Source organism: Pseudophryne corroboree (assembly GCF_028390025.1).
Source record: "Pseudophryne corroboree isolate aPseCor3 chromosome 3 unlocalized genomic scaffold, aPseCor3.hap2 SUPER_3_unloc_3, whole genome shotgun sequence".
Lineage (NCBI taxonomy): Eukaryota > Metazoa > Chordata > Amphibia > Anura > Myobatrachidae > Pseudophryne > Pseudophryne corroboree.
This window is the reverse complement of record NW_026967519.1, coordinates 5021231-5165409: the sequence shown is the minus strand read 5'-3', so window position 1 is coordinate 5165409 and position 144179 is coordinate 5021231. Positions and strand designations below refer to the sequence as shown.

Here is a 144179-nt window from a genome sequence, read left to right as displayed (position 1 = left end):
AGGAGGTTCCTGACTAGGTCGGATAACTCCTTGGCTTTCTCCTCCGGGAGAAACACCTTTTTCTGTACTGTGTCCAGAATCATCCCTAGGAACAGCAGACGTGTCGTCGGAATCAGCTGCGATTTTGGAATATTTAGAATCCATCCGTGCTGTCGTAGTACTACTTGAGATAGTGCTACTCCGACCTCTAACTGTTCTCTGGACCTTGCCCTTATCAGGAGATCGTCCAAGTAAGGGATAATTAAGACGCCTTTTCTTCGAAGAAGAATCATCATTTCGGCCATTACCTTGGTAAAGACCCGGGGTGCCGTGGACAATCCAAACGGCAGCGTCTGAAACTGATAGTGACAGTTCTGTACCACAAACCTGAGGTACCCTTGGTGAGAAGGGCAAATTGGGACATGGAGGTAAGCATCCTTGATGTCCAGAGACACCATATAGTCCCCTTCTTCCAGGTTCGCTATCACTGCTCTGAGTGACTCCATCTTCAACTTGAACCTTTTTATGTAAGTGTTCAAGGATTTCAGATTTAAAATGGGTCTCACCAAGCCGTCCGGCTTCGGTACCACAAGCAGCGTGGAATAATACCCCTTTCCCTGTTGTAGGAGGGGTACCTTGATTATCACCTGCTGGGAATACAGCTTGTGAATGGCTTCCAATACCGCCTCCCTGTCGGGGGGAGACGTTGGTAAAGCAGACTTCAGGAACCGGCGAGGGGGAGACGTCTCGAATTCCAATTTGTACCCCTGAGATACTACCTGCAGGATCCAGGGGTCCACTTGCGAGTGAGCCCACTGCGCGCTGAAATTCTTGAGACGGGCCCCCACCGTGCCTGAGTCCGCTTGTAAGGCCCCAGCGTCATGCTGAGGACTTGGCAGAAGCGGGGGAGGGCTTCTGTTCGTGGGAAGAGGCTGTTTGCTGCAGTCTTTTTCCCCTTCCTCTGCCCCGGGGCAGATATGAGTGGCCTTTTGCCCGCTTGCCCTTATGGGGACGAAAGGACTGAGCCTGAAAAGACGGTATCTTTTTCTGCTGCGAGGTGACTTGGGGTAAAAAGGTGGATTTTCCAGCCGTTGCCGTGGCCACCAGGTCCGATAGACCGACCCCAAATAACTCCTCCCCTTTATACGGCAATACTTCCATATGCCGTTTGGAATCCGCATCCCCTGACCACTGTCGCGTCCATAATCCTCTTCTGGCAGAAATGGACATCGCACTTACTCTTGATGCCAGAGTGCAAATATCCCTCTGTGCATCTCGCATATATAGAAATGCATCCTTTAAATGCTCTATAGTCAATAATATATTGTCCCTGTCCAGGATATCAATATTTTCAGTCAGGGAATCCGACCAAGCCACCCCAGCACTGCACATCCAGTCTGAGGCGATTGCTGGTCGCAGTATAATAAAAGTATGTGTGTATATACTTTTAAGGATATTTTCCAGCTTCCTATCAGCTGGTTCCTTGAGGGCGGCCGTATCAGGAGACGGTAACGCCACTTGTTTTGATAAGCGTGTGAGCGCCTTATCTACGCTAGGGGGTGTTTCCCAACGCGCCCTAACCTCTGGCGGGAAAGGGTATAATGCCAATAATTTTTTAGAAATTAGCAGTTTTTTATCGGGGGAAACCCACGCTTCATCACACACCTCATTTAATTCATCTGATTCAGGAAAAACTACGGGTAGTTTTTTCACACCCCACATAATACCCTTTTTTGTGGTACTTGTAGTATCAGAAATGTTCAAAACCTCCTTCATTGCCGTGATCATGTAACGTGTGGCCCTACTGGAAAATACGTTTGTTTCCTCACCGTCGACACTGGAGTCAGTGTCCGTGTCAGTGTCTATCGACCTGAGGTAACGGGCGTTTTATAGCCCCTGACGGTGTTTGAGACGCCTGTACAGGTATTAACTGATTTGCCGGCTGTCTCATGTCGTCAACAGTCTTTTGTAAAGTGCCGACACTATCACGTAATTCTTTCCATAAGACCATCCAGTCAGGTGTCGACTCCCTAGGGGGTGACATCACTAACACAGGCAATTGCTCCGCCTCCACACCATTTTCCTCCTCATACATGTCGACACAGCGTACCGACACACAGCACACACACAGGGAATGCTCTGACAGAGGACAGGACCCCACTAGCCCTTTGGGGAGACAGAGGGAGAGTTTGCCAGCACACACCAGAGCGCTATATATATACAGGGATAACCTTATATAAGTGTTTTTCCCTAATATAGCTGCTGTATATATTAATATGCCAATTTAGTGCCCCCCCTCTCTTGTTTTACCCGGTTTCTGTAGTGCAGGACTGCAGGGGAGAGTCAGGGAGCCTTCCTCCAACGGAGCTGTGAGGAAAAAATGGCGCTTGTGTGCTGAGGAGATAGGCTCCGCCCCTTTTTCGGCGGCCTTTCTCCCGCTTTTTTGTGGAAAACTGGCAGGGGTTAAATACATCCATATAGCCCAGGAGCTATATGTGATGTATTTTTAGCCATTTAAGGTATTTTCATTGCGTCCCAGGGCGCCCCCCCCCAGCGCCCTGCACCCTCAGTGACCGGAGTGTGAAGTGTGCTGAGAGCAATGGCGCACAGCAGCGGTGCTGTGCGCTACCTTATTGAAGACAGGACGTCTTCTGCCGCCGATTTTCTGGACCTCTTCACTCTTCTGGCTCTGTAAGGGGGCCGGCGGCGCGGCTCCGGGACCCATCCATGGCTGGGCCTGTGATCGTCCCTCTGGAGCTAATGTCCAGTAGCCTAAGAAGCCCAATCCACTCTGCACGCAGGTGAGTTCGCTTCTTCTCCCCTTAGTCCCTCGATGCAGTGAGCCTGTTGCCAGCAGGTCTCACTGAAAATAAAAAAAACCTATTTAAACTTTTACTCTAAGCAGCTCAGGAGAGCCACCTAGATTGCACCCTTCTCGTTCGGGCACAAAATCTTAACTGAGGCTTGGAGGAGGGTCATAGGGGGAGGAGCCAGTGCACACCAGCTAGTCCTAAAGCTTTTACTTTGTGCCCAGTCTCCTGCGGAGCCGCTATTCCCCATGGTCCTTTCGGAGTCCCCAGCATCCACTAGGACGTTAGAGAAAAATCAAATATCAGTGTATGCCGGGAGCTGTGTTATTCCCCCTCATATATCACTGTACGGTCCCCTCTCCCCTATATAATAATAATACCACATATCACTGTGTGCCGGGAGCTGTGTTATTCCCCCTCATATATCACTGTATGGTACCCTCTCCCCTATATAATAATAATACCACATATCGGTGTGTGCCGGAAGCTGTGTTATTGCCCCTCATATATCACCTCTATATAATAATAATAATAATACCACATATCAGTGTGTGCCAGGAGCTGTGTTATTCCCGGTCATAATACTGTACGGTCCCCTCTCCCCTATATAATAATAATACCACATATCAGTGTGTGCCGGGAGCTGTGTTATTCCCCCTCATATATCACTGTATGGTACCCTCTCCCCTATATAATAATAATACCACATATCGGTGTGTGCCGGAAGCTGTGTTATTGCCCCTCATATATCACCTCTATATAATAATAATAATAATACCACATATCAGTGTGTGCCAGGAGCTGTGTTATTCCCGGTCATAATACTGTACGGTCCCCTCTCCCCTATATAATAATAATACCACATATCAGTGTGTGCCAGGGGCTGTGTTATTCCCCCTCATATATCACTGTACGGTCCCCTGTCCCCTATATAATAATACCACATTTAGTGTGTGCTGGGAGATGTGTTATCCTGCATCATATATCACTGTATGGTCACCTCTACCCTATATAATAATAATACCACATATCAGTGTGTGCCGGGAGATGTGTTATTGCCCCTCATATATCACTGTACAGCCCCCTCTCCCCTATATAATAATACCACATATCAGTGTGTGCCGGGAGATGTGTTATCCTGCATCATACAGTTGTGCTCATAAGTTTACATACCCTAGCAGAATTTGTGATTTTCTGGCCATTTGATGAGAGAATATGAATGATAACTCACAAACTTTTCTTTCACTCATGGTTAGTGGTTGGGTGAAGCCATTTAAACTGTGTTTACTCTTTTTAAATCATAATGACAACAGAAACTACCCAAAAGACCCTGATCAAAAGTTTACATACCCCAGTTCTTAATACAGTGTATTGTCCCCTTTAACATCAATGACAGCTTGAAGGCTTTTGTGGTAGTTGTGGATGAGGCTCTTTATTTTCTCAGAGGGTAAAGCTGCCCATTCTTCTTGGCAAAAAGCCTCCAGTTCCTGTAAATTCTTGGGCTGTCTTGCATGAACTGCACGTTTGAGATCTCCCCAGAGTGGCTCAATGATATTGAGGTCAGGAGACTGAGATGGCCACTCCAGAACCTTCACTTTATTCTGCTGTAGTCAATGACAGGTCGACTTGGCCTTGTGTTTTGGATCATTGTCATGTTGGATTGTCCAAGTACGTCCCATGCGCAGCTTCCGGGCTGATGAGTGCAAATTTTCCTCCAGTATTTTCTGATAACATGCTGCATTCATCTTGCCATCAATTTTGACCAAGTTTCCAGTGCCTTTGTAGCTCACACATCCCCAAAACATCAGCGATCCACCTCCGTGTTTCACAGTAGGAATGGTGTACCTTTCATCATAGGCCTTGTTGACTCCTCTCCAAATGTAGCGTTTATGGTTGTGGACAAAAAGTTCAATTTTGGTCTCATCATTCCAAATGACTTTGTTCCAGAAGTTTTGAGGCTTGTCTCTGTGCTGTTTGGAGTATTGTAAGCAGGATGCTTTGTGGCATTTGCGTAGTAATGGCTTTCTTCTGGCGACTCTACCATGCAGCCCATTTTTCTTCAAATGCCTCCTTATTGTGCATCTTGAAACAAGATGCACATCTCATCTCCCTCCAGGGTATCTATATTGGATGACAAGGTATCCTACCATTTTTTTAATACTAAAGGCCCGTACACACTGGTCGATATATCGGCCGTTCTCTTGAACGGCCGATATATCGCGGGAGCGTCGGCCAGTGTGTACGGACGATACGTCTGTGAACTCCGTCGTTCACAGACGTATCGCGTCGGCTGCGCAGCACAGCCGACGGCCAATATATCTAATGATATATTGGCGCGTCGCTGTCTGTGTACAGGGCGGTCGTCCGACCGCCCGTACACATGCTTCGGCAGCCGGCGGTGATTGACAGGTGAACTGGGCGGGCGCGCCCGCCCGCCCGCCCAGTTCATGATGTCAATCCCCCGACGGATCGGGCAGTGTGTATGCTGAACACACTGCCCGATCCGTACATAGATATATCTGCAGATCAATTGATCTGCAGATCTATCTACTGGTGTGTACCCACCTTAATACTCACCCATGCGCCTGCCATGGCAGGTCTAAGTAAGGTACCCGTGGTTACATAGCTAGGATATAGCGTAGCTTCCTGTATACGATCCACTGGATTTGTGACATGGCCCCATGCAGAGCAGGGAGTGACTCCCACTTTATTCTATCCGCGGCGGGAACGAATAACAACCAGAATCCCCCAGGGGATTCTTTCTCAAACAGAGCGCTCAGCACATGAGATCAGCTATCCGTATATATCTATACATACATACACATACCCATACATACGTATATACATATATAAATCCACATACATATATAGACCCTCCGTCAGGAACAGCAGGGTTCTCAGTGACGCTAGTACGTCCTTAATTGTACTGTTTGTCAATATTGGATCTAATCGGGAAACAATCTGGTCGACATAACAATCAGTATCCGTCTCGGTATCAGGGAGTAGCAACAGGGCAAAATAACATTTTTGCGACCCCTATGGGTCTGAGAGAAAAATAGCTATGAACATCACATCCTCCATAGATATTTCTACGTCTGTGTCTGGGACAGATTTATGCAACCTTACTCTGATATGAATCACATTATCATGCAAATATTTACCCAGTCAGTTATTGGTGGTGCCGACAGGGCCACCCACACACGTCTGTGTCCCTAATATAGTTTCCTCTTGGGAAACAACATTCAGCCACCGACATGTTGACACACATGTACCAAGTACCCACAGACACACCGGCTTATGGGAGTAATCTAACATAGGGACACAGAGGATTTTTCAGCACACAAACCAGCGCCCCAAATACACAGTCTGGACAATAATAAATACAAATATGACAGACTTGTAGCGCTTTAGATAAACAACAAGCACCCATATTGCTGCGCCCCCCCGTTTTGCGCCCTGAACTAGTCAGCAGTGAAGAAAGGACCAGCGTCTCCCTGAGGAGAAAAAATGGCGCTGAGCAGTGTGCTGGTGAGGTGAGAAAGAAGCCCCGCCACCGTAATGGCGCGCTTCTGTCCCGCTCATAATAAGATTTTACTCACCGGTAAATCTATTTCTCGCAGTCCGTAGTGGATACTGGGAACACCGAAAGGACCATGGGGAATAGCGGCTCCGCAGGAGACTGGGCACAACTAAAGAAAGCTTTAGGTCACCTGGTGTGCACTGGCTCCTCCCACTATGACCCTCCTCCAAGCCTCAGTTAGGACACTGTGCCCGGACGAGCTGACATAATAAGGAAGGATTTTGAATCCCGGGTAAGACTCATACCAGTCACACCAATCACACCGTATAACTCGCGATACTATACCCAGTTTACAGTATGAAAAACAACTGAGCCTCTCAACAGATGGCTCAACAATAACCCTTTAGTTAACAATAACTATGTACAAGTATTGCAGACAATCCGCACTTGGGATGGGCGCCCAGCATCCACTACGGACTACGAGAAATAGATTTACCGGTGAGTAAAATCTTATTTTCTCTGACGTCCTAGTGGATGCTGGGAACTCCGAAAGGACCATGGGGATTATACCAAAGCTCCCAAACGGGCGGGAGAGTGCGGATGACTCTGCAGCACCGAATGAGAGAACTCCAGGTCCTCCTCAGCCAGGGTATCAAATTTGTAGAATTTTGCAAACGTGTTTGCCCCTGACCAAGTAGCAGCTCGGCAAAGTTGTAAAGCCGAGACCCCTCGGGCAGCCGCCCAAGATGAGCCCACCTTCCTTGTGGAATGGGCTTTTACTGATTTAGGATGCGGCAGTCCAGCCGCAGAATGCGCCTGCTGAATCGTGTTACAGATCCAGCGAGCAATAGTCTGCTTAGAAGCAGGAGCACCCAGTTTGTTGGGTGCATACAGGATAAATAGCGAGTCAGTTTTCCTGACTCTATCCGTCCTGGAAACATAAATTTTCAAGGCCCTGACTACGTCCAGTAACTTGGACTCCACCAAGTCCCTAGTAGCCGCAGGCACCACAATAGGTTGGTTCAAGTGAAAAGCTGATACCACCTTAGGGAGAAACTGGGGACGAGGCCTCAATTCTGCCCTATCCAAATGGAAAATCAGATAAGGGCTTTTACACGACAAAGCCGCCAATTCTGACACACGCCTGGCCGAAGCCAAGGCCAATAACATGACCACTTTCCACGTGAGATATTTTAGATCCACGATTTTAAGTGGCTCAAACCAATGAGATTTTAAGAAACTCAACACCACGTTGAGATCCCAAGGTGCCACTGGAGGCACAAACGGGGGCTGAATATGCAGCACTCCCTTCACAAACGTCTGAACTTCAGGCAGTGAAGCTAGTTCTTTCTGGAAGAAAATCGACAGAGCCGAGATCTGTACCTTAATGGAGCCTAATTTCAGGCCCATAGTCACTCCTGCTTGTAGGAAGTGCAGAAATCGACCTAGTTGAAATTCCTCTGTTGGGGCCTTTTTTGGCCTCACACCAAGCAACATATTTCCGCCATATGCGGTGATAATGCTTTGCAGTTACATGTTTCCTGGCTTGAATCAGCGTAGGAATGACTTCCTCCGGACTGCCCTTTTCCTTTAGGATCCGGCGTTCAACCGCCATGCCGTCAAAACGTAGCCGCGGTAAGTCTTGGAACAGACAGGGCCCCTGCTGCCGCAGGTCCTGTCTGAGCGGCAGAGGCCATGGGTCCTCTGATATAATTTCTTGAAGTTCTGGGTACCAAGCTCTTCTTGGCCAATCCGGAACCACGAGTATCGTTCTTACTCCTCGCCTTCTTATTCTTCTCACTACCTTTGGTATGAGAGGCAGAGGGGGGAACACATAAACCGACTGGTACACCCACGGTGTTACCAGAGCGTCCACAGCTATCGCCTGAGGGTCCCTTGACCTGGCGCAATATCTTTTATAGCTTTTTGTTGAGGCGGGACGCCATCATGTCCACCTGTGGCCTTTCCCAATGGTGTACAATCCTTTGGAAGACTTCTGGATGAAGTCCCCACTCTCCCGGGTGGAGGTCGTGTCTGCTGAGAAGATCTGCTTCCCAGTTGTCCACTCCGGGAATGAACACTGCTGACAGTGCTAACACATGATTTTCCGCCCATCGGAGAATCCTTGTGGCTTCTGCCATCGCCATCCTGCTTCTTGTGCCGCCCTGTTGGTATACATGGGCGACTGCCGTGATGTTGTCTGATTGGATCAGTACCGGCTGGTTTTGAAGCAGAGGCCTTGCCTGACTCAGGGCATTGTAAATGGCCCTCAGTTCCAGAATATTTATGTGTAGGGAAGTCACCTTACTTGACCAAAGTCCCTGGAAGTTTCTTCCCTGTGTGACTGCCCCCCAGCCTCAAAGGCTGGCATCCATGGTCACTAGGACCTAGTCCTGTATGCCGAACCTGCGGCCCTCTTGAAGATGGGCACTCTGCAGCCACTACAATAGAGATACCCTGGTCCTTGGAGACAGGGTTATCAGCCGATGCATCTGAAGATGTGATCCGGACCACTTGTCCAACAGGTCCCACTGAAAAGTTCTTGCATGGAACCTGCCGAATGGGATTGCTTCGTAGGAAGCTACCATTTTTCCCAGGACTCGCGTGCAATGATGCACCGATACCTGTTTTGGCTTCAGGAGGTCTCTGACTAGAGATGACAGCTCCTTGGCTTTCTCCTCCGGGAGAAACACTTATTTCTGGTCTGTGTCCAGAACCATCCCCAGGAACAGTAGACGTGTCGTAGGAACCAGCTGTGACTTTGGACTGTTAAGAATCCAACCGTGCTGTTGTAGCACTTCCAAAATAGTGCTACCCCGACTAACAACTGCTCCTTGGACCTCGCCCTTATAAGGAGATTGTCCAAGTACGGGATAATTAAAACTCCCTTTTTTCGAAGGAGTATCATCATTTCGGCCATTACCTTGGTAAACACCCTCGGTGCCATGTACAGTCCAAACGGCAGTGTCTGGACTTGGTAATGGCAATCCTGTACCACAAATCTGAGGTACTCCTGGCGAGGATGGTAAATGGGGACATGCAGGTAAGCATCCTTGATGTCCCGGGATACCATGTAATCCCCCTCGTCCAGGCTTGCAATAACCGCCCTGAGCGATTCCATCTTGAACTTGAATTTTTTTATGTATGTGTTCAAGGATTTTAAATATAAAATGGGTCACACCGAACCATGCGGTTTCGGTACCCCAAACCGTGTGGAATAGTAACCCCGTCCTTGTTGAAGTAGGGGCACCTTGAGTATTACCTGCTGGGAATACAGCTTATTAATTGCCTCTAGCACAGTCTCCCTGCCTGAGGGAGTTGTCGGCAAGGCATATTTGAGGAAACGGCGGGGGAGGAGACATCTCGAATTCCAGCTTGTACCCCTGAAATACTACTTGAAAGAAACAGGGATCCACCTGTGAGCGAGCCCACTAATTGCTGAAATTTTTGAGACGGCCCCCCACCGTACCTGGCTACACCTGTGGAGCCCCCGCGTCATGCTGTGGACTCAGAGGAAGCGGGAGAAGAATTCTGATTCTGGGAACAGGCTGACTGGTGCAGCTTTTTCCCTCTTCCCTTGTCTCTGTACAGAAAGGAAGCGCCTTTGACCCGCTTGCTTTTCTGAAGCCGAAAGGACTGTACCTGATAATACAGTGCTTTCTTAGTCTGTGAGGAAAGCTGAGGTAAAAATATTTCTTCCCAGCTGTTGCTGTGGATACGAGGTCCCAGAGACCATCCCCAAATAATTCCTCACCCTTAGAAGGCAGAATCTCTATGCGCCTTTTAAGTCAGCATCACCTGTCCAGTGACAGGTCTCTAATACCCTCCTGACAGAATGGACATTACATTCATTTTGGATGCCAGCCGACAAAATATCCCTCTGTGCATCCCTCATATATAAGACGACGTATTTAATATGTTCTCATGTTAGCAAACTAGTATGCTTGACAGGGTCACCGACCACGCTGCAGCAGCACGATCTGCAGGTCTCAGTCTAGTACCTGAGTGTGTAAATACAGACTTCAGGATAGCCTCCTGCTTTTTATCAACAGGTACCTTCAAAGTGGCCGTTCCTAAAACGGCAGTGCCACCTTTTTTAACAACCGTGTGAGCACCTTATCCACCCTAGGGGATATCTCCCAGCGTAACTTATCCTCTGGCGGGAAAGGGTACGCCATCAGTAACTTTTTAGAAATTACCAGTTTCTTAACGGGGGAACCCACGCTTTTCACACACTTCATTTATTCATCTGATGGGGGAACAAAACACTGCCTGCTTTTTCTCCCCAAACATAAAACCCATTTTTAGAGGTACTTGGGTTAATGTCAGTAATGTATAACACATTTTTTATTGCCGGGATCAAGTCACGGATGTTCCTAGTGGATTGTGTATATGTCTCAACCTTGTCGACACTGGAGTCAGACTCCGTGTCGACATCTGTGTCTGCCATCTGAGGGAGCGGGCGTTTTTGAGCCCCTGATGGCCTTTGAGACGCCTGGGCAGGCGCGGGCTGAGAAGCCGGCTGTCCCACAGCTGTTACGTCATCCACCCTTTTATGTAAGGAGTTGACACTGTCGGTTAATACCTTTCACCTATCCATCCACTCTGGTGTCGGCCCCACAGGGGGCGACATCACATTTATCGGCCTCTGCTCCGTCACCATATAAGCCTCCTCATCAAACATGTCGACACAGCCGTACCGACACACCGCACACACACAGGGAATGCTCTGACTGAGGACAGGACCCCGGAGTGTGCTGAGGGAGATAGCTCCGCCCCTTTTTCGCGGACTTTTCTCCCGCTTTTTTATGGATTCTGGCAGGGGTATTTATCACATATATAGCCTCTGGGGCTATATATTGTGATTGTTTTGCCAGCCAAGGTGTTTTTATTGCTTCTCAGGGCGCCCCCCCCCCCCCAGCGCCCTGCACCCTCAGTGACCGGAGTGTGAAGTGTGTATGAGGAGCAATGGCGCACAGCTGCAGTGCTGTGCGCTACCTTGGTGAAGACTGATGTCTTCTGCCGCCGATTTTCCGGACCTCTTCTTGCTTCTGGCTCTGTAAGGGGGACGGCGGCGCGGCTCCGGGACCGAACACCAAGGACGGGCCTGCGGTTGATCCCTCTGGAGCTAATGGTGTCCAGTAGCCTAAGAAGCCCAAGCTGGCTGCAAGCAGGCAGGTTCGCTTCTTCTCTCCTTAGTCCCTCGCTGCAGTGAGCCTGTTGCCAGCAGGTCTCACTGAAAATAAAAAACCTAATTCTATACTTTCTTTCTAGAAGCTCAGGAGAGCCCCTAGTGTGCATCCAACCTCGGCCGGGCACAAAATCTAACTGAGGCTTGGAGGAGGGTCATAGTGGGAGGAGCCAGTGCACACCAGGTGACCTAAAGCTTTCTTTAGTTGTGCCCAGTCTCCTGCGGAGCCGCTATTCCCCATGGTCCTTTCGGAGTTCCCAGCATCCACTAGGACGTCAGAGAAAAAATAAGAATTTACTTACCGATAATTCTATTTCTCATAGTCCGTAGTGGATGCTGGGGACTCAGTAAGGACCATGGGGAATAGCGGCTCCGCAGGAGACTGGGCACATCTAAAGAAAGCTTTAGGACTATCTGGTGTGCACTGGCTCCTCCCCCTATGACCCTCCTCCAAGCCTCAGTTAGGATACTGTGCCCGGACGAGCGTACACAATAAGGAAGGATTTTGAATCCCGGGTAAGACTCATACCAGCCACACCAATCACACCGTATAACCTGTGATCTGAACCCAGTTAACAGCATGATAACAGAGGAGCCTCTGAAAGATGGCTCACAACAATAATAACCCGATTTTTGTAACAATAACTATGTACAAGTATTGCAGACAATCCGCACTTGGGATGGGCGCCCAGTATCCACTACGGACTATGAGAAATAGAATTATCGGTAAGTAAATTCTTATTTTCTCTAACGTCCTAAGTGGATGCTGGGGACTCCGTAAGGACCATGGGGATTATACCAAAGCTCCCAAACGGGCGGGAGAGTGCGGATGACTCTGCAGCACCAAATGAGAGAACTCCAGGTCCTCCTCAGCCAGGATATCAATTTTGTAGAATTTTACAAACGTATTTGCTCCTGACCAAGTAGCTGCTCGGCAAAGTTGTAAAGCCGAGACCCCTAGGGCAGCCGCCCAAGATGAGCCCACCTTCCTTGTGGAGTGGGCATTTACAGATTTTTGGCTGTGGCAGGCCTGCCACAGAATGTGCAAGCTGAATTGTACTACCAATCCAACGAGCAATAGTCTGCTTAGAAGCAGGAGCACCCAGCTTGTTGGGTGCACACAGGATAAACAGCGAGTCAGATTTCCTGACTCCAGCCGTCCTGGAAACATATATTTTCAGGGCACTGACAACGTCTAGCAACTTGGAGGCCTCCAAGTCCCTAGTAGACGCAGGCACCACCAATAGGTTGGTTCAGGTGAGACGCTGAAACCACCTTGGGGAGAAACTGAGGACGAGTCCTCAATTCCGCCCTGTCCGAATGGAAAATCAGATAAGGGCTTTTTCAGGATAAAGCCGCCAATTCTGACACGCGCCTGGCCCAGGCCAGGGCCAACAGCATGACCACTTTCCATGTGAGATATTTTAACTCCACAGATTTAAGTGGTTCAAACCAATGTGACTTTTGGAACCCAAAACTACATTGAGATCCCAAAGTGCCACTGGAGGCACAAAAGGAGGCTGTATATGCAGTACCCCTTTTACAAACGTCTGAACTTCAGGGACTGAAGCTAGTTCTTTTTGGAAGAAAATTGACAGAGCCGAAATTTGAACCTTAATGGACCCCAATTTCAGGCCCATAGACACTCCTGTTTGCAGGAAATGTAGGAATCGACCCAGTTGAATTTCCTCCGTCGGGCCTTACTGGCCTCGCACCACGCAACATATTTTCGCCAATTGCGGTGATAATGTTTTTGCGGTTACATCCTTCCTGGCTTTGATCAGGATAGGGATGACTTCATCCGGAATGCCTTTTTTCCTTCAGGATCCGGCGTTCAACCGCCATGCCGTCAAACGCAGCCGTGGTAAGTCTTGGAACAGACAGGGTCCTTGCTGGAGCAGGTCCCTTCTTAGAGGTAGAGGCCACGGATCCTCCGTGAGCATCTCTTGAAGTTCCGGTTACCAAGTCCTTCTTGGCCAATCCGGAACCACGAATATAGTGCTTACTCCTCTCCATCTTATCAATCTCAGTACCTTGGGTATGAAAGGCAGAGGAGGGAACACATACCCTGACTGGTACACCCACGGTGTTACCAGAGCGTCTACAGCTTATTGCCTGAGGGTCCCTGGACCTGGCGCAATACCCGTCGAGTTTTTAATCATGTGGAAGACTTCTGGGTGAAGTCCCCACTCTCCCGAGTGGAGGTCGTGCTGAGGAAGTCTGCTTCCCAGTTGTCCACTCCCGGAATGAATACTGCTGACAGTGCTATCACATGATTTTCCGCCCAGCGAAGAATCCTTGCAGCTTCTGCCATTGCCCTCCTGCTTCTTGTGCCACCCTGTCTGTTTACGTGGGTGACTGCCGTGATGTTGTCCGACTGGATCAACACCGGCTGACCTTGAAGCAGAGGTCTTGCTAAGCTTAGAGCATTGTAAATGTCCCTTAGCTTCAGGATATTTATGTGAAGTGATGTCTCCAGGCTTGACCATAAGCCCTGGATATTCCTTCCCTGTGTGACTGCTCCCCAGCCTCGCAGGCTGGCATCAGTGGTCACCAGGACCCAGTCCTGAATGCCTAATCTGCGGCCCTCTAGAAGATGAGCACTCTGCAACCACCACAGGAGGGACACCCTTGTCCTTGGTGACAGGGTTATCCGCTGATGCATCTGAAGATGCGATCCGGACCATTTGTCCCGCAGGTCCCACTGGAAAGTTCTTGCGTGGAATCTGCCGAATAGGATTGCTTCGTAGGAAGCCACCATTTTACCCAGAACACTTGTGCATTGATGCACTGAGACTTGGCTCGGTTTTAGGAGGTTCCTGACTAGCTCGGATAACTCCCTGGCTTTCTCCTCCGGGAGAAACACCTTTTTCTGGACTGTGTCCAGGATCATCCCTAGGAACAGAAGACACGTCGTCGGAACCAGGTGCGATTTTGGAATATTGAGAATCCAATCGTGCTGCCGCAACACTACCTGAGATAGTGCTACACCGACCTCCAACTGTTCCCTGGATCTTACCCTTATCAGGGAATTGTCCAAGGAAGGGATAACTAAAATTCACTTCCTTCGAAGGAATATCATCATTTCGGCCATTACCTTGGTAAAGACCCGGGGTGCCGTGTACCATCCATACGGCAGCGTCTGAACTGATAGTGACAGTTCTGTACCCTAAACCTGAGGTACCCTTGGTGAGAAGGGTAAATTTTGACATGAAGGTAAGCATCCTTGATGTCCCGAGACATCATGTAGTCCCCTTCTTCCAGGTTCGCAATCACTGCTCTGAGTGACTCAATCTTGAATTTGAACCTCTGTACGTAAGTGTTCAAAGATTTTAGATTTAGAATCGGTCTCACCGAGCCGTCCGGCTTCGGTACCACAACAGTGTGGAATAATACCCCGTTCCCTGTTGCAGGAGGGGTATCTTGATTATCACCTGCTGGGAATACAGCTTGTGAATGGCTTCCAAAACTGTCTCCCTGTCAGAAGGAGACATCGGTAAAGCCGACTTTAGGAAACGGCGAGGGGGAGACGTCTCGAATTCTAATTTGTACCCCTGAGATATCACCTGAAGGATCCAGGGGTCTACTTGCGAGTGAGCCCACTGCGCGCTGAAATTCATTGAGACGGGCCCCCCACCGTGCCTGATTCTGCTTGTAAAGCCCCAGCGTATACTGAGGGCTTGGCAGAGGCGGGAGAGGGTTTCTGTTCCTGGGAACTGGCTGATTTCTGCAGCCTTTTTCCTCTCCCTCTGTCACGGGGCAGAAATGAGGAACCTTTTGCCCGCTTGTCCACGAAAAGACTGCGCCTGATAATACGGCGTCTTCTCATGTTGAGAGGCGACCTGGGGTACAAACGTGGAATTCCCAGCTGTTGCCGTGGCCACCAGGTCTGAAAGACCGACCCCAAATAACTCCTCCCTTAATAAAGCAATACTTCCAAATGCCGTTTGGAATATGCATCACCTGACCACTGACGTGTCCATAACCCTCTACTGGTAGAAATGGAAAACGCGCTTAGACTTGATGCCAGTCAGCAAATATTCCGCTGTGCATCACGCATATATAAAAATGCATCTTTTAAATGCTCTATAGGCAAAAATATACTGTCCCTATCTAGGGTATCAATATTTTCAGTCAGGGAATCCGACCACGCCAACCCAGCACTGCACATCCAGGCTGAGGCGATTGCTGGTCGCAGTATAACACCAGTATGTGTGTAAATACCTTTTAGGATACCCTCCTGCTTTCTATCAGCAGGATCCTTAAGGGCGGCCATCTCAGGCGAAGGTAGAGCCCTTACAAGCGTGTGAGCGCTTTATCCCCCCTAGGGGGTGTTTCCCAACGCACCCTAACCTCTGGCGGGAAAGGATATAATGCCAATAACATTTTAGAAATTATCCGTTGTTATCGGGGGAAACCCACGCATCATCACACACCTCATTTAATTTCTCAGATTCAGGAAAACTACAGGTAGTTTTTCCTCACCGAACATAATACCCCTTTTTTGGTGGTACTCGTATTATCAGAAATGTGTAAAACATTTTTCATTGCCTCAATCATGTAACGTGTGGCCCTACTGGAAGTCACATTCGTCTCTTCACCGTCGACACTGGAGTCAGTATCCGTGTCGGCGTCTATATCTGCCATCTGAGGTAACGGGCGCTTTAGAGCCCCTGACGGCCTATGAGACGTCTGGACAGGCACAAGCTGAGTAGCCGGCTGTCTCATGTCAACCACTGTCTTTTATACAGAGCTGACACTGTCACGTAATTCCTTCCAACAGTTCATCCACTCAGGTGTCGACCCCCTAGGGGGTGACATCACTATTACAGGCAATCTGCTCCGTCTCCACATCATTTTTCTCCTCATACATGTCGACACAAAAGTACTGACATACAGCACACACACAGGGAATGCTCTGATAGAGGACAGGACCCCACTAGCCCTTTGGGGAGACAGAGGGAGAGTTTGCCAGCACACACCAGAGCGCTATATATATACAGGGATAACCTTATATAAGTGTTTTTCCCCTTATAGCTGCTGTATAGTTAATACTGCGCCTAATTAGTGCCCCCCTCTCTTTTTTTAACCCTTTCTGTAGTGTAGTGACTGCAGGGGAGAGACAGGGAGCTTCCCTCCAACGGAGCTGTGAGGGAAAATGGTGCCAGTGTGCTGAGGAGATAGGCTCCGCCCCTTTTTCGCGGACTTTTCTCCTGCTTTTTTATGGATTCTGGCAGGGGTTAAATGCATCCATATAGCCCAGGAGCTATATGTGATGCATTTTTTTTGCCATCCAAGGTGTTTTTATTGCGTCTCAGGGCGCCCCCCCCCAGCGCCCTGCACCCTCAGTGTGAAGTGTGCTGAGAGCAATGGCGCACAGCTGCAGTGCTGTGCGCTACCTTGTTGAAGACAGGACGTCTTCTGCCGCCGATTTTCCGGACCTCTTCTGCCTTCTGGCTCTGTAAGGGGGCCGGCGGCGCAGCTCTGGGACCCATCCAAGCTGGGCCTGTGATCGTCCCTCTGGAGCTAATGTCCAGTAGCCTAAGAAGCCCAATCCACTCTGCACGCAGGTGAGTTCGCTTCTTCTCCCCTTAGTCCCTCGATGCAGTGAGCCTGTTGCCAGCAGGTCTCACTGAAAATAAAAAACCTAATCTAAAACTTTCACTAAGAAGCTCAGGAGAGCCCCTAGTGTGCACCCTTCTCGTTCGGGCACAGAGATCTAACTGAGGCTTGGAGGAGGGTCATAGGGGGAGGAGCCAGTGCACACCAGATAGTCCTAAAGCTTTCTTTAGATGTGCCCAGTCTCCTGCGGAGCCGCTATTCCCCATGGTCCTTACGGAGTCCCCAGCATCCACTTAGGACGTTAGAGAAATAATTAATTACGCTGGCTGGGTAAAGACAGTGCCCAGGCACTAATGTCCACTTTTTTGCCAACCTTTATGAGGATTTATGCTGCCCAGGGCGCCCCACCCCCGCGCCCTGCAGTGTGTGGGAGCATGGCGCGTAGTCTGCCTTACGCTGCGCAGTACCTCAGAAATGCCGTCACTGAAGAGAAGTCTTCTGTTCTTCTGCTACTCACCTGTCTTCTGGCTCTGTAAGGGGGTGACGGCAGGCTGCGGGAGTGAGCATCTGGGAGCACCCGGCGATCATCACCCTCAGGAGCTGAAGCGTCCTGTCAGCCAGAAGCAGAGCCCTGGAACTCACTAGAAGTTGGTCATACTTCTCTCCCCTAAGTCCCACGAAGCAGGGAGACTGTTGCCAGCAGCCTCCCTGAAAATAAAAAACCTAACATAAGTCTTTTCAGAGAAACTCAGTAGAACTCCCTGTAGTGTGACCAGTTTCCCTTGGCACAATTCTAAACTGGAGTCTAGAGGAGGGGCACAGAGGGAGGAGCCAGTTCACACCCTTTGAAAGTCTTAAAGTGCCCATGTCTCCTGCGGATCCCGTCTATACCCCATAGTTCTGAATGTGACCCCAGCATCCTCTAGGACGTATGAGAAATAAGATTTTAATACCTACCGGTAAATCCTTTTCTCTCAGTCCGTAGAGGATGCTGGGCACCCGACCCAGTGCGTACTGTATCTGCAGTTATTAGTTTGTGGTTACACACATGTTGTGATACGTTTATTTTCAGCATGTTGCTGCAATTGTTCATGCCCGTTGGCCTGTGTTATGTTGAATGCCATGTTGTGCGGCATGGTTGAGGTGTGAGCTGGTATGAATCTCACCTTAAATTAAATGTAAATCCTTTCATCGAAATGTCTCCCTGGGCACAGTTCCTATACTGAGGTTTGGAGGAGGGGCATAGAGGGAGGAGCCAGTTCACACCATTGAAAAGTTTTAAAGTGCCCATGGCTCATGCGGAACAGTCTATACTGCATGGTACTGAAGTGGACCCCAGCATCCTCTACGGACTAAGAGAAAAGGATTTACCGGTAGGTATTAAAATCCTATTTTTCCTTAATTAGAGTTTGAACACTGCTAATTGGCATTCTCAATTGCTTGGATATCTTTTTATATCCCTTTCCTGTTCAATTACCTTTTCCCGCAGATCCTTTCATAATTCTTTTGCTTTCCCCATGATTCAGAATCCAGACACGTCAGTGCAGCACTGGATGAAAGATGCAAGGGTCTTTCAGGAGCCCAGAAACTCACTGACCTTTTATACACATACACTGATTACAAGCAAACAGATCACATGTGAGGATGGTTACCTTTTGTAGCCATTCAAACCCGTTTGTGTCAACTTGTGTGCATGTTATCAGGCCAAAATCTCCAGGGTATGTAAACTTTTGATCAGGGTCTTTTGGGTAGTTTCTGTTGTCATTAATGATTTAAAAAGAGTAAACACAGTTGTTTGACAATAAATGGCAGCACCCAAACACTAACCATGAGTGAAAAAAAAAAAGTTTGTGAGTTAACATTAATATTCTCTGACAAATGGCCAGAAAATTACAAATTCTGCTAGGGTATGTAAACTTATGAGCACAACTGTATATCACTGTACGGTCCCCTCCCACCTATATTACAATAATAAAATCAAATATCAGTGTATGCCGGGAGCTGTGTTATTCCCCCTCATATATCACTGTACGGTACCCTCTCCCCTATATAATAATAATACCACATATCAGTGTGTGCCGGGAGCTGTGTTATTCCCCCTCATTAATCACTGTACGGTCCCCTGTCCCCTATATAATAATACTACATAACAGTGTGTGCCGGGAGCTGTGTTATTCCCCCTCATTAATCACTGTACGGTCCCCTCTCCCCTATATAATAATAATACCACATATCAGTGTGTGCCGGGGGCTGTGTTATTCCCTCTCATATATCACTGTACAGTCTCCTCTCCCCTATATAATAATAATACCTATCAGTGTGTGCCGGGGGCTGTGTTATTCCCCTCATATCACTGTACTATCCCCTCTCCCCTATATAATAATAATACCACATATCAGTGTGTGCCGGGAGCTGTGTTATTCCCCCTCATATATCACTGTACGGTCCCCTCTCCCCTATATAATAATACCACATATCAGTGTGTGCCGGGGGCTGTGTTATTCCCTCTCATATATCACTGTACAGTCTCCTCTCCCCTATATAATAATAATACCTATCAGTGTGTGCCGGGGGCTGTGTTATTCCCCTCATATCACTGTACAATCCCCTCTCCCCTATATAATAATAATACCACATATCAGTGTGTGTCGGGATCTGTGTTATTCCCCCTCATATATCACTGTACGGACCCCTCTCCCCTATATAATAATACCATATAACAGTGTGTGTCGGGGGCTGTGTTTTTCCCCTCATATATTACTGTACGGTCCCCTCTCCCCTATATAATAATACCACCTATCAGTGTGTGCCGGGGGCTGTGTTATTCCCCCTCATATCACCCCTCATATCACTGTACGGTCCACTCTCCCCTATATAAAAAATATGATTTTAATGCTACCGGTAAATCTATTTCTCCTAGTCCGTAGAGGATGCTGGGGACTCCGTAAGGACCATGGGGTATAGACGGGCTCCGCAGGAGACATGGGCACCTATAAAGAACTTTTAGTATGGGTGTGCATTGGCTCCTCCCTCTATGCCCCTCCTCCAGACCTCAGTTAGAGAACTGTGCCCAGAGGAGATGGACACTACAAAGCAGGATTTAGCAATCCAAGGGCAAGATTCATACCAGCCCACACCAATCATACCATATAACCTGGAATACACATAACCAGTTAATAATATGAACAAACAACAGCATCGGTCCAAGACCGATTCCAACTGTAACATAACTCTTATGGAAGCAATAACTATATACAAGTTTTGCAGATTTTCCGCACTGGGACGGGCGCCCAGCATCCTCTACGGACTAGGAGAAATAGATTTACCGGTAGGTTTAAAATCTTATTTTCTCTTACGTCCTAGAGGATGCTGGGGACTCCGTAAGGACAATGGGGTTTATCTCCCAATCGGTCGGGAGAGTGCGGATGACTCTGCAACACCGACTGAGCAAATGCTAGGTCCTCATTAGCCAGGGTATCAAACTTGTAGAATTTAGCAAAAGTGTTTGACCAAGTAGTTGCTCGGCAAAGCTGTAATGCCGAGACGCACCGGGAAGCCGCCCAAGAAGAGCCCACCTTCCTAGTGGAATGGGCCTTTACTGAATGTGGTAACGGCAATCCAGCCGTAACATACACCTGCTGAATCGTGTTACAGATCCAGCGAGCAATAGTCTGCTTTGAAGCAGGCGCGCCAACCTTGTTGGCTGCATACAGGACAAACAGAGCCTCTGTTTTCCTAATTCTAGCCGTCCTGGCTACATAAATCTTTAAGACCGTGACTACATCCAGGGACATGGAATCCTCCAAGTCACTCGTAGCCACAGGCACCACAATAGGTTGGTTCATATGGAAAGAAGACACCACCTTAGGTAAAAATTGAGGACGAGTCCTCAATTCCGCTCTATCAACATGAAAAATCAAGTAGGGGCTCTTGTGAGACAAGGCCGCCAATTCTGACACACGCCTTGCAGATGCCAAGGCCAATAACATGACCACCTTCCAGGTGAGGAATTTCAACTCACCCGTTTTAAGGGGTTCAAACCAGTGTGATTTTAGGAACTGCAACACCACGTTCAGGTCCCATGGTGCCACTGGGGGCACAAAAAGAGGCTGGATGTGCAGCACTCCCTTTACAAAAGTCTGGACTTCTAGAAGAGAAGCAAATTCCTTCTGAAAGAATATCGACAGGGCCGAAATCTGTACCTTAACAGAGCCTAACTTCAGGCCCATATCCACTCCTGTCTGTAGGAAGTGGAGAAAACGACCCAGATGGAAATCTTCCGTAGGAGCATTCTTGGTTTCATACCAAGAGACATATTTCCGCCAGATATGGTGATAATGTTTCGCCGTCACCTCCTTCGTAGACTTTATTAGAGTACTTATGACCTCCTCCGGAATACCCTTCTCAGCTAGGATCCGGCGTTCAACCGCCATGCCGTCAAACGTAACCGCGGTAAGTCTTGGAACATGCAGGGCCCCTGCTGCAAGAGGTCCTCCCTTAGAGGAAGAGGCCAAGGATCTTCTGTGAGCATCTCCTGAAGATCTGAGTACCAGGCCCTTCGAGGCCAGTCTGGAACAATGAGTATTGTCTGTACTCTTTTTTGACTTATGATCCTCAACACCTTTGTGATGAGAGGAAGAGGAGGAAACACGTAAACCGATTGGAACACCCATGGGGTTACCAGAGCGTCTACTGCTATTGCCTGAGGGTCCCGGGACCTGGCACAATACCTCCGAAGCTTCTTGTTGAGGCATGACGCCATCATGTCTATTTGAGGAACTCCCCAAAGACCCGTTATCTCTACAAAGACTTCTTGATGAAGTCCCCACTCTCCTGGATGGAGATCGTGTCTGCTGAGGAAGTCTGCTTTCCAGTTGTCCACACCCGGAATGAAGACAGCTGACAGAGCGCTTACGTGATTTTTCCGCCCAGCGAAGAATCCTGGTGGCTTCTGCCATCGCGACTCTGCTCCTTGTCCCGCCTTGGCGGTACACATGAGCCACTGCTGTGACATTGTCTGATTGAATCAGCACCGGTAGGTTGCGAAGAAGACTCTCCGCTTGTCGAAGGCCGTTGTATATGGCCCTTAATTCCAACACGTTGATGTGCAGGCAGGACTCCTGGCTTGCCCATAGTCCTTGAAAATTTCTTCATTGGGTGACTGCTCCCCATCCTCGGAGGCTCGCGTCCGTGGTTACCAGAACCCAGTCCTGAATGCCGAATCTGCGACCATCTAGGAGGTGAGCACTTTGCAGCCACCATAGAAGAGACACACTGGCCCTGGGGGACAGTGTCATCTTTTGATGTAATTGTAGATGGGACCCGGACCATTTGTCCAGAAGGTCCCATTGAAACGTCCTCGCATGGAACCTGCCGAAGGGGATGGCCTCGTAGGCTGCCACCATTTTCCCCAGAACCCGAGTGCATTGATGAACTGACACTCTTTTTGGCTTTAGCGGGTCTCTGATCATGTTCTGAGGTCCTGGGCCTTCTCCAACGGGAGAAAAACCTTCTTTTGTTCCGTGTCCAGTATCATACCTAGGAACGCTAGTCGAGTTGTTGGAACCAACTGTGACTTCGGTACATTGAGAATCCAACCGTGTTGCTGGAGCACTCTCAGAGAGAGTGACACGTTTCTCAGTAATTGGTCTTTTGATCTCACCTTTATCAGGAGATCGTCCAAGTATGGGATAATTGTGACTCATTGCTTGCGCAGGACCACCATAATTTCCGCCATTACCTTGGTGAAAATCCTGGGGTCGTGGAAAGCCCAAGTGGCAACGTCTGAAACTGGTAATGACAATCCTGTACAGCGAAACTCAGGTACTCCTGATGAGAGGGATATATGGGGACATGAAGGTAAGCATCCTTTATGTCCAGTGACACCATAAAATCTCCCCCCCCCCCCCCCCTCCAGGCTGGCTATTACCGCTCGGAGCGATTCCATCTTGAATTTGAATCTTTTTAAGTACAGGTTTAGGGATTTTAGATTTAAAATGGGACTGACCGAGCCATCCGGCATCGGGACCACAAAGAGGGTTGAATAGTACCCTTTCCCCTGTTGGTTCAGGCGAACCCTGATAGTTACCTGCTGTTTGAATTGCAGCTAACACTACATCCCTCTCTGGGGTGGAAGCTGGTAAGGCCGACTTGAAAAATCGGCGTGGGGGCACCTCCTCCAATTCCAGCTTGTAGCCTTGGGAAACTATTTCCAACACCCAAGGATCCACGTCTGACCTGACCCAGACTAGGCTGAAGAGTCGAAGGCGTGCCCCCACTGGTGCCGACTCCCGCAGGGGAGCCCCAGCGTCATGCAGTGGGTTTTGTAGAAGCCGGGGAGGACTTCTGTTCTTGGGCACCAGCCGAAGCAGGTGTTCTCTTTCCTCTACCCTTACCTCCGGCAAGGAAGGAGGAGCCCCGACCTCTTCTGGACTTTTGTGACCGAAAGGACTGCATCTGATATTGTGGAGTTTTCTTTTGCTGTTGGGGAATAAAAAGTAAAAATGTAGATTTACCCGCGGTAGCTGTGGAAACCAGGTCCGCGAGCCCATCCCCAAACAACACGTCACCCTTATAGGGTAAAACCTCCATATGCTTTTTTGAATCCGCATCACCCGTCCATTGGTGGGTCCATAAGGATCTTCTCGCTGAAATAGCCATGGCATTGGCTCTGGAACCCAGCAACCCAATGTCCATTTGAGCATCTCTCATATACAAGACTGCGTCTTTAATACGGGATAGAGCTAACAAAATAGTATCCCTTTCTAAGGTATCAAGGTCAGCTGACAGGGTATCTGTCCAAGCTGCCACTGCGCTACATACCCATGCCGACGCAATTGCCGGTCTGAGCAAAGCACCAGTATGTGAATAAATAGACTTTAATGTAGTCTCCTGCCTGCGGTCCGCAGGGTCCTTGAGGGCCGCTGTGTCTGGAGACGGCAGCGCCACTTTCTTGGACAGGCGTGTTCAAGCCTTGTCCACAGTGGGAGAGGATTCCCAACGTACCCTGTAGTCTCTTATCTGGAGTCTCCCAAGCTTTTTCAAATAACTCATTAAGTTCATGAGACGGCGGAAAGTTTATTATCTGTTTCTTTCCCTTAAACATGTGTACCTTCGTGGCGCTCTCTAAACGCTTTAAGTGACAAATTTGATATCCCCCAACCTGCTCTATACGAATTTCTACAACTCCGCTCTTTTTTAAATTCTCTCCCAAAAGCCAAGGTTATCCGTCAACTTACCCCTTTTGAACGACTCTGTGTCTACTCTCCTATGCGACAGGGTATTATCTCTATATTGTATAGTTTGTTACGCTCCCTAAAATCAGCAGACACACTGCCGCATGAGAGTAAGTGGGAGCAGGACTTGGGCCCCCACCCTGGGGAGGATTTCCTGGGAAATCATTAGACAGAATGTCGCCCATTCCTCTATATCCTCGCTAATTAAGGAAAACTCCTATAAAGTATATACCAGATGGTATCTGGTCCCAGCGACATTGCATAGGATTTCCCCCGGGTCCTCCCCACTGTGCTGGCTGGAGTGTGGTCGGACTGGCGACATCAAACACATCTGGTGGTCCTGCCCCAAAATCCACTCCTTCTGGGTCCAAGTGGAGCAATTGATTGGATCTGTTCTTGGCACCCAAGTCACATTGGGTCCCTGGACAGCATTGCTGGGCCTTCCTTTGTCTAATATTAGTAGCCATGCGAATAGTCTTGTACTCCACATTCTTCACGCAGCTAGATGTGTGCTAGCTAAGTGCTGGAAGAAGCCCACAGTCCCTCCTATGAGCATGCTATTGTCCAAACTATGGTATATCTCCACGATGGAGAAAATTACAGCATCCTTGCGTGATAGTTCGGATAAATATTTGAGGATTTGGGAACCCTGGTTCACTTATGCTAAAACCTCTATTGTCCGGGTGTGATACACTCTGCCGAAGCCTTATTGGTTAGGTGTCAAACCCTGCAAGCGAACCATGGATACCCTCCTTAGTGGTCTCCCCTTCCCTTACCATCCCCCCTCTTCTCCCCTTCCTCCTCTTTTCATCCTTGCTCTTTTCTTTCTCTTTCTTTTCTCGACTCGTAAAATTACAAAAAATTTGTTGTCGATATTTATTTTGTACTGCTGATGCACCCCTCTTCTTTTTATGCTTTTACATATCCTATGGGATATCATGTATGCTCTGTTGTATTTATTGTGTGTCATCACCTCTTGTTTGATCTGTATTGATTTACACGATTTCTTTTCAATAAAAATATTGCATTAAAAAAAAAAAAACGTGTACCCTTGTGTCGGGAACAGAGGGTTCATCAGCGATATGCAACACATCTCTTATTGCAATAATCATACACTGAATAGTCTTTGTCACCTTAGGGTGCAATCTAGTTTCATCATAGTCGACACTGGAATCAGAGTCCGTGTCAGTATCAGTGTCCACAATTTGTGACAAGGGACGCTTTTGAGACCCCGACGGGCCCTGTGATTCGGTCCAATCCGAGGATTGACCCCCTGATGCCTCCCTGGATTCAGCTTTATCTAGCCTCTTATGTAAAGATGCCACAAGTCCATCCATTCCTGCGTCGACACTACCGACGGGGACACACCACTCATCTGCTCCACCTCCTCCTTGGAGAAGCCTTCTGCTTCAGACATGCCGACACCCCACACACACAGGGATATACCTATAAGGGGACAAATCCCCAACCAGGCCCTTAGGAGAGACAGAGAGAGAGTATGCCAGCACACACCAAGCGCCAAACTGACACTGGAAAATCCAGAGAGCGCTTTTATATTATATATAATGCCAATCTTCCCACTCACTGCGCTCCAATGTGCCCCCATCCTCTTTTTTTTCAGCCCTCTGACGGTGTTCAGCAGGGGTGAGTCCGGGGAGCTAGATCTCTGCAGCCTCTGTGGAGAAAATGGCGCTGGTTAGTGCTGAGGGATCAAGCTCCGCCCCCTCCAGCGGCGGGCTTCGGTCCCTCTACAATTTTAATAAAGTGGCGGGGAATCGTCTATTTGCTGCCTCCGCAGCCTAATGAGACCCTTTATTGCCCAAAACGAGGTTTATTGCTGCCCAGGGCGCCCCCCCTGTGCCCTGCACCCATCAGTGCCTTTTGTGTGTCTGTGTGTGGGAGCAATGGCGCGCAGCTTACTGCTGCGCGCTTTACCTCATGAAGATCTGAAGTCTTCTGCCGCCTTTGAAGTCATCTTGCTTCTCATACTCACCCGGCTTCTATCTTCCGGCTCTGTGAGGAGGACGGTGGCGCGGCTCCGGGACGAACCCCATGGTGAGACCTGTGTTCCTACTCCCTCTGGAGCTAATGGTGTCCAGTAGCCTAAGAAGCAGAGACTATCATCTAAGCAGGTCTGCTTCTCTCCCCTCAGTCCCACGATGCAGGGAGCCTGTTGCCAGCAGTGCTCCCTGAAAATAAAAAACCTAACAAAATTCTTTTTCACAGAAAACTCAGGAGAGCTCTCTGCAATGCACCCTATCTCCTCTGGGCACAAGATCTAACAGGTCTGGAGGAGGGGCATAGAGGGAGGAGCCAGTGCACACCCATACTAAAAGTTCTTTCTAGGTGCCCATGTCTCCTGCGTAGCCCGTCTATACCCCATGGTCCTTACGGAGTCCCCAGCATCCTCTAGGACATAAGAGAAATAATAATAACAATGTGGGTATTAAATGGGCACTATGGGGATATGATGTGAACTATATGTGGGTGTTAGATGGGTAGTGTTCACGCCAGGTTGTTTTAGCAGTGCCGCGCCCTGCCTGATTTTTAAAGGGCAAAATGCGTCCTGCCCCTTCAGTGTCACCCTGCTAAAACATCCTGCCGCAACAATGTGAGTAGATGCCACAGGAGAGGGAGCACTTGAGCTTGCGCCCCCCCCCCCCCCCCCAAAAAAAAAAAAACCCACCAAAAGAAGTATGTGCACGCGATGAAGGCGCGCGTGACAAAAAAATGGGCGTGGCCACACACCCCAGAAGGGGTGTGGCCACTAAAAATGGCCCACAGTGCCAGTTACATTGCCCCACAGTGCCAGATACATTGCCCCACAGTGCCAGTTACATTGCCCCACAGTGCCAGTTTCATTGCCCCACAATGCCAGATTCAATGCCCCACTGGCAGCGCTGCTAGGGCTTCAGTGGCGGTGAGGGGAGGGAGAGACGCTGCGCTCTCCTCCCCTCACATTTCGGCTTGACGGGGCGAGTGGGGCATGATGCCCTGGCCGCCGCCGGCGCCCCCCTCTCCAGGGCCTGCCAAGGCACCCAGGGCACGTGCCCCGCTCGCCCTACCCTAGATACGCCTCTGGTCCCGGCTGGTCCTGCCTGCCCCAAATCCTGGGGGGGAACACTAGATTGGCACTTGGGGTGACATATATGTGCTTGTGAGATGGGCATTATGGGGTAGCCTATATGTGGGTGTTAAATATGATTTATGGCATAACCTATATGTGGGTGCTAGGTGGGCACTATGGGGAGACTTATATGTGGGTGTGAGATGAGTAGTATGGAGTGATGGGGTGACCTATAGGAGAGTTTGAAATAGGCACTATGGGGTGGGTAGATGCTAGAGTCAAGTTGGAGAAAGGACCTGTGACATCAGGGGGAGGGGCTAGGCCAGCGGGATAGTTCTTATGCAATCAGGTGGAGAGCAAAGCGAGCTACAGAGCCCGAAGGGTGACGTCAGAGGTCCTTTCTCCAACTTGGTTTAATTTAGTTATAAACATGTGGGCATGGGGTGGGAACCCGGGGGGGGGTGTCAGTCCTAGGTCATATGATCGGGCTGACAGCCTCAAATCCCTACTTTATAGCCACATGGTGCCGGATAATGGTGACTTGAGGCAGCATCAGCCATTTCCCTGCTCTTTCCCAGCTGTAAGTGCCTCACTGTACCTCTCCCCAGAAGCTCCCGGACCCGGCCTCCTCCGCCACAACCACCGCAACCCGTTACTCACCCGGCTTCCGGCCTGTGCGTTCCACCTAGCTTCCGGTCCATGAGTTTCACTTCCGGTCTGTGCGGTCCATCCTACTTCCGGCCGGTGCGTTCCACCCGAATTACGCTCTGCACCGGATGTGAGGTCCCGCGCTCCTCCCCTCTGGTCTCCGCCCTCTGCTCCCGGGTGAGACACGTGATTGGGAGACATCGCTGTGTGTGACACGGTTGTGTCTATTGGACCCAGGGGGTTATGGGAAAGGTCCTCTGCACGAAGAGAATCTAGACGCTACCGTCACCGGTGACTGGGAGACAGCGGTTGTGTCTATGACGCCGCAAGGTGCTGCTCCCTGTACCGCCTGCTGCTGCCCTTTCACCCTGTGCCACCTATTTTATTCTCCTACCCACCCCTGTGCCCCTTATTATATGCTCCCCATGGCTCTATTATGGCTGCTTATGTAATCCACGCCCCAAGTCCATATAATGAGAGTCCCCCACTATACTCTTCACCCCTGTACCCCCCTGATACCCTCTCTTATGTATTTATAGTGACTACGCCTCCTGGTATCCTCTCCGCATATCTGCACCCCTCTGCACTCTCCCCTCCTAACTCTCTACCACCCCTCCCCTTACACCACCTGTTATTCACTCCACCACCACACCAATGTGCCCTACTATACACTACACCCTCCCATCCCTGTGTCACCCGTTATACCCTATCCTCCCCCACTCCTGTTATCACTTCCTTTCCTATCCCCGTACTTTATCTCCTCCCACCTCAGCCATGTGCCCTATTATACTCTACACTACCCCATCCCTGTATTCTCCTCACCCCAGTTATCCCCTTATTATTTTCTCCCTTTTATTCTATACAATGTCTGCTCCCCTGTGCCCCCGGTATTGCCCCATCTAAGCTTCTCCCAATGTCTAGATCAGGTATGTCCATACTGCGGCCCTCCAGCTGTTGTGAAACTACACATCCCAGCATGCCCTGACGCAGCTTTAGCATTCTCTGACAGCAAAACTGTGTCAGGGCATGCTGGGATATGTAGTTTCACAACAGCTGGAGGGCCGCAGTTTGGACATACCTGGTCTAGATAATATCAGCTTCTCTCCTCTCCCCTGTGCTTCGTTATCTTCTCCCCATCGTACTATAACATCTGCTGCCCTGTGTACTCTCCTCTACCACCCTGTGCCCCAGATTATCAACCCCACCCATGTCCCCTTTGTTATCTCCTCCCACCCCTGTGCCCCCTAAATCCTGTATTTATATTTTTATTATATCTATCTTATTATGCAGAAGTGAAAAAGACATCTGGTGACTGACATCCTTCAGCTGTGCCTCCATCCTGGTGCCTCCACCTCTCTCACTGATACATGAGAGGCACAAAGACCAGAAGATCCTGGAACTCACCAACAAGATCATTCAGCTGCTGACTGGAGAGGTGACTGCTGGGAATGGGACATTATACAGTAACACCAGGGGATGTCTCTGGGTGATGACTGGAGAGGTGACTGCTGGGAATGGGGCATTATATAGTAACACCGGGGGATGTGTCTGGGTGATGACTGGAGAGGTGACTGCTGGGAATGGGACATTATACAGTAACACCAGGGGATGTGTATGGGTGATGACTGGAGAGGTGACTGCTGGGAATGGGACATTATACAGTAACACCTGGGGATGTGTCTGGGTGATGACTGGAGAGGTGACTGCTGGGAATGGGGCATTATACAGTAACCCCAGGGGTTGTGTCTGGGTGATGACCGGAGAGGTGACTGCTGGGAATGGGACATTATACAGTAACACCGGGGGATGTGACTGGAGAGGTGACTGCTGGGAATGGGGCATTATACAGGAACACCAGGGGATGTGTCTGGGTGATGACTGGAGAGGTGACTGCTGGGAATGGGGCGTTATACAGTAACACCAGGGGATGTGTCTGGGTGATGACTGGAGAGGTGACTGCTGGGAATGGGACATTATACAGTAACACCAGGGAATGTGTATGGGTGATGACTGGAGAGGTGACTGCTGGGAATGGGACATTATACAGTAACACCAGGGAATGTGTATGGGTGATGACTGGAGAGGTGACTGCTGGGAATGGGGCATTATACAGTAACACCAGGGAATGTGTATGGGTGATGACTGGAGAGGTGACTGCTGGGAATGGGGCATTATACAGTAACACCAGGGGATGTGTCTGGGTGATGACTGGAGAGGTGACTGCTGGGAATGGGACATTATACAGTAACAGCAGAGGATGTGTCTGGGTGATGACTGAAGAGGTGACTGCTGGGAATGGGGCATTATACAGTAACACCAGGGGATGTGTCTGGGTGATGACTGGAGAGGTGACTGCTGGGAATGGGACATTATACAGTAACACCAGGGGATGTGTCTGGGTGATGACTGGAGAGGTGACTGCTGGGAATGGGGCATTATACAGTAACACCGGGGGTTGTGTCTGGGTGATGACTGTATCATTGTGTGTGTCAGGTTCCTATAAGGTGTGAGGATGTCACGGACTCTTTCTCCATGGAGGAGTGGGAGTATATAGAGGAACACAGGGGTCTGTACAAGGACGTGATGATGGAGAATCACCGGCCCCTCACATCACTGGGTAAGAGGAGACTGTCATGTTGTGTAATGGAGAGAGCAGCTATGGGGCCACCTAGATACACATCATCTGATAATCACATATATACGGATGGTGTAATGGTTAGCATTACTGCCTCACAGCACTGAGGTCATGGGTTCGATTCCCAGCACTGTGGAGTTTGTATATTCTCCCCGTACTTGCGTGGGTTTCCTCCAGGGACTCCGGTTTCCACCCACAATCCAAAAATATACTGGTAGGTTAATTGGCTCCAAACAAAAATGAACCCTAGTGTGAATGTGTGTGTGTGTGTGTACATGTGATAGGGAATGTGACAGGACGGTCCCGTACGAAAGCACTCGCCGCTTTCGTGTCCCGTGTCCTGCGCACAGACTGGAAGGTTAGGTCACACAAGGCCTGACCACATAGGGGATTCCCGCTTACCGTCAGTAACCGCCTGTTACTGACTCCACCCACTGCGCTGTGGGCGGGTTTATGCTGCCACCACCAAACTCCTAACCTGCCGTGGCGTTTGGAACCATGGTTCTGCTCTGTATGTGCCGACGCACTGCCTTACCACACCTGTGTGGTGCTGACGAATCCCCACTAGTCACTTGCTATGTTTGGCATAACCCTGTAGGTCACAAGATGACGCGGTCTTCTTGAGGCAAATGGTATTTATTTGCAATAGATCTAAAGAGAACTCTTCCCTATTGCTAGGGGCAACAGCATACAGCAAGATGTTCCAGCAGAATAAGATGGTACAACTACAAATCTGGAGGCACGCAGGCCTCCTTTTTATGTCAAATTTCCATACAGTACCACAGTGGGGTAAGCCCTCCCTGTCTTCTCCAACCAATCAGGATAACTTAGAAAATACAAGTAAATAAATTACATTTCAAAAGGAGATAAGTGCAATAAAACAATATCCTCCTTCCTGTGACACAGACAATGTTTGGTATCAGATTAACATTCACTATTGATAAATTTATCACATAGCTTCAAAATACAAATGTTTCTGTCTCAGTCACATCTCCAGGCAAACCCAGTGTTTGAGATTACAACAGGAAAGGCTACAATACAAACAAACAGTCTTCCTTCCTGCATCTGCCATTCAGGGTTCGTATATCAATTAAATCAGGTACATGAAACAAGTTCCAAGCCCATTGACCCCGTGATTAGCATCTTTACACATCAAAAGGTTTTGTCATTCACACCTCTCTGCTAGGACTGGGCCATTAGCATGCCACTTCCTACTGACAGGAGATGATTATTCAGCTATAGTAACTGCATTTTTCCTTTAAAATACATTTTTAAACATTTGTACAAACACGGCGCCTAGCGCCCACAATATTTTAAATATGGCGCCAAGCGCCCATTGTCCCGAAAATGGCGCCGGGCAATAGGGGTTAACCCCTTCAGTGCCACGGCGGCCATTTTCCACTAGGCTGGGGCCTCTCCGGTCACAGGGAATATAGATTGTAAGCTCCACTGGGGCAGGGACTGATGTGAATGGTCAAATATTCTAGAGCCTGGGTCACATTTAGAACCATTGGGTATAGACGGGATCCGCAGGAGACATGGGCACCTTAAGACTTTCAAAGGGTGTGAACTGGCTCCTCCCTCTATGCCCCTCCTCCAGACTCCAGTTTTAGAATTGTGCCCAGCGAGACTGGTTGCACTCTAGGGGAGCTCTACTGAGTTTCTCTGAAAAGACTTATGTTAGGTTTTTTATTTTCAGGGAGGCTGCTGGCAACAGTCTCCCTGCATCGAGGGACTAAGGGGAGAAGAAGCGAACTCACCTGCGTGCAGAGTGGATTGGGCTTCTTAGGCTACTGGACACCATTAGCTCCAGAGGGACCGAACACAGGCCCAGCCTCGGAGTCCGGTCCCAGAGCCGCGCCGCCGGCCCCCTTACAGAGCCAGAAGCAAGAAGAGGTCCGGAAAATCGGCGGCAGAAGACATCCTGTCTTCACCAAGGTAGCGCACAGCACTGCAGCTGTGCGCCATTGCTCCTCAGCACACTTCGGTCACTGAGGGTGCAGGGCGCTAGGGGGGGGTGTCCTGAGCAGCAATAAAAACACCTTGGCTGGCGAAAATACATCACATATAGCCCCAGGGCTATATGGATGAATTTTAACCCCTGCCAGATTCCACAGAAAAACGGGAGAAAAGGCCGCCGAGAAGGGGGCGGAGCCTATCTCCTCAGCACACTGGCGCCATTTTCTCTCACAGCTCCGTTGGAGGGAAGCTCCCTGGCTCTCCCCTGCAGTTACTACACTACAGAAAGGGGTTAAAAAAGAGAGGGGGGCACTAATTAGGCGCAGTATAACAATACAGCAGCTATAAGGGGGAAAAACACTTATATAAAGTTATCCCTGTGTATATATATATATATATATATATATATATATATATATATATATATAGCGCTCTGGTGTGTGCTGGCATACTCTCCCTCTGTCTCCCCAAAGGGCTAGTGGGGTCCTGTCCTCTATCAGAGCATTCCCTGTGTGTGTGCTGTGTGTCGGTACGTTGTGTCGACATGTATGAGGAGGAAAATGGTGTGGAGGCGGAGAAATTGCCTGTAACAGAGATGTCACCCCCTAGGGAGTCGACACCTGAGTGGATGAGCTTATGGAAGGAATATGTGACAGTGTCAGCTCTTTACAAAAGATTGATGACATGAGACAGCCGGCGACTCAGCCTGTGCCTGTCCAGGGGTCTCAAAAGCCATCAGGGGCTCTAAAACGCCCGTTACCGCAGATGGCAGATACAGTCGCCGACACGGATACTGACTCCAGTGTCGACGATTAAGAGACGAATGTGACTTCCAGTAGGGCCACACGTTACATGATTGAGGCTATGGAAAAATGTTTTTACACATTTCTGATAATACCAGTACCACTAAAAAGGGTATTATGTTGGGTGAGAAAAAACTCCCTGTAGTTTTTCCTGCATCTGAGGAATTAAATGACGTGCGTGATGATGCGTGGGTTTCCCCCGATAAAAACTGTTAATTCCTAAAAAGTTATTAGCATCATACCCCTTCCCGCCAGAGGATAGGGCACGTTGGGAAACACCCCCTAGGGTGAATAAAGCGCTCACACGCTTGTCTAAACAGGTGGCACTACCGTCCCCGGATACGGCCGCCCTTAAGGAACCTGCTGACAGAAAGCAGTAAAATGTATATACACTCACACGGGTGTGATACTGCGACCAGCAATCGCCTCAGCCTGGATGTGCAGTGCTGGGGTGGCTTGGTCGGATTCCCTGACTGACAATATTGATACCCTAGATAGGGACAGTATATTACTGACTATAGAGCATTTAAAAGATGCATTTCTATATATGCGTGATGCACAGAGGGATATTTGCCGACTGGCATCAAGAGTAAGTGCGCTGTCCATTTCTGCCAAAAGAGGGTTATGGACAAGACAGTGGTCAGGTGATGTTGATTTCAAAAGGCATATGGAAGTATCGCCTTATAAAAGGGAGGAGTTATTTGGGAGAGGTCTAACAGACCTGGTGGCCACGGCAACGGCTGGGAAATCCACATTTTTACCCCAGGTAGCCTATCAACAAAAGAAGACGCCGTATTATCAGGCGCAGTCCTTTGGGCCCCATAAGGGCAAGCGGGCAAAAGGCTCCTCATTTCTGCCCCGTGGCAGAGGGAGAGGAAAAAGGCTGCAGCAAACAGCCAGTTCCCAGGAACAGAAGCCCTCTCCCGTTTTCTGCCAAGTCCTCAGCATGACGCTGGTGTCACAACTGAGGGCCTGAGCTGACGGGAGGCAGCCTCAGTTGTAGGGGCTGAGATGTACCGGAACCTGGGAGGTTGTATCAGACCCCTGGACATGTAAGTAACATGAATAATAACTGCCCGAAGGCGTGACCACGACAACTTTGGATAAAAGTCAATGATGTTTATTATGACAACTTCCGCAACACAGCAGCAGTAAAAGAAAACGTAAAAGTCAGCAAAGAATAAATACAGTTCCTGGGTACTACAGGATGGCAGGAGCCACAGGGCACTGGTAGTGTGAGATAGTTCTTATGATCTTCTAGATGGAAAGTCCTTACCAGGCCCGACTGTAGCAATGGAGATAACCCAGGATTGTGCCAGCTGGTGTTCCAGGAAAAGCTGGGTTGCTGAAGATAAAACAGCTGCTGTGGATACTGGCTGGAACCAGACTGTTGTTAGCACGGAGTGGATACTGGCTGGAACCAGTTAAATAATAAATGAACTTGGGAGCGATGAATTATGAACTGAAATGTAGAACTTGAGAGCGGAGAAATAATAATACCGGTGGAGAGTGGTAAAGTGTAGAAAGGACACCGGCCCTTTAAGGGAAGCTGTACTCTGCTGGAAGCTGAGCTGGAAGCAGGTAATGTTGTAGCTGGAAACAGATGAATCCACAATGGATTGGAGAGTCAGGCTACACCGCAGGTGGAATGCTGGTGCGGGTCTCTATGGTGGAAGTCTTGAGACAGGAGCTGGAACCTGGAAGACAATCACAGGAGAGAGACAAACAGGAACTAGGTTTGACAACCAAAGCACTGACGCCTTCCTTGCTCAGGCACAGTGTATTTATACCTGCAGCAAGGAAGGGATTGGCTAGGCAATTATGCAGATTATCAATACTGAGAACAGATTGGTGGAAATGATCAGCTGACAGAATCCAAGATGGCTGCGCCCATGCAGACACTTGGAGGGAAGTTTGGTTTGTAATCCATGTGGTAATGAAAACAGTAATGGCGGCGCCGGCCACCGGAGACAGGAGGCGCGAGGCTGACAGATGCACATCCAACCACGCGGACACAGCGGAGGCCGCGGCTGACGTAATCGCCACTCAGACACTCTGCATGCAGAAGTTCAGGGACGGCGGCGGAGGCCGCGGGAGACGCCATGCCAGGTGTAATATGGCGTTTACTGTGACAGCGTCCCAGAGTGACAGGAGAGGATACAGGAATGTACACATCAGGATAACAGATGGGATCCGGTCCTAGAGCGCTGAGCCAGCCTTAGGAGGCATCTGATGGGTAAGAAATGGCGTCCAGATACCCGGATCGTGACAGCACCCCCCCCTTTAGGAGTGGCCCCAGGACACTTCTTTGGCTTTTGAGGAAACTTGGAATGGAATCTCCGGACCAAGGCAGGAGCATGGACATCAGAAGCATTGGTCCATGAACGTTCCTCAGGACCATAACCCTTCCAGTCAATAAGATATTGTAGTTGACCGTAACGGTGACGTGAGTCCAGGATCTTGGCCACTTCATACTCAACGCCTCGTTGAGTTTGGACTTTCGGAGTTGGAGGAAGTGAGGAATGAAACCGATTCAAGATCAGCGGTTTCAACAGGGAAACATGGAATGTCCTGGGTATTTTTAAGAAGGGAGGCAACTGGAGTCTGTAAGCAACAGGATTGATGACTTGTTCAATCTTGAAAGGACCGATATAGCGAGGTGCAAACTTCATACTGGGAACTCTTAACCTCAAATTCTTCGTGGATAACCATACCTGATCACCCACCTTGAGAGCAGGAACTGCTCGACGCTTCTTATCCGCAAACTTCTTGTACCTGAACGATGCCTTGAGCAGAGCTGATCGTACGCTCTTCCAGATATTGGCAAACTGATGCAAGGTGATATCCACTGCGGGAACAGAAGTTGCTGGAAGCGGTTGGAACTCAGGGACTTTAGGGTGGAATCCAAAGTTAGTGAAGAATGGTGTTGAAGCAGATGAAGAATGATACTGGTTGTTATGACAGAACTCGGCCCAGGGAAGTAATTGAACCCAGTCATCTTGAGAGGAGGACACATAGATGCGGAGGAAGGCCTCCAAGTCCTGATTCACCCTCTCGGTTTGACCATTGGTCTGAGGATGGTAAGCCGTGGAAAACTTTAGCTTGACTTGGAGGACTTGACATAAACTTCGCCAGAATTTGGCTGTGAATTGAACTCCTCGATCTGAGATAATTTCTTCAGGAAGACCGTGGAGTCGGAAGATCTCTTGTATGAATACTTGAGCCAACTTGGAAGCTGACGGAAGACCGGTGAGAGGAATGAAGTGTGCCATCTTGGTGAACCGGTCAACTACCACCCAGATGGTATTGAACTTGTTGCACATGGGTAAGTCTGTAATGAAATCCATCGACAAGTGGGTCCATGGTCGACGGGGAACGGATAGTGGAACCAGTTGCCCCGCAGGCGACTGGCGGGATACTTTATGTTGGGCACACTTTGGGCAAGATGCAATAAACTCCAAGACGTCCTTTTTCAGAGTTGGCCACCAATAGGACCTAGAGATAAACTCCAGGGTTTTTTGGATACCTGTATGTCCGGCAAAACGGGAAGCATGGGCCCAATGCATGAGCTTCTTCCTTAGCATCGGCTTCACAAAACTTTTCCCTGATGGGGGCGTAGAGTCCATCCCTACCGTGGAGAATGCCAACGGATTTATAATAGGATGCTTGTCTGAAGACTCTGACTCATTTTCTTGCTCCCATGAGCGGGAAAGGGCATCGGCCTTGCGATTCTGAGAGCCCGGACAGAACTGGAGTTTAAAGTCGAACCTGGAAAAGAAAAGTGCCCATCTGGCCTGACGAGGGTTGAGACATTGTGCGCCCTTCAGGTATAAAAGGTTCTTGTGGTCTGTAAGTATGGTGATTGAATGAGAAGCTCCCTCCAACAGATACCTCCACTCTTCTAGAGCGAGCTTGATGGCTAGCAACTCCTGGTCGCCAATGGCATAGTTGCGCTCAGCTGGGGAGAACTTCCGGGAGAAGAAACTGCAAGGGTGTAAATGGCCATCTTTAGCCCTCTGAGATAACACCGCTCCTACTCCAACGGAGGAGGCATCCACCTCTAAGATGAAAGGAGAGTCGATGTCAGGCTGTTTCAGAACAGGCGCAGAGATGAACCTTTGTTTTAAAAGATGAAAAGCTTGCATGGCTTCTTCAGACCATTTGGACGGGTTAGCACCCTTCTTAGTGAAAGCAGTAATAGGCGCCACAATGGTGGAAAAGTCTCGTATAAACTTTCGGTAATAGTTGGCGAACCCTAAGAACCTCTGGACCCCTTTGAGGGTTAAGGGTACCGGCCAATTTTGGATTGCTTGTAGTTTCTCAGGATCCATCTCTAGTCCGGAACCGGACACAATGTACCCTAGAAACGGAATGGACTTGACTTCAAAGACGCATTTTTCTAATTTGCAATAGAGATGATTGACACGGAGACGGGACAGAACCTCTTTAACCCAAAAACGATGTTCCTCTAAATCGTTGGCAAAAATGAGGATATCGTCTAGATAGACCACGACATGACGGTATAGAATGTCTCTGAAGATCTCATTGACAAAATGCTGGAAGACAGCTGGAGCATTGCTCAATCCGAAGGGCATGACGAGGTACTCATAATGACCGTCACGGGTGTTAAAGGCGGTCTTCCACTCGTCACCCTCACGGATCCGGATGAGATTGTATGCACCTCTCAAGTCCAGCTTTGTAAAGATGGTAGCTCCGCTAACTCTGTCAAAGAGCTCAGTAATCAGGGGTAAAGGATAACGGTTCTTGATGGTAATGTCGTTCAAACCTCTGTAGTCGATGCACGGCCGCAGACCACCATCTTTTTTTTTTACAAAAAAGAAGCCTGCGCCTGCTGGAGAAGAAGAAGGTCGAATGAACCCCTTTGCTAGGTTCTCTTTAATGTATTCCTCCATAGAATGCGTCTCAGGCAGAGACAACGGATAAGTTCGGCCTCGAGGTGGAACCTTCCCTGGAACGAGATCAATCGGGCAGTCCCATTCTCTATGAGGAGGAAGAATATCAGCAGAAGCTTTACTGAACACATCCGTGAAATCTTGATATGGAGGAGGTGGAACATCAGACGACCTGGGGGAGGAAGAACAGACAGGCAATACTTTAAACAAACATGTCTCAGCACAGGAGGAACCCCATGCCAGGATTTGCGTAGTCGTCCAATCAATTGTAGGATTGTGAAGACGGAGCCATGGAAGGCCCAGGACCACAGGATGTGTGGCTCTTGGAATCACTAAAAAAGAAATAAATTCAGAATGAAGAACTCCCACTCTCAGACGAACTGGTAGAGTCCTTAGGGAAATAACTGCATCAAAAATCTTGCTGCCATCCACGGCAGTTAAGGAGATGGACGAAGGAAGTCTCTCGGTGGGTAGGGACCACCGTTTAACATAGGCTTCGGTAATAAAGTTCCCAGCTGCTCCGGAATCAAGGAGGGCAATGACGTTCCGATAACGTTGAGCAATTTGGAGCGACACTGGGAGATTACAATCATGAGGAGATGGAGAGGAGATCATTACTCCTAGCCGGCCCTCTCCTGGGCGAGCTAGGGTTTGGAGTTTTCCCGGACATTCGGGACAGGCATTGATGGTGTGAGACGGAGCTGCACAGTAAAGACAAAGAGACTTGGAGAGACGTCTTCGGCGCTCAGCAGGAGTTAAACGGGAACGGCCAATTTGCATGGGCTCATCTTTAGTTGGTGACAGTTGGCGAGGAGGAGGAGCAGAAGATTTTGGAGCAGATGATCTTCCACGCTCAATTGCTCTCTCTCTGAAACGTAAATCAACTTTCGTGCAGAGTGAGATTAGCTCATCTAACTTAGAAGGTAAGTCTCTGGTAGCTAACTCATCTTTAATACGCTCAGATAAGCCATGCCAGAATGCAGCATACAGGGCCTCGTCGTTCCATGCCAGTTCGGATGCCAGGATCTGGAACTGTATCAGATATTGTCCTACAGTACGTGACCCCTGGCGTAAACGGAGAATCTCGGATGAAGCTGAGGTTACCCGGCCTGGCTCGTCGAAGATGCGCCTGAATGTTGACACAAAGGCAGTGTAGGAAGATAGCAGGGTGTCGGACCTCTCCCATAACGGTGATGCCCAATCAAGGGCTGAGCCACTGAGAAGAGAAATAATGTAGGCAATTTTTGTACGGTCACTGGGAAAATTGCCAGGTTGTAGCTCAAACTGAATCTCACACTGGTTGAGAAATCCCCTGCAGAATCTTGGAGATCCGTCAAATTTTGCTGGCGTTGGAAGATGAAGACGTGGAGCAGAAATGGGTAAGGTGGGTGGGGTTATAGCTGGAGTCACTGTGGTTGACGCACCAGACGCGCCTGATCCACGGAGAGTTGTCTGAATCCCATCCAGCCGAGTAGAGAGATCCTGGAGACAGCGGATGATGTGGCCCTGTGCAGCCTCCTGATGTTCTAGTCGGGCTGCCAGTTCTTGCATCGGCCTGGCCGCTTGATCCTGGTCTCCGGCTGGATTCATTAGGTCAGTTCTTACTGTCACAACTGAGGGCCTGAGCTGACGGGAGGCAGCCTCAGTTGTAGGGGCTGAGATGTACCGGAACCTGGGAGGTTGTATCAGACCCCTGGACATGTAAGTAACATGAATAATAACTGCCCGAAGGCGTGACCACGACAACTTTGGATAAAAGTCAATGATGTTTATTATGACAACTTCTGCAACACAGCAGCAGTAAAAGAAAACGTAAAAGTCAGCAAAGAATAAATACAGTTCCTGGGTACTACAGGATGGCAGGAGCCACAGGGCACTGGTAGTGTGAGATAGTTCTTATGATCTTCTAGATGGAAAGTCCTTACCAGGCCCGACTGTAGCAATGGAGATAACCCAGGATTGTGCCAGCTGGTGTTCCAGGAAAAGCTGGGTTGCTGAAGATAAAACAGCTGCTGTGGATACTGGCTGGAACCAGACTGTTGTTAGCACGGAGTGGATACTGGCTGGAACCAGTTAAATAATAAATGAACTTGGGAGCGATGAAATATGAACTGAAATGTAGAACTTGAGAGCGGAGAAATAATAATACCGGTGGAGAGTGGTAAAGTGTAGAAAGGATACCGGCCCTTTAAGGGAAGCTGTACTCTGCTGGAAGCTGAGCTGGAAGCAGGTAATGTTGTAGCTGGAAACAGATGAATCCACAATGGATTGGAGAGTCAGGCTACACCGCAGGTGGAATGCTGGTGCGGGTCTCTATGGTGGAAGTCTTGAGACAGGAGCTGGAACCTGGAAGACAATCACAGGAGAGAGACAAACAGGAACTAGGTTTGACAACCAAAGCACTGACGCCTTCCTTGCTCAGGCACAGTGTATTTATACCTGCAGCAAGGAAGGGATTGGCTAGGCAATTATGCAGATTATCAATACTGAGAACAGATTGGTGGAAATGATCAGCTGACAGAATCCAAGATGGCTGCGCCCATGCAGACACTTGGAGGGAAGTTTGGTTTGTAATCCATGTGGTAATGAAAACAGTAATGGCGGCGCCGGCCACCGGAGACAGGAGGCGCCAGGCTGACAGATGCACATCCAACCACGCGGACACAGCGGAGGCCGCGGCTGACGTAATCGCCACTCAGACACTCTGCATGCAGAAGTTCAGGGACGGCGGCGGAGGCCGCGGGAGACGCCATGCCAGGTGTAATATGGCGTTTACTGTGACAGCGTCCCAGAGTGACAGGAGAGGATACAGGAATGTACACATCAGGATAACAGATGGGATCCGGTCCTGGAGCGCTGAGCCAGCCTTAGGAGGCATCTGATGGGTAAGAAATGGCGTCCAGATACCCGGATCGTGACAGCTGGGGCTTTACAAGCGGACTCAGGCACGGTGGGGGCCCGTCTCAAAAATTTCAGCGTGCAGTGGGCTCACTCACAGGTGGACCCCTGGATCCTTCAGGTGGTATCTCAGGGGTACAAATTGGAATTCGAGACGTCTCCCCTTCGCCGTTTCCTAAAGTCTGCTTTACCGACGTATCCCTCCGACAGGGAGGCGGTATGGGAAGCCATTCACAAGCTGTATTCCCAGCAGGTGATAATCAAGGTACCCCTCCTACAACAGGGAAAGGGGTATTATTCCACGCTGTTTGTGGTACCGAAGCCGGACGGCTCGGTGGAGACCTAATTTAAATCCTTGAACACTTGCATACAAAAGTTTCAAATTCAAGATGGAGTCACTCAGAGCGGTGATTGCAAACCTGGAAGAAGGGGATTATATGGTGTCTCTGGACATCAAGGATGCTTATCTCCATGTCCCAATTTACCCTTCTCACCAAGGGTACCTCAGGTTTGTGGTACAGAACTGTCACTATCAGTTTCAGACGCTGCCGTTTGGTTTGTCCACGGCACCCCGGGTCTTTACCAAAGTAATGGCCGAAATGATGATACTCCTTCGAAGGAAGGGAGTTTTAATTATCCCTTACTTGGACGATCTCCGGATAACGGCAAGATCCAGGGAACAGTTGGTAGTCGGGGTAGCACTATCTCAAGTAGTGTTGCGGCAGCACGGTTGGATTCTTAATATTCCAAAATCGCAGCTGATCCCGACGACACGTCTTCTATTCCTAAGGATGATCCTGGACACAGTCCAGAAAAAGGTGTTTCTCCAGGAGGAGAAAGCCAGGGAGTTATCCGAACTAGTCAGAAACCTCCTAAAACCAGGCCAAGTGTCAGTGCATCAGTGCACAAGGGTCCTGGGAAAAATGGTGGCTTCCTACGAAGCAATTCCATTCGGCAGATTCCACGCAAGAACTTTCCAGTGGGACCTGCTGGAAAAATGGTTCGGATCGCATCTTCAGATGCATCAGCGGATAACCCTGTCACCAAAGACAAGGGTGTCTCTTCTGTGGTGGTTGCAGAGTGCTCATCTTCTAGAGGGCGCAGATTCGGCATTCAGGACTGGGTCCTGGTGACCACGGATGCCAGCCTGCGAGGCTGGGGAGCAGTCACACAGGGAAGAAATTTCCAGGGCTTGTGGTCAAGCCTGGAGACATCACTTCACATAAATATCTTGGAGCTAAGGGCCATTTACAATGCCCTAAGCCAAGCAAGACCTCTGCTTTAAGGTCAGCCGGTGCTGATCCAGTCGGACAACATCACGGCAGTCGCCCACGTAGACAGACAGGGCGGCACAAGAAGCAGGAGGGCAATGGCAGAAGCTGCAAGGATTTTTCGCTGGGCGGAAAATCATGTGATAGCATTGTCAGCAGTGTTCATTCCGGGAGTGAACAACTGGGAAACAGACTTCCTAAGCAGAAGTCTTCCACATAATTGTAAACCGTTGGGAAAAACCAAAGGTGGACATGATGGCGTCCCGCCTAAACAAAAAATTGGACAGGTATTGCGCCAGGTCAAGGGACCCTCAGGCAATAGCTGTGGACGCTCTGGTAACACCGTGGGTTTACCAGTCAGTGTATGTGTTCCCTCCTCTTCCTCTCTTACCAAAAGTACTGAGAATTATAGGACGGAGGGGAGTAAGAACTATACTTGTGGCTCCGGATTGGCCAAGAAGGACTTGGTACCCGGAACTTCAAGAGATGCTCACGGAGGACCTGTGGCCTCTACCTCTAAGAAGGGACCTGCTCCATCAAGGACCCTGTCTATTCCAAGACTTACCGCGGCTGCGTTTGACGGCAGGGCGGTTGAACGCCGGATCCTGAAGGAAAAAGGCATTCCGGATGAAGTCATCCCTACCCTGATCAAAGCCAGGAAGGATGTAACCGCAAAGCATTATTACCGCATTTGGCGAAAATAAGTTGCGTGGTGCGAGGCCAGTAAGGCCCCGATGGAGGAATTTCAACTAGGTCGATTCCTGCATTTCCTGCAAACAGGAGTGTCTATGGGCCTAAAATTGGGGTCCATTAAGGTTCAATTTTCGGCCCTGTCAATTTTCTTCCAGAAAGAACTAGCTTCAGTTCCTGAAGTTCAGACGTTTGTAAAAGGGGTACTGCATATACAGCCTCCTTTTTGTGCCTCCAGTGGCACCTTGGGATCTCAATGTAGTTTTGGGGTTCCTAAAGTCACAATGGTTTGAACCACTTGAATCTGTGGAGTTAAAATATCTCCCATGGAAAGTGGTCATGCTGTTGGCCCTGGCCTCAGCCAGGCGCGTGTCAGAATTGGCGGCTTTATCCTGTAAAAGCCCTTATCTGATCTTCCATTCGGACAGGGCGGAATTGAGGACTCGTCCTCATTTTCTCCCTAAGGTGGTTTTCAGCGTTTCATCTGAACCAACCTATTGTGGTACCTGCGGCTACTAGTAACTTGGAGGACTCTAAGTTGTTGGACATAGTCAGGGCCCTGAAAATATATGTTTCCAGGACGGCTGGAGTCAGAAAATCTGACTCGCTGTTTATCCTGTATGCACCCAACAAGCTGGGTGCTCCTGCTTCTAAGCAGACTATTGCTCGTTGGATTTGTAATACAATTCAGCTTGCACATTCTGTGGCAGGCCTGCCACAGCCAAAATCTGTAAAAGCCCATTCCACAAGGAAGGTGGGCTCATCTTGGGCGGCTGCCCGAGGGGTCTCGGCTTTACAACTTTGCCGAGCAGCTAATTGGTCAGGGGCAAACACGTTTGCTAAATTCTGCAAATTTGATACCCTGGCTGAGGAGGACCTGGAGTTCTCTCATTCGGTGCTGCAGAGTCATCCGCACTCTCCCGCCCGTTTGGGAGCTTTGGTATAATCCCCATGGTCCTTACGGAGTTCCCAGCATCCACTAGGACGTCGGAGAAATTAAGATTTTACTCACCGGTAAATCTGTTTCTCGTAGTCCGTAGTGGATGCTGGGCGCCCATCCCAAGTGCGGATTGTCTGCAATACTTGTATATAGTTATTGCCTAACTAAATCGGGTTATTGTTGTTGTGAGCCATCTATCCAGAGGCTCCTCTGTTATCATGCTGTTAACTGGGTTCAGATCACAAGTTGTACGGTGTGATTGGTGTGGCTGGTATGAGTCTTACCCGGGATTCATAAATCCTTCCTTATTGTGTACGCTCGTCCGGGCACAGTATCCTAACTGAGGCTTGGAGGAGGGTCATAGGGGGAAGAGCCAGTGCACACCAGGTAGTCCTAAAGCTTTACTTTTGTGCCCAGTCTCCTGCGGAGCCGCTATCCCCATGGTCCTTACGGAGTTCCCAGCATCCACTACGGACTACGAGAAATAGATTTACCGGTGAGTAAAATCTTATTTTCTGGCAAAAATAGTATATATACAGCTGGCCACTGTGTGTGTGTGTGTGTGTGTGTGTGTGTGTGTGTGTGTGTGTTTGTAAGTGTGGAATCCAATAGGAGCGTCACTCAACGGGTCTTTAGTATGAAAAGAGTAAATCAACGGCGGTCACTCCGCCGTTGATTTTACTCTTTTCATACTAAAGACCCGTTGAGTGCCGCTCCTATTGGATTCCTACATTGTCTGCTGCAACACAGATTATTGAAGGCATCTGGGCAAATACAGCACAGTATCCGGAGTGCCAGCTTTGTTTTATATATATATATATATATATATATATATATATATATATATATATATATATATATATATATATATATATATATATATATATATATATATATATATATATATATATATATATATATATATATATTCCCGAAATACTGAATTTTTTCAGGCTGTGTGTATAAGGTGTATATGAAACATAAATAATTTGTGTGAATGTACACACACTTTGTTTAATGCACAAAGATATTAAAAATATTGACTAAAAGTACCTTCAGGCTGTGTGTATAAGGTGTATATGAAACATAAATGCATTCTGTGCTTAGACTTGGGTCCCATCACCATGATATCTCATTATGGTATGCAATTATTCCAAAATACGGAAAAATCCGATATCCAAAATAGTTCTGGTCCCAAGCATTTTGGATAAGGGATACTCAACCTGTATATGTATGTGTGTATATATATATATATATATATATATATATATATATACCCCCGCCAGTTTTCAGTATATTTGATCAGGACAGAAGCCCGCCGCAGAGGGGGCGGTGCTTCTCCCTCAGCACTCACCAGCGCCATTTTCTCCACAGCACAGCTGAGAGGAAGCTCCCCGGACTCTCCCCTGCTTATACCACGGTTAAAGAGGGTTTTAAAGAAGAGGGGGGGGGCACATAATTAGGCGCATATATACATTTATACAAAGTGCTACTGGGTAAACATATGTTTATTGTGGTTTTTCCTGGGTCATATAGCGCTGGGGTGTGTGCTGGCATACTCTCTCTCTGTCTCTCCAAAGGTCCTTGTGGGGGAACTGTCTTCAGATAAGAGGATTCCCTGAGTGTGTGGTGTGTCGGTACGCGTGTGTCGAAATGTCTGAGGTAAAAGGCTCTCCTAGGGAGGAGGGGGAACAAATGAATGTGGTGTCTCCGTCGACAACGCCGACACCTGACTGGATGGATATGTGGAATGTTTTAAGTGCTAATGTAAATTTATTGCACAAAAGATGAGAAGGAACAGCCAGGGAGTCAACCCATGTCTGTCCCTATGTCGCAGAGGCCTTCAGGGTCTCAAAAGCGCCCACTATCCCAAATAATAGTCACAGATACCGACACGGATTCTGACTCCAGTGTCGACTACGATGATGCAAAGTTACAGCCAAAATTGGCTAAAAGTATTCAATATATGATTATTGTAATAAAAGATGATTTGCATATCAAACCCCCTGTCCCTGACATGAGGGTGCACATGTATAGGGTAAAGAAACCTGAGGTAAACTTCCCCCATCTCATGAACGAGTTATTGAAAAGGCTTGGAAATCTCCAGACAAGAAACTGCAGTTTCGCAAAAATGGATTCTTAGGGCGTATCCGTTCCCGACTAAGGACAGGATACGGTGAGAATCTTCCCCAAGAGGGAAAAAAGCTTGGACACGCGTATCCAAAAAAGGTAGCGCTGCCATTATGGCTACCCTCAGGGATCCTGCTGATCGCAGACAGTAGGCTACCTGGAAGTCCATTTACACAATCTAGTACCTTACTCAACCCGGCGTTAGTGTCGGAAATGAATACCCTGGATAAGGATACCGTTTCATAAACCCTGGGTCATATTAAGGATGCTGTCTTAAATTTGGGAAATGTTCAAAGAGAAATTGGCCTACTGAGTTCTAGAAATCACCGCTATGTCGATTTCTGCTAGACGAGTCCTATGGACCCGGCAATGGACAGAAGGCATATGGAGGTTTTACCTTACAAGGGTGAGGAATTGGTTGGGGAAGGTCTCTCGGACCTGGTCTCCACAACTACTGCAACTGAATAAAATTTTTGCCATGTATTTCCTCACAGCCTAAGACAGGAGTGGGGAACCTTTTTTTCTACCGAGGGCCATTTGGATATTTATAAAATCCTTCGGGGGCCATACAAAAATTGTCAACTTAAAAAATGACCCTTCCCCCCAGTAGGTCTGCCCCCCAGAGGTACTGTGTGCGCGCGCGCCAAAAAAATGTGTGTGGCCAGTTAAAATGGGGCGCGATACACATATGCCCCCAATAGTGCGGTGCCAGATCCACAAATGCACCCACAATGCCAGGTATACAAATGCCCCTCACAGTGCCAGTTATACAGATGCCCCTCACAGTGCCAGTTATACAGATGCCCCTCACAGTGCCAGTTATACAGATGCCCCTCACAGTGCCAGTTATACAGATGCCCCTCACAGTGCCAGTTATACAGATGCCCCCACAGTGCCAGGAATAAAAATGCCCCTCACAGTGCCAGGTATACAGATGCCCCCACAGTGCCAGGTATACAGATGCCCCCACAGTGCCAGGTATACAGATGCCCCCACAGTGCCAGGTATACAGATGCCCCCACAGTGCCAGGTATACAGATGCCCCCACAGTGCCAGGTATACAGATGCCCCCTCAGTGCCAGGTATACAGATGCCCCCACAGTGCCAGGTATACAGATGCCCCCACAGTGCCAGGTATACAGATGCCCCTCACAGTGCCAGGTATACAGATGCCCCTCACAGTGCCAGGTATACAGATGTCCTCCCCTCTCCCCTCCGTGCTGCTTACCGTGGGACACGGAGGAGAGCGCGGCTGTCGGGGCAGGGAGGAGAGCGCGGCTATGTCAGGCTGCGGCGGCGTGTAGTACTTCAAACCAGCCGCCGGTTCGAGAGCCAATCAGAGCTCGTGGACCGGCAGCCGCGGCTTCTGATTGGCTGCCGGTCCGCGAGCTCTGATTGGCTCACGGACCGGCGGCTGGTTTGAAGTACTACACGCCGCCGCTCCCACTTGACAGCCGCGCTCTCCTCCCTGTTCTCTGACAGCTGAGACACGCTGCGGCCGGACTGAGCGGCAGCGTGTCTCACTGACACAAGCTGGTGGGCCGGACCAGACGGCTTCCCCACCCCTGGCCTAAGAAAACACATTAACACATGCGGTCCTTTCGGTTATATAAAAACAAGAGAGTACGAAGATAGTCTTTTCTTGCCAGAGGTAAGGTCAGGGAAAACAAGCTGCCAACCACAGCTAGTTCCCAGGAGCAGAAGTCCTCCCCGGCCTCTATAAAATCCACAGCGTGATGCGGGAACTCCGCTGAGGGAGTCCGCCACAGGGGGGCACGCCTTCGACTGGTCAGCCACATCTGGTTTCACTCACAGGTGGATCCCGGGGGAATAGAAATTATTTCCCAGGGTTACAAGCCGGTTTCTAAAATCGGCCTTAACAGCTTTTCCCCCAGAAAGGGAGCGACTGTTAATTGCCATTCACAAAGTGTATCATAAACAGGTGGTGGTCAAAGTTCCCCTACTTCTACATGAGATGGGGTAGTAAATCAACCCTGTTAGTAGTCCCGAAACCGGACGGTTTGGTCAGACCCATTTTACATTTAAAATCCTTGAACCTATACTTGAAAAGGTTCAAGTTCAAGGTGCAATCGCTCAGAGCGGTCATCGCCAGCCTAGAAAGGAGGAGATTTTATGGTATCCCTGGACATAAAGGATGCATACCTTCATGTTCCCATATATCCACCTCATCAGGCGTACCTAAGATTTGCGGTATAGGTTGTCATTACCAGGGTTTTCTACCGAGGATTTTCACCAAGGTAATGGCGGAAATGATGGTGCTCCTGCGCAAGCAGGATGTCGCAATTATCCCGTACTTGGATGATCTCCTCATAAAAGCGAGATCAAGAGAGCAGTTACTAAACAGCGTATCACTTTCACTGAAGGTGTTATAGCAACACAGCTGTTTTCTCAATATCCCGATGTCGCAGTTGATTCCTACAACTGGTCTGAATTTCTTGGGCATGATTCTGGATACGGTCCAGAAAAGGGTTTATCTGCAGATAGAAAAGGCTCAGGAACTCATGACTCTTGTCAGGAACCTATTGAAGCCAAAACAGGTGTCAGTGCATTACTGCACTCGAGTCCTGGAAAAGATGGTGGCTTCATACAAAGCCTTCCAATGGGAACTACTGGTAAGTGGTCCGAATCACATCTACAGATTCATCAGTTGATCGCCCTGTCCCCCAGGGCCAGGGTATCTCTCCTGTGAGGGTGCTCACCTTCTAGGGGGCCGCAGGTTCGGCATTCAGGACTGGATTCTGGTGACCATGGACGCGAGCCTCCAAGGTTGGGGAGCAGTCACACAGAAGAAAAACTTCCAGGGTCTTGGGTCAAGTCAAGAGACTTGTCTTCACATCAACGTCCTGGAGCTGAGGGCCATATACAATGCCCTTCGTCAAGCGGAGACCTTGCTTCGCGACTTACCAGTTCTGATCCAATCAGACAACATCACCGCAGTGGCTCATGTAAACCGCCAGGGCGGCACAAGGAGCAGAGTGGCAAGAAGCCACCAGGATTCTTCGCTGGGCGAAAAATCATGTAAGCGCACTGTCAGCAGTGTTCATTCCTGGAGTGGACAACTGGGAAGCAGACTTCCTCAGCAGACACGACCTGCATCCAGGAGTGGGGACTTCATCAGGATGTCTTCACACAGATTGCAGTCAGTAGGGACTGCCCCAAATAGACATGAGGACGTCCCGCCTCAACAAAAAGCTGAAAAGATATTGCGCCAGGTCAGTAGACCCTCAGACGGTAGCTGGGACGCCCTAGTGACACCGTGGGTGTTCCAGTCGGTCTATGTGTTTCCTCCTCTTCCTCTCATCCCAAATGTGTTGAGAATAATAAGAAAAAGAGGAGTGCAGACAATTCTCATTGTTCCAGATTGGCCACGAAGGGCCTGATATCCGGATCTGCAGAAGAATGCTCACAGAAGATCAGTGGCATCTTCCTCTAAGACAGGACCTGTTTCCAATACTTACCACGGCTGCGTTTGACGGCATGGCGGTTGAACGCCGGATCCTAGCGGAAAAGGGCATTCCGGATGAGGTCATTCCTACGCTGATAAAGGCTAGGAAAGACGTGACAACTAAACATTATCACCGTATATGGCGGAAATATGTTTCTTGGTGTGAGGCCAGGAATACTCCAACAGAAGAATTCCATTTGGGCCGTTTTCCTTCACTTCCTATAAATTGGAGTGAATTTGGGCCTAGAATTAGACTCCATTAAGGTTCAGATTTCGGCCTTATCCAATTTCTTTCAAAAAGAATTGGCTTCTCTCCCAGAAGTACAGACTTTTGTGAAGGGAGTGCTGCATATTCAGCCTCCTTTTGTACCTCCGGTGGCACCTTGGGACCTTAACGTGGTGTTGAGTTTCCTTAAGGCGCACTGTTTTGAACCACTTAAAATGGTGGAGTGAAAATATCTCACTTGAAAGGTGGTCATGTTGTTGGCCTTGGCTTCGGCTAGGCGAGTGTCTGAATTGGGGCTTTGTCTCATAAAAGCCCCTATCTGTTTTTTTTCCATATGGATACAGCAGAATTGCGGAACCGTCCTCAATTCTTGCCTAAGGTGGTGTCATCTTTTCATGTGAACCAACCTATTGTGGTGCCTGTGGCTACGCGTGACTTGGAGGATTCCGAGTCCCTTGATGTAGTCAGGGTTTTGAAAACTTACGTAGCCAGAACGGCTAGAGTCAGAAAAAACAGAAGCACTGTTTGTCCTGTATGCAGCCAACAAGGTTGGCGCTCCTGCGTCAAAGCAGACTATTGCTTACTGGATCTGTAACACGATTCAGCGAGCGTGAAACGGCTGGATTGCCGTTACCTAAATTGGTCAAGGCCCATTCCACTAGGAAGGTGGGCTCTTCTTGGGCGGCTGCCCGAGGGGTCTCGGCACTACAGCTGGGCCGAGTGGTTACTTGGTCGGGTTCAAACACCTTGCAAGGTTTTACAAGTTTGATACCCTGGCTTAGGAGGACCTCCTGTTTGCTCAGTCGGTGCTGCAGAGTCATCCGCACTCTCCCGCCCGTTTTTGGAGCTTTGGTATAATCCCAATGGTCCTTACGGAGTCCCCAGCATCCTGGGGAGTATATCACAAGTTATACAGTGTGATTGGTGTGGCTGGTATGAATCTTGCCCTTGGATTAACAAAAATCCTTTCCTCGTACTGTCCGTCTCCTCTGGGCACAGTTTCTCTAACTGAGGTCTGGAGGAGGGGCATAGAGGGAGGAGCCAATGCACACCCAGATCTAAAGTCTTTCTTAAAGTGCCCATGTCTCCTGCGGAGCCCGTCTCTCCCCATGGTCCTTACGGAGTCCCCAGCATCCTCTACGGACTACGAGAAAAAGATTTACCGGTAGGTTTAAAATCTTATTTTATGCGACCACGGGTACGCTACTCAGACCTGCCATTGCATCTGCGTGGGTGAGTAGTGCTATTGAAAAGTGGTCAGATAACTTGTCATCTGATATAGATTCACTGGATAGGGATAGCATCCTCTTGACGCTGGGTTATATCGACGACGCTGCAGCATTCCTAAAGGAAACTGCGAGATATATTGGCCATTTGGGATCAAAAGCCAATGCCATGGTGGTCTCAGCTAGGCGAGCATTGTGGATTCACTAATGGAATGCTGATGCAGACTCCCAATAAAAATATGGTGTCTCTTCCTTATAAAGGTGGTGTCTTGTTTGGGGATGGCCTCGATGATTTGGTATCTACGGCTACCGTGGGTAAATCATCCTTTTTACCTTCTATTCCTCAACAACAAAAGAAAATGCACCACTATCAAATGCAGTCCTTTCGGCCCAATAAATACAGAAGAGGACGAGGCTCTTCCTTCCTTGCTAGTAGAGGAAGGGGAAGAGGTAAAAGATCACCAGCCTTGTCGGGTTTGCAGGAGCAGAAGTCTTCCCCTGCTTCTGCCAAATCCATCGCATGACGCTGGAGCTCTCTTGTGGGAGCCTGCACCGGTGGAGGCACGTCTAATACTATTAAGTCAGTTCTGGATTCGTTCGGACCTGGACCCGTGGGTTTTACAAATAGTGTCCCACGGGTACAAACTGGAGTTTCAAGACGTTCCCCCTCGCAGATTTTTCAAATAGGCCTTACCAGTATCTCCTCTGGACAGGGAGGTAGTATGCGACGCAATACAAAAGTTGTGTCAGAATCAGGTCATTATCCTGGTTCCCCCGTCACAACAGAGAGAAGGCTTTTATTCAAGCCTCTTCATGGTCCCAAAGCCGGACGGCTCGGTCAGGCCAATCCTAAACCTGAAATCCCTCAGTTTCTACCTAAAGAAATTCAAATTCCAGACGGAATCTCTCAGGGCAGTGATCTCCAGTCTGGAGGAAGGAGATTTCATGGTTTCGGGCCTACTTACATGTTCCCATTTTTCCTCCGCATCAAGCTTACCTGAAGTTTACAATTCAGGATTGTCATTATCAATTTCAGACGTTGCCGTTTGGTCTGTCCACGGCTCCGAGGATTTTCACCAAGGCGATGGCGGAAATGATGGTTCTCCTTCGCAAGCAAGGAGTCACGATTATCCCGTACTTGGACAATCTCCTGATAAAAGCGAGATCCAGGGACCAGTTGGTGCAAAACATTGCACTCTCCCTGACAGTTCTTCAACATCATGGTTGGCTCCTAAACTGACCCAAATCACAGTTGTTTCCAACGACGCGGTTGTCGTTTTTAGGGAATGATACTGGACACAGAACTTACAAAAAAAAATTTTCTTCCAGTGGAAAAGGCTCTGGAACTTCAGAGTATTGTCAAACAAATTCTAAAGCCAGCAATAGTGTCAATCCATCAATGCATTCGGTTGCTGGGGAATGGTTGCGGCCTACGAGGCCATTCAGTTTGGCAGGTTCCATGCCAGAGTGTTCCAGTGGGACCTGTTGGACAAATGATCCGGATCCTACCTACACATGCAGGATAATGCTGTCTTCCAAGACCAGAATCTCACTCCTGTGGTGGCTGCACAGCTCTCACCTCCTAGAGGGGCGCAGGTTCGGGATCCAGGACTGGATCCTAGTAACCATGGATGCAAGTCTCCGAGGCTGGGGAGCAGTCGCAGAGGGGGAAAACTTCCAAGGGAGATGGTCAAGTCAGGAGACTTGTCTCCACATAAATGTTCTGGAGTTAAGGGCCATTTACAACAGCCTTCTACAAGCGATCTTCATTCCAGGAGTGGACAACTGGGAAGCAGACTTCCTCAGCAGACACGATCTCCATCCAGGAGAGTGGGGCCTCCACCAAGAAGTCTTCACAGAGGTGACAAGTCGTTGGGGAATTCCTCAAGTAGACATGATGGCATCTAGTCTCAACAAGAAGCTTCAGAGATATTGTTCCAGGTCAAGGGACCCTCAAGCAATAACAGTGGATGCACTGGTGACACTATGGGTGTTTCAGTCGGTGTATGTATTCCCTCTACTTCCTATCATCCAAAAGTTCTAAAGATCATAAGAAGAACAAAGATTTGAGCAATCCTCATTGTCCCAGACTGGCCAAGGAGGGCTTGGTATCCAGATCTTCTGGAATTACTCATAGGAGATTTCTGCGCGAGGACCTGTTACAGCAGGGGCCGTGCGTGTATCAAGACTTACCGCGGCTACGTTTGACGTCATGGCGGTTGAATGCCAAATCCTAGCCGTAAGGGTATTCCCAGTCAAGTTATTCCCACACTTATTCAGGCTAGAAAAGGGGTAACGTCTAAACATTACCACCGTATTTGGAGAAAATATGTTTCTTCTGTGTGAATCCAAGAAGGCTCCTACGGAAGAGTTTCAGCTAGGACGTTTTCTCCATTTCCTACAAGGAGGTGTGGATGCGGGCCTAAAATTGGGCTCAGTTAAGGTACAGATTTCAGCCTTATCGGTTTTCTTTCAAACAATTGGCCTCCCTTCCAGAAGTTCAGACTTTCGTGAAAGGCGTGTTGCACATCCAACCTCCATTTGTGCCTCCAGTGGCACCATGGAATCTTAATGTGTTGTTGCAGTTCCTTCAATCACATTGGTTTGATCCTTTACAGAGGGTGGTGTTGAAGTTCCTCACCTGGAAAGTGGTCATCCTTTTGGCCTTGGCATCTGCAAGGCGGATGTCTGAGTTAGCGGCCGTGTCTCACAAGAGCCCTTATTTGATCTTCCATGAAGAATTGAGGACAAGTTAACAATTTCTGCCGAAGGTGGTTTCATCTTTCCACATGTACCAACCTATTGTGGTGCCTGTGGCCACTGATGCCTTCGTTGAGTCAAAGTTTCTGGATGTGGTCAGAACGGCTCAGGTTAGGAAAACAGAGGCTCTGTTTGTTCTGTGTGCTCCCAACAAGATTGGGTGTCCTGCTTCCATGCAGACCATTGCGCGCTGGATCTGTTGTACAATTCAGCATGCTCATTTCACGGCAGGATTGCCTTTACCGAATTCGGTGAAGGCCCATTCTACTAGAAAAGTGGGCTCGTCCTGGGCGGCTGCCCGGGGGTTCTCGGCTTTGCAGCTATGCAGAGCAGCTACTTGGTCTGGATCAAACACTTTTGTAAAGTTTTACAAGTTTGATACCCAGGCCGATGATGACCTCAAGTTTGGTCAATCGGTGCTGCAGAGTCATCCGCATTCTCCCGCCTGTTCTAGAGCTTTGGTATAACCCCATGGTTCTAAATGTGACCCCAGCATCCTCTAGGATGTATGAGAAAATAGGATTTTAATACCTACCGGTAAATCCTTTTCTCTTAGTCCGTAGAGGATGCTGGGCGCCCGTCCCAGTGCGTACTGTATCTGCAGTTATTAGTTGTGGTTACACACGTTGTGTTACGTTTCTTGTCAGCATGTTGCTGCAATTGTTCATGCCCGTCGGCTTGTGTTCTTTTGACTGCCATGTGGTGCGGCATGCTTGAGGTGTGAGCTGGTATGAATCTCACCTTAATTTAACAGAAAATCCTTTCCTCGAAATGTCCGTCTCCCTGGGCACAGTTCCTATAACTGAGGTCTGGAAGAGGGGCATAGAGGGAGGAGCCAGTTTTCACCCTTTGAAAGTCTTAAAGTTCCCATGTATCCTGCGGATCCCACCTATACCCCATGGTTCTTAATGTGACCCCAGCATCCTCTACGGACTAAGAGAAAAGGATTTACCGGTAGGTATTAAAATCCTATTTTCTTGTACATTTTAAATTTTTATAAATTGTAATATGTGAGAATTATATATGGACAATTAGTTCTATTGTATTATTTTTTCAAATCTTATTTATTGGTTTTATTTGTAATTGCTCTTAATATTTTATCTATTAGCAATTATATTAATTACACATGTATTTCATTACAAATGCTGGGGGTACAAACAGCACACATGGGGGGAGATTTAAATGTTTGAAAAGTCGGTTGGGTGTCTGTTTTTACCTATCTAATAGACAGGAAGAAACAGACACCCAACTGACTTTTCAAACATTTGAATCTCCCCCAGTGAATGCAAAGAGGGGGAAGGGATGGTTGAGAAAACATGCACTATATGATCTGTACAGCAACTATGGGAGTGTCTGAAAATATGATGTCTGGCAATAACCAAGCGTCCATTTTATGTGTTTTTTAGGGTAAAGATCTGTCTAATATTAAGGAGGAAGATCTGGGGGAGAAGAAGAGCCCAATGTGACCGATATAAAAGCAGAAGATATAAAGGAGGAGGAAGAAGAGACGTGTGTGAGGGGTGATCAGCAGTGTATGGAAGGGGAGATCCCTACAGGTATCTGCACAGGTGAGTAACAAATACTTATTACGCTCTTGTGTGGGTAGGGGGCCAGTCTTGTAGGTGCACTGTCTCTAGCATTACTCTCTGGTCTCTTCAACATGTGCAAACCCATTGTCAGAATATTTTGAGGATGCCCAGTCTCGTTTTACAATCACAGCGCACACTTTGACAACCTTTTATATTTCTTCTTTTCAAAGTATCATCTACAACATATGATCGCATCTGCCGCTCAGTGTCAGAGTTGTGACTTGGCACACAAGTAACATTATGTGGTGTGTGTGTGTGTGTGTGTGTGTGTGTGTGTGTGTGTGTGTGTGTGTGTGTGTGTGTGTCAGCTTCTTCTGTCATTTCCTGCTCTGCAAGCTGCTTGCCATGTTCAGTCGGACTAAGAATTATACATAAAGATGCAGATAAATCTGTTTCCAACATTTTGTACAACTATACTAGCGTTCTCACCGTGTACAGGCTGAGAATGCTTCACAAGCTTCCTCCTCAGCATGGCCCGACAGCTGTTCTCACCGTGCACAGGCTGAGAATGCTTCACAAGCTTCCTCCTCAGCATGGCTTGACAGCTGTTGACTTAATTGAGCCACAAGGGTTTCTTAAACTTAATTTTACATTTAACATCCAAACCACTAAACCGTTCCTTAAAAAAAACATGTCTGCTATTTAACGCCTTGTATCCCACTTCTTACACCATTAATGTTCCCGGTGAAACTGGATTCTTTGGATACATGAAGTTAAAGAAAGCAGACAACAGTATATCCATTAAAATATGCTTTATAACATTGAATGGTACTTAGCAACAGATATGTTCAAGTGGCTGTAGTATTCAGGGCCTCATCCTCACATCCACGCTGGTTATAATCAGATCCTGCTGTCAACAGGTTGATGGGCTGTACACCAAAGCCTGAGGCAACTTGTGTCTTGCAGTCTTTCAGTTTTATACCACAGAGAACAAGGCCCCGGAAACCATTTCAAAATAAGATCAAACATGACCATTGGCTAAGAAAAGGTTACAGATATTGTTAGCCGCTTCAACTACATTCTTAAAAGTGTATCTCTTACATCAGGAGCCATCGGCCCCTATTATACTCCTGCTCTCCCCCTCACATCATGTCACTGTGTTACCAGCCCAGAGATCTGACCAGTCTCCTCCCCACACTCTCTGGTGTATCTCATACATCAGGAGCCATCAGCCCCTATTATACTCCTGCTCTCCCCCATCATGTTACTGTGTGTTACCAGCCCAGAGATCTGACCAGTCTTCCCCCAACACTCTCTGGTGTATCTCCTACTTCAGTTCAGAAGACATTACCATGGTGATTCAATCACTGGTTAATGAGATGAGACTTATTTTGTCATTACCCATGAATTCTCTTGTGACTTTTTTTTCTCTTACTTCCTAGAGGATGCTGGGGTTCCATTTAGTACCATGGGGTATAGATGGGTCCCTTCGGAGCCATAGGCACTTTAAGGGTTTAATAGTGTGGGCTGGCTCCTCCCTCGATGCCCCTCCTACCAGACTCAGTTTAAAAAATGTGCCCGGAGGAGCCGGTCACAGCTAGGGGAGCTCCTAGGAGTTTTCCTAGTTTTATTGTTTTTCTAAGAACAGCCTCCCTGCTTCGTGGGACTTAGGGGGGGAGTGGGAACCATCTCTAGAAGGTAATGGTTCTCTATCTCCGCTGACAGGACACAGAGCTCCTGAGGGTGCTGATCGCAAGCCCACGAGGCGACCGCACACTCCCGCAGCACGGCCGCCATTCCCTAACAGAGCCAAAAGAAAGAAGAGTGGTGAGTATGACGCTGACGTCTCGGTAAGCGGGTCGCAGTTGGGAATGGTGGCATAAGCGTGGGAGCGCAGCTCTGACAGGCTGTGCTCCGGAAGGCTTAGCGGACACACTGTGTAAGGCGTTGTGAGGGGCGTCCTGGGCCAGCGCACATACCCTACACTGGTCAACTAGGCTAACGGGCTAATCCCGCTGTTAGCTGCAAGAATAGCTCAGGCCAGTATAATTTCATAAGTGCAGGAAGACACGCCATTACAGGGGGCGGGACTTCTCAGAGCGGATACAGCACTCACCAGCGCCATTATCTCTGTGACTCTCTGAAGGTACTCTGGGGGAATCTGTGTGTGACATTTTCCTGTGTGTCTGTGTGTGGCTGTATATCTCACATTAACATGTGTAGGGACTCTGTATATTGTGCTGCAGAGTGTGTATCTTGTCCTGAAGAGTCTATTCCATGTACTCAGGACTGCCATGTACCTTCTCAGCCTTCTGACTCCTAACCCGCGTGGGTGGATTCTATAAGGGGAATGATATCTAGGATAACACATAATGAGAATGTAACGCAGGTTTTACAGCAATCAACTCATGATTGAGGCCATTATGGACATTTTACACATTACTAAAAAAGTACCTGAGCAGGTAGAGGAGGCTTAATTTACAGACAATAAGAAATCCTCCCTTACCTTTCCCGCTTCTAAGGAGTGAAACTCCTTGTTTGAAAAATACTGTGGAAACCCAGAGAAAAAATTCCAGATCCCAAAAAGGGTTCTCATTGCTTTTCCCTTCCCTGAAGAGGATAGGAAAAAAGTAGGAAAACCCACCTATAGTAGACGCTTCTGTATCTAGGTTGTCTAAAAAGGTGGTTTTACCTGTCCCTGGTTCAACCGCCTTAAAGGAGCCAGCTGGCCACAAGATTGAGACTACGCTCAAATCACTATACACAGCTACAGGCGTGGCGTTAAGGCCCACTATTGCTTGTGCGTGGATTTCTAAAGCCATAGTAAGGTGGTCAGGCACATTACTAGAGGAATTGGATACTATGGATAGGAGTGACATTGACTTGTTTTTATGTCACATACAGGATTCTGCAGGTTTCATGGAGGAGGCCATGAAGGACCTTGGCCACCTTAATGCGAGGGCTTCTTCCATGGCTGTCTCGGCACTCAGAGGACTCTGGCTGCGCCAACGGTCTGCGGGTGCAGAATCCAAGAAACGTGTGGAGAACCTACCCTTTACAGGTCAGGCTCTGTTTGGGAACGCATTGGAAGCATGGATCTCCACAGCAACTGCGGGTAAGTCAACTTTCTCATACGTCCTAGAGGATGCTGGGGTCCACATTAGAACCATGGGGTATAGACGAGATCTACAGGAGACATGGGCACTTTAAGACTTTCAAAGGGTGTGAACTGGCTCCTCCTTCTATGCCCCTCCTTTAGACTCCAGTTTTAGAATTGTGCCCAGTGAAACTGGATGCACTCCATGGGAGCTCTACTGGGTTTCTCTGAAAAGACTTCTGTTAGGTTTTTTATTTTCAGGGAGGCTGCTGGCAACAGTTTCCCTGCTTCGTGGGACTCAGAGGAGAGAAGTATGACCAACTTCTGTGAGTTCCATGGCTCTGCTTCTGGCTGACAGGACACCATTATCCCCTGAGGGTACTGATCACTGGGCGCTCCCGGATGCTCACTCCCGCAGCCTGCCGTCACCCCCTTACAGAGCCAGAAGACAGGAGTAGCAGAAGAACAGAAGACTTTTTCTCCAGTGACGGCATATTGAGTACCGCGCAGCGGTCGGAACGCTGCGCGCCATGCTCCCACACACACAGGCACTATTGGTTGCAGGGCGCGGGGGGGGGGGGGGGGTCGTCCTGGGCAGCATAAAACCTCACATTCTGACTGGCACTAGCGGACATTAGTGCCTGGGCACTGTCCTGACCCCCGCCAGTATAATTAATAAGAGCGGGACAGAAGCGCGCCATTACGGGGGCGGGGTTCTTCCTCACTCTCCCAGCTCAATACTCTGCGCCATTTCCTCTCCACAGGCTGCAGAGACGCTGGTCCTTTCCTTCACTGCTGACAAGTATCAGGGTGCAAAACGGGGTGGGGCGCAGTGTATTTGGTGCATTGCATTGGCATTATACAGCGCTACAGGCCTGTTAACACTTTAATTGTTTCCAGGTTTGTTATTATTGGCACTGGGTTGTGAGCTGGCAAATCCTCTCTGTGTCCCTCTGACAGACTTTACTGTGGGTCTATCCCCTATAAGCCCGGTGTGTCTATGGGTGTTTGGTACACGTGTGTCGACATGTCTGAGGCTGACTGTTCTTCCCCGGAGGAAGCTATATTAGGGACACAGACGTGTGCGGGGGTGGCCCTGTCTGCACCGCCGACACCTGACTGGGTGAAAGTTTTGAATGTAAATATGGGTCTTATCAGTAAAAGGTTGAATAAGTCTAAGTCTCAGACCCAGACATGGAGAAAGTCTGTGGAGGATGTGATGTTTCAAGGCCATGCTTCTTTTTCCTCAGGGGACCCCTCGGGGTCGCAAAAACGTTCATTTGCCCAGATAATACCCACTGATACCGACACTAATTCCAGTGTCGACCATAGTGATTCCAGAATAGATCCAAAATTGGCAAAGAGCATTCAGTACATGATTGTGGCTATTAAGGACGTCTTAAACGTCACAGAGGACCCTGCTGTTCCAGACAAAAGGGTCTGTATGTATAAAGAAAAGAAAGCGGAGGTAACGTTTCCTCCCTCTCATGAACCGAACGCTCTGTTTGAAAAGCTCTGGGAAAGCCCTGACAAAAAGTTTCAAATCCCCAAAAGGATTACTGTTGCTTATCTCTTTCCCGCCGAGGACAGAAAAAGTGGGAGTCAACCCCCGTTCTGGTCAGGGCCCTGTCACGATTGTCTAAAAAGGTAGCTCTCCCGGCACCGGGCACGGCGGCCCTTAAGGACCGGCCAGACCATAAGCAAGGAGCTACGTTAAAATCTATTTATGCGACCGCGGGTACGCTACTCAGGCCTGCCATTGCATGTGCGTGGGTGAGTAGTGCTATTGAAAAGTGGTCAGATAACTTGTCATCTGATATAGATACACTAGATAGAGATAGCATCCTTCTTACGTTGGGTTACATCAAGGACGCTGCAGCATTCCTAAGGGAAACTGTGAGAGATATTGGGCTTTTGGGATCAAAAGCCAATGCCATGGCGGTCTCGGCTAGGAGAGCGTTGTGGATTCGCCAATGGAATGCTGATGCAGACTCCAAGAAAAATATGGTGTCTCTCCCCTATAAAGGTGGTGCCTTGTTTGGGGACAGCCTAGATGATTTGGTCTCTGCGGCTACCGCAGGCAAGTCAACCTTTTTGCCTTATGTTTCCCCTCAACAAAAGAAGACGACTCACTATCAGATGCAGTCCTTTCGGCCCAATAAATACAGTAGAGTACGAAGCTCCTCCTTCCTTGATAGTAGAGGAAGGGATCAGCGGCCTCGTCGGGTTCACAGGAGCAGAAGTCTTCCCCTGCTTCTGCTAAATCCACCGCATGACGCTGGAGCTCCCTTGCGGGAGTCCGCACCAGTGGGGTCACGTCTAAAACTCTTCAGTCAGTTCTGGATTCGTTCGGGCCTGGACCCGTGGGTTATACAAATAGTGTCCCAAGGGTACAAACTGGAGTTTCAAGACGTCCCCCCTCACCGATTTTTCAAATCGGCCTTGTCAGTTTCTCTCCCGGACAGGCAGGTGGTAAGCGAGGCAATACGAAAGTTGTGTCAGAATCAGGTCATTATCCTGGTTCCCCCGTCACAACAGGGAGAAGGTTTTTATTCAAGCCTCTTCGTGGTCCCGAAGCCGGACGTCTCGGTCAGGCCAATCCTAAACCTGAAATCCCTAAATTTCTACCTGAAGAAATTCAAATTCAAGATGGAATCTCTCAGGCCAGTGTTCTCCAGTCTGGAGGAAGGAGATTTCATGGTTTCGGTAGACATAAAGGATGCCTACTTACATGTTCCCATTTATCCTCCGCATCAGGCTTACCTGAGATGTGCAATTCAGGATTGTCATTACCAATTTCAGACGTTGCCGTTTGGTCTGTTCACGGCTCCGAGGATTTTCACCAAGGTGATGGCAGAAATTATGGTTCTCCTTCGCCAGAAAGGAGTCGCTGTTATCCCGTACTTGGACGATCTCCTGATAAAGGCGAGATCCATGGACAGGTTGGTGCAAAACATTGCACTCTCCCTGACAGTACTTCAACAACATGGTTGGCTCCTAAACTTGCCAAAGTCACAGTTGCTTCCCACGACGCGATCGTAATTTTTGAGAATGATTCTGGACACAGAACTACAGAGTTTTTCTTCCAGTGGAAAAGGCTCTGGAGATCCAGAGTCTGGTCAAACAAATTCTGAAACCAGCAAAGTGTCAATCCATCAATGCATTCGGTTGCTGGGGAAGATGGTTGCGGCCTACGAGGCCATTCAGTTTGGCAGGTTCCATGCCAGAGTGTTCCAGTGGGACCTGTTGGACAAGTGGTCCGGATCCCACCTACACATGCACCGGAGGATAATCCTGTCATCCAAAGCCAGAATTTCACTCCTGTGGTGGCTGCACAACTCTCACCTCATAGACGAGAAACGCAGGTTCGGGATTCAGGACTGGGTCCTAGTAACCACGGATGCGAGCCTCCGAGGCTGGGGAGCAGTCACACAGGGGGAAAACTTCCAAGGAAGATGGTCAAGTCAGGAAACTTGTCTCCACATAAACGTTCTGGAGTTGAGGGCCATTTACAACGGTCTTCTACAAGCGGAACATCTTCTTCGAGATCTGCCCGTAGTGATCCAGTCAGACAGTGTAACAGCAGTAGTGTACATAAACCATCAGGGCAGAACGAAAAGTAGAGCAGCAATGGCAGAAGCCACAAAGATTCTCTGCTGGGCGGAAAAACATACAAGCGCTCTGTCGGCGATCTTCATTCCAGGAGTAGACAACTGGGAAGCAGACTTCCTCATCAGACAAGATCTCCATCCAGGAGAGTAGGGCCTCCACCAAGAAGTCTTCGCAGAAGTGACAAATCGTTGGGGAGTTCCTCAAGTCGACATGATGGCATCTCGTCTCAACAAGAAGCTTCAGAGATATTGTTCCAGGTCGAGAGACCCTCAAGCAATAACAGTGGATGCACTGGTGACCCCGTGGGTGTTTCAGTCGGTGTATGTATTCCCTCTACTTCCTCTCATTCCAAAAGTTCTAAAGATCGTAAGAAGAACAAGGGTTCGAGCGATCCTCATTGTTCCAGACTGGCCAAGGAGGGCTTGGTATCCAGATCTTCAGGAATTACTCATAGGAGATCCCTGGCCTCTTCCTCTGCGCGAGGACCTACTACGGCAGGGGCCGTGCTTGTATCAGGACTTACTGCGGCTACGTTTGACGGCATGGCTGTTGAGCTCCAAATCCTAGCCCGTAAGGGTATTCCCAGTGGAGTCATTCCCACACTTATTCAAGCCAGGAAAGGAGTAACGTCTAAGCATTACCACCGTATTTGGAGAAAATATTTTTCTTGGTGTGAATCGAAGAAGGCTCCTACGGAAGAGTTTCAGCTAGGACGTTTTCTCCAGTTTCTACAAGCAGGTGTGGATGCGGGCCTAAAATTGGGCTCAATTAAGGTGCAGATTTCAGCCTTATCGATTTTCTTTCAGAAACAATTGAGCTCCTTTCCAGAAGTACAGACTTTCATGAAAGGCATGTTGCACATTCAACCTCCAGTGGCACCATGGGATCTTAATGTGGTGTTGCAGTTCCTTCAATCACATTGGTTTGAGCCTTTACAGAAGGTGGAGTTGAAATTCCTCACTTGGAAAGTGGTCATTCTGTTGGCCTTGGCATTCGCAAGGCGGGTGTCTGAGTTAGCGGCCTTGTCTCACAAGCCCTTATTTGATCTTCCATGAAGATAGAGCAGAATTGAGGACACGTCAACAATTTCTGACAAAGGTGGTTTCCTCTTTCCACATGAACCAACCTATTGTGGTACCTGTGGTTACTGACGCCTTCGTTGAGTCAAAGTCTCTAGATGTGATCAGAGCTTTGAAAATTTATGTCGCCAGAACGGCTAAGATTAGGAAAAATGAGGCTCTGTTTGTCCTGTATGCTCCCAACAAGATTGGGTGTCCTGCTTTCAAGCAGACCATTGCGCGCTGGATCTGTAGTAAGATTCAGCATGCTCATTCCACGGCGGGATTGCCGTTACCGAAATCGGTGAAGGCCCATTCTACTAGAAAGGTGGGCTCGTCCTGGGCGGCTGCCCAGGGGGTCTCGGCGTTACAATTTTGCAGAGCAGCTACTTGGTCGGGATCAAACACTTTTGCTAAGTTTTACAAGTTTGATACACTGGCCGATGATGACCTCAAGTTTGGTCAATCGGTGCTGCAGAGTCCTCTGCATTCTCCCGCCCGTTCTAGAGCTTTGGTTTGACCCCATGGTTCTAATGTGGACCCCAGCATCCTCTAGGACAGGGGTGGCCAGACTTTTGGAGTCGGCGATCTACTTTGAAAGCTGAAAAGCTTTTGTGATCTACTGAGGTGGGATAATAGCACGTGCGCCCAAAAAAAGGGGCGTGGCATAACAAAAAAGTGGGCATGGTATAACAGAAAAAGGGATGTAGCCTTGCTGCACAGAGTGTAATGACTGTCTCGCACGAAATAACACATTGGCCCCCACAGGTAAAAACCTCAAACACATATGCCCCCACAGTGCCAGATACAGATATGCCCCCACAGTGCCAGATACAGATATGCCCCCACAGTGCCACATATGCCCCCACAGTGCCACATATGCCCCCACAGTGCCACATATGCCCCCTCAGTACCACATATGCCCCCTCAGTGCCACATACAAATATGCCCCCACAGTGCCATGCCCCCACAGTGCCAGATACAGATATGACCCCACAGTGCCACATTTGACCCCACAGTGCCACATTTGACCCCACAGTGCCAGATACAGATATGACCCCACAGTGCGACATACAGATATGCCCCCACAGTGCCAGATATGCCCCCACAGTGCCAGATATGCCCCCACAGTGCCACATACAGATGTGACCCCACAGTGCCATGTGCCCACAGTGCCAGATATGCCCCCATAGTACTCCTCACCATTTTGCTGTGTGTGGAGAGCGCAGCGCGCGCTTCTCCTGCCTGCCGCCCTGCAGTCTGGTCTCTGGCGGTGACGGCAGCGTGTATATCTCAAATCAGGCGCCGGTCCGCGAGCTGTCATTGGCTAACGAACCGGCACCTGATTTGAGCTATACACTCCGCCGATACTGCCGGAGACCAGACTGAGGGACAGGGTGCCAGGCAGGAGAGGCGTGCGCTGCGCTCTCCTCACCTCGAGTGGATGGGCGGCAGGTCGCGATCGACTGGTCGCATGTCCGCGATCGACAAGGTAAATCCTTTTCTCTCTGTCCGTAGAGGATGCTGGGCGCCTGTCCCAGTGCGTACTGTATCTGCAGTTATTAGTTGTGGTTTCACACATGTTGTGTTACGTTATTGTCAGCATGTTGCTGCATTTGTTCATGCCCGTTGGCTTGTGTTCTGTTGAATGCCACGTTGTGCGGCATGCTTGAGGTGTGAGCTGGAATGAATCTTACCTTAGTTTAACGATAAATCCTTTCCTCTAAATGTCCGTCTCCCTGGGCACAGTTCCTATAACTGGAGTCTGGAGGAGGGGCATAGAGGGAGGAGCAAGTTCACACCCTTTGAAAGTCTTAAAGTGCCCATGTCTCCTGCGGATCCGTCTATACCCCATGGTTCTAATGTGGACCCCAGCATCCTCTATGGACTAAGAGAAAAGGATTTACCGGTAGGTTTTAAAATCCTTTTTTCCTTCCCTCAGCAGCGCCACCGGCTAGGAAATCTTATCCTACGTGTACAATGCAGTCCTTTCGGACTGCAAAAATTTAAAAATCCAAACCCCCTGCCACTTTCTATAGAGGTAATCGGGGAAATCTAGAAAACCTGCACCAACAGGTTCCCAGGAGCAGAAGCCAGCTTCTGTTTCCTCCAAATCTTCAGCATGACAGTGGACCTCCCAGCCTGGGGATCGTGCTGGTGGGAGCAAGACTTAGAGATTTCAGTCACGTCTGGGCATCATCATGACTAGACCCCTGGGTACAAGACAACGTTACCCAGGGGTACAGACTGGAGTTTCAAGAACTCCCACCTCAGATTCTTCAATCGGCTTACCAGCTTCGCTGACAAAGTGCTCTCCTACAGGAAGCCATTCGAAAATTGGTACAAACAAATGTGATTGTTCCAGTTCCACCTCACCTAACAAACAAGGGTTATTACTCCAACCTGTTTGTGGTACCGAAGCCGGACAGTTCAGTAAGGCTGATATTTAACCTAAAGTCATTGAACCCCTACTTGAGGGAATTCAAATTGGAATGGATGGAGTCTCTGAGAGCGTTGATCTCAGGTCTGGAGGAGGCGGAATTCCTGATATCCCTGGATATCAAGGATGCGTACCTTCACGTTCCGATCTGGCCGCCTCATCAGGCTTATCTGAGATTTGCGCTGCTAGACTATCAGTTCCAGGCGCTGCCATTTGGCCTCTCCACAGCATCGAGGGTGTTCACCAAGGTCATGGCAGAGATGATGCTGCTACTCTGCAAGCAGGGAGTGAACATTATTCCATATATGGACAATCTGCTGATAAAGGCATCTTCTAGGGAGAAGCTGTTACAGAGCATTGCTCTCTCAGCTCGACTACTACAGGATCATGGATGGATCCTGAACCTTCCAAAGTCTCATTTGGAGCCGACAAGGAGACTGTCCTTCCTGGGGATGATCCTCGACACGGAAGTACAGAGGGTGTTTCTCCCAGTGGAGAAAACGTTGGTGAACCAGTCAATGGTCCGGGATGTCCTGATGCTTGCCCGGGTATTGGTTCATCAGTGCATTCGCCTTCTGGGGAAGATGGTTGCCTCCTACGAGGCTCTACAGTACGGAAGATTTAATGCACGGTCCTTCCAACTGGATCTCCTGGACAAATGGTCGGGATCTCATCTTCACATGCACCAGCAGATAAGCCTGTCGCCGAAAGCCAGAATTTCACTCCTCTTGGTGGCTGCAAACTTCTCACCTTCTCGAGGGCCGACTGTTTGGGATTCTGAATTGGATCCTTCCAACCACAGATGCAACTCTCGGAGGTTGGGGAGCAGTCACCCAAGGGGATAACTTCCAAGGAAAGTGGTCAAGTCTGGAATCTGTCCTTCCGATAAACATTCTGGAACTAAAGGCCGTGTACAACGGCCTTCTACAAGCGGCACATCTTCTACAAGATCAGGCCATTCAGGTTCAGTCGGACAATGTAACGACGGTGTCCTACATAAACCGACAGGAAGCAATGAAGAGCAGAGCGGTAATGTCAGAGGTAACAGGAATCCTCCTCTGGGCAGAAAAGCACGCGGTAGCGGTGTCAGCAGTCTTCATCCCGGGAGTGGACAACTGGGAAGCGGACTTCCTCAGCAGACACGATCTCCATCCAGGAGAATGGGGCCTCCACCCGGCGGTGTTTGAGGAGGTAACAAGTCGTTGGGGTGTACCTCAAATAGACATGATGGCCTCCCGCCTCAACATGAAGCTTCGGAGGTACTGTTCCAGGTCGAGAGACCCACAGGCAGTGGCGGTGGACACCCTGGTAACTCTGTGGGTGTTCCAGTCAGTGTATGCGTTCCCTCCACTTCCACTCATCCCAAGGATTCTCAAACTAATAAAAAGAACAAGAGTTCAGGCGATCCTCATTACTCCAGACTGGCCAAGAAGGGCTTGGTACGCGGATCTTCTGGAATTACTGCTGGAGAATCCAAGGCCTCTTCCTCTTCTCGAGGGCCTGCTGCAACAGGGGCCGTTCACCTATCAAGACTTCCAACTGCTACGTTTGACGGCATGGATGTTGAACGCCAGATCTTAGCTCGGAAGGGCATTCTGAACAAAGTAATTCCTACTCTGATCCAAGCTAGGAAGGGAGTAACGTCTAAGCATTACCATCGGATTTGGAAAAAGTATGTGTCTTGGTGTGAATCCAAGATGTTTCCTACGGTGGAGTTTAAACTAGGATGGTTTCTCCTCTTTCTGCAAGCTGGTGTGGATGTGGGCCTACGCTTGCCCTCCATAAAGGTCCAGATTTCAGCTTTGTCCATTTTCTTCCAGAAACAATTGGCTTCCCTTCCTGAGGTTCAGACGTTCTTGAAAGGGGTTCTGCACATCCAACGGCACCATGGGATCTTAATGTGGTGCTGCAAATCCTGCAATCGGATTGGTTCGAACCTTTACAGGAGGTGGACGTCAAGTTTCTTATTTGGCAGGCGGTCACACTGTTGGCATTGGCATCTGCAAGACGTGTGTCAGAATTGGGGGTATTGTCGCATAAGAGCAACTACTTGATTTTCCATGAGGATAGAGCGGAGCTCAGAACGTGTCAGCAATTTCTTCCAAAGGTTGTCTGTTTTTCATATCAACCAACCTATTGTGGTGCCAGTGGCTACTGACTCCTCAATTACCTCAAAGTACTTGAATGTTGTGAGTGCTTTGAAAATATATGTGAAGAGAACTGCCCATCACAGAAAGTCAGAAGCACTATTTGTCCTTTATGATCCCAACAAGATTGGGTGTCCTGCGTCTAAGCAGACAATTACTTGCGGGATCAGGCTTACTATCCAGCATGCTTATTCTACGGCAGGATTGCCGGTTCCAAGATCTGTACAGGCCCACTCTACTCCTGAAGCCACTCTACTTCCTGGGCGGCTGCCCGGGGTGTCTCGATCCTTCAGCTTTGCTGGGCAGCTACTTGGTCAGGGTCGAACACGTTTGCTAAGTTCTACAAGTTCGATACTTTGGCCTCTGTGGACCTACAGTTTGGTCTATCAGTTCTGCAGGACCCTCAGCACTCTCCCTCCCGTACTGGGAGCTTTGGTACATCCCCATGGTACTAAATGGAACCCCAGGATCCTCTAGGACGTAAGAGAAAACAGGATTTATATAACCTACCCGTAAATCCTTTTCTTGTAGTCCGTAGAGGATGCTGGGCGCCCGCCCAGTGCTTCGTATTCCTGCTTGTTACTTTTAAGTATTGTTGGTTCAGTCGTTGCTGAATCGTTTCAAGTTGGGTAGCATGACTTTCCTTTTGTTATGTGTGAGCTGGTGTGAATCTCACCACTATCTGTGTATTTCCTTCTCTCGAAGTATGTCCGTCTCCTCGGGCACAGTTTCTAGACTGAGTCTGGTAGGAGGGGCATAGAGGGAGGAGCCAGTCCACACTATTAAACTCTTAAAGTGCCAGTGGCTCCTAGTGGATCTGTCTATACCCCATGGTACTAAATGGAACCCCAGCATCCTCTACGGATACGAGAAAAGGATTTACCGGTAGGTTATATAAATCCTGTTTTCACACACCCTCACGCTCCTGAGGGTCAGCAGATCCCCAGTTGTCACACACCCACTCTCTTACTCGTACTGCTCTATGGCTCCCCTCCACACACTCCTACTGCCCGTTCGGCAATGCTAAGCGGCTCCCTCACACACACCCCAAGCTGTAGCAGCACTACCACCTGCTACCAGCACCGTACAGCGGTTCCCACAGACACTCGCACGGAGCAGCAGTGATCACTCCTGCCGTCTGCTCTGCGTCACAGCCTCCCAATCACACTGTTCTCCACGGAACCCTCGGACACCCACGGAGCAGCAGTGCAGTGCTGGAACTGGGACAGACTGACCAGGCTGGGCCTGGAGTATTGCTGGACCGGCTGGAACCGGGCCGGACTGACCAGGCTGGGCCTGGAGTATTGCTGGATCCGGGATAAACTGACCAGGCTGGACCTGGAGTATAGCTGGGCCGTATGGAACCGGGACGAACTGACCAGGCTGGACCTGGAGTACTGCTGGACTGGATGGAACCTGGACAGACTGACCAGGCTGAGCCTGGAGTATTGCTGGACCGGCTGGAACCAGCACGGACTGACCAGGCTGGGCCTGGAGTATTGCTGGACCGGCTGGAACCGGGACGGACTGACCAGGCTGGGCCTGGAGTATTGCTGGATCTGGGATAAACTGACCAGGCTGGACCTGGAGTATAGCTGGACCAGATGGAACCGGTACGAACTGACCAGGCTGTGCCTGGAGTATTGCTGGAACCAGAACGGACTGACCAGACTGGACCTGGAGTATTGCTGGACTGGATGATACCGGGACAGACTGACCAGGCTGGGCCTGGAGTATTGCTGGAACCGGGACGGACTGGCCAAGCTGGACCTGGAATATAGCTGGACTGGCTGAAACCGGGACAGACCGACCAGGCTGGGCCTGGAGTATTGCTGCTGGAAGCGGGACCGACTGACCAGCTGGACCTGGAGTATAGCTGGACCAGATGGAACCGGGACAAATTGACCAGGCTGGACCTGGAGTATTGCTGGACTGGCTGGACCTGGAGTATTGCTGGACCGGATGGAACAGGGACAGACTGACCAGGCTGGACCTGGAGTAATGCAGGACCAGCTGGAACCAGGACGAACTGACCAGGCTGGGCCTGGAGTATTACCAGAACGGACTGACCAGGCTAGACCTGGAGTATTGCTGGACCGGCTGGAACCAGGATGGACTGACCAGGCTGGATCTGGAGTGTAGCTGGACCAGATGGAACCGGGACGGACTGACCAGGCTGGGTCTGGAATATATCTGGACCAGCTGGAACCGGGACGCACTGACCAGGATGGGCCTGGAGTATTGCTGCTGGACCGGCTGGAACCGGGATGGACTGACCAGGCTGGACCTGGAGTATAGCTGGTCCAGATGGAACCGGGACAAACTGACCAGGCTGGACCCAGAGTATAGCTGGACCAGATGGAATAGGGAGAAACTGACCAGGCTGGACCTGGAGTATTGCTGGTCCGGACGGAACCGGGACAGACTGACCAGACTGGGCCTAGAGTATTGCTGGACTGGCTGGATCCGGGACGCACTGACCAGCCTGTGCCTGGAGTATTGCTGCTGGACCACCTGGAACCAGGACGCACTGACCAGGCTGGATGTGGAGTATTGCTGCTGGACCGGCTGAAACTGGGATGGACCGACCAGGCTGGACCTGGAGTATTGCTGGACCGGCTGGAACCGGTACGGACTGACCAGGTTGGACCTGGAGTATTGCTGCATCGGATGGAACCGGGACGGACTGACCAGGCTGGGCCTGGAGTATTGCTGCAGGGCTGGCTGGAACTGAGACGGACTGACCAGGCTGGACCTGGAATATAGCTGGAACCAGGACGGATGGACCAGGCTGGGCCTGGAGTATTGCTGGACCGGCTGGTCCCGGGACGGACTGACCAGGCTGGACCAGCTGAAACCGGGACGAACTGACCAGGCTTGGCCTGGAGTATTGCTGGACAGGCTGGGCCTGGAGTATTGCTGGAACTGGGACAAACTGACCATGCTGGACCTGGAGTATAGCTGGACCAGATGGAAGCGGGATGAACTGACCAGGTTGGACCTGGAGTATAGCTGGAACTGGGACGAACTGACCAGGCTGGAACCAGAACAGACTGACCAGGCTAGACCTGGAGTATTGCTGGACCGGATGGAACCGGGATGGACTGACCAGGCTGGGTCTGGAGTATTGCTGGAACCGAGACGGACTGAGCCGGACATATGGACGGAACCAGATTGAGTCCGGACGAACTTGAGCTGGCAGCAACTGAATCTGAAAGTTCATGCGACCCATCCTGGACCATGCTGACTGCAAACATGGTATCACTCTCAGAAGGTGGTGAGCAAGAGTTCGTGTCTGCATCTGTGGCTTTAAGAATTCCTTCAGGGAACTCTGCCTTGGATACCTCCCTTGGGGATGAAACTCTGGTGACCCCGCCTGGGGTTAGCAAGTCAGACACCTTACTTAGGGTTGGCAAATCCAGCATCCCTTCTGGGGTTAACAGATTAGACACTTTCCCTTTTAGAAGAAGACCCTTCTGGAGCCTGAACATCAGATACCCTTCCTGGGGTCAGAAAACAGACCCCTCTGTGAACATTCTTTTCTGGACCCCCAACTTGGGATAAGGTCTATTACTCACATGACCCCAATCATACATTTGAGTCTCTTTTTGAGGAGCCTTTTTGACACCCCCATCAGCAGTAGCAGGATCAAATACTAAAGATGACTTGTAGACATGAGCGCTATCATACTGAGATTTGTCACCATTTCCTGCTTTGCGAAGAATACAATCCTTAACAAAATGACCGGAATTTCCACAGTAAAGACAGAGGTGTAGCTCCCTACGCCGCTGACGTTCAGCTTCAGAGAGCTTGGGCCGTGGATGGCTCTGATGAACAATTTTCCCTTGCACAGAGGAAGAGACTTTAATAACTGGATGGGACAAAACAGGATCAACAACGTTGGTGGTATTCCTTAGGAGTTCAGGCATCTCAGAAAGAGAATACTAGTCAAAAGTTCTTGTAACTGTATTAACATCTGGTAGAGAATCCGTAGTTGGTCAGGAGTCCGAGTACAGGGAGTCCAAGAATTTCTGGAGAAAGCGTTCCGCAGCAGACACTGTGCCAATGGATGCTGTGACGACTCCAAACCCTCCAGACGTCCAGCAATATTGCTTAGGAGGTTCCGCGTCAGACAAACACTTTCGGCCAGGTCCATTTGGCCAGTTCCTACTGTCATGACTAGTTTTGTGAAACCGGCATATATGTGAAGTCTGTGCGATTAACTGGAGGACTCTGTATATTTGGCAGGTCTGTGGAAATCAGTGAGATGAAGAAGTAAGGAGTAATCCCTGTCCGCGAGTTGAACCCGGGCCTCGGCAATTAGAACCGTATCCTGGGACTTGGTGTTGATAGCAGGATGGTGAATGTATTGGTGAGAACGAACTGGATATTCTATCACAGGATTAGGTGTTAGTGTACCCAAGGTTACTATGAAATATGTTCTCTGGAGTTACGCAGATCTGGGAGGAGACCTGAAGACATTGGACCGGGCTGGTTACCGGTGAGACTGAAACCGGACTGTGAACCATGCTGGGTACTAGTATAACTGGAGCGCAACTGTAATCCGGGCTGGTACCAGATATAACTGGAAAGGCAACTGTAAGTAGAACAATGACTATGGCTGTGTCTTTAAGACGAGGCTGAAGAATACTGCGGCTTTGTCTTTAAGATGAGGCTGAAGACTGTGGCTGTGTCTTTAAGACGAGACTGATACTGGATATAACTGGTAACACAACTGTAATCCGGACTGGGTAGCAATAGAGTAGAGTTTTACAGGAACTAACGTAATAGTGTTACCTCTTACGGAGCTCAGCTACTAAGCTCACACTGAGCTGTGTGACTCAAGGAACTGGCAGCTTCTGTAACTCAAGTCTCTTTACTTATACTTCCTGGTCCTTGGTGATTGGTGAACAGGGTCAGGTGATTCAGGGAGTCTCAGGCTGGCACAGGATTGGATAGCTCATGGTCAGTGCGGTGGGGCGTCGCGCCTTCTGCTGCATTACTGATCCGAGCTCTGTTCAGTATGGTGGAGGCAGAGAAGACCTCCATTGCTGCCCGATCAGTGGGACCTTATAATGGCATCGGTTACTCAGCTCTGTCCCACCGCTTCTCTAGGAATGGCTGTAGCTCAGTGGTATTATATTTTATGTGGACACCGGGGAGCTCTTCTCGTGTGTGACACAGTGGGCAAAGGAGTGAACCTCTGGGCTGCTCGTTCCAGATGAGAGAACTGAAGCCAATGAAAGTATATGGCACCAAGGGTCTTCACGTCCGATAGTAGGACTAGAGGTCTCAGCATGGCAGCAACCGCAAAATGGGGCGCAAGTAATGCCAGGTACTGGCAACTGAGGAGCACTCGCTGATTATTTCCACGGAGTAAATGAATGCCAGTAGTCGTGAACAGTATCAGGTGGGTATAAACTAATGTTACAGGGGAAGGGGGGGGGGGGGTGAAAATACACATATGGAGAAAAGGCCAAACGGGGAACAGGAAATAAAAAATATACAGTTCAAAAGTAAAAATAAAGCAAAATATAAAAAAAAAACAATTGCAAACAGTAGTAACAAGGAGATGGCATTGCAGCATGACTTAGCTGCACAAATAGAGAAATCTGCATAAAATGAATGCGGGTGTCAGTGGAAGATAATGGGCCATTTAGTTGTCATCTGTGACCAATGACAGCAACTGTGATCTTCCAATCGGTGATACCGGACGGGTGATATTGCTACACCTGGTGCCGCATTACCACAGTGAGAGCGATGGTAGAAAGTAAGGGCAGATAATTGATCACACACTGTCACAGTGAGACCACCTACCTATAATGGCAGCCAGTGGAGCAATGAGAGGTTCCCATTCACTTTCCCCAGTTCACACCTTGGTGTTAGGATCTATAAAACGTAATTTGTCTGCAATTGTATAGCGATATAATCCTTTATAGATAGCTTTCCCTCGTTCGCTGATAGCTCTTGGACAAGGTCCGTCACTGCAGCGTTATACTGTATGTAGATATATGTGGGTAGTAGCGGGTTTCAGAGTGAGCCCTGTATCATCTTAGCGTTAGATGCTGTAATCTTCCCAGGTATAGGGGAGAGAGAACCTGGTCTCAGGCGTCTCCTGTCATTACAATCATACCTAATGAGGGCCGGTATCTATTATGCCTCAGGACACACTGTCCCATCTCACTTCCCATTGTGGATATACCACAATCATAACAAACACCCATTATCCCCTGGGGCCAGTAAGGATTTGTCATATAGAAAAAGAAAGAGAGGTCATCTTCTCCAGCGCCCTCACTCATTGTTGAGTTTTGGAGCTTTCAGAATGTTCTGCTTATGTTGAAAAGTCCTTTGATCATAAATTGGGTATTCTTGGAAGTGACTACCACAAGACAGACCTCGGTGTGGCCACCAGGGAGAAGACTCTGACCGTGGCCTGTTTTCCTATACTGCAACCTCTGATAGGTCCTGACTTCTGGTGCCCAGGGACCTCCTCTGTACCTTACTTCAAGCTCTACTCATGGGCCCTCCCACCAGGCATCTCTCTGGCTTTTCTGGTCGATCATGGCTGGCACAATTCACCCCTCCCTGTGAGCTCTCATGAGCAAGGCCCTGTCTCCATTTGTTTCTCTATGCAATTATATCCTCTAAAGGTTGTTATTCTGTATACATGTACATTTGTCTGTACTGTCCTGTTTGGTTAGCTCTTGTACTTCTGTCAGTTGTAATTTGTACGTCCTGTCTCCTACATAACCTCTGTGGTGCCATATAAATAACATATAATAAGCAGCTTCTGCAGCTAGGATTCCCTGGTATGTTGTCCATTGGGGAATCTGATTACTTCATTGGCTAATTCACATCGCTGTTTCCAATCATGGGAGTCTACCTAATTAAACCTTTTCAATAACACACAGCCCTGGCTAGAGAAGCTGGGATTTCTCTGACGTCCTAGTGGATGCTGAGAACTCCGTAAGGACCATGGGGAATAGCGGGCTCTGAAGGAGACTGGGCACTCTAAGAAAGAATTAGGACTACCTGGTGTGCACTGGCTCCTCCCTCTATGCCCCTCCTCCAGACCTCAGTTAGAATCTGTGCCCGGCTCGAGCTGGTTGCACACTAGGGGCTCTCCTGAGCTCCTAGATAAGAAAGTATTTGTTAGGTCTTTTATTTTCAGTGAGATCTGCTGGCAACAGACTCACTGCAATGAGGGACTTAGGGGAGAGAAGCGAACCTACCTGCTTGCAGCTAGCTTGGGCTTCTAGGCTACTGGACACCATTAGCTCCAGAGGGATCGAACACAGGCCCAGCCTCGGTCGTCCGGTGCCGCGCCGCCGTCCCCCTTGCAGAGCCAGAAGCAAGAAGATCTTCACGGAAATCGGCGGCTGAAGACTCCGGTCTTCATTAAGGTAGCGCACAGCACTGCAGCTGTGCGCCATTGCTCCCTGTGCACACCACATGCTCCGGTCACTGATGGGTGCAGGGCGCTGGGGGGGGCGCCCTGGGCAGCAATTAGAGTACCTTAAGGTGGCTAATCACACATAATATAGCCTAAGAAGCTATATATGTGTAAAATACCCCTGCCACATTATTATTATAACAGCGGGAAAAGTCCACCGAAAAAGGGGCGGGGCTATCTCCCTCAGCACACTGGCGCCATTTCCTCTCACAGCTCCGCTGGAAGGACGCTCCCCAGGCTCTCTCCCCTGCAGTTTCCAGGCTCAATAGGGTAAAAAAGAGAGGGGGGGCACTAAATATAGGCGCAAATACTATATATATAGCGGCTATAGGGAAAATCACTTGTGTAGTGTAACTCCCTGCATTATATAGCGCTGTGGTGTGTGCTGGCATACTCTCTCTCTGTCTCCCCAAAGGACTTTGTGGGGTCCTGTCCTCAGTCAGAGCATTCCCTGTGTGTGTGCGGTGTGTCGGTACGGCTGTGTCGACATGTTTGATGAGGAAGCTTACGTGGAGGCGGAGCAGGTGCCGATAAATGTGATGTCACCCCTTGCGGGGTCGACACCTGAATGGATTGATATGTGGAAGGAATTACGCGACAGTGTCAACTCCTTACATAAAAGGTTTGACGACATAGCAGATGTGGGACAGCCGGCTTCTCAGCCCGTGCCTGCCCAGGCGTCTCAAAAGCCATCAGGGGCTCAAAAACGCCCGCTACCTCAGATGGCAGACACAGATGTCGACACGGATACTGACTCCAGTGTCGACGACGATGAGACTAGTGTACATTCCAATAGAGCCACCCGTTACATGATTACTGCAATGAAAAATGTGTTGCACATTTCTGACATTAACTCAGGTACCACAAAAAAGGGTATTATGTTTGGGGAGAAAAAGCTACCAGTGGTTTTTCCCCCATCAGATGAGTTAAATGAAGTGTGTGAAGAAGCGTGGGTTTCCCCCGATAAGAAACTGGTGGTTTCTAAAAAGTTACTAATGGCGTACCCTTTCCCGCCAGAGGACAGGTTATGTTGGGAGACATCCCCTAGGGTGGATAAAGCGCTCACACGCCTGTCAAAGAAGGTGGCACTACCGTCTCCGGACACGGCCGTCCTAAAGGAGCCTGCTGATAGGAAGCAGGAGGCTATCCTGTAGTCTGTATATACACACTCAGGTATTATACTGAGACCGGCTATTGCTTCAGCATGGATGTGCAGTGCTGCACCTGCGTGGTCAGATTCCCTATCTGAAAATATTGATACCCTAGACAGGGACACTATATTGCTAACCATAGAGCATATTAAAGACGCAGTCTTATACATGAGAGATGCACAGAGGGATATTTGCCGGCTGGCATCTAGAATTAATGCAATGTCCATTTCTGCCAGGAGAGTATTGTGGACTCGGCAGTGGACAGGTGATACAGATTCTAAAAGGCACATGGAGGTTTTGCCGTACAAAGGTGAGGAATTGTTTGGGGACGGTCTCTCGGACCTAGTTTCCACAGCAACAGCTGGGAAGTCGACATTTTTACCCCATGTTCCCTCACAGCCAAAGAAAGCACCGTATTATCAGGTACAGTCCTTTCGGCCCCAGAAAGGCAAGCGGGTTAGAGGCGTGTCCTTTCTGCCCAGAGGCAGAGGTAGAGGAAAAAAGCTGCAACATACAGCCAGTTCCCAGGAACAAAAGTCCTCCCCCGCTTCCTCTAAGTCCACCGCATGACGCTGGGGCTCCACAGGCGGAGCCAGGTGCGGTGGGGGCCCGCCTCAGAAACTTAAGCGACCAGTGGGCTCGCTCACGGGTGGATCCCTGGATTCTACAAGTGGTATCTCAGGGGAACAAGCTGGAATTCGAGACGTCTCCCCCTCGCCGTTTCCTCAAATCTGCCTTGCCAACAACTCCCCCAGACAGGGAGGCCGTGCTGGAGGCGATTCACAAGCTGTATTCTCAGCAGGTGATAATCAAAGTACCCCTCCTTCAACAAGGACGGGGTTACTATTCCACAATGTTTGTGGTACCGAAACCGGACGGTTCGGTGAGACCCATTTTAAATTTGAAATCCTTGAACACTTATATAAGAAGGTTCAAGTTCAAGATGGAATCGCTCAGGGCGGTTATTGCAAGCCTGGACGAAGGGGATTACATGGTATCACTGGACATCAAGGATGCTTACCTGCATGTCCCCACCAGGAGTACCTCAGATTTGTGGTACAGGACTGTCATTACCAATTCCAGACGTTGCCGTTTGGTCTGTCCACGACACCGAGGGTATTTACCAAGGTAATGGCTGAAATGATGATACTCCTTCGGAAAAAGGGAGTTTTAATTATCCCGTACTTGGACGATCTCCTTATAAAGGCGAGGTCCAGGGAGCAGTTGTTGGTCGGAGTAGCACTATCTCGGGAAGTGTTACAACAGCACGGCTGGATTCTGAATATTCCCAAGGTCACAGCTGGTTCCTACGACACGTCTACTGTTCCTGGGGATGGTTCTGGACACAGACCAGAAAAAAGTGTTTCTCCCGGAGGAGAAAGCCAAGGAGCTGTCATCTCTAGTCAGAGATCTCCTAAAACCAAAACAGGTGTCGGTGCATCACTGCACGCGAGTCCTGGGAAAGATGGTAGCTTCTAAAGAAGCAATTCCATTCGGCAGGTTCCATGCAAGGATCTTTCAGTGGGATCTGTTGGACAAGTGGTCCGGATCGCATCTTCAGATGCATCGGCTGATAACCCTGTCTCCAAGGACAAGGTGTCTCTGCTGTGGTGGCTGCAGAGTGCTCATCTTCTAGAGGGCCGCAGATTCGGCATACAGGACTGGGTCCTGGTGAACACCGATGCCAGCCTTCGAGGCTGGGGGGGCAGTCACACAGGGAAGAAACTTCCAAGGACTTCCAAGGACTATGGTCAAGTCAGGAGACTTCCCTACACATAAATATTCTGGAACTAAGGGCCATTTACAATGCCCTAAGTCAGGCAAGACCCCTGCTTCAAAACCAGCCGGTGCTGATCCAGTCAGACAACATCACGGCGGTCGCCCATGTAAACCGACAGGGCGGTACAAGAAGCAGGATGGCGATGGCAGTAGCCACAAGGATTCTCAGATGGGCGGAAAATCACGTGTTAGCACTGTCAGCAGTGTTCATTCCGGGAGTGGACAACTGGGAAGCAGACTTCCTCAGCAGACACGACCTCCACCCGGGAGAGTGGGGACTTCATCATCCAGAAGTCTTCAAAATTATTGTAAACCGTTGGGAAAGGCCACAGGTGGACATGATGGCGTCCCGCCTCAACAAAAAGCTGAAAAGATATTGCGCCAGGTCAAGGGACCCTCAGGCGATAGCTGTGGACGCTCTAGTGACACCATGGGTGTACCAGTCCGTTTATGTGTTCCCTCCTCTTCCTCTCATACCCAAGGTACTGAGGATAATAAGAAGGAGAAGAGTAATAACTATACTCATTGTTCCGGATTGGCCAAGAAGAGCTTGGTACTCAGAACTTCAAGAAATGATCTCAGAGGACCCATGGCCTCTGCCGCTCAGACAGGACCTGCTGCAGCAGGGGTTCCAAGACTTACCACGGCTGCGTTTGACGGCATGGCGGTTGAACACCGGATCCTAAAGGAAAAGGGCATTCCGGAGGAAGTCATTCCTACGCTGATTAAAGCTAGGAAGGATGTGACTGCAAAACATTATCACCGCATATGGCGGAAATATGTTGCTTGGTGTGAGGCCAGGAAGGCCCCAACGGAGGAATTTCAGCTGGGTCGATTTCTGCACTTCCTACAGTCAGGGGTGACTATGGGTCTAAAATTGGGTTCCATTAAGGTCCAGATTTCAGCTCTGTCGATTTTCTTCCAAAAAGAACTGGCTTTACTGCCTGAAGTTCAGACTTTTGTTAAAGGAGTGCTGCATATTCAGCCCCCTTTTGTGCCTCCAGTGGCACCTTGGGATCTCAACGTGGTGTTGGATTTCCTAAAGTCACATTGGTTTGAGCCACTTAAAACCGTGGAGCTAAAATATCTCGCGTGGAAAGTGGTCATGTTATTGGCCTTGGCTTCGGCCAGGCGTGTGTCAGAATTGGCGGCTTTGTCATGTAAAAGCCCTTATCTGATTTTCCATATGGATAGGGCGGAATTGAGGACTCATCCCCAATTTCTTCCTAAGGTGGTATCAGCGTTTCATTTGAACCAACCTATTGTGGTGCCTGCGGCTACTCTGGACTTGGAGGATTCCAAGTTGCTGGACGTAGTCAGGGCCCTGAAAATGTATGTTTCCAGGACGGCTAGAGTCAGGAAGACTGACTCGCTATTTATCCTGTATGCACCCAACAAGCTGGGTGCTCCTGCTTCAAAGCAGACGATTGCTCGCTGGATCTGTAGCACAATTCAACTTGCACATTCTGCGGCTGGATTGCCGCATCCTAAATCTGTAAAAGCCCATTCCACGAGGAAGGTGGGCTCTTCTTGGGCGGCTGCCCGAGGGGTCTCGGCCTTACAACTTTGCCGAGCTGCTACTTGGTCGGGTTCAAACACATTTGCAAAATTCTACAAGTTTGATACCCTGGCTGAGGAGGACCTTGAGTTTGCTCATTCGGTGCTGCAGAGTCATCCGCACTCTCCCGCCCGTTTGGGAGCTTTGGTATAATCCCCATGGTCCTTACGCAGTTCCCAGCATCCACTAGGACGTCAGAGAAAATAAGAATTTACTCACCGGTAATTCTATTTCTCGTAGTCCGTAGTGGATGCTGGGCGCCCATTCCAAGTGCGGATTGTCTGCAGTACTTGTATATAGTTATTGCCTAACTAAAGGGTTATTGTTTTGGAGTCATCTGTTGAGAGGCTCAGTTGTTATTCATACTGTTAACTGGGTATAGTATCACGAGTTGTACGGTGTGATTGGTGTGGCTGGTATGAGTCTTACCCGGGATTCAAAATCCTTTCCTTATTGTGTCAGCTCTTCCGGGCACAGTTTCCCTAACTGAGGTCTGGAGGAGGGGCATAGAGGGAGGAGCCAGTGCACACCAGGTAGCCCTAATTCTTTCTTAGAGTGCCCAGTCTCCTTCGGAGCCCGTTATTCCCCATGGTCCTTACGGAGTTCCCAGCATCCACTACGGACTACGAGAAATAGAATTACCGGTGAGTAAATTCTTATTATTCCTGCTCTGCCAGAGACCTAATCATTACTTGACTCTCTGGGATGTGACCGTCTTCTCCCCCTTACTACAAATTATATATGCATACCCTGCTGTCCTAGAGGTGCAGGTTTTACCCTGTCCCAGAAATCTGCATTAATTCTAGTGTATATACAAGACGTAGTGTAACTATTACACAAACAGGGGGAATACTCTGCGTTGATACATTTGTGGCTTTTCTTGCATCTCATGGTATTTGTGCATCTTTTCTGCAGCCAGGAGCCAGAAGTGTTATTTCCCTATGCTTCCAGCTTTTATTATAAGTCGCACAATAGTTGTGCATAATAAATCATATATTGACTCTTGTTTAACCACATACTACTCTGGTGATATAAAGAACAGCGCAGACATAACACATTACAGTAATAACCATATAAACACTGCAAGAAATAGACCCAATATGATGTCAGTCAGAGAGTAATAAGTTGTTTCAGTGAAACATCTTTAGTTTATTCATTTGATGGTCATTTTTTTGGGTCTTTTTAGATTTTTTCATATTGAATCTTGTTACAGAGAAATGTTGCTATTCTCCGCAGATGGACACAGCATCAGGAATTCCTCAGAGGAACGTCTCAGTTTATCTCCAGACGGTGATATAGAAGATAACGACATCACACAAGATTCTCCAGAAGGAAAGCCCATTACCCCAATTATATATCCAGTAACACAAAGAGCAGTTACAGTATCTAATCCCTCTAACCATGGGGACTGTTCCCCTGATACATCAGATATTGGTGCATCTGTTACACTTCATACTGATACAATACTTCCCAGTTCTATAGATGGCAAATGTTCTACACAGAACACAAAGCTAATTACTAATCGGTCAGCTATGACAGGTGAGAAACCATTTCCATGTTCTGAGTGTGGGAAATGGTTTACACGAAAATCCTCTCTTGTTGTACATCAGAGACATCACACAGGTGAGAAGCCTTTTCCATGTTCTGAGTGTGGGAAATGTTTTACAGATAAATCAGCTCTTGTTAGACATGAGAGACATCACACAGGTGAGAAGCCTTTTCCATGTTCTGAGTGTGGGAAATGTTTTACAGATAAATCAGCTCTTGTTAGACATGAGAGACATCACACAGGTGAGAAGCCTTTTCCATGTTCTGAGTGTGGGAAATGTTTTACACAGAAATCATCTCTTGTTATACATGAGAGACGTCACACAGGTGAGAAGCCTTTTCCATGTTCTGAGTGTGGGAAATATTTTATAGATAAAACATCTCTTGTTAAACATGAGAGACGTCACACAGGTAAGAAGCCTTTTCCATGTTCTGAGTGTGGTAAATGTTTTATAAATAAATCATCTCTTGTTATACATGAGAGATGGCACACAGGTGAGAAGCCATTTTCATGTGCAGAGTGTGGGAAATGTTTTACAAGGCAATCACATCTCATTCAACATGAGAGATGTCACACAGGTGAAAAACCATTTCCATGTTCTGAGTGTGAAAAATGTTTTACAAGTAAATCAGCTCTTGTTACACATGAGAGAAGTCACGCAGGTGACAATAAATTTCCATGTTCTGAGTGTGGGAAATATTTTACACGGAAAGCATCTCTTGTTGTACATCAGAGCCATCACACAAGTTACAAACTATTTTCATGTTCTGAGTGTTTTAAATGTTTTACAGCTAAATCATCTCTTGTTATACACGAGAAAAGTCACACAGGTGAAAATCCATTTCCATGCTCTGTGTGTGGAAAATGTTTTACAATTAGAACAGCTCTTGTTATACATGAGAGAAGTCACACAGGTGAGAAACCATTTCCATGTTCTGAGTGTGGAAAATGTTTTGCAAGTAAATCAGCTCTTGTTATACATGAGAGACGTCATATAGGTGAGAAACCATTTCCATGTTCTGAGTGTGGAAAATGTTTTATACAGAAATGTTATCTTGTTATACATGAAAGACATCACACAGGTGAAAAGCCATTTTCATGTTCTGTGTGTGGGAAATGTTTTACACAGTTATCAAGTCTTATTAATCATGAGAGAAATCACTCAGGTGGGAAGCCATACTCCTGTTCGGAGTGTGGGAAATGTTTTACACAAAAATCAGTTCTTGTTAGACATGAGAGATGTCACACAGGTGAGAAGCCATTTCCATGTTCTGAGTGTGGGAAGTGCTTTACAGAGAAATGGCTTCTTGTTATACATAAGAGAAGTCACACAGAGGCAAAGCCATTTTCATGTTCTGAGTGTGGGAAATGTTTTAGACAGAAATCACATCTAATTATACATGAGAGAAATCACACAGGTGAGAAGCAATTTCCATGCTCTGAGTGTGGGAAATGTTTTACATATAAATCATCTCTTGTTATCCATGAGAGAACTCATACGGGTGAGAAGCCATTTTCATGTTCTGTGTGTGGGAAATGTTTTAGACAGAAATCACATCTAATTAAACATGAGAGAAGTCACACAGGTGAGAAGCAATTTCCATGCTCTTGAGTGTGGGAAATGTTTTACATATAAATCAGCTTTTATTAAACATAAGAAACTACACACAGGTGAGAAGGGTTACACACAAATAATCTCTTTAAACATCAGAAAATAAGTTACTGCCGGTGACCATGCGATTGTACGGAACTGTTTCATCTTAAGCTCATTCGTAGCACACAGATGGAGATGGGAGTACCTGTTGAAGACTAATATTTTGCTCCCAGCATTGAGCTGTTGTAAGTTCTGATGCTAATGATGGGTGCGGACGTCATAACAGTGGGCAAGGATAGCCTTTCACCGTTGCATGGATTTTGGCGCTACCATCATGTAAGCAGGCAACTGCGGCCAGGCAGAAAAGCAACCACGGATGCATCCTAAATATAATCAGCCCCATTATTGGTAAATGGGGCCCTATGCAATATGTAACGCCGAATATGGGCTGGATATGTAATGTCTTGTCCAGGACACTATTACGTTATCTCTCTTCAGACTCTGTAATATAAGGCTTGATATGATTCATATAGTTGCTTCTTTAATATGCAACGGCGTCACTGGGGGTCATTACGAAGCAGTGGAAATACAATTTCTTCAGTTCTCCATGGCAGCCTTTGCTATGGGATAGTCATGTAATCTTTGTCACGGTTGCAGTACCACTTCCTACCAGGGGTGCTGCTCTTTCCTTATGATACCTTCCATCCAGACTACATCCCTGTCTATGATTCTGCTGGGACGATTGCCTAATTAGGCAGCTTTGGGCCACACCTGAAACTGCCCTACTTATTACCGCTGCTCACTCCCGCCTGAGCTGGTTCATTAAGTCAGAACCCCGTGTCTGTTCTCCAAGTCTGGTCTTCTGTGCCTGATTACTATTGCATCTGTTCCTGTATCCTACCTGCAAGTTCTGTCCTCAATTTCATGTACACAAGTTTGTACATTTTCCTTTTGGACTAGTTCTGCTTGGGAATCATCTACTGTATATTGCTATCAGTTCTCTGTTCATCAGCTTCTCATACTACCTCCAGCATTTGCCCTAATGTATCTGAGTTCTGCCTCCTACATTGCCATCCAATCAGATTATTCTGGTAACACCATATCCAGCGTCTTCAGTTATTGCCTTCTGTCTTCTCCATCAGTGTTCAGACTACATTCAGATCAGTTAGAAGACTCCTGGCTCAAAATGATATTTTTGCCATTTGGTCAAAGACTTTGCTTAAATGTGGGGAGAGATGTGTGCTGAGCGTGCGGAGGGGGACGGGGGGGCCGCTCACTTCACCCAGCGGGTGAAATGAGCGACCTGCTAGATTGAGCCTGCATGCAGGCCGATCTAGCACCAGCGATAGCGACGCGCGGGGCTGCGCATCGCTATCGCTGGGAGGGGTACACGCGGAGAGATCATGCTGAAAATCTAAGCAATCTAGTCAGATTGCTTAGATTTTAGGCTGGGATCGCTCCGTGAGTACCCCCCTTAAGTCTTAGGTAAATTGGATGAAGGCATTTTGTTTAATATAGGTCACAAATCGCTCCGTTTTAATGTGTGCAATTTGGTCACACGAGATTTAGTTGCATGCAATTGCAACTTATTTGCATAATTAATACAGGTTAAAAGTTATATTAAGATTGGTAATGGTTAAGGTTATGACTTGTAAATACAGTGTATAACATTGGTACATTTCAAAGAGATTTGCAACAAAAAGTAATAAAGACGCTTTATGATTTAGTACCCCCTGTGTACTGTCTGGATAAAAGTGATCTGTGTACACAGGTCTGTTAGGACTTGTTCTGTTTGGTATTTTAATAGGATGACTCTGGAAATGATCTCACCATGCAGTAATGAAACGTTATCGATACAAAGATCTTACATTAAAAATGTTGTTTTTACATATTTATAAGTTTACATAACTACACGGTGGAGTCACATTATTATGACCACCAGCTAATAGAGTAACCGCCGTGTGCAGCACGGACAGCAGCTAAACGGGCTGAACTGTCATTGTAGACACGGCTGGTAGCCCCCAGATTCGTATTGATGGTGAGCTTCTCCACCGTGGCGTGTCGGTCAGCTCTCACGCACCTTCGTAGCCGACGTTCACCTCTCACATTAATGGTACATGGTGCTCCGCAGTTTCCACATCAGTTATTGGCAATGGTGCCATTTGTACAGTCACGATACACCTTCACCACAGCAGCATGTGAGCAGTTCACAAATTGCGCTTTGGCATAAATACTGCCACCCTTGGCCTGAAACCGATATTCGTCCCATTTTGCAACTCGGATAAATCGGCCATTTCTCTTTCGTCCTAGAGGATGCTGGGGTCATCAATAGAACCATGGGGTATAGACGGGATCCGCAGGAGACATGGGCACTTTAAGACTTTCAAAAGGGCGTGAACTGGCTCCTCCCTCTATGCCCCTCCTCCAGACCTCAGTTTAGAAATGTGCCCAGGGAGACTGGTCACATATATGGGGAGCTCTACTGAGTTCTCTGGAAAAAACTTATGTTAGGTTTTTTATTTTCAGGGAGGCTGCTGGCAACAGTCTCCCTGCTTCGTGGGACTTAGGGGAGAGAAGCAGACCTACTTCTGTGAGTTCCAGCGCTCTGCTTCTGGCTGACAGGATGCCTCCGCACCTGAGGAGAGATGATCGCCGGGTACGCTCGGGTGCTCGCTTCCACAGCCTGCCGTCACCCCCTTTCAGAGCCAGAAGACAGAGAGTAACCGAAGAAAAGAAGACTACTCTTCAGATGACTGCATTACTTGGGTACCGCAAGGCTCAGCGCAGCGCGCCATGCTTCCACACACAGGCGGCACTACAGGGTGCAGGGCGCTGGGGGGGAGCACCCTGGGCAGCATTTACCTCTAAATAAAACTGGCATGAGAGGACATTTATGGTCCTAAAACCCCCGCCAGTATAAATATATATATATATAAAAGCGGGAGAGAAGCGCGCCATTGAGGAGGCAGAGCTTCTTCCCCTCAGCTCACTCTCTGCTCGACGCCATTTCCTCTCCAACGGCTGCAGAGACGCTGGTCCTCCTCACCGCTGCTGACAAGTATCTGTGCAAAAAAAGGGGGGGGGGGCACAGTAATTTGATATTATCTTTATATATTTTTATAATAGCGCTGCAGTTCTGAGGCATTTATCTTCGTGTTTCAGACCTGTACAGTAGCGCTGGGCTGTGAGCTGGCAAAATCCCTCTGTCTCTCTTTGACTGACTTTCTATAGGTCTGTCCCCTATAGGCCCGGTGTGTCTTGTGGGTGATTGTGCACGCGTGTCAACATGTCTGAGGCTGAATGCTCTTCCCAGGAAGAGCCTGTAATGGGAGCACAGAAAACAATGGGGGTGGCCCCGTCGGCACCGCCGACTCCTGACTGGTGTAAATGTTGCTCTTATTAATAAGAGGTTGGTCAGGTCTGAGGCTCAGACCCAAGCATATAAAAAATCTGTGGATGATGAATTATCTCAGGTCCAGGACTCTTCGGGGTCACATAAGCATACATTTGACCAGTTGGCAGACACGAATACCGACACGGATACTGACTCCAGTGTCGACTATTCTGATTCTAGATTGGATCCAAAATTAGCAAAGCGCATTCAGTACATGATTGTAGCTGTTAGAGACATTTTACATGTAAAAGACGACCTTGCTGTTCCTGATACTAGGGTCTGTATGTATAACGGGAAGAAACCTGAGGTAACGTTTCCCCCTTCTCATGAACTGAACGCTCTGTTTGAAAAAATGTGGGTAACTCCTGACAAGAAATTCCAAATTCCCAAAAGAATTCCGGTGGCGTATCCATTCCCCACTGCAGATAGGGAAAAATGGGAGTTGGTCCCCGTAGTAGACAAGGCCCTGTCCCGTTTATCAAAACAGGTGGCTTTACCGTCATCTGGTACAGCAGCCCTTAAAGACCTGGCGGATCGTAAGCAAGAAGCTACACTAAAATCCATTTATGCGACCACGGGTACACAACTCAGACCGGTCATTGCTTCTGCGTGGGTCAGTAGTGCTATTGGGAAATGGGCAGATTCATTGTTATCTGATATAGATACCCTAGACAGAGACAGCATACTGTTGACGCTGGGTTACATCAAGGACGCTGCAGCATACCTTATAGAATCTACCAGGGATATTGGTCTTTTGGGAGCAAAAGCCAATGCAATGGCAGTAGCTGCTAGGCGAGCATTATGGATTCACCAGTGGAATACGGATTCCGATTCCAAGAGAAATATGGAATCTCTGCCATATAAAGGAGGTGCGTTGTTTGGGGACGGTCTCACCGTCCTAGTCTCTACAGCTACCGCGGGAAAATCTTCATTTTTGCCTTATGTTCCCCCTAAACATAAGAAAACGCATCACTATCAAATGCATTTCTTTCAGCCCAATAGATACAGAAGGGGACGAGGCTCTGCCTTCCTTGCTACTAGGGGAAGGGGTAAAAGAAACCCAGGCTTCTCTGCCTCCCAAGAGCAGAAGTCCTCCCCTGCTTCTGCCAAATCCACCGCATGACGCTGGGGCTCCTCTGCGGGAGTACTCGCCAGTGGGGGCACGTCTAAAACTCTTCAGTCAGGTCTGGGTTCGCTCAGACCTAGACCCTTGGATTTTAAAAAATGTGTCCCAAGGGTACAAGCTAGAGTTTCAAGACGTCCCCCCTCGCCGATTTTTCAAATCAGCCTTACCAGCTTCTCTGCCCAGCAGAGAGGTAGAGTGCGACGCAATACACAAATTGTGTCAAAACCAGGTCATTATCACGGTTCCCCCTGCGCACCAGGGAGAAGGCTTTTATTCCAGCCTATTCGTGGTCCCGAAGCCGGACGGCTCGGTCAGACCGATCCTAAACCTAAAAGACCTACATTTCTTTCTGCAGAAATTCAAATTCAAGATGGAGTCTCTCTGAGCAGTGACCCCAGTCTGGAGAAAGGGGACTTTATGGTCTCCTTGGACATAAAGGATGCCTACCTACATGTTCCCATTTATCCTCCACATAAGGCTTTCCTGCGGTTTGCAGTTCAGGATTGCCATTACCAATTTCAGACGATGCCGTTTGGTCTGTCCACGGCTCCGAGGATTTTCACCAAAGTGGTGGCGGAGATGATGCTTCTTCTTCGCAAGCAAGGAGTCATGATTATCCCATACTTGGACGATCTCCTGATAAAAGCGAGATGCAGGGACAAGTTGGTACAAAACATTGCACTGTCCCTGACGGTTTTACAACAACATGGTTGGCTCCTCAACCTGCCGAAATCTCAGTTGATCCCAACAACCCGGCTGTCGTTTCTGGGAATGATTCTGGACACAGAACTACAGAGAGTGTTACTTCCGGAGGAAAAGGCTCGGGAACTTCAGACTCTGGTAAAACAAATCCTGAAACCAACCAGAGTGTCGATCCATCAATGCACTCGCTTGCTGGGAAAGATGGTGGCGGCCTACGAGGCCATTCAGTTTGGCAGATTCCATGCCAGAGTATTCCAGTGGGACCTGTTGGACAAGTGGTCCGGTTCCCACCTGCACATGCAACGGAAGATAATCCTGTCTCCCAAGACGAGGATATCACTCCTGTGGTGGCTGCACAGTTCTCACCTCCTCGAGTAACGCAGGTTCGGGATCCAGGATTGGATTCTAGTAACCACGGATGCAAGTCTCCGGGGTTGGGGTGCAGTCACACAGGGGGAAAACTTCCAGGGGAGGTGGTCGAGTCAAGAATCCTGTCTCCACATAAATGTGCTGGAGTTAAGGGCCATTTACAATGGCCTCCTACAAGTGGAGCACCTTCTTCGAAGTCTACCCGTCCTCATCCAGTCAGATAATGTAACAGCAGTAGCTTACATAAACCGCCAGGGCGGAATAAAAAGCAGAGCAGCAATGGCAGAAGCCACAAAGATTCTCCGTTGGGCGGAGAAACATATAAGCGCTCTGTCAGTGGTCTTCATTCCAGGAGTGGACAACTGGGAAGCAGACTTCCTCAGCAGACACGATCGCCATCCAGGAGACTGGGGCCTTCATCCAGAGGTCTTCACAGAAGTGACAAGTCATTGGGGTGTGTTCCCTAAGTAGACATGATGGCGTCTTTTCTCAACAAGAAGTTCCAGGGCTATTGTGCCAGGTCAAAGGACCCTCAAGCCATAACGGTGGACGCTCTGGTGACACCGTGGGTGTTTCAGTCGGTGTATGTTTTCCCTCCACTTCCTCTCATTCCGAGAGTGTTAAAGATCATATGAAGAGCAAAGTTTCTGACGATCCTCATTGTTCCAGACTGGCCAAGGAGGGCTTGGTATCCAGATCTTCAGGATTTACTCGTGGAAAATCCCTGGCCGCTTCCTCTACGGGAGGACCTATTACAGCAGGGGCCGTGTCTGTATCAAGATTTACCGCGGCTACGTTTGACGGCATGGCGGTTGAACGCCAGATCCTAGCCCGAAAGGGTATTCCCAGTGAAGTCATTCCCACTCTTATTCAGGCTAGAAAGGGTGTAACGTCAAAACACTATCACCGTATTTGGAGGAAATATATTTCCTGGTGCGAATCCAAGAAGGCTCCTGCGGAAAAATTTGAACTTGGACGTTTTCTCCACTTTCTACAAGCTGGAGTGGATGCGGGCCTAAAATTAGGCTCCATCAAAGTATAGATTTCTGCTTTGTCAGTTTTCTTTCAGAAACAATTGGCCTCCCTTCCTGGGGTGCAGACGTTTGTAAAAGGGGTGTTGCACATCCAACCTCCTTTTGTGCCTCCTGTGGCACCATGGGACCTTAACGTGGTTTTACAGTTCCTTCAATCCCATTGGTTTGAACCTTTACGAAAGGTGGAATTGAAATTCCTCACTTGGAAAGTGGTCATTTTGTTGGCCTTGGCATCTGCAAGTCGGGTGTCCAAATTGGCGGCCTTGTCTCACAAGGTCCCTTATTTAATCTTCCATGAAGATAGAGCAGAGTTGAGAACTCGTCAACAGTTTCTGCCGAAGGTGGTTTCATCTTTTCACATAAACCAACCTATTGTGGTGCCAGTGGCTACTGACACTTTAGCTGAGTCAAAGTCTATGGATGTGGTCAGAGCTTTGAAAATTTATGTCGCCAGAACGGCTCAGATTAGGAAAACATAGGCTCTGTTTGTCCTGTATGCTCCCAACAAGATTGGGTGTCCTGCTTCCAAGCAGACCATTGCCCGCTGGATCTGTCATACGATTCAGCAGGCTCATTCCACGGCTGGATTGCCGTTACCGAAATCGGTGAGGGCCCATTCCACTAGGAAAGTGGGCTCACCCTGAGCGGCTGCCCGAGGAGACTCAGCGTTACAACTTTGCCGAGCTGCTACTTGGGCAGGTTCAAACACATTTGCTAAATTTTACAAGTTTGATACCTTGGCCGATGATGACCTCAAATTTGGTCAATCGGTACTGCAGAGTCATACGCACTCTCCCGCCCGTTCGAGAGCTTTGGTATATCTCCATGGTTCTAATGATGACCCCAGCATCCTCTATGATGAAAGAGAAAATAGGATTTAAATACCTACTGGTAAATCCTTTTCTCTTAGTCCGTAGAGTATGCTGGGCGCCCGTCCCAGTGCGTACTGTATCTGCAGTTATTAGTTTTGGTTACACACATGTTGTGTTCCGGTTATGTTCAGCCTGTTGCTGACATTGTTAGTGCCGTTAGCTTGTGTTCTATGGAATGCCACGTTTTACGGCATGTTTGTGGTGTGAGCTGGTGTATATATCTCACCTTAATTTAAAACATAAATCCTTTCCTCGAAATGTCCGTCTCCCTGGGCACAGTTCCTATAACTGAGGTCTGGAGGAGGGGCATAGAGGGAGGAGCCAGTTCACGCCCTTTTGAAAGTCTTAAAGTGCCCATGTCTCCTGCGGATCCCGTCTGTACCCCATGGTTCTATTGATGACCCCGGCATCCTCTACGGACTCAGATAAAAGGATAAACCGGTAGGTATTAGAATCCTATTATTACCCATGACATCTACGAGTGATATGTGTGCAGAGGGCCTATCGCGCACCTTATATACCCACCAAACCAGCACACGACACATGATGTACTTCATGGGCTATGCGCTGCCGACGTCACACGTAGAAGGTGGTCATAATGTGACTAGACCATGTATATTCTCATGTTTAGACTTGTTTTAATCGGCATAAAACAATACTTTTTTTTTTTTTTACAAAATATCCGACACACACACACACTCCCCCCCCCCCCCCCCCCCCCCCAATAGTTCAATTAGCGCTGCCACCTGGGTAACAAGACTTATATTTAAAATTTAGTAATATAGTTATGTATCAAGATCCAAGTTCAAAAACACTTCCCCAATTTGGGGGGGCTCTATTTCCAAAGTCCAGGTAAGTTAGATATACAAAGTGGTAGAACCCAGCACCTTCTGTGTTATATGGTTTCCAAGTGAAAATTAAATAATATGCGTACCGCATCCCATGTGTATTCAGGCCTGTAGTATAAACCGTATTTCTCCTGGTCACAATCTTCTGGCTTTCCCAGTGACTCCATGGTAAGGAGATTAGAAAAGCAATAATAGTGTGATATTGCAAGATATGAAAAGGTGTGCTTATGTGGAAATTTCAGATGTGGTTAATAGTTGCAGATGATTATATAGTGCACCCAGTATCAGGTTTAAAGACAGAGTGGTGTGCCCGCAGCCTAAGGTAGTTTAGAAATAAGTACCCTCAGGACTTGTAATTCTTGCATATAATGGGTTCTCTATGACGTTCTTCTCCCGTAGTTCATAATGGGGACCCTTAATAATGAAATAGAATCTCCCAAAGACGGGAAGAAGAGCCCATAGTGTAGTAGTTTTTAAGGTTTTAATACAAACATATATATAAAAAACAATACATATAAATTGGACTCGTACAATAAAAAATTGGTGTAAAAGCTTATCTGAAATCATAGAGTGGATTGTCTGGGCAAGTCGCTGGGTTCTACCACTTTGTATGTATGTGTGTGTGTATATATATATATATATATATATATATATATATATATATGTGTATGTATATATATATATCACACACACACACACTCTCTCTCGATTCCTCATGAGGGTAATGTGGAACGGCAGGCTTTTGCAGGATTGGAACAGCAGCAACAGGCCTGATGGAATCCAGTCTGGGTTTTAACTGAGTTTACGGTTAGCCACAGCTGGGCTAATCATTTTTCCTTGTTTGCCGTCTTTAAAAATGTGTTTTGTTCAATAGGTCATTGCTCCTGATGCCAGCAAGTGGCCAGGCGATAGAGGAGTGTGTGGGGATACGTTAGGAGCCATTTGGAATATTCACTGTTTGTGATTACCAGAACTTGGAATGTTATGCTGTATTAAGAACTACCTGTAAAACCTGCCTGTGAAGCTGTATTCTGCCTGAAGTGGAAATAAAGTGTGCTGGATTATACTCCGTCTATGTGATTCCTTTCACAATATATATAATGTTTTCAGATCCATTTTCTGGGAATTGAATGCCAGATGTATTGTTTACAGTATCCCTGCCCCAGTAACTCATGATCCCATGTAATCCCATGATACTTGAAGACAGAGGACTTTCAAGAAGAGATAATCTACAACAGGCATGTCAAACTCGTGGCCCTCCAGCTGTTGTGAAACTACAAGTCCCAGCATGCTTTGCCATCATACCTTCCACTGATCAGCTGGTAAAGCATGCTGGGACTTGTAGTTTCACTACAGCTGGATGACCATGAGTATGACATGCCTGCTCTACAAGATAGACCCAGAGGGCATCCATGTGGCAGGACAAAGACTCGCTTCAGGACCTATGGGATGTCCCGATCCTTCACCCTATGAATGCTGACCTCTTGTACAGGTTATTTACAGTTGTGATGTCATAGCCGTGTTCATTTTGAAATGTATAAAACTGAGCTGTGGCCCTGAAAGCCACAGAGCATTCTTAGTGAAGCCTGGGAAAGTGCCGTCCATGCATTTGCGTATTTAATTGGCGGGACTTATGCTTTTATTCTGGAATAAATCGCTCTTTGTGGGTTGGAACCACACGTTCGGATTGGATTACCTTATTTGCAACAAAGTACAGGGTTTTAACAGCCTCTTGGAGCCACAAGATGTGGTGGTGAGGTGTAGCTATCTGGGTATGCTTTTAGTGCAAATGTGGTGGTTTGGACTTCCCGTCTGAAAGGCTCTGTGCTGCGGCAGATGTGGCGGTTCTGTGCATGTGCTCAATGCCATTGATGGGTCATAAAGATTGTGCAGGACATTGGGAATGGAGCTGCATTTGTCTTCTGACTTCCCAAACTTGCCACATGGATTTAGCAATATGGACCCTGAACCTTCTCCCCAACCTTAATAAGTACATACACATTTGTAGCCTACATGCAACAATGGGACACAATGACTGCTCAAGTAGGTCTATGGCTACGCAAATTGTCCCCCTTTAGTAGCGATGCAGGTGCCTTGTTTCTCTACATATATGATCGCAGCTGACATAAGATACACGCCCAAATACTGGCCATGACACAGGTTCCTACATTGCTGCCTACATATTAGAATGGGCTCTATTTAAGGGTAAGACCTCGATACATTTATATAATGTGTTCGTATTATATGTTATGGACCTATCTAATGAAGTTCACGTGGATGGGCCCACATATTTGGCCAAATTTATGCTAAAAACCTCACTTATACTCCATATTAATTGTAAGAGAAAATAATTACTTTGACATCAGTGTTCTTAGTACATAGAGTACGCAATTGCATTTTTCTTTATCTTTTTTTTGTACTAGAAGCCTCATCATGGTAGCGCCTCTTATGTTTAAAAATAGGGCATGCAGTGCTATCCCCCCTTTTTCCTCTGTGTGTTAAAATATTGATCAGCTGTGCCCCTCTATTGTGTCTTATTTCTAGTAATGTCCTGTGTTATTGTAATACAATCATCCAACTCCGTTATCTATATCACATAATTGCTCTTTCTTTTTCATCCACTAGGGGTCACTGGAGTACTCTTGGGATATGGACGGCTTCCGCAGGAACAGGGCACTGAATATTTAAATTTAGAACTCTCCACCCCTCCATATACCAGAGTACCTCAGTGTTTTTTCTGTGCTCACAGCACTAACAAGGCTTGTGTGGGGCTCTCACACTTTCTTTGAATATTTTTTGATTTTAATTTTTTATTTTTATTTTTACAACTTAAGCACATCCCTTCCCAGTTTCTACTAAAAACGTGGGTGCGGGATAGTGCCGCTGCACGGAGGCAGCGCATGGCGTGTCGGTCCTCGCAAAGAGCACCCCTCACTGCCACACGCAGCCCACTGCCTGCTGCAAGAGCTGGACGGAGCTTACAGAAAGAAGCCCCGTCGCAGCCCTCCCTACAGGAGACAAGGTATGCTGGGGGGGACGGGGCGGTCAGCGCACGCTGCCGCCCCGCTGTGTGGGGTCCGTGTTCATCACCGCCGCCCGCACCCGCTGCAAATACAGCCCGCCCCAGCCGCTCCGTCCGCGCTGTACGGACCTCAAAGTTTGCTCCAGCCACTACGAGGGGGAGAACCGCCGCAGCATAGCCGCTCACACTAGCGCCGCCAGAAGCTGCTACACGCCGCTTCAGCCCGCCGAACTCCGTTCACACGGCCGCTCTCATAAGCGTCCCCCGCCTTCCTGAAATTACTCCAAGGTCAGATACAGGGGTGTTAGGCTTCCCAGCATCCGCTCCCCGCTGAGACACAGCGCTACACGGAGTACAGGGGGAGGGGGAGAGAAGTCTGATCACAGGCAGCGCTGCTGCAAGGGAGAAGAATAGGCTGCATGACAGGCTGCCAGATTTCATATGCATAGGTTATATTAATAGACTATGAAGCCTATATTAAACTGCAGTCAGGTACAGGTTATAAAGGCATGTATTGTACCCTGTACTGTGATTCTAACTAAGCATTGCATGGGGGCCATTTTAACCATGCTTCCTGTTTCTTCCTGTTTGTGATTCCAGAACGTTCCTGTCCTACATCTCTACTCCACCGGAGGCGCAGGGGTGTTAGTGGGAATTTTGGTTCAGGTTTCATATAGGCTGGCCACGTGAACTGCACTTCGGCCATATATATGTGTGTGTATATATATATATATATATATATATATATATATATATATATATATATTACACACCTTAAGTAACAATTTTACTGAGTCGTGCAAGTGTCTGTCTTTGTCTATTGTATTGTCTGTCTGCATAATGAGTAAGGCACCAGCAAAGACTAAAAAGAAGTTTCACTGCAATGTCTGTACATGAATCTACCACATGTACAGTATGTTTTGTAGGTTTCCACTCCGGAAGCCGGTTTCATTCCCGGATACTCCATGGTCTATGTTAACCAAATGTAATGGCTGGGTTGAAATCAGAATTGGCCGCCGCTCGACACGAGCGGCAAGCGGCAAGATCGGAGTCTCGGGTGAGACCGCCAGGACTAATGGAGGCGTCTCAGCCTTTGCAAAGGTCCAAGTTCACTTGGGGTACAAGGGATAAATTTAATTTGTCTTATAACTTACCGGTTTCTGCTATGTTGCAGTCTGAAGATTCTATGCCAGACCTCACTGCGCTAAATAAGGGCGAGGAGGGCGAATTAGACCAGCAGATAGTGCAGCGTTTGACAGCACAAGCATTGATAATCTTATTAGGCCAGTGCGTCAGTCTCTGAAGTTTACAGAGACTAAGGAGCCTCTGACATATAATAAAGTCGTATTTACTAAACGACAGATCTCCAATGGGGTTCTTATTTAGGAATATCTTAATAAGATGTTAGTAGAAGACATCTACATTGGAGAATCCGCCATTGGTGGATTCGTCTGTGTCAAAACTTATAAAGACCCTTCAGACGTAAGATAGAAGGGCATTTGGGTCACTAAGGCGCTAATTGTATGGATAACAGAACTCAAGTCTGCTCTACATGACGATCACGTTCTACTTATCGCTAATCAAATCTGAGAAGCTGCTGAGTATCTATGTACAGCTTCTGCTGCCGGCAGTCAGCTCACTTCTCGTCTTTCATCGTCGCTAGTTACAGCACGACAAGCACTCTGGCTGCGTTCTTGGCAAGCGGAGTCAGTGGTCAAAAGAATACGGTGGCCAGAAGTTGTTTGGTCCTAAATTGGACAAATGAATTTCTCAGGCCACGGGGGGAGTCTAGTTTCCTGCCATTGCCTCCACCGGTACCGAGACGGAAATATTCTGGGCCGGCGTTCAAATCCTTTAGACTTCAGCCCTTTCAAGGCCGTGGTAGAGAAACAGCCACGCCTAGTACACAAGGTCGAGGACGTGGTTTCCAAGAAACCAACACCAGTCGTCAGGGCGCTAAGGTCACCGACAAGCCAGTGACATGACGGGCTCCCAGGCCATCTCGAATTTCCAATTGTGGGAGCACACCTTCAGACGTTCCATTTGCCGGGGTTCCAGACATCCACTGATGGATGGATCCGCAATTTAGTGTTAAAAGAAAGTACAGATTATTTGTCATCTGGTACAATTAGCTGTCTCCCGCCACTGCGCTTTATCAAGACAGGACTGCCTCTGTCGGACGACAAGACGGCGGTTCGGCAAATTGCCATTCAGTCTCTGCTGGATTCAGCAGTTTTAATTCCAGGCCTTGTACACCAACAAGGTCAGGGTTATTATCCCAGTCTGTTTGTGGTACCGAAGCCAGATGGCTCCGTCAGGCCAATATTGAACTTAAAGGGTCTCAATCAGTAAGTCACTTACTACAGATTAAAGATGGAATCTGTGTGGTCAGTAATTGCAGATTTAGAGCCACAGGAATTCATGATTGCGCTAGATCTCAAGGATGCGTACTTACACATTCCAATTTGGTCACCTCATCAGAGGTTCTTGCATTTTGCAATACGTCGCAACCATTACCAGTTTCAGGCTCTACCGTTTGGCCTCTCGTCAGCGCCTCGGGTATTCACCAAAGTGATGTCTGTGATGATAGCTCATCTCAGATCCCTGGGAGTGACAATAGTTCCGTACTTAGACGATCTGCTCATAAAAGCTCCGTCTCAACAGATGCTCCTCCAACATGAGCTGATAAACTTACAATGTACTGGTCCACCACGGTTGGATTGTCAACTTCAGGAAATCAGATCTAATTCCGTCTCAATTACTTCAATTCCTAGGTATGATTCTCCATACGGTAAATCAAAGAATTTACCTACCAGAACAGAAAGTACAGATTATTCGTCATCTGGTACAATTAGTGCTCAAGTCACGCACAGTCTCGGTACATTTGTGCATTCGCCTCTTAGGCACAATGGTGGCGGCTTTCGAAGCACTTCAGTTCGGAAGATTTCACTCACGTCCATTTCAACTGGATGTGCTCGCACAGTGGTCGGCCTCGCATCTGGAAATTTACCACAGGGTGAGGTTGTCGCCACGGGCAAAGATAATTCTACTCTGGTGGCTCAAAGTACACAATCTAACCGCAGGGAAACGGTTCGGCGCCTGGAATTGGATAATTCTAACGACGGACGCGAGTCTCAGAGGTGGGGGAGCTGTCGTTCAAAATTGTCAGCTCCAGGGTCTCTGGGTGGATCACCAAAGATTGCTGTGTCTAAATGTCCTGAAACTTCGGGCAATTTACAATGCGCTACGACAAGCAGTACACATGCTTCGGTCTCAGACTGTCCAGGTGCAGTCAGATAACACGACGGCAGTCGCGTACATCATCAAATAAGGAGGAACGAGAAGCCGCATGGCAATACGGGAAGTAGCTCAAAACCTCAACTGAGCCGAACACAACCAAGTGATATTGTCGGCAGTGTTCATTCCGAGAGTGGACAACTGGGAGGCGGATTATCTCAGCCGTCGGGATTTTCATCCAGGAAAATGGCCATTAAATCCAGAAGGGTTTCACATGTTGGTCCAGAGGTGGGGTCACCCTTAAGTGGACCTGATGGCATCTCGCCACAATCAGTAAACGACCCAGTATGTGTCCACAACGACAGATCCAAAGGCAGTGGAGGTGGATGCTCTCACAATCGCGTGGCTGTACAGCCTCGTATATTTGTTTCGACCGTTTCCGCTGCTCCCTCTGTTGCTAAAATGGATCAAAATGGAGTCCGTCACAGTCATACTAGTGGCGCCTCATTGACCATCGGAGAGCTTGGTTCTTGGATCTCCGCGGACTACTCGCAGACGATCCTTTTCCTCTCCCACTACGTCCGGACCTGTTACAACAGGGTCCGTTCCTTTACCCCGATTTAGCGCGGCTGCGTTTGACGGGGTGGCTGTTGAGACCGCTCTCTTAAGAAGAGAGGGCATTCCAGAATCGGTTATACCAACCATGTTACGAGCTAGGAAGCCGGTTACGGCAGTTCATTATTACAGAATTTGGCGTGCCTATATAGGTTGGTGTGAAGCTCGGAAGTTTCCGACATCATCTTTCAAGTTATCCCGTCTTTTGTTATTTCTACAGACGGGGTTAGATAGAGGACTGCGTTTATCTACACTAAAGGTGCAGGTATCTGCGTTGTCAATTTACTTTCAAAGACGATTGGCTCTATTGCCGTCGGTACACACTTTTCTGCAAGGTGTCCTCAGAGTACAGCCTCCATTCATTCCACCAACAGCGCCATGGGACTTGAATCTGGTTTTAGATTTCTTACAGTCTTCATATTTTGAACCCTTACAACAAGTGGATATTACTTGGAAAACAATTTTTTCTCATAGCCTTAGCTTCGGCAAGGCGTGTTTCAGATTTGGGTGCCTTGTCATGCAAGCCACCGTATTTGGTGTTTCATGATGACGGAGCGGAACTTTGGACGAATCCCGCTTTCTTACCAAAGGTAGTGTCATCTTTTCACATTACTCAACCAATAGTAGTTCCTGTGTTAACAGGACATTCTGGAACTCTGGATGCAGTACGCGCATTACGCGTTTATGTATTCTGAACGTCTACAGTTCGTAAAACGGATACGTTGTTTGTTCTCTATGATGCTGCCAAGATGGGTTGGCCAGCTTCTAAGCAGACCTTATCCAGATGGATAAAACTGACTATACGTCAGGCTTACCTTCATGCTAGGTTACAGCCGCCTACATCAGTAACAGCTCATTCCACACGTTCTGTGGGAGCTTCATGGCCAGCTGGTCGGGGAGCTTCTACAACGCAGCTTTGCCGTGCGGCTACATGGTCTCCAGTGCACATGTTTGTGCGCTTTTACAAGTTTGATACGTTTGTGGCATCAGCATCTATCTTTGGCGGCATAGTGTTACAGGTGCCAAACAGCTCTCCCGCCCACAAGGGAAACTTTGGTACGTCCCAAGAGTACTCCAGTGACCCCTAGTGGATGAAAAAGAAAATAGGATTTTGGTACTTACCAGGTAAATCCTTTTCTTTGAATCCATAGGGGGCACTGGAGTACTCTTGGGATATGGATGGCTTCCGCAGGAACAGGGCACTGAATATTTTTTAATTTTTGTAAGCAAGTTGTAAATACAAGACTAGTTACCTACTCTTACAGTAACATGTAAGTATCACCCCCGTTCCACACTAATCCGTAATTTCCCCTGGGCATCCGTGTAACTAAGGCAGTTATCATTCTCCATATAACTATTGTTACATGAAATGTGTAGCCATTGTGTAGGGAACTGTGTTAGGAATAAGAAGTCTATCTCTCTTACACACCGGGGGGGAATTCCCACTAATACCTTTTTCAGACAGAAATGTCTGAAAATCCCGGTGCTGGGTAGTTTTACCGGTCCCTGCCTGACCCCCCTTATACACAGACAAGCAAATTACCGGATCAAGAATTTCTACCTGGTAATTTGTGGATCAAAATGGGTATTTTGTCTGTGTAAAAGGGTCAACTTGAGTCGAAATTCCCCGGTCTTCAACCCTGGTAAATTCCTAGGTCAAAGTCCCGGGTTGATCCATTCACACAGAAAAAGGACCCGTATATATCAGCAAATTACCAGGTAGAACTTCTGGGAAATTGCCTGTGTGAAAGGGGTATCAATGTATTTATACAGACTCACCAGCGATGAGCATTTCTTAGAGGACAGTATCTAATTATTCCTCTTATTAACTTAATTAGTATATTTCTGTAACCCCTGGCAAGATGGAACTGTTCTATAGGGTGAGGCAAAAAAAAAAAGCTGTACTGTGACTTACACAGAATATATCCCCTTCCCTGTACTGTGACTCACACATAATATATCCCCTTCCTCTCTGTACTGTGACTCACACATAATATATCCCCTTCCTCTCTGTACTGTGACTCACACATAATATATCCCCTTCCTCTCTGTACTGTGACTCACACATAATATATCCCCTTCCTCTCTGTACTGTGACTTACACATATTATATCCCCTTCCTCGCTGTACTTTGAGTCACACGTAATATATCCCCTTCCTCCCTGTACTGTGACTCACACATAATATTTCCCCTTCCTCTCTGTACTGTGACTCACGCATAATATATCCCCTTCCTCGCTGTACTGTGACTTACACATAATATATCCCCTTCCTCGCTGTACTGTGACTTACACATAATATATTCCCTTCTTTCCTGTACTGTGACTCACACATAATATATCCCCTTCCTCTATGTACTGTGACTCACACGTAATATATCTCCTTTCTCGCTGTACTTTGAGTCACACATAATATATCCCCTTCCTCCCTGTACTGTGACTCACATGTTATATATCCCCTTCTTCCCTGTACTGTGACTCACACATAATATTTCCCCTTCTTCCCTGTACTGTGACTTACACAGAATATATATCCCCTTCCTCGCTGTACTGTGACTCACACATAATATTTCCCCTTCTTCCCTGTACTGTGACTTACACAGAATATATATCCCCTTCCTCTCTGTACTGTGACTCACACGTAATATATCTCCTTTCTCGCTGTACTTTGAGTCACACATAATATATCCCCTTCCTCCCTGTACTGTGACTCACATGTTATATATCCCCTTCCTCCCTGTACTGTGACTCTCACGTAATATTTCCCCTTCTTCCCTGTACTGTGACTTACACAGAATATATATCCCCTTTCTCGCTGTACTGTGACTCACACATAATATTTCCCCTTCTTCCCTGTACTGTGACTTACACAGAATATATTTCCCCTTCCTCGCTGTACTGTGACTTACACAGAATATATCTCCTTCCTCGCTGTACTGTGACTCACACATAATATTTCCCCTTCCTCGCTGTACTGTGACTTACACATAATATATCCCCTTCCTCTCTGTACTGCGACTCACACGTAATATGTCCCCTTCCTCGCTGTACTTTGAGTCACACATAATAAATCCCCTTCCTCGCTGTACTGTGACTTACACATTATATCCCCTTCCTCGCTGTACTGTGACTTACACATAATATATCCCCTTCCTCCTTGTACTGTGACTCACACATAATATATCCCCTTCTTCCCTGTACTGTGACTCACACGTAATATATCCCCTTCCTCGCTGTACTGTGACTCGCACATAATAAATCCCCTTCCTCGCTGTACTGTGACTCACACATAATAAATCCCCTTCCTCGCTGTACTGTGACTCACACATAATATATCCCCTTCTTCCCTGTACTGTGACTCACACGTAATATATCCCCTTCTTCCCTGTACTGTGACTCGCACATAATAAATCCCCTTCCTCGCTGTACTGTGACTCACACATAATATATCCCCTTCTTCCCTATACTGTGACTGACACAGAATATATCCCCTTCTTCCCTGTACTGCGACTCACACGTAATATATCCCCTTCTTCCCTGTACTGTGACTCGCACATAATAAATCCCCTTCCTCGCTGTACTGTGACTCACACATAATATATCCCCTTCTTCCCTATACTGTGACTGACACAGAATATATCCCCTTCTTCCCTGTACTGTGACTTACACATAATAGATCCCCTTCCTCCCTGTACTGTGACTTACACATAATATATCCCCTTCTTCCCTGTACTGTGACTTACACATATTTCCCCTTCCTCCCTGTACTGTGACTCGCACGTAATATATCCTATTCCTCCCTGTACTGTGACTTACACATATTATATCCCCTTCTTCCCTGTTCTGTGACTCTCGCGTAATATATCCTATTCCTCCCTGTACTGTGACTCACATGTAATATATTCCCTTCCTCATACCTGCTTACTTTCTGGCAGCTCTCTCCGGGAGAGAGCTGCCAGGACGGCTCAGTGGAGGGACCGGGCTGGAGAATGAGGCGTGGAGGAGGTGGAATAGGCGCTGCGGAGGAGGGGCAGAGGCGGAACAAGGGTGGGGTTATAGCGTTACATCATCTAAATCACGCCCCCCGCTCTGTCATGCCGCTATAACCGGCATTTTACAGCAGGGGGTGTGACTATGATGACGCGATTCAACAAGAATCGCGTCATCTACTGTCCGGACCGCCCACTTTACTCTCAAAGTGAGCGGCCGGGCAGCAGGAAACTGAAAAACCGGGAGACTTGTCTGCTCTTCTGTGGGGCCGGGAAGGTCACCCGATTTTCGGGAGCCTCCCGGCCATTCCGGGAGAGTAGGCAAGTATGCCCTTCCTCCCTATACTGTGACTTACACATAATATATCCCCTTCTTCCCTGTACTGTGACTTGCACATACTTTTTACTCCAGAGTTTTGACTATAAAAGTAATGAGAATAATACAAAGAAGATATTTCTAACATATTCTTTGTATTTTTCATATACTTTATATAGTCAGAACTCGGGTCCAAACGTTAATATGACCGGAAATGCTCTGCCTCACCCCACCGCACATCACTGCTCTGTTCTCCTTTGTCTCCTCCAGAAACCTGTCATGCCTGTTATTACATCATAGCCCTGATATGGAAACCAGAGCACCCAGATAGGAAACTGTCCACTCTGATATGTCAGTGCTAATTATGTGTTGCTAAGTTACATACACCTGCATATGGTATGTAGCACCTCATAGCGGTAATGCTGCATTCATTATAGCAGCCAGAGATCTCTATAGTTCCAGTTATGTAGATGACTCACATGATTATACTTTCATCACTTTACACCATATCAGTAAATATACAGCCATGGCCAAAGTTTTGAGAATGACGCAAGTATTGGTTTTCAGACAGTTTGCTGCTCCAGTGTTTTTAGACCTTTTTGTCAGATGTTACTATAGTATACTGAAGTAACATTACAAGCATTTCATAAGTGTCAGAGGCTTTTATTGACAATTACATTAAGTTTATGGAATGCAGCGGTAATATTGAGTTTGGGATTAAGTTCATTGTCATGACAATGGACTTTGCAATTAATTGCAATTCATCCGATCACTCTTCATGACATTCTGGAGTATGTGCAAATTGCCATCATAAAAACTGGGGCAGCAGTTGTGGTAGACTTACCATTGTTAACTCTGTGTCTCCGAGATCCACAGGATTTACATCGGGCACCAAACAGTTAACCTTTTTGGCTCCCAGCATGCTTCGATCTAGCCTACCTATGACCCCACCTCCTGGCCCAGGGAACTCAGTTTGTCACACAGCCCAAGGCAGGACCAGGATTAGAGCGAGAAGGAAGACCTATTCAGATGAAAAAAACACACACACTTCCATACCAGAAGGAAGGAATGGATTAGTAAGTGTAGAAATTCTCAAATCAGGTGCGTCCCTGTGGATAGTGTGGACCTCGGAGAAACAGAGTTAACAATGAATGGTAAGTCTACCATAACTCTTGTTTTCTCCTTCAGGGTCCACAGTAGATCCACAGGATTTACATTGGGATGTCCCAAAGCAGCATTTAAGGGAGGGGACGCTCCCAATTTGACAGGAGAATCCTATGCCCGAACGCCGCATCCTGAGAGGCAAAGGTATCAAAAGCATAATGTCTGACAAATGAATTTATGGGTGACCATGTCGCTGTCTTACAGAGTTGCTCAGCTGAGGCACCACGGTGGGCTGCCCATGAAGGACCGACTGAATGGGTAGAATGGGCAAATACTTTATCCGGGATAGAGAGATTGGCTTGAGAGAAAGCATCTCAGATAGTCATCCGAAGCCATCTAGCCAATGTTTGCTTATTGGTAGGCCATCCTCTCTTGTGGAATCCATATTGGACAAAGAGAGAGTCTGTTCTTCTGATGGCATTGGTACGATCCACGTAGATCCTTGGTGCACGAACTACGTCCAATGATTAATTTCCCACAAAGAGATCCAGCAATTGGAAGGCCAGAACTACTATTTCTTCATTAAGATGGAACTTTGAGATCACCTTAGGAAGATATCCATACTTGGATCGAAGAACTGCTCTGTCTGGATGGAATACCAGAAATGGAGGGCGACACGAAAGTGAACCTAAATCTGATTCTCTTCTAGCTGAAGCAATTGCTAGTAGAAAGAGAACTTTAGCTGTCAACCATTTGAGGTCCACCTTTTCAAGGATTCAAATGGGGCATCTTGAAGAGCCCTAAGGACCAGTCCAAGGTCCCAAGGGGCTGTTTGAGGTACAAAGGCTGAATGTGGAGCATTCCCAGGAAAAAAAGTGCAAACATCCTGTAGATTTGCAATTTCTCTTTGGAACCATATGGTCAATGCTGACACTTGTACCTCCAGGTAAGTTAGTCGGAGGCCTCAGTCCATTCCAGCTTGAAGGAATGCTTAGATTCTTGAAACTCTGAAGGACATTGGTTCATAGTTTCCAGCAGAGCACCACTGAAAATAAGCATGCCATATCCGGTAATAGATGCTAGTGGAGGATGGTTTCCTTGCTTTAAGCATTGTTTGAATTACCACCTGTGAAAAGCCCTTCGCTTTTAGGATGTTTTAAGTGCCACACCATCAAAAACAGCCGATCCAGGTGTGCGTAGAGACAGGATACATGAATCAGAAGATCTGGTTATTAGGCAGTAGGAACAGAGTGTCCACGGACAGTCTCTGCAGATCCGTGTACTAATTTCATCTGGGCCACGCCTGAGCTATTGATATCATGGTGCCCCCTTCCTGCTTGAATTTTCGATTCACCCTGAGCAACAGGGAGATTAGAGAGAAGACATATGCCAGATGAAACTTCCATGTCACTGACAGGGCATCCACAAAAATTGCTTCTGGATCCCTTGTTCTTGATCCGTATACTAGTACCTTGTTATTCCGACATGAAGCCATAAGGTCCACTTCCTGCAGTCCCCATTTGTTTACCAGATTCTGAAGACTTCTGGGTGCAGGGCCCATTCACCTGCCCAAATGTCATGTCGGCTGAGGAAGTCCACTTCACCATTTAGGACTCCAGGTATGAATACAGCGGACATGGCTGGATGATGTAGTTCTGCCCACTTTAGTGTGTGGCTTACTTTCCTCATTGCCACGTGCCTCCTTGGTGATTGAGGTACGCTACTGCTATAGCATTGCCGGACCGAATCTGAACCGGTTTGCCATGAAGCACTTCTTTTACCTGGGTGAGTGCCATGTAGATGGCCCAAAGTTTCAAGACATTGATTGGCAGACACCTTTCTTCCTTGGTCCAACACCCCTGGAGAGAGTACTGCCCTGTTACAGCTCCCCAGCCGCAAAGACTGGTGTCCGTTGTCAGAAGTACCCATCTGAGATCCAAAAGGGTCAACCTTTGTTCAAGTGAGATATCTCTAACCACCAGGCTAGAAACTGATGAACTTCCTGAGGAAGTGTAATTTACTTTTTTAGTGTCTGATGCTGTCCATTCCATCTGGAGAGAATCAGATGTTGGAGGGATCTTAAATGAAACTGGGCATATTCTACCATGTCGAATGTCGAGACCATTGATCCCAGGATCCACATTGCTGGATGTATGAGTACTCTCTGATTGTGTAACAATACGCAAATTCTCACCTGTATTGTGGATATTTTGTCCAGAGGTACAAAGATTTTCTGAAGACTGGAATCCAATACAGCTCCTAAGTGCATCATCCATTGGGATGGGATTAGGGAGGACTTTGCCCAATTTATGAGCCAGCCGTGAGCCTGTAGGCGGGATATTGTCACTTGTAGATGGCAATGGAGGGTTTCCTGGGATTGTGCCAGGATTAGCAGGTCATCCAAAGGGTTGTGACTGAAACTGAATATGTTGCTGGAGGATTGCGAACCTGAGATAGCACTGTGAGGGTGCTACTGGTGCATGTCCAGGGACACCATGAAATCCCCCGGTTCTATCGCCAGGATAATGGTCCGTAATGTCTCCATATATTTTATCAGAGCTTTCAGATTGAGAATGGGCTGGTGAAACCCATTTGGCTTCTGCACCAGGAACAGGGTAGAATGGAAACCTACTCCTGATTGTAGCAATTTCTGTATTTCATCTTTTAGAGCCCTGGCCTTTGTTGCCACTGACGGCAGGCTAGTATAAAAGAACTGTTGGGGGGGTGTTTCTTGAAGGAAGATGGCAGACTGGTCCATGAATCTCAGATCTCCTATACACATCAATTGGGTTCTCAATTAGGCTTCGTCAGCATAGGGGTCATTCTTGTTCATAATAGCATGTTGTTTGTCCAAAGCAAAGGTCCATCAGATATTGCATATCATGTCCTTTTCGTACTGACATTAAACCTCATAAAATGTCATTTAAGGTCTGGTTATCTAAATACATGGTTCTTACTGATAGACACGCAACCACTTAGTCAGATGATGCGGCACAAAGGTTGATAGAAAACATTATTTCAGAAGAATTAACTCTATACAGAAATAAAGATACTGGTTACAGACGATAGAAGCTATAGGTTTAAAGCACAATTTATGAGACAACACAGCTATATTTGATTTTACCTCATCACAAGCCTGTTTGGCCTTAGTCTTAACAGTTTTATTTGCTTGATACTATTTGACATAAGCCTTTCACTTTGCTTTACCTTGTGGGCGGAAGGACCGGAAAGCAGGGAATCTAGGTTTTGATGTTGAGGAAAACGCAGCTGATTTGGAGTTTGCTTCAGACATTAGAATGTTGTCCAATTCTGTTCCAAACAGAATATTTCTGTCAAAAGCCTTCCATGAATGTAGCCAAATTGCTCTGCGAGCTGCTACTGAGGAAGCTGAAGCTTGAGAAGCTAATATACCCATATCTAGGGCTGCTTCTTCCATATAGGCAGCTGCTTGCTTTATATTAGTTATATGGGATAATTGTTTTCTCGTTCCGTGAACTGAGATATCATTCTCCAAAGCTTTTGCCCAGTCTGTCACAGCTTTAGCCACCCATGCTGTGGCCATAGCTGGTCTTGTACTTGCCCCTGTTAGGGAAAATACAGTTTTCAGATAGCTATCAATTTTTCTGTCCGTTGCATCATTTAATGATGTGAAGGCAGAGGTAATGTAGATTTGCACACCAGACGAACTACGTGAGCATCTACCTTGGAAGGTACTTCCTCTTTTACACACTCCACAGGCAGGAGAGGAAAGAAAGAAAAGACCTGATCTGACTGAGGAAGCCGCTGATACGTTGCCTAGGCGGGGAAATGCATCTTTTAAGGTGATCCTGAAAACCTCCAGCTGATATACCACGTGAAAGTAACCTGCCTCACAACTGGGATTATCTATTTTTCATCTCCGGGTAAGGTTTATTAAAAAGGATTGGAGCACCAGAGATGGGAGTTAAAAGCATCAATTACATCCCAAGATGAGGATGTGGTAATACTTGCATACTAAAAAGTGACTAACGTGACATTAACCATGTGTAACAGCAATTGCTTTGCATGAATAGTTTTGCTTTCTAAAAAACTGCTTTGAGATCCTGCTTGTTAATTAACACCGGAATTGGCAGAGAAGTTGTGTTTTGTTGTCTGCAAAAGCTCCACAGTCATTGATAACCTTAACATCTTTGTAGTTGTCTACAGAGTGATAGAGTGACTTTGAGACAACAGCTTGCTAAAACGACTAACAAATTAATATCTGACATTTATGCTTATAAGGATACAAAGTATTTAGTGGAGCAGGGTTATAGTGTATTGCTGAACAAGCTCAGATAAGACAAATGTCTTTGCTTGTACTAACACCTCTGGTAATTGTTACATGTATAATACTGTGCTTATGAGAAAGTGACAAATTGTTATACATCTATGTGGAATCAACTATAGAGGTTTATAAAGGAGATACTAATTAATGTTATGCTTTAAGCTAAATAAATCTTTTTAATTATAGTCTGCTAGCACTGTCTGTACTTTGGTCTCTTTCTATTCTCAAAAAAAAAATACAATCTTTTTGGTAACTTAAACTTCTTACTGGGTGTTACCCATGCCTCTTGTATAATTTCCGTCATCTGATCTGAGTTTGGAAATTCAGCTTTTACTGTTTTTAGACGTTTAAAGATTGGAGCCTTAGACTTTAGTATAGGCTTTTCTATATCTTCCATTGACAGTATGAATTTAACTGCACTAATTAACTCCGGTATATCCACTGAGGTGCTGTGCTCCTCTTCTCTTGAGGTAGATTCAGAAAGAGAGGATTCAGCTTCATCATCTGAAGTATCCTCAGATTCTGAAAACTGCGTAAACGGAGGGTAGCGCCCTATATCCATTTTAAAATCTCTTGGCCTGTATTCCTGTAACAACTGCTGAAAGGCAGCCGAGGTCTGAGCCAAATCTTGTACTGAGGGTGACAGCACATTCACCCATGGAGGATGTTACATAAATGCAGAAGGGTTTTGTGGGTAACCCATACCTGGAGACATAGCCGAAACAGCCAAGTGATCTGCTATATTCAATAGAAACTGTGCAAAAGATGCCCAAGGGGGTTCTTGTGCTTGTAGAGATTCCTGGCCTAAGGTCATGTTTAAGGTGAACCTATGACAGTTTGCACACAACCCATCCTGCACTTGACAGGACAAACGTGATATTAATGTAGGTGCAGGTGCTACATCGTTACCCTTGTCTCATGAGGACATAGCAACAATATTATTCACACACCAGTGTAACAATACGCAGCAATGTGACAGTCTTCACTTATGTATAAATAAAGTGAAGTAAAATCAGAACCTACCCTGTTTGCACCAGCACTGAGGATATGAAACATGAGATAGAGAGAAGCTGACAAAGAGTTTAAAGTCAGACAGCAGCACTAGCAAACAGTCACATACAATGCATGAATATACATTTGCAAAATGGGAATATTTTCAACAACACAATACCGTAAGGTAGGTAGGAAAACCGTACTGTATTACTTAGCTTCAGGGAGCGGGATACAGGGAGACTAGCATATCTAGATGCACAGTGAATAATAAAGCAATATATGTACACTGTTGTTTATTTGCATTAGGCACTTATTCAACTACGCAATACCACAGAGGTAGGTAGGAAATCAGTGCTGTATCACCTGCCTCCGTAGAGTGGGATACAGGGAGACAAGAACCCAGCTTACTTAGCCGTTTTCTGGTGGCAATATCGAACTATCAGTAAGAGACATAGAATTTGTCGGCAGATAAGAACCACTTGGCCCATCTAGTCTGCCCCTTATTTTTTTTTTTTATATTATTTTTTATCACTAACCTTATTTGATCCTTATTTCTTTGTAAGGATATCCTTATGTCTATCCCATGCATGTTTAAATTGCTCTACTGTCTTAGCCTCTACCAGACGCTCCAGTGAACCCAGCCGCACCACAACTCTGACGTTCCAGTGTACAAAGTCTCATTGCATCGCAGACGGAAGCGGGTAAATGCAGTTCATGGCGGGAAACCCGGAAGAGACTGAACATGAACTGGGGGGAGGGGCCTTACTCTCCACTGCTGACATCCACCCAAGGGTTCTGCAGCCTCATTAACCCCCAGAGCCTACGGTCCCTGAGGTCTAGTGCTGGTGCACCCGAGGTGGACGACCGTATCACCCAAGACAGTAAGACTGTGTAAAATGCGTCTTGTCTTCTCCCCATGCTCCGGTCGCAGACTGGGATCGTCAGCATGGACCTGCTAGTATGTCCAGCTGGCGCCCGCTGTAACACCAGCATCTACATGAGGGTAACTATTGTTATGACACCGGTGGGAAGTTGTTGGAGCGATCTTTGCAAAAAATTTTAAGACACATAGCAAAGCTGTTCAAAAAAAGGCTACATAAAACAATAATAAAAAAAAAAAAAAAAAGCTTGTAGCTCTAAAAACAGCCACACCGTTTCTACAGTGGTCCGGCTCCTGCTGCACCAAACAAAAGACTGAGTTCCCTGGGCCAGGAGGTGGGGATGTAGGGAGGATGGACTGAAGCATGCTGGGAGTTCAAAAGTTTAACCGTTTGGTGCCCGACCCTCTGACGCCACCTGTAACCCAATGTATATCCTGTGGATCTACTGTGGACCCTGAAGGAGAAATTAATATTTGTGTCATTCACAAAACTTTTGGCGATGGCTGTACATCTTTACGGTTCATCATTATCACAGGGGTCTTCATGGCTTTACGTCAGCTGCTTGCTACATTCATTTTATAAGTAACAACAATGGCTGATAGGGAGCTACTGTGGTACAGTCTGTGGTGAGAAGCTGTTAGAGGACATTGTGACAATAAGAAGAGTCACTCTCCGCATTTGCTTTAATTGGCTTATGCTGCAAATATAATGAATCTTAATAGCTATAAGTCAATGATAACATTCAATGTATAATATATACAGACAGATATAGTATACATATGTATAAAATCTGAGGGCGCTAATGATTGACTTAATGAGTGTTACGTTTGCCACCATGAGACATACATCATTGCACAATACTCAACAGTAAAGTTGTGTACACATGGTGAGATTCCGGCTAAACCTCGATTCAGGGGCTAGGTCGTATCGACAGCATATAATGACTGTGCTGTTGATACTGGCTTCGTATGATTTTGGCTAAGTGTCAATTTTGACTATCTTTTCTACGAGATAGTCAAAATTGACTTGCCTGCACAGTCTATCTAGGCTTGTGATACCCACCTTGCGGGACCACGCCATCAGTACACACCTTAAGAGAAATTTGTTTTAATTAAAAAAAAAAAGATTTCTGACCTATTCAAGGTCTAATAAAAAGTGCATGAGGATTACATACATATAAAGTAAATACACTGGCAGTGAAAGAATGCACACTCCCCAGGCCGCTATACAACATTATGTCACTATCTTGTGTACTGTCAAGAGTTCACTGTCAAAATTGTACTCATTCATTTCCCTGTGTTTTGCTTAAGTGTATGGAAACACCGGATTGAGGAGGTAATTCAGACCTGATCGCAGCCGCAAATGTAAGATGTAACATGTGCAGAGAGAGGTAGATTTGGGTGGGTTATTCTGTTTCTGTGCAGGGTAAATATTGGCTGCTTTATCTTTACACTGCAATTTAGATTTCAGTTTGAACACACCCCACCCAAATCTAACTCTCTCTCTGCACATGTTACATCTGCCCCACCTGCAGTGCATATGGTTTTGCCCAACTACTAACAAATTTGCTGCTGCGATCAACTCTGAATTAGGCCCTGAATTACTCTGGACCTGATGGGGATAATTTAATTAAGATCCCCCACGTGTATATGATCTGCAGATTAGATTACCCAATTTGGAGGGGGTCTTCACTACATCAGTGATCGCGCTGAGCCGAAAAAAAAGTGAAAATTGGGATCCTATCTGTCCTTTTGTGTTTCCTACTGGAATGAAGGTTCTTATTAATCTTATTACTGATTCAAATAGAAAAGCACAGACTTGATTTGGACACTACAAAAGTGTAGCAGGAGGGGGGAAATTTTGGTGCCCTTGTGGCAGAAGGTGAATTGGTGGTCCCCCTCCGATACTGGAAAGGATGGACAGTGCGCGCCGAAAAAAATTATGGGACTTGGCCACATAATTCTGCCAATTCACATTACACCACACAGTAGTGCCGCTTATACACATTGCACCAGGTAGAACCTCCTATACACACTGTGCCAGATAAAGCATGTTCTACATACAGTATTGCACGTTATACACATTGTGCCAGGCAGAGCACATTATAAACAATGCACCAGGTAGAGGGCGTTATACACAATGCACCAGGTAGAGCACGTTATACACAATGCGCCAGGTAGAACGCGTTATACACAATGTGCCAGGTAGAACGCGTTATACACAATGCGCCAGGTAGAACGCGTTATACACATTGCGCCAGGTAGAGCGCATTATACACAATGCACCAGGTACAGCGCGTTATACACAATGCACCAGGTAGAGCGTGTTGTACACAATGCACCAGGTAGAACGTGTTATACACATTGCACCAGGTAGAGCACATTATACACATTGCACCAGGTAGAGCACATTATACACATTGCACCAGGTAGAGCGTGTTACACACAATGCACCAGGTAGAGCGTGTTATACACATTGCACCAGGTAGAGCGCGTTATAGACCACCAGAGAATACCAGGTACCACAGGTATTTTCATCTAAACCATGGACACAGGACCTTGAACCAAGCATCATGGAATATTTCTCTTAGATATTACTTCGTCATTATATCGGTCAGAGCCCGGCATATATTCATTCTCTCTCTCCTGACATATTTCTATTACAGGACATATTTTAACAAAACAGGAAGAGGAGCCTCATCCTGAAAATCGGACACACATTTTTTGCTCATTGAGCCACTACGCCAGTATATATTAAATAGTGACACTGTATAGATATTACTTATTATTTATTTATTGTCATGTAGATATTTGTTTCACATACATTGGTATATATATTTTATCCATTTTTTACATTTTTTTCCACTTTTTCTTTCTTTGTTGCCTTAGAGCCATTATTTTAAGAGGGCTAATAATAAAAGTTATATTTTAAAACTGATAACAATACAAATCTTTTTGCATTGAATAATACAAGTGTGCCCCAGGAGAGACATATAGTCTTTCTTTTTTCTTTTGGTTCCGGTACTATACGGGAGCCATCTGCCCTACTTTCCTAAATAGCGCATTATATGCAATGCACCAGGTATAGCGTGTTATACGCAATGCACCAGGTACAGCTCGTTATACACAATGCACCAGGTACAGCGCGTTATACACAATGCACCAGGTAGAGTGCGTTACACACAATGCACCAGGTACAGCGCGTTATACACAATGCACCAGGTAGAACGCGTTACACACAATGCACCAGGTACAGCGCGTTACACACAATGCACCAGGTACAGCGCGTTACACACAATGCACCAGGTACAGCGCGTTACACACAATGCACCAGGTACAGCGCGTTACACACAATGCACCAGGCAGTGCGCGTTACACACAATGCACCAGGTACAGCGCGTTATACACATTGCACCAGGTAGAACGCGTTATACACATTGCACCAGGTAGAACGCGTTATACACATTGCACCAGGTAGAACGCGTTATACACATTGCACCAGGTAGAACGCGTTATACACATTGCACCAGGTAGAACGCGTTATACACATTGTGCCAGGTAGAACGCATTATACACATTGCAGCCACCACTTCAGACACCCCCAGACACAGTGATAGCGGGTGTCAGTGGAGGGGGTTTCCACAGTGATCGCGGGTGTCAGCGGGGAAGGGGGTGCCCACTGTCATCGCAGGTGTCAGTGGAGGGGGTGCCATGTGTTACACTGATGGAGCTGAATATTGTCCCTCTTGAACAAACTTAAACAACCTGTGGCTCTGTTGTGGAATTATATGTCACACAATGCCCTGACCTTCAGTACCTCTGGCTGGCAGGATACGCTGAGGCGTGTAATTCTAGAAAATGTAGAAAACCACAGAGCAGTGAAAGAACAGAGATCACTGTGGTTGGAGTTGGTATCCTTTACATTGTACACCTCAATATGAGCCATCTCACTAGGGCTGTACAACATAGTGGCTGCAGACTGCAACTGTAATGTTTTTGGAAGTCAGATGGCAACTAAAGTATGAGCTTTGGTGGTGATATTGGATCTGACACATGTATTGCCACCACTGAGCATCCCGCCACAGCACTGAGCATCCAGCCCCCCGCCACAGGGACGCCGACCATACGGATACCCCTCTATGTACACTGCCACCCCTGACCAAACCAATGCCCCACCACCACCCGCCATAGTACTGCCCGCACCCTCTGGAGCGCTGAGCATCTGGACCCCTCCCAGCTGCAGTAACACAGACCACACACAGACTCCACTCCCGCCGCTGAGAAAACACCCTGCTGTGGGAGGACTCAGTCCCCGCTGCCACTACACGAAGTTCTGCTAGCGCTCCACCAACAGTGCATTAAGTCACCACACACAAACTCACCTCTGCTGCCACGCCGCGGCCAGGACCGCCAAGGCGCCACCTCCTATTTCTCTAACGTCCTAAGTGGATGCTGGGGACTCCGTAAGGACCATGGGGGACAGCGGCTCCGCAGGAGACTGGGCACAAAGTAAAAGCTTTAGGACTAGCTGGTGTGCACTGGCTCCTCCCCCTATGACCCTCCTCCAAGCCTCAGTTAAGATTTTGTGCCCGAACGAGAAGGGTGCAATCTAGGTGGCTCTCCTGAGCTGCTTAGAGTAAAAGTTTAAATTAGGTTTTTTATTTTCAGTGAGTCCTGCTGGCAACAGGCTCACTGCATCGAGGGACTAAGGGGAGAAGAAGCGAACTCACCTGCGTGCAGAGTGGATTGGGCTTCTTAGGCTACTGGACATTAGCTCCAGAGGGACGATCACAGGCCCAGCCATGGATGGGTCCCGGAGCCGCGCCGCCGTCCCCCTTACAGAGCCAGAAGACTGAAGAGGTCCGGAAAATCAGCGGCAGAAGACGTCCTGTCTTCACTAAGGTAGCGCACAGCACCGCAGCTGTGCGCCATTGCTCTCAGCACACTTCACACTACGGTCACTGAGGGTGCAGGGCGCTGGGGGGGGGCGCCCTGGGACGCAATGAAAATACTTTTAATGGCTAAAAATACATCACATATTGTTATGCACACCAGTGCCAGCAGGAAAGTACTGGTGTCAGAACTGTTATGCACTCCAGTGTCTGCAGGAATGTACTGGTGTTTGAACTGTTATGCAAAACAGATGGACTCACAGACAAACTGGGGGATATGACATAACGTACACAGAAGGTGATAGGGTAACAAAATACACACAAAGTGAACAGAGAAGCCCAGAGGCTAAGGAACTGGGTATCTCCCTTGTATTAGAACTGCTAAGATGGAAAAAGCAAGATGTTGTGTTTTAATACGTAGAGTACCCGAAATGCTGTTGCTAAGGGCAACAGCAAAACCCTAAAGGGTTACCAACGGGTGTGGCAGTAAACTCCTTGGTCAGAGATGGAATGATAGACACAAGGAGAATCTCCACAATCCAAATTCTCACTTGCAGTGCACAGGTTTTAGCTTACTGCCACTAAACTGACCCCTGACACCTAGCACAGTGAGACAGGATTAGACAGGCAAGTCTTAGAATACAGCCGCAAACTTGCTAAGTTCACAGGGTAGTAACAGAACCCCAGCAAGCTAAACGACTGACTCCAGTCTTACTGCTAGGTCTGGATTGGCAGAGTGTAATACCAAATTCCCAGGCCTATTTGCAGTAAGCAACAAACAAATACAAAGCTACACAGTACTGGCTAACGTTCATGAACTGACTAACCAACAAAGATTCAGCAGCATCTGCTTACCCTGAAAAGAGGCCTTATAAAGCAGGTGCTGTCCACGCCCCACTCAGACCTCACAGACTGTGAGCACAAAAACCAGCACCGGATCCCCTGCCGTGCACAGAGCCTATAACCACTGCACAGCAAAAGACCCGAACCGGAGTATCAGCTGCGCTCAGGTTACTCCACTAGCACTTGTCTCCCGGTTGCCATGACGACGTGGCAGCACAGGGCAGGAGACCCTAACAGTACCCCCCCTCTGACGAGGGGTCAAAGAACCCCTACCACCGGGTTTATCGGGGAACTGCGAGAAGAAAGAGCGTATCAGTCTGGGGGCATGAAGATCACAACTGCGCACCCACGACCGCTCCTCCGGGCCATACCCCTTCCAGTGCACCAAAAATGACAGCCGACCCCGAACCACCTTGGAGTCAAGAATCCTTTCAACAACAAACTCCCTCTGGCCACGTATCAGAAGAGGGGAAGGTCTTCCACTGGTAGAAGGATTACTAATCGCCCGTTTTAAAAGGGAACAATGAAATGTTTTATTGATACCCAAAGAACGGGGCAGATCTAACTGAAATGCCACCGAATTGATAACCCTGGTGATCTTATAAGGGCCGATGAACCGGGGCCCTAACTTATGAGATGGCTGTCTCAACTTCAAATTCTTGGTAGACAACCAGACGAAGTCTCCTAATTTGAAGCTGCAGGGTCTTTTCCGCTTATCAAAAACCCTTTTGGTCACTAATGACACAGACACAAGGGCTTTCTTCACTTTCCGCCAAATACCTCTAAGGACCGAAACCACAGAGGAACCACCAGGCGTGGAGTCCACGGGGTCAAAAGAATTGGCCTTAGGATGATGCCCATACACACAAAGGAAGGGAGAGATCCCTGTAGCAGAGTGAGCCGCGTTGTTATAGGCAAACTCCGCCATGGACAGATGAGCAACCCAGTCAGTCTGACACTTGGAGACATAACACCTGAGGAACTGCTCCAAGGACTGGTTCACCCTTTCAGTCTGCCCATTAGACTGCGGATGGTAGCCTGACGACAAGCTGACAGAAATCTGGAGATCGGAACAAAATGCCCTCCAGAATTTGGCCACAAACTGGGATCCGCGGTCAGAGACCACATCAAGTGGCAACCCGTGGAGACGCACAACATGCAGCATAAATAATTCAGACAGGCGTCTGGCTGATGGCAGCCCAACCAGTGGAACGAAGTGCGCCATCTTCGAAAACCTGTCAACGACAACCCAGATGGCTGTCATCCCCGAGGATTTGGGCAAGTCCACCACAAAATCCATTGAAATGTGGGTCCATGGCTTAGATGGGATAGAGAGTGGATGTAATGGGCCAACAGGAACCCCTCTAGGAGTCTTATTTCGGGCACAGATGTCACATGCCCGAACCCACTGATCCACATCCTTAGCCACCGAGGGCCACCACACCGCCCTAGATAGCAACTCCCGAGTTCTGGCAATACCCGGGTGACCTGCCGACTTCTTGGCATGGAATTCCAGGAACACTCGCTGTCTTAACCTAGGAGGCACAAACAAAAGACCTACCGGAAGGTCTGGAGGAGCCTGCTCCTGTGCTCTAAGGACTAATGATAAGAGGTCCTGGGTAATGCCCACTTTAATACATGATGGGGAAACAATGGGCAACGGCTCCTCGGTGGTCTCCTGGATTGGAGCAAAACTCCGCGAGAGCGCATCAGCCTTGATGTTTTTTGACCCAGGGCGATATGTTATCAAAAAATTAAAGCGAGCAAAAAACAAAGCCCATCGTGCCTGCCTGGCATTGAGACGCTTCGCTGACTCTAAATATGCCAGATTCTTATGGTCAGTGAGAATTGAGACCACAAACTTAGCCCCCTCAAGCCAGTGTCTCCACTCCTCGAGTGCATCCTTAATAGCCAACAATTCCCGGTTACCCACGTCATAATTCATCTCGGCAGGCGAAAATTTACGGGAAAAGTAAGCACAGGGATGAAGGCGATTATCAGACACTCACATCTGAGAAAGCACTGCCCCAATACCCATCTCAGAGGCATCCACCTCCACCACAAAAGGACGCTCTGGATCTGGGTGTCGCAGCACCTTGGCCGAAACAAATGCCCTTTTGAGACGGGCAAAAGCCGCTTTAGCCTCACAAGACCAGTGAGCAACATCCGCCCCTTTCTTAGTGAGTGCCACCTAGGGCGCCACTATAGACGAAAATCCAGCGATAAATCGTCTATAAAAATTCGCAAAGCCCAGGAAACGCTGAAGCGCCTTCAAACTAGTGGGCTGCACCCAATCCAGGACTGCCTGTACCTTGGAACCCTCCATTTGGAAACCTTCTGGGGAGATAATATATCCTAGAAATGCGATTTGCTGAACTTCAAATTCGCACTTCTCCAGCTTCGCCCCAAGCCGGTGGTCTCTGAGTTTCTGGAGGACTAAGCGTACATGCTTCCGATGTTCCTCCAGGGAATGGGAGAAGATTAGGATGTCATCTAAGTATACAACTAAGAATCTATCCAAATATTCCCTGAGCACATCATTCATGAAATCCTGGAAGACTGCCGGGGCATTACAGAGCCCAAAAGGCATCACCAAATATTCATAATGCCCTGAGTGGGTATTAAAGGCAGTCTTCCATTCATCCCCCTCTCTTATTAGGATTAGATTGTACGCACCGCGTAGGTCAATCTTAGAAAAAATGGTGGCAGTACGAAGCTGGTCAAACAAGACCGAAATGAGAGGCAGTGGGTATGAGTTTTTAATCGTGATACGGTTCAATTCCCTGAAGTCGATGCAGGGTCGCAACGAACCGTCCTTTTTACCCACGAAGAAGAACCCCGACCCAACTGGAGACTGTGAAGGTCTGATAAATCCCTTAGCCAAGTTCTCCTGAATGTACTCTGCCATAGCCTGAGTCTCAGGACGTGACAGGGAGTACAACCTGCTCTTGGGAAGCTTAGCATTTGGCAACAAATCAATGGCACAGTCATAGGGGCGATGGGGAGGTAGTACCTCTGCAACTTTTTTGGAGAACACGTCCGCAAAATCTGCATAACACCCTGGCAATCCTGGCAAACTTAGCTGCGAGAGCCTGACTGGAAGGCTCAAGCAACTCCTGAAACAATCAGTACCCCAACTAAGAATCTCCCCAGAGACCCAGTCAAATTGAGGATTGTGGGCCCTTAACCAGGGTAACCCCAACACCAATGGGGCAAAAGTACAGACAGTCACATAAAAGGACAATTTTTCAGAGTGTGTGGCTCCAATAAACAAAGAAATCTGGCTAGTGCAAGAGGTAATTTTACCTTGGAATAATGGTTCCCCGTTTAACCCACAAATCTCAATTTCCGATGCCAAGGGTACTAAGGGAACAGAGTGTTTCAGGGCGAATTGGCGGTCCATAAAAACCCCGTCGGCCCCACTGTCCACAAAGGCCTCAGTCTTGACAGTTTGACCGAGGATCTTCAAGGTCACCGGAATGATAAAAGTCTTCTTGGGAAATTCTGACTTCTGGCCTGACAGGATATTTCCCATCACCCTCAGGCCCTGAAGTTTTCCGGCTTTTCTGGGCATGATACTACCACATGACCTTTATTCCCACAGTACAAACACAACCCCTGCTGTCTCCTCCGCGTCTTCTCACGCGAGGAGAGGCGGGTAGCCCCAATCTGCATAGGCTCCTCAGAAAATTCCTCAGAGTCTGAGGTTCCCTTGGGAAGGAAGGAAATCTCAGTCTCCCTTTCAAGCCTACGCTCTCTCAGCCGTCTATCCACCCGGATGGATAACTGCATGAGCTGATCCAAGCTATCAGGCAAGGGATATTGTACCAGTTGGTCCTTTATCTGGTTAGAAAGACCTCTTCGGTACTGGTGTCTCAGGGCTGGGTCATTCCACTGGGTATCATGGGCCAACCTCCGAAACTCCGTACAGTAAACCTCAACTGGCCTGCGCCCTTGCTTAAGGATCGAAATCTGAGCCTCGGCTGAGGCCGTCTTGTCAGGGTCATCATACAACATGCCCAGTGCCGTAAAAAAAGCATCAACACTTTTAAGCGACGGACAGTCAGGCTGCAACCCATATGCCCAGACCTGTGGGTCTCCTTGTAGCAAGGAAATCACTATGCCCACCCGCTGAATCTCCGACCCAGAAGACTGAGGCCTAAGCCGGATGTATAGCTTGCAGCTCTCCTTGAAACAAAAGAACTGCGAGCGATCTCCAGAAAAACGATCCGGGAGATTTACTTTTGGCTCCTTAACCCCTGCAGGTGCTGCTGCTGCGGGAGCTCCGCCAGCAGCCTGGGAGGTGTGCATTTTAATGGACAAATCATTAAATTGTCGAGTCAGGACCTGCACCTGATCGACCACCTGTTGCAACGTATTTTGAGGGGTATGCTCCATATTCCCACAAAATTTCAACAGGAGTATTAGGCTGCTGAATATGTTATGCACACCAGTGCCAGCAGGAAAGTACTGGTGTCAGAACTGTTATGCACTCCAGTGTCTGCAGGAATGTACTGGTGTTTGAACTGTTATGCAAAACAGATGGACTCACAGACAAACTGGGGGATATGACATAACGTACACAGAAGGTGATAGGGTAACAAAATACACACAAAGTGAACAGAGAAGCCCAGAGGCTAAGGAACTGGGTATCTCCCTTGTATTAGAACTGCTAAGATGGAAAAAGCAAGATGTGTTTTAATACGTAGAGTACCCGAAATGCTGTTGCTAAGGGCAACAGCAAAACCCTAAAGGGTTACCAACGGGTGTGGCAGTAAACTCCTTGGTCAGAGATGGAATGATAGACACAAGGAGAATCTCCACAATCCAAATTCTCACTTGCAGTGCACAGGTTTTAGCTTACTGCCACTAAACTGACCCCTGACACCTAGCACAGTGAGACAGGATTAGACAGGCAAGTCTTAGAATACAGCCGCAAACTTGCTAAGTTCACAGGGTAGTAACAGAACCCCAGCAAGCTAAACGACTGACTCCAGTCTTACTGCTAGGTCTGGATTGGCAGAGTGTAATACCAAATTCCCAGGCCTATTTGCAGTAAGCAACAAACAAATACAAAGCTACACAGTACTGGCTAACGTTCATGAACTGACTAACCAACAAAGATTCAGCAGCATCTGCTTACCCTGAAAAGAGGCCTTATAAAGCAGGTGCTGTCCACGCCCCACTCAGACCTCACAGACTGTGAGCACAAAAACCAGCACCGGATCCCCTGCCGTGCACAGAGCCTATAACCACTGCACAGCAAAAGACCCGAACCGGAGTATCAGCTGCGCTCAGGTTACTCCACTAGCACTTGTCTCCCGGTTGCCATGACGACGTGGCAGCACAGGGCAGGAGACCCTAACACATATAGCTCCTGGGCTATATGGATGTATTTAACACCTGCCAGTTTTCCACAAAAAAGCGGGAGAAAGGCCGCCGAGAAGGGGGCGGAGCCTATCTCCTCAGCACACAAGCGCCATTTTCCCTCACAGCTCCGCTGGAAGGACGTCTCCCTGACTCTCCCCTGCAGTCCTGCACTACAGAAACAGGGTAAAACAAGAGAGGGGGGGCACTAATTTGGCAGATAATCATATACAGCAGCTATATAAGGGAGAAACACTTATATAAGGTTATCCCTATATATATATATAGCGCTCTGGTGTGTGCTGGCAAACTCTCCCTCCGTCTCCCCAAAGGGCTAGTGGGGTCCTGTCCTCTATCAGAGCATTCCCTGTGTGTGTGTGCTGTGTGTCGGTACGTTGTGTCGACATGTATGAGGAGGAAAATGGTATGGAGGCGGAGCAATTGCCTGTATTAGTGATGTCACCCCCTAGGGAGTCGACACCTGACTGGATGGTCCTATGGAAGGAATTACGTGATAGCGTCAGCACTTTACAAAAGTCTGTTGACGACATGAGACAGCCGGCAAGTCAGTTAGTACCGGTCCAGGCGTCTCAAACACCGTCAGGGGCTCTAAAGCGGCCGTTACCTCAGATGGTCGACACAGACCCAGACACGGACACTGACTCCAGTGTCGACGGTGAGGAAACAAACGTTTTTTCCAGTAGGGCCACACGTTACATGATCACGGCAATGAAGGAGGTTTTGAACATTTCTGATACTACAAGTACCACAAAAAAGGGTATTATGTGGGGTGTGAAAAAACTACCCGTAGTTTTTCCAGAATCAGATGAATTAAATGAGGTGTGTGATGAAGCGTGGGTTTCCCCCGATAAAAAACTGCTAATTTCTAAAAAATTATTGGCATTATACCCTTTCCCGCCAGAGGTTAGGGCGCGTTGGGAAACACCCCCTAGGGTAGATAAGGCGCTCACACGCTTATCAAAACAAGTGGCGTTACCGTCTCCTGATACGGCCGCCCTCAAGGAGCCAGCTGATAGAAAGCTGGAAAATATCCTAAAAAGTATATACACACATACTGGTATTATACTGCGACCAGCAATCGCCTCAGCCTGGATGTGCAGTGCTGGGGTGGCTTGGTCGGATTCCCTGACTGAAAATATTGATACCCTGGACAGGGACAGTATTTTATTGACTATAGAGCATTTAAAGGATGCATTTCTATATATGCGAGATGCACAGAGGGATATTTGCACCCTGGCATCAAGAGTAAGTGCGCTGTCCATTTCTGCCAGAAGAGGGTTATGGACGCGACAGTGGTCAGGTGATGCGGATTCCAAACGGCATATGGAAGTATTGCCGTATAAAGGGGAGGAGTTATTTGGGGTCGGTCTATCGGACCTGGTGGCCACGGCAACGGCTGGGAAATCCACCTTTTTACCCCAGGTCACCTCTCAGCAGAAAAAGACTCCGTCTTTTCAGCCTCAGTCCTTTCGTTCCCATATGGGCAAGCGGGCAAAAGGCCACTCATATCTGCCCCGGGGCAGAGGAAAGGGAAAAAGACTGCAGCAGGCAGCCTCTTCCCAGGAACAGAAGCCCTCCCCCGCTTCTGCCAAGTCCTCAGCATGACGCTGGGGCCTTACAAGCGGACTCAGGTATGGTGGGGGGTCGTCTCAAGAAATTCAGGGCGCAGTGGGCTCACTCGCAAGTGGACCCCTGGATCCTGCAAGTAGTATCTCAGGGGTACAAATTGGAATTCGAGACGTCTCCCCCTCGCCGGTTCCTGAAGTCTGCTTTACCAACGTCTCCCTCCGACAGGGAGGCGGTATTGGAAGCCATTCACAAGCTGTATTCCCAGCAGGTGATAATCAAGGTACCCCTCCTACAACAGGGAAAGGGGTATTATTCCACGCTGTTTGTGGTACCGAAGCCGGACGGCTCGGTGAGACCTATTCTAAATCTGAAATCTTTGAACACTTACATACAAAGGTTCAAATTCAAGATGGAGTCACTCAGAGCAGTGATAGCGAGCCTGGAAGAAGGGGACTATATGGTGTCTCTGGACATCAAGGATGCTTACCTCCATGTCCCAATTTGCCCTTCTCACCAAGGGTACCTCAGGTTTGTGGTACAGAACTGTCATTATCAGTTTCAGATGCTGCCGTTTGGATTGTCCACGGCGCCCCGGGTCTTTACCAAGGTAATGGCCGAAATGATGATTCTTCTTCGAAGAAAAGGCGTCTTAATTATCCCTTACTTGGACGATCTCCTGATAAGGGCAAGGTCCAGGGAACAGTTAGAGGTCGGAGTAGCACTATCTCAAGTAGTACTACGACAGCACGGGTGGATTCTAAATATTCCAAAATCGCAGCTGATTCCGACGACACGTCTGCTGTTCCTAGGGATGAGTCTGGACACAGTCCAGAAAAAGGTGTTTCTCCCGGAGGAGAAAGCCAGGGAGTTATCCGAGCTAGTCAGGAACCTCCTAAAACCAGGCCAAGTGTCAGTGCATCAATGCACAAGGGTCCTGGGAAAAATGGTGGCTTCTTACGAAGCGATTCCATTCGGCAGATTCCACGCAAGAACTTTTCAATGGGATCTGCTGGACAAATGGTCCGGATCGCATCTTCAGATGCATCAGCGGATAACCCTGTCTCCAAGGACAAGGGTGTCTCTCCTGTGGTGGTTGCAGAGTGCTCATCTTCTAGAGGGCCGCAGATTCGGCATTCAGGACTGGGTCCTGGTGACCACGGATGCCAGCCTGAGAGGCTGGGGAGCAGTCACACAGGGAAAAAATTTCCAGGGCTTGTGGTCAAGCATGGAAACGTCATTTCACATAAATATCCTGGAACTAAGGGCCATTTACAATGCCCTAAGTCAAGCAAGGCCTCTGCTTCAGGGTCAGCCGGTGTTGATTCAATCGGACAACATCACGGCAGTTGCCCACGTAAACAGACAGGGCGGCACAAGAAGCAGGAGGGCAATGGCAGAAGCTGCAAGGATTCTTCGCTGGGCGGAAAATCATGTGATAGCACTGTCAGCAGTGTTCATTCCGGGAGTGGACAACTGGGAAGCAGACTTCCTCAGCAGACACGACCTCCACCCGGGGGAGTGGGGACTTCACCCAGAAGTCTTCCACATGATTGTGAACCGTTGGGAAAAACCAAAGGTGGACATGATGGCGTCCCGCCTCAACAAAAAACTAGACAGATATTGCGCCAGGTCAAGGGACCCTCAGGCAATAGCGGTGGACGCTCTGGTAACACCGTGGGTGTACCAGTCAGTGTATGTGTTCCCTCCTCTGCCTCTCATACCCAAGGTACTGAGAATCATAAGAAGGAGAGGAGTAAGAACTATACTCGTGGCTCCGGATTGGCCAAGGAGGACTTGGTACCCGGAACTTCAAGAGATGCTCACGGAGGACCCGTGGCCTCTACCTCTAAGAAGGGACCTGCTCCAGCAGGGACCCTGTCTGTTCCAAGACTTACCGCGGCTGCGTTTGACGGCATGGCGGTTGAACGCCGGATCCTGAAGGAAAAAGGCATTCCGGATGAAGTCATCCCTACCCTGATCAAAGCCAGGAAGGATGTAACCGTGCAACATTATCACCGTATTTGGCGTAAATATGTTGCGTGGTGTGAGGCCAGGAAGGCCCCTACAGAGGAATTTCAACTGGGTCGTTTCCTGCATTTCCTGCAAACAGGACTGTCTATGGGCCTAAAATTAGGGTCCATTAAGGTTCAAATTTCGGCCCTGTCGATTTTCTTCCAAAATGAACTAGCTTCAGTTCCTGAAGTTCAGACGTTTGTCAAAGGGGTACTGCATATACAGCCTCCTTTTGTGCCTCCAGTGGCACCTTGGGATCTCAATGTAGTTTTGGGATTCCTAAAATCACATTGGTTTGAACCACTCACCACTGTGGACTTAAAATACCTCACATGGAAAGTGGTAATGCTGTTAGCCCTGGCTTCAGCCAGGCGTGTTTCAGAATTGGCGGCTTTATCTTATAAAAGCCCTTACCTAATTTTCCATACGGACAGGGCAGAATTGAGGACTCGTCCTCAATTTCTCCCTAAGGTGGTTTCAGCATTTCACTTGAACCAGCCTATTGTGGTGCCTGCGGCTACTAGGGACTTGGAAGACTCCAAGTTGCTGGACGTAGTCAGGGCCCTGAAAATATGTTTCCAGGACGGCTGGAGTCAGAAAATCTGACTCGCTGTTTATCCTGTATGCACCCAACAAGCTGGGTGCTCCTGCTTCTAAGCAGACTATTGCTCGTTGGATTTGTAGTACAATTCAGCTTGCACATTCTGTGGCAGGCCTGCCACAGCCAAAATCTGTAAAAGCCCATTCCACAAGGAAAGTGGGCTCATCTTGGGTGGCTGCCCGAGGGGTCTCGGCTTTACAACTTTGCCGAGCAGCTACTTGGTCAGGGGCAAACACGTTTGCTAAATTCTACAAATTTGATACCCTGGCTGAGGAGGACCTGGAGTTCTCTCATTCGGTGCTGCAGAGTCATCCGCACTCTCCCGCCCGTTTGGGAGCTTTGGTATAATCCCCATGGTCCTTACGGAGTCCCCAGCATCCACTTAGGACATTAGAGAAAATAAGAATTTACTTACCGATAATTCTATTTCTCATAGTCCGTAGTGGATGCTGGGCGCCCATCCCAAGTGCGGATTGTCTGCAATACTTGTACATAGTTATTGTTACAAAATCGGGTTATTATTGTTGTGAGCCATCTTGTCAGAGGCTCCTCTGTTATCATGCTGTTAACTGGGTTCAGATCACAGGTTGTACGGTGTGATTGGTGTGGCTGGTATGAGTCTTACCCGGGATTCAAAATCCTTCCTTATTGTGTACGCTCGTCCGGGCACAGTATCCTAACTGAGGCTTGGAGGAGGGTCATAGGGGGAGGAGCCAGTGCACACCAGCTAGTCCTAAAGCTTTTACTTTGTGCCCAGTCTCCTGCGGAGCCGCTGTCCCCCATGGTCCTTACGGAGTCCCCAGCATCCACTACGGACTATGAGAAATAGAATTATCGGTAAGTAAATTCTTATTTTTTAAAACCAGAGAGCATCCATTTGGCTGTAGCAGAGCGCGTCCTCAGGGACCCACCCACATTTAAAATGCGAGTCCTTGATCATTAAAACGGTAAAATACGCTCTATAGCGCGTATTTGCGAACACTGTACATGTATATCATACCATACACATTGCAGTATATGGATGTACCCCTGAGGAAGTCAGTTTGACAAAACGCGTTGTGTATTTTATCAATTTCATGTTTCATCCTGTCATTTAAAGGCCTAGAGTCAACTACAAGTGGACAAGATTGTTAAAAGTCTCTCGTATGGGAACAATCAGATGATTTTATGTATTTACTGTATATCTATGTAATCATGTATACTTTTATTAGACCTTGAATAGGTCAGAAATATATTTTTATAAATGAAAACAAATTTCTCTTACTGTTGAGTATTGTGTGATGATATTGTCTTATGGTGGCAAATGTAACACTCCTTTAGTCACTCGTTAGCGCCCTCAGATTCTATCTTATGTTATTTACCTATTGAACCCATTCTGACATGGTTTTGTTTTTTTTGAGGTGCAGCTTAGTCTCACTTTTAGCGCAAGACAGGGCATATTTCTTCTATTCTTTTACAAATATACTATATATGTTTTATTTTATTCACATTGGTTTTCAGGTTTCACTAAAAGTGTTTGCATGGTTTTTATGTTTTATAGATTAAGTTATTTTGTGAACGGCAGTACACATGCTGACATAATGGTTGTGTACTGTTGCCATAGTAACCTTGTCCCCTTGTGTTTGCAGCCGCAGCAGAGGCGGGTACTGGTCGCGGGATTACGCAACTTCCGGTTGACAGCCGTGACCGGAAGTGCGGGCTCCGTGTACCGGGACAGTGCTGACGTGGCGGAGGCTGGCAGGTTCCAGGTTGGTAAGATATTTAAGTTTGTCACTTTTGTTTTGCACCGAAACGTTGATAAAAAAACTCACCTGGCTTCTTTTCACTAAAGTTCGTGTGCAAGTCTCTTGAGTGTCGCCTGCACCCTCTGCATGTATTGGGGCCACATCACCCCTCGGAGGGCACCAGAGCAGGTATTCTGAGGGGACAGTGGAGTGCCGGACGGACTATATATATATATATATATATATATATATATATATATATATATATATACACATACATACAGTAAAACACGTGGTGATCTCTTGACCCTATATAAGGGATGTTTGTATTTGATTGTATATCCTGACGACGAGGTATTAAATGACATCGAAATGTTGACATAAACCTGTGTCATTGTCTTGAATCCGAGTGCCGCCTTCATTGGAATGCTATTACATGGTAAACCATGCCAGGTTACCTAAGGAGGGCACCGGGACACTTGCACGTTTATTGGGAGTGCTGCCACAAACTGACTTCTATACAGATGGAATCTCCTGTTCACAGGTATAGGAGTTTCTTGGCTTGAGCACCCATAATTTATTTTGAATTCATTACCACGTTTTCTACATTATCTCTTCTGCCGGTAACATGGCGGAATCGAGCATCAGACTGTCAGCAGATGCCATGGAAACTGTGAATTTGGTTATACTTACTCAAGGATCCATACTGTCATTTTCTGAATCAGATGCAGAGGCAATACTGATTGAACAACAGCTAAAAGATGACCCCACGGCGCAACCGATAGAACACCTTTACAAGGACTGGCTACGTTTGAAACAAAAGGAAATTGATTACCTATACCACGGCATTACCCTGAGCGACTACTACCGAGAGAAACGTATTCCACGTGGATTCAGGGTAAGAAATTCACCAACTATTGGCCGGTTTAATGTTGCTTTTTGTAAGCGTTGGATCGCTATATTAAATAAATGTAGCTTTGACTTATTGCTACTCGTGATCGAAAAAGCTGCAAGAGAATTGAATGTATCACGTGAGAAAATTGCTACATTTGAAACTCTGCACATCAAAACTTTTCAGGAAGACACTACCACAGACTGGCCAGGGAAATTTAATACCCAAATTGCCAATTACAAACGTGAGTTGATCCAATTTAAGAAGCAAAAATTTGCAACTGTAAATACAGACTATGAACTTAATCTAGTCTATCAGTGGGCTAGCGGTAATCAGAGGGATCGTTCACGTTTTCAGAGACAGCGCAGTTATAAACAAATGTGGCACTCTGATTCCTCAGCTGAGCGAGCTACTAATAGTGATTCAGACGGCTTTATTAACAACTCACGCCAGCCTGCCTCCCCTTTAGGAGTTCGTACCCGCAAGGGACGAGGCGCTGCAGGGGGCAAAAAAAGAGTTTTTTTTTTATCCATCCTCTGACGACCACGGAGACAACAGTGTTGGGTAAGGGATTATCCTTTGTACCTACAGTCAAGTTGGACAGTATGCAGTGGGAGGTTGAAAAATACAAACTCCATAGACAATTAAAACTGCATGAATTCTTTCATGGTACAAAGGCACCACCTGAGACTGTTGCTAAGGGCACTGGTATTCCTCCTCAATTACAAAAGCTACAGCGACGCTCACGCTTTGATCCTAGCGCTAATAGCCACTCAATTAAGACATTTAATCAGATGCTTAATAACACCGTCTCTAGACAAATACTTCCTAACTATAAGGTTAAGAATCATATTAACAATCTTAATAAAGATGAGTTACAAGCATTACGTAATTTAGTTATACTGATATCATAATATGCCCCGCCGATAAGGGCGGGGCTATTGTAGTACAAGATGTAGATATGCATAAAAGGGAAATTGATAGGCAACTCAGTGACCGCTCCGTGTACCGCTTATTGAAATATGATCCTACTCCTGTTTTTTCTCAAAATCTTTGCATGGTGCTACATGGGGCTGTCAATGATGGTATTATATCTGTTATTTAATGCAAGCTTTAATTATTGAACATCCGGTGGTACCCCTATTATACACAGTTCCTAAGATCCATAAATCCCTGAAGTGTCCACCAGGTAGACCCTTAATTTCTGCCCGTAATGGTCTTTTTCAACGGCTATCAATTTATTTGGATGTTATGCTACAACCGTGCATAACTAGCCACCCTAGATACCTGCTGGACACTACAGTATTTCTGAACAAACTATGTGAGGTTGAGGAGTTACCCAGCAACAGTATGTTATGTAGCATAGACATCTCAAGTCTCTATACGGTCATACCTAACTCCCAGGGTTTGTTAGCTGTGCGCAGGCTGATTAATGACAGTGTCATGTACCAGGGTCCTCAAATCGATTTATTTGTACAATTGCTAGAGATGGTACTTACTTGTAATTATTTTATGTATGATGGCAGATTTTACCTACAGGTATCTGGCTGTGCGATGGGGTCCCCATCGTACACCAATGCCTATATGTTTCACACTGAACAGGATATATTTTTTAATAATCCTTTATTTGCCACTAATATCTATCTATATGAAAGGTATATAGACGATTTATTCGTTATTTGGACTGGTACTGAACATGCTTTTGTGTCTCTCATGCAACAGCATAATGCCTCTGAACATCCGGTGAAATTCGGTATCCGTTCAGATGGTCGACAGTCATTAGGTCGACCACTATTGGTCGACATTGACATGGTCGACATGGTCACATGAAAATGGTCGACACATGAAAGGTCAACACATGAAAAGGTCAACATGGTTTTTTTACTTTTTTTTCTTTTGGGGAACTGTTCCATACTTTACGATCCACGTGGACTACAATTGGAACGGTAATCTGTGCCGAGCAAAGCGGTGGCGGCGCGAAGGCACCATGCCCGAAGCATGGCGAGCGAAGCGAGCCATGCGAGGGGACGCGGGGCACTGATTGGGGTTCCCAGTCACATTACGCAAAAAACAACACCAAAAAAAAAGTAAAAAAAACTCATGTCGACCTTTTCACGTGTCGACCTTTCACGTGTCGACCACGTGTCCATGTCGACCAATAGTGGTCGACCATAACATGGTCGACCATTCATACCGGAACCGTGAAATTCACCTATAACATGGATGCTCAGACAGTAAACTATCTAGATGTGAAGATCACTTTAATTAATGATACCATCCATACTGAATTATACAAAAAAGCCACAGATAAGAACACCATGCTCCATGCCAGAAGCTTACACCCAGTTAGTATGAAATTTGGATTACCATACTAGCAATTTATACGTGCTATACGTATCTGTAGCACAAAAGAAGTTGCCAGTGTACATATTGATCATTTGATTCAAAACTTTGTTTTATGGGGATATAGTTTGGATTCCCTAGTAAAAGCGAAAGAGAAAGCTATGAAACTATCTAGAGAGCAATTACTTGTCAGAAAGGAGAGGCCAATTAATAACAAGTATTTACCATGGGTTAATCATTATAATGTAGCTAGTGGCGACATCATTAAAACCACAAAAAACTTTTGGCCAATTGTAAGCAGTGATCCCGACCTTAACTTGTCTGACAAACATCTTATGCCCTGCTATACGCGGGGTAAAAATATCAGGGACTGGGTTATGCGTACAGACATAACTGGTTTACAATCTTCCCATAGTGAAACTGGTCAATTTCTATCTCCCCAAAAAGGGTGTTTTAAATGCCTTGTGTTACATGCAGGGCCATGATTGTGGGACGATCTTTTCGTCATCCCCATAGTGGTAAACAATATTATATCAAACACAGAGTAACCTGCACGACCAGATACATTGTGTATATGTGTATATGATCTACTGTCCGTGCGGTCTCAACTATGTTGGGAAAACTGACAGGGAAAGAATAGCTAACCACAAGTCCTCCATTAGGTCAGCAATCTCTTCGGGTCATAGTGACCAGCCGACACAATATAGCATCTTTGCGCTATACCATCATTGATCATGTGCCAGCTACCTTGAGAGGGGGAAATAGATCCATGACCTTGGAAATTGAACATTCCAGAATATCCAGATATATCCACCTACCTGCAGTATACTATCTAACAAGCCACAACAAGGTGGAATAGAGGTGGGACGCCACACTCTGTTCATACCAGACATTTGGAACCTCAATTTTTTCAAGTTCTTTTTCAAAGTTTTTTCAAAGCTTTTTTCAATTTTCTTAATAGTACACAGGTGCAGGACGATAGTCTGACCTGGTAATATTAAATAAATATTTTTTGATATATATTTTGTCCGAAATAAAAGGTGTATTTGTTTTTTGCATCTTCATTATTTTCAAAAATTTTTTTTTTTTTTTTCAAGTTCTTTCTATTTCCACTTATTATAAACATCATAAGAATAAACATCATTTGTTTTTACAAATATTATTTTGTGATCCCCTTTTTTTCACTAAAATCACTCATTTATGTCATTCTATATGCATGCAGGCGCAGTTGTGTAATTTCTTTGACATATGCTTTTAAAACGTGAGTTTAAGTGGATTCACGAACTTGGCACTCTATCCCCGAGGGGCTTGAACGAATCTCTGGGACTACACTGCTTATTGTAATTATCCGATGACAACAGGGCATTGCGCAGATAGGTAATCCATGTTTATGTGGTCCCTTTATATTAGCAGCATAAATATCAGTATCTTTCAATTTGTCTAGTACGCACTTTACTTTATACAGTTCTTCTTAGTTTTACATTATTGTCATGTAACATGCCAAAAAATAATACACAAAATAATATAAAACAATTTATTTGAATGAGTTAATAGTATGTTTTTTACATAATAGTTATTAGCCATACTAACAGTACAATTGTGCATCATGCATTTTTTCTTATTTTTTCTATTTTTCTAATTGTGTTTTTATATTATAATCACACTTGTTTTGTTATTTCTGTCACACTATACATGTTTTTTTTTCCCTCTCTCTGTACTACACGGTTCTCATATGTGCACTTTACTTGTTATCTGCAGCTGCTGAGGTGGCGGTGACGTAGTTTTATTGCGCTTCCTCATCGGACTCATCAGCTGTAGTAAAACACGTGGTGATCTCTTGACCCTATATAAGGGATATTTGTATTTGATTGTATATCCTGACGAGGTATTAAATGACTTCGAAACGTTGACATAAACCTGTGTCATTGTCTTGAATCCGAGTGCCGCCTTCATTGGAATGCTATATATATATGAATAACCCGGTAGGAATAACCCAGAGTTCTGTCACCGATGGATATCGGTACTCAATAAATGCAGCATGGACCTCATGCTGCTTGTGATAGAGGAAGCAGGGAAGAAACTTAAGAAATACAGAAACATCATCGCACAGTATACAGTTGATCACCAAACAGTGCTAAACGATGCCCAATATGCCAGCACATGGGAGAAGTTAAAATCCCAACTGGACAATTATAAACGTGACCTTATAGCATTTAAGAGATCCAAACTCCAGACGGTCAACATGGACTACGAGGACAACCGGGTCTATCGATGGCTATACTGCATTTTGGATTCTTCCTTTGGAGGTGGGAGAAAGCAACGCCAATCATGGAGGGACAGAAGAGCTCGCTCTACGAGACGTACACATTCCTCTAATTCCGACAGTGATTTTCGCTGCCATGACTCTGATGGATCCAAATCACCTAAACAGGCCCCTTTAGGGGCAGCCACAAAGGCACAACACGAACTGGGAGGCCAAGGGCAACCAGACGGGGGGGGGGACGACAAAATCACAGAATCTGGAAAACCTCCTTGCAGAGCCAGGAGCAGAAAGAGGAATTAGTGTTCAATCTGTCATCTAGGGTGTTGACAGATATGGAGAATCAAGTACTTAAAAAAGGACTTTCTTTTATACCCACCAATTCACATGACGATTTCCAATGGACAGTTGAACAGCACCGATTTAGCAGGACTTTGCGTCTTAAAGAGTTCTTTCAACACCAACCTACATCATCTGAATTTGATCAACGTGTCGAGCTTCCGTCTAAATCCACATTTGACCCTCAATCCAACAATGTAGCCATTAAATCATTTTCCAGGTTATTGGACACTTCTAGAAAGAAATATAATCAAGCAGTTCCTGTCCTTTACCGTAATATCACCATGCAAGAACAACAAGCCATTAAACATTTAGCTTCCTACAGGGACATCATCATACAGCCGGCGGACAATGGGGGAGCAATTGTCATACAGGACAGAAGTACCTACATTAAAGAGATTGATCGACAATTAACAGATTCTGCCATGTACAAAAAATTGCGAAATAACCCTACAGCACAATTCAAATTGGAAATCGACAACATTCTAAAACAGGCAGTACTCGATGGTCATTTGGATACTAAAATTGCATCATCTTTGACACAATCTCATCCCATTGTTCCAGTGTTATACACGGTTCCTAAGGTTCACAAGGACTGGCTGCATCCTCCGGGGTGTCCAATTACATCAGCCAGGGGATCGTTGATACAACCGATCTCTATGTATTTGGATTCGCTTATACAACCATTGGTGACCAAACAAGTCACGTATCTCAAAGACACTACTCATCTATTACTCACACTACAGGAAATATCTAGTGTACCCAAGAATACCATCATGTGCACAATGGATGTACAAAGTTTATATACTGTCATCCCGCATACACAGGGGCTTTTGGCCATGCATCAATTCTTGGAAACTGAGGAATTTAGTGCAATACATATTCCTCTGTTTATGAAACTTCTGGAATACATTTTGACGCACAACTATTTTTTGCACGATGGCAAATATTTTGTGCAACTTACTGGGTGTGCGATGGGGTCTAACGTGCCCCCTAGCTACGCCAATGTATACATGTTCGCATTTGAACGTTATATAGATGATCTCCTACTCTTTTGGACGGGCAGTGCTTTGGAATTGGAAGACCTACATAGCAACATTAATAACAGTAATACGCCCATCAAATTAACCACAGAATGTAGTTATAAGTCAATTCACTTCTTGGATGTTCAAATCGACATACGTGGTGACACCATTGTCACATCTGTATACCACAAACCGATGGACCGGAACACGTTATTAAGAAACAACAGCTTTCATCCTCCAGCATTGAAAAAGGGCCTTCCCAGGTCTCAGATGCTGTGGGTGGCTCGAATTACAAGCAAAAGGGAACAACTAGACGGTGCCCTTGATCAGGTGGTCCTAAAATTCATGCAGAGGGGATATGACAAACGCCAGCTGGCACGCATCAAGCAAGAGGTTCTGCTCATCCCAAGGAACCAGCTGTTTGTCTCCATGAGGCAACAAACGACCAAAAAAGTACCGCCAGTTCAGTGACCACGATAGCCACACGAGCATTATGGCCCATAGTAAGCACGGATCCATCATTACCATGCTTCCACAACACAACTATTATGCCATGTTTCAAGAGAGGGTGTAATTTACGAGATTTGCTTGTGAAAACCAATGTCACCCAGAAGAAACTCATATCGTTCAAAACAGGGTGCCAAAGGTGCCTGTCATGCACTACCTGTAAGCACATGGATACAGGTCCTATGTTCACTCATCCTAGAACCAAGAAGACGTTTAAAATCCGACATCACGTCACATGCACTTCACAGTTTGTGATTTACGTCATATCATGTCCATGCGGCTTACTTTATGTGGGCCAAACTATTCGCACATTTAGGGAGAGAATGGCCCTACACAGATCTGCCATCAAGGCAGCCCTGGAGGGCAAGCCCAACGATCAGCCGGTGGCTCGACATTTTAAACAAGCTCAGCACCAGTTACAGCATCTGAGGCATATGATAGTTGATCATATACCGGTAAACACGAGGGGAGGAGAGCACGCTAAAGCTTTAGCTCAAAGAGAGATCGAATGGATACACCGCTTGTCCACATTGACACCACATGGACTCAATGAACACGTTGCTTGGAGTGTATTCTTGTAAAGAATATTAATCTGTGTGCACTAACAGTGATTGGTAGTTCACACTTTATCTCTCTTCAACTCTGTGGTTTATTTTCTTGTCACTGGACATTTTGCCTTCTCCTGTAGCAGACAATCTTGCTCTCTTGTTATTCGTATTTATTAATACAACATTTTTTCCTCTCATTGGTGATTCTGGCACCACTGGTGGCACATAGGGTCTTTTCTAAACTGGCAGTATCCAGGATGGCACCCAATAGATTAATATTTACAACCACATCCTTGAGAGCATGTACATTGGGCAGACTAGTAGTCCCTTTGTTTAAACTGCATGTACAGTAGTCATACACACTTATATATGAGGATGGCCGCTGCCGCATGAGTCATAATCCTCATTGTGTTGCAGGCTATAACTCTGCTGGTTACTAATACCAACACTGTTTTTTAATTCATTTTTAATGGGCACCGTGCACAGTTTTCAGCCACTTGTTACACCTTGTTCACATGTCGACTAGGTATATACACCTGGCAATATATACACACAGTCTCCACATTACACATTGATTTGTGGAAGCTTATATAATTTCATGGTGTTCACCACATTTAGTTTGTTTATGTTCTTGTGTTTACTTCCGCCAGGGACAGCGGGTTGACAGCGGCGGCCGGGACGCCTGGGGTTTGCTTAGCTACCAGTGACGTCATTTCCTGGCAACCCTGCCGGACGCCTGTTCCCGCAGCTCCGAGATGCGATCTTCTCTCTTCACTAACAGATAAAAGGTATGATTTCACACTGTTTATGTTTGTTTTGTGTCACTTGCATATAGCCTTGAGAAAAGCGCCCTGCGTGGCGCTGAAACGTTGGCGCAGATATGCCACTAATTTGATTTTTTTGCACAATATACTTACTTTTCATCAAGTCCTTGGAGTGCCGCCTGTTCTTTCCATATTGAGAGTGGATGGATTAATACCCCTCTCTAGAAGAACGTCACCTGTTTGTATATATATATATATATATATATATACACATACATATATATATACATATTGATAAAGCTAAATATTTACCTTTTAACATAAGCTATTTACTAATACCGTGTAGCCGTAATGGCCACTAAACCACGTGCATGTGCTACGCACTTCGTACGCTATTTGCTTACAAAGACCTCGCACGTGGTATGCAAGTTACGTACACATGCTGTGCTGGGTGTACGGAATACACACAGCGAGCGTACACACAGTCAATAACCTTTTTAAACCTTAAACACAGAGTATGCTTATACTGTAAACCTTAGTACTGAGATACTGTAATGATATAACACTGGTTAACCTTGTTATTTAAGCGAGCTGTTTGAGCGATTAAGATGCTCAGAAACCCTTAGTAATAAATGGTGAAACACACAACACTTGGTAAGGTTCCAACACCTTCTTAGATGATTTTTAGTACGTAAAAGGGGAAAACAGTTACAGCTTATACACTACAATCCTAACATTAATAACTAAACAGAATAACATAACAGAAATATAAACAATAGTGAACGATCGCAAACACAAATACACAGAGAGAGAATGGCATACACAAAAGGTAACAAAGTGGCTGCAGAGAAATATACATACGTGAGAATACTTCGCTGGCGCAACCTGAATTCAGTCCTCAGCTATCAAGGAGAAAGCCTTCAGAGTCTTGTGTGTCAAAGCCTATTGCAAGCTATATGTTAGGGTCTCCTGCCCTGTGCTGCCACGTCGTCATGGCAACCGGGAGACAAGTGCTAGTGGAGTAACCTGAGCGCAGCTGATACTCCGGTTCGGGTCTTTTGCTGTGCAGTGGTTATAGGCTCTGTGCACGGCAGGGGATCCGGTGCTGGTTTTTGTGCTCACAGTCTGTGAGGTCTGAGTGGGGCGTGGACAGCACCTGCTTTATAAGGCCTCTTTTCAGGGTAAGCAGATGCTGCTGAATCTTTGTTGGTTAGTCAGTTCATGAAAGTTAGCCAGTACTGTGTAGCTTTGTATTTGTTTGTTGCTTACTGCAAATAGGCCTGGGGATTTGGTATTACACTCTGCCAATCCAGACCTAGCAGTAAGACTGGAGTCAGTCGTTTAGCTTGCTGGGGTTCTGTTACTACTCTGTGAACTTAGCAAGTTTGCGGCTGTATTCTAAGACTTGCCTGTCTAATCCTGTCTCACTGTGCTAGGTGTCAGGGGTCAGTTTAGTGGCAGTAAGCTAAAACCTGTGCACTGCAAGTGAGAATTAGGATTGTGGAGACTCTCCTTGTGTCTGTCATTCCATCTCTGACCAAGGAGTTTACTGCCACACCCGTTGGTAACCCTTTAGGGTTTTGCTGTTGCCCTTAGCAACAGCATTTCGGGTTCTCTACGTATTAAAACACAACATCTTGCTTTTCCCATCTGAGCAGTTCTAATACAAGGGAGATACCCAGTTCCTTAGCCTCTGGGCTTCTCTGTTCACTTTGTGTGTATTTTGTTACCCTATCACCTTCTGTGTACGTTATGTCATATTCCCCAGTTTGTCTGTGAGTCCATTTGTTTTGCATAACAGTTCAAACACCAGTACATTCCTGCAGACACTGGAGTGCATAACAGTTCTGACACCAGTACTTTCCTGCAGGCACTGGTGTGCATAACATATTCAGCAGCCAAATACTCCTGTTGAAATTTTGTGGGAATATGGAGCATACCCCTCAAAATACGTTGCAACAGGTGGTCGATCAGGTGCAGGTCCTGACTCGACAATTTAATGATTTGCCCATTAAAATGCACACCTCCCAGGCTGCTGGCGGAGCTCCCGCAGCAGCAGCACCTGCAGGGGTTAAGGAGCCGAAAGTAAATCTCCCGGATCGTTTTTCTGGAGATCGCTCGCAGTTCTTTTGTTTCAAGGAGAGCTGCAAGCTATACTTCCGGCTTAGGCCTCAGTCTTCTGGGTCAGAGATTCAGCGGGTGGGCATAGTGATTTCCTTGCTACAAGGAGACCCACAGGTCTGGGCATATGGGTTGCAGCCTGACTGTCCGTCGCTTAAAAGTGTTGATGCTTTTTTTACGGCACTGGGCATGTTGTATGATGACCCTGACAAGACGGCCTCAGCCGAGGCTCAGATTTCGATCCTTAAGCAAGGGCGAAGGCCAGTTGAGGTTTACTGTACGGAGTTTCGGAGGTTGGCCCATGATACCCAGTGGAATGACCCAGCCCTGAGACACCAGTACCGAAGAGGTCTTTCTAACCAGATAAAGGACCAACTGGTACAATATCCCTTGCCTGATAGCTTGGATCAGCTCATGCAGTTATCCATCCGGGTGGATAGACGGCTGAGAGAGCGTAGGCTTGAAAGGGAGACTGAGATTTCCTTCCTTCCCAAGGGAACCTCAGACTCTGAGGAATTTTCTGAGGAGCCTATGCAGATTGGGGTTACCCGCCTCTCCTCGCGTGAGAAGACGCGGAGGAGACAGCAGGGGTTGTGTTTGTACTGTGGGAATAAAGGTCATGTGGTAGTATCATGCCCAGAAAAGCCGGAAAACTTCAGGGCCTGAGGGTGATGGGAAATATCCTGTCAGGCCAGAAGTCAGAATTTCCCAAGAAGACTTTTATCATTCCGGTGACCTTGAAGATCCTCGGTCAAACTGTCAAGACTGAGGCCTTTGTGGACAGTGGGGCCGACGGGGTTTTTATGGACCGCCAATTCGCCCTGAAACACTCTGTTCCCTTAGTACCCTTGGCATCGTAAATTGAGATTTGTGGGTTAAACGGGGAACCATTATCCCAAGGTAAAATTACCTCTTGCACTAGCCAGATTTCTTTGTTTATTGGAGCCACACACTCTGAAAAATTGTCCTTTTATGTGACTGTCTGTACTTTTGCCCCATTGGTGTTGGGGTTACCCTGGTTAAGGGCCCACAATCCTCAATTTGACTGGGTCTCTGGGGAGATTCTTAGTTGGGGTACTGATCGTTTCAGGAGTTGCTTGAGCCTTCCAGTCAGGCTCTCGCAGCTAAGTTTGCCAGGATTGCCAGGGTGTTATGCAGATTTTGCGGACGTGTTCTCCAAAAAAGTTGCAGAGGTACTACCTCCCCATCGCCCCTATGACTGTGCCATTGATTTGTTGCCAAATGCTAAGCTTCCCAAGAGCAGGTTGTACTCCCTGTCACGTCCTGAGACTCAGGCTATGGCAGAGTACATTCAGGAGAACTTGGCTAAGGGATTTATCAGACCTTCACAGTCTCCAGTTGGGTCGGGGTTCTTCTTCGTGGGTAAAAAGGACGGTTCGTTGCGACCCTGCATCGACTTCAGGGAATTGAACCGTATCACGATTAAAAACTCATACCCACTGCCTCTCATTTCGGTCTTGTTTGACCAGCTTCGTACTGCCACCATTTTTTCTAAGATTGACCTACGCGGTGCGTACAATCTAATCCGAATAAGAGAGGGGGATAAATGGAAGACTGCCTTTAATACCCACTCAGGGCATTATGAATATTTGGGGATGCCTTTTGGGCTCTGTAATGCCCCGGCAGTCTTCCAGGATTTCATGAATGATGTGCTCAGGGAATATTTGGATAGATTCTTAGTTGTATACTTAAATGACATCCTAATCTTCTCCCATTCCCTGGAGGAACATCGGAAGCATGTACGCTTAGTCCTCCAGAAACTCAGAGACCACCGGCTTGGGGCGAAGCTGGAGAAGTGCGAATTTGAAGTTCAGCAAATCGCATTTCTAGGATATATTATCTCCCCAGAAGGTTTCCAAATGGAGGGTTCCAAGGTACAGGCAGTCCTGGATTGGGTGCAGCCCACTAGTTTGAAGGCGCTTCAGCGTTTCCTGGGCTTTGCGAATTTTTATAGATGATTTATCGCTGGATTTTCGTCTATAGTGGCGCCCTTGGTGGCACTCACTAAGAAAGGGGCGGATGTTGCTCACTGGTCTTGTGAGGCTAAAGCGGCTTTTGCCCGTCTCAAAAGGGCATTTGTCTCGGCCAAGGTGCTGCGACACCCAGATCCAGAGCGTCCTTTTGTGGTGGAGGTGGATGCCTCTGAGATGGGTATTGGGGCAGTGCTTTCTCAGATGGGAGTGTCTGATAATCGCCTTCATCCCTGTGCTTACTTTTCCCGTAAATTTTCGCCTGCCGAGATGAATTATGACGTGGGTAACCGGGAATTGTTGGCTATTAAGGATGCACTCGAGGAGTGGAGACACTGGCTTGAGGGGGCTAAGTTTGTGGTCTCAATTCTCACTGACCATAAGAATCTGGCATATTTAGAGTCAGCGAAGCGTCTCAATGCCAGGCAGGCACGATGGGCTTTGTTTTTTGCTCGCTTTAATTTTTTGATAACATATCGCCCTGGGTCAAAAAACATCAAGGCTGATGCGCTCTCGCGGAGTTTTGCTCCAATCCAGGAGACCACCGAGGAGCCGTTGCCCATTGTTTCCCCATCATGTATTAAAGTGGGCATTACCCAGGACCTCTTATCATTAGTCCTTAGAGCACAGGAGCAGGCTCCTCCAGACCTTCCGGTAGGTCTTTTGTTTGTGCCTCCTAGGTTAAGACAGCGAGTGTTCCTGGAATTCCATGCCAAGAAGTCGGCAGGTCACCCGGGTATTGCCAGAACTCGGGAGTTGCTATCTAGGGCGGTGTGGTGGCCCTCGGTGGCTAAGGATGTGGATCAGTGGGTTCGGGCATGTGACATCTGTGCCCGAAATAAGACTCCTAGAGGGGTTCCTGTTGGCCCATTACATCCACTCTCTATCCCATCTAAGCCATGGACCCACATTTCAATGGATTTTGTGGTGGACTTGCCCAAATCCTCGGGGATGACAGCCATCTGGGTTGTCGTTGACAGGTTTTCGAAGATGGCGCACTTCGTTCCACTGGTTGGGCTGCCATCAGCCAGACGCCTGTCTGAATTATTTATGCTGCATGTTGTGCGTCTCCACGGGTTGCCACTTGATGTGGTCTCTGACCGCGGATCCCAGTTTGTGGCCAAATTCTGGAGGGCATTTTGTTCCGATCTCCAGATTTCTGTCAGCTTGTCGTCAGGCTACCATCCGCAGTCTAATGGGCAGACTGAAAGGGTGAACCAGTCCTTGGAGCAGTTCCTCAGGTGTTATGTCTCCAAGTGTCAGACTGACTGGGTTGCTCATCTGTCCATGGCGGAGTTTGCCTATAACAACGCGGCTCACTCTGCTACAGGGATCTCTCCCTTCCTTTGTGTGTATGGGCATCATCCTAAGGCCAATTCTTTTGACCCCCTGGACTCCACGCCTGGTGGTTCCTCTGTGGTTTCGGTCCTTAGAGGTATTTGGCGGAAAGTGAAGAAAGCCCTTGTGTCTGTGTCATTAGTGACCAAAAGGGTTTTTGATAAGCGGAAAAGACCCTGCAGCTTCAAATTAGGAGACTTCGTCTGGTTGTCTACCAAGAATTTGAAGTTGAGACAGCCATCTCATAAGTTAGGCCCCCGGTTCATCGGCCCTTATAAGATCACCAGGGTTATCAATCCGGTGGCATTTCAGTTAGATCTGCCCCGTTCTTTGGGTATCAATAAAACATTTAATTGTTCCCTTTTAAAACGGGCGATTAGTAATCCTTCTTCCAGTGGAAGACCTTCCCCTCTTCTGATACGTGGCCAGAGGGAGTTTGTTGTTGAAAGGATTCTTGACTCCAAGGTGGTTCGGGGTCGGCTGTCATTTTTGGTGCACTGGAAGGGGTATGGCCCGGAGGAGCGGTCGTGGGTGCGCAGTTGTGATCTTCATGCCCCAAGACTGATACGCTCTTTCTTCTCGCAGTTCCCCGATAAACCCGGTGGTAGGGGTTCTTTGACCCCTCGTCAGAGGGGGGGTACTGTTAGGGTCTCCTGCCCTGTGCTGCCACGTCGTCATGGCAACCGGGAGACAAGTGCTAGTGGAGTAACCTGAGCGCAGCTGATACTCCGGTTCGGGTCTTTTGCTGTGCAGTGGTTATAGGCTCTGTGCACGGCAGGGGATCCGGTGCTGGTTTTTGTACTCACAGTCTGTGAGGTCTGAGTGGGGCGTGGACAGCACCTGCTTTATAAGGCCTCTTTTCAGGGTAAGCAGATGCTGCTGAATCTTTGTTGGTTAGTCAGTTCATGAAAGTTAGCCAGTACTGTGTAGCTTTGTATTTGTTTGTTGCTTACTGCAAATAGGCCTGGGGATTTGGTATTACACTCTGCCAATCCAGACCTAGCAGTAAGACTGGAGTCAGTCGTTTAGCTTGCTGGGGTTCTGTTACTACTCTGTGAACTTAGCAAGTTTGCGGCTGTATTCTAAGACTTGCCTGTCTAATCCTGTCTCACTGTGCTAGGTGTCAGGGGTCAGTTTAGTGGCAGTAAGCTAAAACCTGTGCACTGCAAGTGAGAATTAGGATTGTGGAGACTCTCCTTGTGTCTGTCATTCCATCTCTGACCAAGGAGTTTACTGCCACACCCGTTGGTAACCCTTTAGGGTTTTGCTGTTGCCCTTAGCAACAGCATTTCGGGTTCTCTACGTATTAAAACACAACATCTTGCTTTTTCCATCTGAGCAGTTCTAATACAAGGGAGATACCCAGTTCCTTAGCCTCTGGGCTTCTCTGTTCACTTTGTGTGTATTTTGTTACCCTATCACCTTCTGTGTACGTTATGTCATATTCCCCAGTTTGTCTGTGAGTCCATTTGTTTTGCATAACAGTTCAAACACCAGTACATTCGAGCAGACACTGGAGTGCATAACCGTTCTGACACCAGTACTTTCCTGCAGGCACTGGTGTGCATAACACTATATTTATTCACTAGCTCAAGACATGCTACAATAGACACTGTGTGCTCTCTTTCCATTGGTTAGGGGGATGGGACATGTCCTGGACCAGGGGCCATTGGTTAGTTCAAGAAGTGGGTGATGACTAGGACTTGTTAGTATTCCAAATTCCTGTCTGCCTGGTTATATTGTGGAAAGCTATTGTTTTGGATCTTCCAAACAAACTTTGTCTCTGGGCTTTGTTTACCCCACTGTCCCCTCCTTCAGTTGAGACAATGACAACTCGGCACTCATTATTCTGGAGAACAAACCTGGCCCTATTCATAAACAAAGGTGTAAGCCCTCTTCATAGAATCTCAAAGCTTAGTGTAAATAAGGCCATTGAATTCAGTCTGTGGGAAAGAAATGACTGAATTCCATTCACTTACCCTGCACTTATTTGTAATTTATTTTAAATACAATTTATCTATTTTCTACTTCTGCGCATAACTATGTGCAGGAATATGCGAATTTTTCCTAACTATCATAGGAATATTACCCTTAAAATACCCTACATCTGGATACTAAACACTACCTTCCAACCTTTATCTGAGCCTTCCTAGCATGTAAAGAGGAATCTCTCTGTCCACGAACCGTTTAAACTTAACATACTTGCTGACATTGTTAAGGGGAATATTAACTATAATATACGCTATTTGGGTTAAATATGTTACGATCGAGTCGCACGCTACAAGCTCACAAACTCTGCCGTATTTACACATCCCATGCGAGCGAGACGCTAGAGCGTCCCGTACGCAACCTGCGGGGATGTGTACGCACGGGGGACCAGGCGACGAGCAGCATGCGCACACATTAGGGGTTAATACAAGGCATATGAATCATGATATTTTTCGACTTTGACAATATACACATACACATATATTGTCAAAAGATGGAGAGCGCACTCTTGAGTGTATAAAAAGTAACAACTTTTACATGTAACATCTGATTACATACATTGAGGTTAAAATTCAACAGCACAGGTGTTTCCACCGCGAATTAGCCATTCACGTCTCCTGGTCCACGGCTCGTCTCACCACCAGCTCTGCTTCCGGATGATGACGTCACAGCGTCCACGTCAATCAGCCACGCCCAACGCGTTTCGTAATTCAGGTACTTCGTCAGGGGGTGTGTTTTACCAACTACTTGCTCTCTATATATATCCATTCTGGGTGGTGCTCTTAATTTCTCAATTAAAATATATTTAACCTTAAAAAGTGTGATCATTTCATACATCGGTGATATTTCACAGTCATATGTATAAAAGTCTGGCTCGGATCATGGTTATATTGTTTCACATTTTGCAAAGCACATTATAATAAGCTTAAAAAAACTTATTTAATCAATACTTTCCTTAATAAATAAATCAGCTAAAATATATAGCACCTGACCATGATTTCGAGTCAGCCTATACAATCCATTGGAACAGTAACTTCAGTCAATTCCTATGTTCAAACCCTTTAAACACCTTTTAGTTAAATCTAAAACAAGGAGTAGAACATGATATAAAAAAAAAGGGAAGTTTTAGATGTACTTAGACCTCACCGTGCCAATTTCCCCCAGCCTCCCGCTGTGAATATGCATTCCGAGTCCGCCAGCCGGGACGTAGACACTGCCACTGGCGTGCTCTGAAATACATGCATACGGGTTTAGCCTTCCAAGAGCGGCACAATGTCACAACCCTCATTCAAACCACCTGGAGCAAATGTGTTTAGTGTGTAGATCCAGTAGG

General features: G+C 47.4%; 1 protein-coding gene across 2 annotated transcripts; it reads left to right on the top strand.

The window, feature by feature from the left end:
- The first annotated feature begins 28141 nt into the window (after positions 1 to 28141).
- On the top strand, positions 28142 to 84625 carry LOC134983931 (gastrula zinc finger protein XlCGF26.1-like). 2 transcript variants are annotated; one of them, XM_063949536.1, is made up of 5 exons: positions 28142 to 28342; positions 29303 to 29447; positions 30506 to 30629; positions 55336 to 55497; positions 80990 to 84625. In XM_063949536.1, the coding sequence occupies exons 4-5, from the start codon at positions 55464 to 55466 to the stop codon at positions 82912 to 82914; spliced, it is 1959 nt and encodes a 652-aa protein (XP_063805606.1). In that variant the 5' UTR covers positions 28142 to 28342; positions 29303 to 29447; positions 30506 to 30629; positions 55336 to 55463; the 3' UTR covers positions 82915 to 84625. The 2 variants fall into 2 exon arrangements, with proteins under 2 accessions (XP_063805606.1, XP_063805605.1); XM_063949535.1 differs by lacking the exon at positions 30506 to 30629 and having other exon boundaries at positions 28169 to 28342.
- The last annotated feature ends 59554 nt before the right edge of the window (positions 84626 to 144179 follow it).

Bases quoted from the DNA above. Each gene is read 5' to 3' on its own strand.
- LOC134983931 (XM_063949536.1), top strand. From the start codon at position 55,464: ATGGAAGGGGAGATCCCTACAGGTATCTGCACAG. The intron at 55,498-80,989 runs GTGAGTAACAAA...TATTCTCCGCAG, and splicing joins CCCTACAGGTATCTGCACAG to ATGGACACAGCATCAGGAAT.